Source organism: Cheilinus undulatus, linkage group 11, assembly GCF_018320785.1.
Source record: "Cheilinus undulatus linkage group 11, ASM1832078v1, whole genome shotgun sequence".
Taxonomy (NCBI): Eukaryota; Metazoa; Chordata; class Actinopteri; order Labriformes; family Labridae; genus Cheilinus; species Cheilinus undulatus.
The window spans coordinates 50,303,582-50,447,760 of NC_054875.1; the positions used below are offsets into that span (position 1 = coordinate 50,303,582).

Below are 144,179 nucleotides of genomic sequence, written 5' to 3' on the forward strand. Positions count from 1 at the left end.
TTTTGAAAAACACTTTTACAAAAGCCACAATCTGAGTGGTGAAAGAGGCAAAAATGGGTTAAAGTGGCAATAAAAATAAGTTAAAGGGAGCAAAATGGTCAAAAAGTGGCAAAAAAGGGTGAAAAGGGGCAAAGTAGGCATAAAATGACGAAAACTGGGCGAAAAGTGACAAAAACTGTGGAGAAAAGTGGCAAAAAGGGCAGAAAGTGGCAAAATTGGTCAAAAAGTGGCAAAAATAAGTGTCAAAAGTGGTTAAAGCAGTAAAAATGGGTTAAAAGTGGCAAAAAATGACAAATAAGGGCAATGACAATATACAGACAAAAAATAAAGGTTGATAATTAAAGCCCACTGTATAAGAGTGGGAAAGAAACTGAAAAATATGACTTGCAAAGGATTAGGGGTGTCAACGACTAGGGTTTTTCATAGTCGAATCTGATTCGTCAGATTTTGCCTCTAGTCGACCAATAGTTGAGCAGTGTTTCTGCTAGACTTTTTTGTCCCCAGACCGGCAGTTCTCAAGAATTTCGGCCATTTAGAACAACTACTGGACATTTGCTTTAACAATTTTTTGCTGCATTAACAGCAGCAAAACGCATAAATCTCTCTCTTATTTTCTGTGTAAGTGGTTTAAAGAATCAAAATGAAAGCTGTGCGCTTTTCCTTACACACGCAGTCAGTTACACAATATACGCCCACATTAAACTCATAAACAACAACAGTCAGTATCACATCAGCACCGTTAGCCTGTTAGCATGTTGGCTGCAGCTTACAACAGCCAAATACCATCCTCCACCAACAACAACGAAGCATCCAAACACATAACAAAAGTGCTCTCTTAACTGTAAACTGCGTTAAAACTTTACATTTCAAATGAAAATGAGTCTACTGTCAGCTGCTAATATCAGTCCTCATGATGACATCACTGTAACCTCTGCTAAAGCTGGAAATGCAACCATCCTGGTTTATTTGGACTAGTCCCGAAAAGACAAAAGCTCCACGGTGAGTTCGGTCCAGTCCTCCTGTCATTAATGGCTTATCCAAGACTACTTCTGCTAATTAGCAGGTGTAGGCCTCTCTCTCTGCTGCTGCATCGGTGTTTCAGCAGCTCAGCCATAGTTCCCTTCGTTTCAGCCTCTTCATTACTCGCAACAATGACACAAAATCCCTCCATACCACTGATGATATTAAGCCTTTTGTTAACCAGGAAAACCTCACTTAGATTAAAATTCTGCTTTATGAGAAGGTTCTGGTCAAACTTTCCCACTTTCCCTGCATAGTCCCCAGCGACTATGAGCTTGGGCCGAGAAATAGACTTGCTTTGACATCATCATGCATACATAATTAGCCATGTACTTGCCGTCTGAGTATGGCAAGCTGTTTTAACATTAAAAAGTTGAGTTTGACTATCCGGAAATCAAATTGTAGATATCTGCAATTCAATTTCGCCTAGTCAAAAAGAACATTTCGGATATCCGAAAATACATTCTGCCTATCCAAAATTGTCATTTAAGATATCTACGTCATTTTGACTAGGCGAAATGACGTCACTTTTGCCATTCATGTGAGTGGGGTATGTCATTTCGGATATCCACAATGTCCATCCATCCATCTTTTTCCACTTATCTGAGATCGGGTCGCAGGGGCAGCAGCCTAAGCAGGGAAGCCCAGACTTCCCTCTCTCCGGCCACTTCGTCCAGCTCTTCCTAGGGGATCCCGAGGCGTTCCCAGGCCAGCCGAGTGACATAGTCTCTCCAGCATGTCCTAGGTCTTCCCCGGGGCCTCCTCCCAGTGGGACTTTCACGGAACACCTCACCAGGGAGGCGTCCAGGAGGCATCCGGACCAGATGCCCGAGCCACCTCATCTGGCTCCTCTCAACGCGGAGGAGCAGCGGCTCTACTCCGAGTCTCTCCCGGATGGCCGACCTTCTCACCCTATCTCTAAGGGAGAGCCCAGACACCCTGTGAAGGAAACTCATTTCAGCTGCCTGTATCCGTGATCTCGTTCTTTCGGTCACTACCCACCGCTCATGACCATAGGTGAGGGTGGGAACGTAGATTGACCGGTAAATCGAGAGCTTCGCCTTTCGACTCAGCTCTTTTTTCACCACGACAGACCGATGCAGAGACCGCATCACTGCTGACGCTGCACCGATGTTGATCTCCTGCTCCATTCTTCCCTCACTCGTGAACAAGACCCCAAGATACTTGAACTCCTCCACTTGGGGCAGGATCTCATTCCCAACCTGGAGAGGGCATTCCACCCTTTTCCGACTGAGGACCATGGCCTCAGATTTAGAGGTGCTGATTCTCATCCCAGCCACCTCACACTCGGTCGCAAACCGTTCCAGAGAGAGCTGGAAGCCCTGGTCTGATGAAGCCAACAGGACCACATCATCCACGAAAAAGCAGAGACCTAATCCTGAGGCCACCAAACCGGACGCCCTCAACGCCCTGGCTGCGCCTAGAAATTCTGTCCATAGAAGTTATGAACAGAACCGGTGACAAAGGGCGGCCCTGGAGGAGTCCAACACGCACCGGGAACGAGTCCGACTTACTTCTGGCAATGCGGACCAAGCTCTGGCACCGGTCGCACAGGGATAATGTCATTTCGGATATCCAAAATGTGAATTACAGATATCTGAAAATGAATTGTAGATATCTGTAATTCTAATCTAATCTGTAATTCTATGTTGAATTGTATAGAATTGATGCTAATTAAAGATATCTGTAATTCTAATTCTGCCTAGTCAAAATGTAATTAGAGAAATCTTGAATTAGAATTACAGATATCTACAATTCATTTTCAGATATGCGTAATTCACATTTTGGATATCCGAAATGACATACCCCATTCACATGAGTGGCAAAAGTGATGTCATTTCGCCTAGTCAAAATGACGTAGATATCTTAAATGACAATTTTGGAAAGGCAGAATGTATTTTCGGATATCCAGAATGTTCTTTTTGACTAGGAGAAATTGAATTACAGATATCTACAATTTGATTTCCGGATAGTCAAACTTAACTTTTTAATGTTAAAACGGCTTGCCATAGATAAACAAACCCATCACAGCAGGACAGTGGGTGGAGTCTGAGTCGACTATGAGGTTCATAGTCAAATCAGACTCCTCTGAAGCGAATCGTTGAATCGCCGACTATTCCAGGTCACCCCTACAATGGATGATTTCTGAGGTCAAAGTTTCCCTTTTTTTTTAAGGTTTTCTTGATGAATAATATTTCAGATTAAGACATTAAAGAGCCACATGAGTACCACTGGTCTCAGTTTGTTTTTTCTGCAGAAAAGAAGAAACGGAGCAAAGCTCATCTGTGATCCGTCTGAATCACTAAACCTCGTCCACACGAAGACACAACCATCTATTTCTGCTTTATTCTCAAAAGGTTACCATAAATGCCGCATCGTATCTAGAAATGTCCACAGAAGCATGAATCCATTATAAAAATGCTGTAGTTTATATGCCAGGCATGTAGGTGGCGCTGTAATGCTGCCAGGGAAATGCACCAAAAGCAGGGAAGAAGATTATGGAGCAAGTACATCCAGAACGTTCTCCTGGCTGCTGTCTGATTAAACTCCACATTCAGACTCCACGTCTGAAGCTCACATTGGTACAGAAGACATGAACGCCATCCTGTAATCAGCCGTCAGTAAGGTTGTTGGCTGTGCTCGGGCATGCAGGTGAAGCAGGTGAAGTTGCTACGATGTAGTCGTTTCAGGAAATATGCTCTTGGTTGTAGTCACCGAGACGAACAGTTGGCGTTTACAGATCTGTTCACCCTAGGACCCAGTTTAAAAAAGCGTTGTTTTCAGGCTCCTAAAACTCTGGTTCAGTACGGACATACGGAGACCCAGACATGACATGGTCAAAAAAACGTATTTGTGGCCACTGGCCACTTTTGGTTGATACTCCTACGCTCATCTCCGTGTGGACGGCCTCTAAAGCCAAACAGCTGATCAGATACGCCGAGGTGGAAGAGCACGTAGCCGAAGCTTGCACTGCAGGTGAAAAATTAACACTGAAAAAATAAATATCTGGCCCATTTCTACCTTGAACTCGTTAAACTGTGTAGAGCTGCTGTACCCATCAAAACACGTTATCCTTAAAGAGACCAAGCTCACTGAAACCTCTGCAGGATAACGCCACTAAAACTGACAAACTCCTCATGAAGCTCAACTGAGAAACTGCTGAAATGTCCCTTTAACCTCGAGTCAGCTCTTCAGCATCTGTCCTCCGCGAACAATATCCCCCTCAGATCCTTTCCAAGTTTCGAGATCCTCTTCTGTCTGCTTCTTCCTTTCTTATATCCTGTTAAAGTTGCTAAATTTTGCAGATATTATGAATCAAAACAGTTTCATTAATCTTACACAACAGTCCGGCCTCATTTCCTTGTTGAAAGTCCTGTTTCCTCTTTAGACCACGGCCCAGCTGGACTCTCTCTGTCTGCTCGGTCTATGGAGGAATCCTGGTCTGTGGGTGCTGCCAGCTTGAACAGCGGGAACTGTGGTGTCTACTGCCACCTGCTGGCTGTGAGAATGGCAGAGGTGTTTGGACTAAGAACAGAAGCATGCAGGTATCATAACAGAGGATTCTGGCTGACAGATTAAACGTGGCGTACCCAGGTCTGATTTCTGATTCAGAAAAGTTCAAAAGTCTGTATTTTATCTGTGTGTTTGTTAAAACATAATAGTGTAGTCAGCTGTTCTGTAAATATATACTGTCAGCTGTGCATTAACACATGAACAACACATGGCTCCATGCTAGCCCATTAGCTCACTAGCCACCATAATTCAACAGCTAATAACAGTCAAATCACCAACAAATCTCTGGAACTAACAGCTAACCAGCAGCCTGTTTACATCATGCACCATGCTAACACTCAGAATTTTAAATCAACTTGGAGGCTTACCTTTAAAGACGTTAGTCCTTCTCAGCTGATGAACTCGACTGTAACCAACGTTTACGTAAAACTAGAAAATCCAGCCATCCTGGTTTATTTGGAGAAGTTAAGACAGAAAAGGGCATCCAAGGTGGATAGTTTAGTGCTATCCTCCAGCAGCTGAAGGCACACTATATGGACAAAAGTATTCAGACACCTGACCATTCCACCAAGAGGGCCTGTGACATTGCATCAAAATCTATGTACTTTAACATAGAGTTGGTCTCCTTCTGCTGCTCTAACAGCCTCCACTCCTCTGGAGTGTTCCTGTGTGAATGTTTGACCATTCATCCTGTAGAGCATTTCTGAGGTCAAGCTCTGATGATGGACCAGAAGGCCTGGACCAGAATCTCTGTTCCAGTTCATCCCAAAGGTGCTTGATGGGGTTGAGGTCAGGACTCTGTGTGAACTCCACCAAACTTTACAGTCAGACAGGTCACGTTCTCCCAGCATCAATGTTGTTGTGTTTTACTCCACTCCATCTGAACCTTGGTGTTGGACTCATGAAGCTCCTGCTGCAGTTTTAGTGTTTACATTAATGCCAGAGGAAGTTCAGAACTCTTCATTGATAGAATCAGCAGAGACTTGGAGACTTTTACCCATAATCCTTAGCAGTCCTTGACCCCGCTCTGTGATTCTGCATGGTCTTGTGCTTCATGGCTGAGCTGCTGTTGTTCCTGAACTCCTCCACTCTCTAATAATATCACTGACAGCTGACTGTGGAATATCCAGCAGGGATGATCATCATCACAGAACCACGCTGAAGTCTCTGAGCTCTTCAGAACGACCCAAATGTGTAATTCAGATATATATATTCTAAAGAACTAAATTATATGATTACATAGAGCAGTGATACTCAACACGTGGCTCTTTTATGTCTCAATTTTAAATATTATTCCCCAGAAAACCTTAAAAAGGAAAAAAATACCCTTCATCACCATTTTTTGCCACTTTTCATCCATTTAAGCTACCTTTTGCCATTGAATACCACTTTTTCCTACTTTATTGCACTTTTTAATTTTTTATTACAACTCTTTACCCATTTTTTGCCACTTTTTTTCAATTTTTGCCACTTTTATCCCATTATTTCCCATTTAAAATGCCTTTTGCCATTAAATACATTTTCGTACTTTAATGCCCATTTTTGCCGCTTTTTTTTTTTGCAACTTTTGGCCCATTTTAGCCCCCTTTCACCATTTTTTGCCACTTCTTGCCCATTTAAGCTACCTTCTGCCATTAAATACAAACTTTTCCTTCTTTATTGCCCATTTTTGCCACTTTTTTTGCAACTTTTGGCCCAATTTTTGCCAGTTTTATCCCATTTTTACCCTTTTTTGCCATGTTTTTGCCACTTTTTGCCAATATAAGTGACCTTTTGCCATTAAATATCACTTTTCCATTCTTGATGGCTTTTTGTCCATTTAAGTCACTTTTCGACCATTTTTTGCCACATGTAACTAATTTTTTTGTCACTTCTCACCCATTTTTGCTACTTTTTGACCACTTTTCCTGCCCATTTTTTGGTGCTTTTTGATGATTTTTATTGCTACTTCAAGCTTTTTTTCTCCACTTTTCACCCCTTAGATTGTGGCTCTTGCAAATGTTTTTTTCAACAATTTGGCTCTTTGGTTGAGCAGGGTTGAGTAACACTGACATAGAGCGTGGTTCTAGATCCACACCGAGGAAGAGAGACAGAGAATCAGTGGTTTCATTATTTTATTGAAAATAAAGTTAACATGATTGAACGTTGGCAGTTAAACAGTATATGGTCTATAATCTTTTATAAAATAATTATAAATATTTCTTTCTTCTTGATCAGAACCATGCTGCAGTGAGACAGACGTCACCGTAAACATCAGCCGTGGACGGTGGCGTCTGTAGCAGACACCGCAGCACGGCGATATAAAAATAGATCTTCTGGTCACATGGTGGTTTCTCTAGAATCCACGCCTGGAAACAGCAGGTAAACCTGAAACTACATAAATAAGATTTCATACAGGATGCCTGGACCAACGGCGGCGCCGTCCGTCCATGTTGTCGATACAAAAACAAAAACACAACTCAGACATGGAGCCGTATAAACGTGTTAAATATTCCCTTTAAAGCCTCAGTGCTCAGAGAAAATTAAAACAGCAGGTTTAAATAAAGAAGGGTGAGGAGAGAATAAATGATGTGGCACATCAACACAAAGAGGAAGAGGATGATGAGGATGAAGGTCAGAGGACAGAATAAAGCTGCACAGAGTCAACATGACAGATCTCTAATGTAGAGAAGACATCTTTGGAAGCTCCTGTTTTTGGTCATCATGGAGTCGTAGTGCTTCTTTAAGGTTTATTTACAAAGACAGCTGTTTTTTATTGCTAGAATGTTCTTTGTTCCCTTCACAGAGACGTGAGTAAAGAACGTCTGCTCTGAAACGTCTCAGTGCAAACTTAAGCTCAGACCGTGTTAGAGCAGGAGAGAGGAGGAACTGAAGCTTCATTCATGAGGGAGGACGTGTGGCTCTATGCAGCGCTAGCATTAGCAGCGCTAGCTCGCAGTGTCAGCCATGTTTGCATGATTGTGTCTCATATTACCCAGCCCGTCCTTTTCTAAGACTCACTGTGGATTCTATGGTCCCAGGTCAGAGGAAGCCTGACCTCACAAGCGCGCCAACGAAAAGTCTGCAGGTGCGCTTCATGTCTGACAGACACGCCCACCCGGGTAAAAACACGAACGATGTCAGCGAACAGCTGCTGTGCAGCACGGACGATAACAGGAACAGGATGGATCATCTTTTTCACGTCAAAGACCGGTGTAACGGTTTAACCAGTGACCATGTTATCTGGTGACCACAGGTCAAATGCGTTGCATTTAACAGTGCAAATGAAAACTAAACACCTGTTTGTGTTTTATTTTGAAGGACATTAGAGGAAGCAGCTGCTGTATTTACCAGCCTCTCCTCCAAAATAAAACACACACCAACCAGAAGGAACTTAATGGATCCATATCACAAACTCAGAGAGCCTCTTTGTTCAGTGTTCATTAACGTCATAAAAACTAAAATGTTCAGTGTTTAACAGTGTTTTAATTATGACAACTAACTGACACCAGTTAACACAGTCGCGAGATAAACCATAACACCTAGTCTCCTACAGCACTGTCAACAGTGAGGCTTTAGATGAACGAGGGTTTTTTCCACTGATTTTCTTGCTTCAGTCCACACATATTTATTATTTATATTTTGCAACTGAAGCATGAATCGCTGCATTCTTTATTATTGTAATGAGCTGCTAAAAAGACTACAAATATGTTAAAAGCATCTTGGGCATGTTTTATTTAACTCATATTTGGCATCTTAGTAGTAGTAGCTTTGGTATAAAATACTTCAAATACTATTTTATCCTGTTTTTAGTCCATATGTGCAAATCTAATTTTAGCAGCCTCAGAGCAGACGAAGACTTGCACCCCCTGAGCTCTTTGGCGCCCCCCATAGGGGACTCAGGACCCCACATGTGAACCAATGAAATAGAGGATGTGTTGTGAACTGAGAATTGGTTTGGATTGAAATTTTTTCATCCCAAAGGTGCTGGATGTAAAGTTTACATCTCTAAAACCTCACCGCTAATGCAGGGTGCAGAGAGACAAACATAAATGAGCCTTTAGGACAACAGCTCTCCTGCTCCAACACTGGAGAAAAGATCAATACACAACAAACAGTCCCTTTAACACCTGATAAAAACAAAACCAGAGGAAGAACATCGATGTGGAACCTCAAAATGAAGAATCAACTTTAGAATCCAAACCTTCAAACTTGATCTCTCAGCCTCATCAGACATGCACACAGCTCCTGAAGATCTCAAACAGCTCCTGAAGATCTCAAACAGCTCCTGAAGATCTCAAACAGCTCCTGAAGATCTACAACAGCCCTGAAGATCTACAACAGCCCTGAAGATCTACACCAGCCCTGAAGATCTACACCAGCCGTCTGCTGGAGAAGCTGGGTCAGCTGATGGGTCATGAGAAGAAGACAAACCGTGGATGATGTTTTTATCCTGTGAATCTCTAAAGGCCACATCTGCACAGTGAACTCAGTTAGAAACAGATTATTTCATGTTTGAGCTGTTTGTTCACTGCCTTATGTGCATGTGAATAACAGGAAGTTTATCTTAGTATCACTTCCTGTCTCCTGAGACCCCAGGATGAGTGAAATGTTCTAGAAACTGAGGAGAGCATGTGTGAAAGGACGTTCCAAACCTGATTCTTCATCTGGAGGATTATTTACAATAAATAAATCTCAGTGACCCGGTCAGTTTTTCAACATAGAAGAATTCAACAACATCAACGTTTTCAGGATAGAAAAATAAAACTGGTACGAAACGATTAAATAAAGGTTTGAGGAGTGGAACAAAAAAGGCAAAAAGTGCAAAAACAACAGAGACGTTTGGATGATAGTTTCTCTTCCAACATGGCCGCCTCTGACCGTGAATGAGGAAACAAACGTCCTGACAGAGGCCTCTGATTGGTTAAATATTCCTCCCTTTATGAAACAGTGAACACAGAATAAATAAAAAAAGGAAGTTAATGAACAGGAAGCTCTTTTTGGTTGATGTTCCTTCACAGTGTGGACACAGAGAATCTGGAGCTACGGCGAGTTCCCTCAGAGAAACAGGAAGACAACCACCAGGCCATCTTTGTACCAGCCTGTCCTCCAAAATAAAACACATACAGGCATTTTATTTTGAAAGATATCTAAAGAAGCTGCTGTATTTACCAGCCTGTCCTCCAAAATAAAACATGAACAGGTGTTTTTTTTGGAGGACATCTACATTAGCTTCTGCTCTTTCTACAAGCCTGTCCTCCAAAATAAAACACCTGTATGTGTTTTATTGTGAAGGATATCTAAGCAGCTGCTGTATTAACCAGCCTGTCCTCCAAAATAAAACACAAACAAGTCAGAAGGACATTCATGGATATTTAGAGTTTTAGAGCTGCAGCGATGGAAACCAGCATAGCCATGATCTGCACCTAATTATCTGTTATCCTGGTGATTTATCAGGATGAAAAGCATTTCATTAGGGCTTTTAAATATTTTGGACACAAACGTCTGAATACCTCAGATAAAAAGGAACCTCCAGTTTTGGGAAAAAGGAAAATCTGATCAACAGAGGAGGATTTTTGTGGTGCATCAGATCGTTAAAATGCTGGAGGACATGTTTGAAAAATAGGACAAAACACTAAAATCAAACTACCCAGGTCAGGTCTGGGAGAACATGGCGACCTTGGTCCTGTACTGCTCTGGCATCCTTGCGGCCATCCACAGGCTCTTAGTCCTAAACTCACATTGGACCAGGGAGGAGGAAGATGGCCACAGAGATCAGATAAATGAGAGAGGGACTGCTGGTTTGAATCCCTGGATCCAAGGCAGGGTCAACATAGGAAAACCTAGATGCAGAACGCCATCAGGCAAGGCACTTAAACCCCCAAACCCCTCCTGGATCATCCACAGCAGATTCAGCTGTTTCTGTTAAGACAGCTGAAGCTAAAACACTCACGATCAGAGCGACAAAAGCCAGGGAAGAATCTAGAATTACCACAGCAGACATAGAGAGGAGCATGTCAGACCAGGACTACGCTCAGGAAAGTGCTAGAACTTTGACATCAGTGTGAGTGAGCGTCCTGAAAGAGGACGGGGACAAAGAAGAGTCTTCACAGCCTGAATCATCTCCTTAAACCGGCCGATCATCGCTGAATACGGAGTTATTGGTGCTTTTTCTGCAGCCTCATTAATATTAAAGTGTTAAATTGTGTTATCAGCACCCCACCCATGGAGCATCCATCAGGAACATCAGAACCAAACTCGGCCTGATTCCCTTTAGAGAGGTGATGGATCTCACAGTGTCGTCACTTTGGCGTTATTAGGAGAAGGAGAGGGCGTCATTGCTCTCTGTGCTGTTGAGCCAGGCAGCGCCAGGCCTGTCGTTCTACCGCCGTCACAGTGAGGGAGAGCCTTGGCGTCTCTGAGCCGATCCGTCCGTCACTATGAGGAGGTCAGAGGTGCACCGAGGTCCTAGGAGGAGCCACCGCCGCTCCGCTACGGCTGCTGCTGCTGCACCAGACGTCTGTAATGAGGCATGACCTTACTCTCAGGCAGGTAGAGCGCCATCTCCAGGGCCACCAGGATGGTGAACTCAAACGATATCAACTCCCGCCGGCTGATCCTGAAACGCTCCTCCAGCTTCTACACAGGACCGAGACAGGAAGTACAGCATGGGTCAGAGATCCAAGGTCTTTAGTACATGTTCTCTTAGCTTAGCTTGCATTTAAAAAATCTAATAGAAGAGAGAGAGATGGAAAATTCAACCCCAGTTCCAAAAAAGTTGGGTTGCCATGTCAAATGTAAATAAAAACAGAGGGTTTTTTTTGAATCAGGGTTGTTCATGACATAAAGTATAAATCCCTCAGTCTAAAATCATCGCTGTAATCAACCCCATATCTGCTGTAGGTTTATTAAAGTCACTGAGGTCTGCTGTCCTGTAGGTTTATTACAGTCACTGAGGTCTGCTGTCCTGTAGGTTTATTACAGTCACTGAGGTCTGCTGTCCTGTAGGTTTATTACAGTCACTGAGGTCTGCTGTCCTGTAGGTTTATTACAGTCACTGAGGTCTGCTGTCCTGTAGGTTTATTAGTCACTGAGGTCTGCTGTCCTGTAGGTTTATTACAGTCACTGAGGTCTGCTGTCCTGTAGGTTTATTAAAGTCACTGAGGTCTGCTGTCCTGTAGGTTTATTAAAGTCACTGAGGTCTGCTGTCCTGTAGGTTTATTAGTCACTGAGGTCTGCTGTCCTGTAGGTTTATTACAGTCACTGAGGTCTGCTGTCCTGTAGGTTTATTACAGTCACTGAGGTCTGCTGTCCTGTAGGTTTATTACAGTCACTGAGGTCTGCTGTCCTGTAGGTTTATTACAGTCACTGAGGTCTGCTGTCCTGTAGGTTTATTACAGTCACTGAGGTCTGCTGTCCTGTAGGTTTATTAGTCACTGAGGTCTGCTGTCCTGTAGGTTTATTAGTCACTGAGGTCTGCTGTCCTGTAGGTTTATTACAGTCACTGAGGTCTGCTGTCCTGTAGGTTTATTACAGTCACTGAGGTCTGCTGTCCTGTAGGTTTATTACAGTCACTGAGGTCTGCTGTCCTGTAGGTTTATTACAGTCACTGAGGTCTGCTGTCCTGTAGGTTTATTACAGTCACTGAGGTCTGCTGTCCTGTAGGTTTATTACAGTCACTGAGGTCTGCTGTCCTGTAGGTTTATTACAGTCACTGAGGTCTGCTGTCCTGTAGGTTTATTACAGTCACTGAGGTCTGCTGTCCTGTAGGTTTATTAGTCACTGAGGTCTGCTGTCCTGTAGGTTTATTAGTCACTGAGGTCTGCTGTCCTGTAGGTTTATTACAGTCACTGAGGTCTGCTGTCCTGTAGGTTTATTAGTCACTGAGGTCTGCTGTCCTGTAGGTTTATTACAGTCACTGAGGTCTGCTGTCCTGTAGGTTTATTACAGTCACTGAGGTCTGCTGTCCTGTAGGTTTATTAGTCACTGAGGTCTGCTGTCCTGTAGGTTTATTACAGTCACTGAGGTCTGCTGTCCTGTAGGTTTATTACAGTCACTGAGGTCTGCTGTCCTGTAGGTTTATTACAGTCACTGAGGTCTGCTGTCCTGTAGGTTTATTACAGTCACTGAGGTCTGCTGTCCTGTAGGTTTATTACAGTCACTGAGGTCTGCTGTCCTGTAGGTTTATTACAGTCACTGAGGTCTGCTGTCCTGTAGGTTTATTACAGTCACTGAGGTCTGCTGTCCTGTAGGTTTATTAGTCACTGAGGTCTGCTGTCCTGTAGGTTTATTACAGTCACTGAGGTCTGCTGTCCTGTAGGTTTATTACAGTAACTGAGGTCTGCTGTCCTGTAGGTTTATTAGTCACTGAGGTCTGCTGTCCTGTAGGTTTATTACAGTCACTGAGGTCTGCTGTCCTGTAGGTTTATTACAGTCACTGAGGTCTGCTGTCCTGTAGGTTTATTACAGTCACTGAGGTCTGCTGTCCTGTAGGTTTATTACAGTCACTGAGGTCTGCTGTCCTGTAGGTTTATTACAGTAACTGAGGTCTGCTGTCCTGTAGGTTTATTACAGTCACTGAGGTCTGCTATCCTGTCGTTCCTGTCGGTGGTTTTTCCACCTGCTCAGGTAAATCGGCTCCACAAACACCTGAGTGAGAGCAACATGATCTGAGCGACAGACGGAGGTAAACACCCTCTTCTGCTGTATCTGCATTTTTCTTACATCGATGAGGTGTTTGACCTCCTGCTTCTTCAGGTCACTGCTGATCTTAGCGGCCAGGAGGATGCAGGCAGCTGACACCAACTTCCTGTCAAACAACAACAGAGAGAGAGAGGACGACCTTCAGCAGAGCACATGTGCAGTCAGGCTAGCCAAACCTCACACCAGTGATACTCAACGTTTGGCTCTGGAGCCTCATATGGCTCTTTTATGTCTCAATTTTAAATCTTAGTCCCCCAGAAAACCTTAAAAAAAGGAAAGTTTTTGCCATCATCACCATTTTTGCCACTTTTCATCTATTGAGGCATCCGTTTGCCAAATACACCTTTTTTCCTATTTTTTGGCCACTCTGCAACTTCTTTTCCCCCCATTTTTGCCACTTTATTCCATTTCTGCCCTTTTACACAATTTTTTTGCCACTTTTTGCCCATTTAAGCAACAATTTGCCATTAAATACCACTTGTTTCCTATTTTTTGCCCATTTTTTCAACTTCTTTTTGAAACTTTTATCCCATTTTTGCCCGTTTTTACTATTTTTTTGCCACTTTTTTGTCCAAATAAGCTACCCTTTGCCATTAAATACCACTTGGTTCCTTTATCCCCCAATTTTTGCCTATTCTTTTTCACACTTTTTTCTAATTTTTGCCTTTTTTCACCATTTTTTGCCACTTTTTGCCCATTTAAGCAACGTTTTGCCATTAAATACCACTTGTTTCTTTTTTTTTGCCCATTTTTGCTGCTCTTGTCTGCTCTTTGCCCATTTTAGTCACTTTTCACTCATTTTTTAGCCACTTCTTTTTGCCACTTTTGGACCATTCTTTGCCACCTGTAACTCATTTTAATGTCATTTTTGCCATTTTTGCTACTTTCTGACCATTTTTTCACTTTTTCTTCCAATTTTCTGCCGATTTTTGAAACTTCTTTTTGCAACTTTTCCCATTTTTACCAATTTCACCATTTTTTGCCACTCTTTGCCCATTTAAGCTACCTTTTGCCAGTAAATACCACTTGTTACCTGTTTTTTTTGCCCATTTTTGCCACTCTTGACTGCTTTTTGCCCATTTTAGTCACTCTTCAGTCTTTTGTTGCCTAGTTTTTGCCACTTTTGGGCCATTTCATTTACCTTTTGCCATTAAACACCACCTTTTTCCAACTCTTTTCCCATTTTTGCCCCTTTTCACCATTTTTTCTCCCAGTTTTCACCCATTTAAAGGGATACTTCAACATTTTGGCAAATTCATCCATTGCCATAATCCCTACAGTCTTAGTAATAGGTTCGTTACCTTCAGTTGTCGGTGCAAGCTGTTTTTAGATCACCACTGCCGAGTTCGACCTGCCGTGCCAACTCAATGTAAGCAGACGGTATTCCGGCTTTCCCTCATCAAACTCATCAAACACACAATCCAACAACTCCAAAACACTCTTGTGGACAAGTTGTGACCTGCACATTCACCACGCTATGAAATAATCATGCAACATTACGAGACGGAGATGTTTTAAAGCTAAATGCAAAGCCGGAACTACACTCCAGACACGGCTGCTGCACTGTGTCACTCCGCCCAGTGGTTCACTCAAGAAATAGTTCTGAGTATTTGCTTCATGCGTCGTAATGTTACATAATTATATGTTATTATTTCATAGCGTGGTGAATGTGCAGGTCACAACTTGTCCACAAGAGTGTTTTGGAGTTGTTGGATTGTGTGTTTGATGAGTTTGATGAGGGAAAGCTGGAATACCGTCTGCTTACATTGAGTTGGCACAGCAGGTCCGAACTCGGCAGCGGCGATCTAAAAACAGCTTACACCTACAACTAAAGGTAACGAACCTATTACTAAGACTATAGGGATTATGGCAATGGATGAATTTGCCAAAATGTTGAAGTATCCCTTTAAGCTACATTTGTCATTAAACACCACTTGCTTCTTCTTTTCTTGCCCATTTTAGCCACTTCTTTTTGCCACTATATCCCCCTTTTTTGCCCTTTTTCACCACTTTTCACCCATTTCAGCTAGCTTTTTCTACTAAATTCCACTTGTTTCCTATTTTTTGCCCTTTTTTTGCCACTCTTCACTGCTTTTTGCCCATTTTAGTCACTTTTAACTCTTTTTTTTGCCACTTTAAACCGTTCTTTGCCACCTGTAACTCTTTTTTTTGTAACTTCTCACCCATTTTTGCTACTTTTTGACTCTGTTTCCACTTTTTCTCCCCATTTTCGCCCCTTTTCATCCATTTTGGCTGCTTTTTGACCCTATCTGCTATCTTTAACTTAATTTTATTCTTACTTAAAACTGTTTTTGCCACTTTCACCTCTTAGATTGTGGCTCTTGCAAAGGTATTTTCAACAATTTGGCTCTTCGGTTGAGCAGGGTTGAGTAACACTTCCTTACACTTTTCTGGGTATATGCACAAAATCTGAAGGTAAATTAAGAGTATTTTCGAAACCCTCTTTATTTATTTTAGGAATGGTTGGTGGTTGAGGTTAAGTGTCTCTCTGCATCATCTATTTTATCCGTGATTACAAGCCTGCCTGATTAAAGATTAGAAACTAACAGCTTTTCAGACTCACCATCAGATGGATGCTTCTTTCTGTGGTCCATTAAAGTCTGTGGACTGTTGTCTTTGACTGTTTTACATTCATTCATGAAAACAGACTGACTCATTAATCTGAATTTTTATTAGGTCTGGGCAATTAATTGACAATTAGATTAAACCATAATATGGCCTGCTGCAATTTTCAAATCGCAAAAGGTGCAATATTTCTCCAATGCAACAAGTCATATCCAATTTGCAATACGAGTCAGAATCAACTGAAATAGATACTTTAAAGAACTTCTCAGCCCTGGATATTAGAAAGTTAAGGAATAATTGCATATCAAATCGCAACTGCAATATTGGGGGAAAAATCGCAATTAGATTATTTTCCAAACTCATTCAGCCCTACTTTTTATATCGATAAAAAAGAGGACATTAAATATAAATCTTAGAGACAGGCTGATAATCTATAGCACAATCTATATCCTCGTTAAACCATAAAAATCTGAAAAATAGATTAAAAAAACACGAATGTGTGGGGAAAAAATATTATGTGTTTAATTTCATTTTTCAGTTTTTTAATCTCAAGATTATGACGTAAACTTATGATTTTGACACTTTATTTCATACTTTGACCTTTTCAACTCAGAATTTGGACTTTATGTCACATTTTTATCTTTTAGATTCCCAATTTTAAATTTTAAGTCATATTTTGACAATTTCAACTCCTTACTTTGGCTTTTTAATCTAATATTTTGACATTTTAAATTCATAATTTGTACTTTTTCTATCATATTTTGACCTTGTACACTCCCAATTTAAATCATATTTTTAACTTTTTAAGTCATCATTTTGAATTCTAGCTCATATTTTAACATTTTCTGCTCCTAATTTTGGCTTTTTAATCCCACATTTTGAACTATCAGATTCACAATTTAAAATTTTAAGACATAACTGACTTTAAACTCATGATTTCAACTTTCTCCTCACATATTTGCACTCTAAAAACATTATTTTTCTATTTTTACTGTCGTGTTCTGATCTTTTGAACTAATAAATTTAATTTTTTTTCCTCAGATTTGAGCCTTTAAACTGATCATTTTTAATATCTAAATGATCTATCATCAGTGCTGTTTTTTTCACATTTTATTTCTGGTGAAAATGAGGTTGACAGTTAAGGTTAAATGTTGGCCCTGTTAGGCCCTCAGGTTAGACCTGAATCCAGAATCCGGCCCCTGCTGTGGTTGAGTTTGACACCCCTGATCTACAGAATGTCCAAATAAAAAATAAAACTGAAGGGAGGGAAAGTTTTAACTGACTCAGTGGAACTAAGTATAACTGAACACTAGGGGGAGCTACTCCCTCACAACATTACACTAATTATCAGGAAGTTTTACAGCTTATTTAATGATCAGATCTCTGAGGACTCATTCTGTTCTGGATGATGTGTGATGACTCCTGAGAGATGATAAGGTTAAAGGTTAAAGGTTAAAGGTTTACTTTATCATCGCTGTGAGGAGCAGCTTGTCTTAGCAGCAGTCAAATATGCTTCCAGAACAGTTAAAACAGCTCAATGAGACAGTGTGCAATACACAATAAACATGCATAGTGAGAAATCACACAGGCACAACACTCATCGTTTAAAAGCAGCAGGGACAGACGCCTGCATGCTGGCGGCTGAATCTGCGTTGATGACAGCAGCTGAACTGAGAAGATAAAGGACGGCTCTGTCAGGATGGACTCGGCCTTTCTGAGGATTCTAACTTTGAAATCAGTCAGGGTCAAACCTGAAATGTCCTGCAGTCTGTCATGATTCTGATTCTTCCATGATGGTGATCATGGTGAGGATGAAAATCAACCATCCTGACATCAGCCTGTGCTTCTTTATAAAACTACAACATCAGTGAAGCCTGTGAACCGTCAGATCAACCAGCACCAGCTGGACTGTCACATCATGTCCTTATTCAGTGACGGAGCGTCCAGACGCGTTAGAATAAAACCTTTAAAACCTACAAGCAGGGCTCCTTCCTGCACTCTTAATGATCAAATTCAAGACTATGAGACCTTTAAGACCTGAACTGTGGAAAATCTAAAGGTTTTTTTTTCTGGGGAAAGTAAAAAATGAAAGAAATGTCAGATTTCCTAAGTAGAGGGTCGTGGGATGCTTCCCGCATGAAACCTGGTCAAATGAACTGTTCATGAAGTGTTGAATACTAAAGGTTTAAGACATTTATTGGCTAGAAAGGCCAGAATGTGAGAATTTCTGGCACATCAAATGCCTCTAATCCAGCGATACTCAACCTGTGGCTCTTTTAAAATATTATTCTTTTAAACTTTGACCTCAGAAATTTATCAACTTCTGCTTTAGGCCCATTTTACCACTTCTTTTAGCCACTTTTCAACCATTTTTTGTCACTTTTATCACAATTTTGCCCTTTTTCATCAGTTGTTGCCACTTTTATCCTGCTTCTTTGCAGTTTTTTCACCCATTTCAGCTGCCTTTTGCCATTAAATGCCTCTTTCCCCCATTTTCCCACCTTTTATGCCCATTTTAGTCACTTTTCACTCATTTTTGCTGCTTTTTGACCACCCGTAACTTAACTTTTTGGGACTTTGTGCCCACTTTTGATCCAGTTTTCTCAATCGTATGCCTAATTTGCCCCTTGCCCCCCATTTTTTTGCTACTTTCAATCCATTTCTGCTGCTTTTAGCATATTTTTACCACTTCTTTGACCATTTTTTGTCCTTTTTATCTCATTTTATCAATGTTGCATCAGCTTTAGCCACTTTTATCCTGCTTCTTTGTATTTTTTTCACCTACTTAAACTGCCTTTTGCCATTAAATGCCACTTTTCCCCCATTTTCCCACCTTTTTACAGCTTTTTCGCCCACTTTAGTTACTTTTCACTCATTTACATTGTGGTTCTTCTAATCTATCAGTAAACCATATAGTCATAATTATCAGATCACATTTTTGCAGGCGTGCAGAGCTGTCTCTGAACAGTTTCATTATTAAAAAGCAAAATAATGATTTTAGTCAGTGAAGACCTGTTAAAATAAGAGATGCATGTTATTATTGGCATGATGTGAGTACCAGCAGATTATAAGCTTTAAAAGGCAGTTATTGGTATCAGCAGGTATGAAAATTCAGACAGTGTTGGCTGTTAACTCTGTCTGAGTGTACGGGGATAAACAGATCTATGTAGAACTGAAAAGAGACTATTAAGGACTGAAGTTTCAGGTCTGACCTGCATATAAATATCAGTACTGGATAAATAAATATGAACATATTAGACATCTGTGACAATCTACAATCATGCATCCCCAGTGAGAATAAGGCTGGGCTGCACGAACGTCAAAGTGGAGGACTTACCTGTTCTGTTTATTGAGTCGACCCTGCAGCACCAACTTCTCAAAGTAGACAAACGCCATGGCGATGGTGACGGGCTGCATCCCACAATCCTCCCCGACTATCCTCATCTCTCTCTTCAGACTGTGGGACAGGAAGTGTTAGAAAGACAGAGGGGTTGATTCTTCTCAGCTCGTTGTTTAGCAGACATTAGCAGACACTGAAAGTTCATTATTCAAGCAGCGTCCATGAGAGACGTCGGAGTTAGCAGATTTAAAGACTGTACCTGCGGATTTTACTGAGGGTGAGTTTGATGTGAGGAAACTTCTCCTTAAACGTCTCATTCATGTCTTTCTTCAGATCGGACGGTTTGACATACTCGATCACCGTCGTCTACAAGGAGAGGGATAAGAGAAGAGAGGAGGGGATTTTAGCATGAAATAAAACAGGAATAAGAGAAGAGAGGAGGGGATTTTAGCATGAAATAAAACAGGAATAAGAGAAGAGAGGAGGGGATTTTAGCATGAAATAAAACAGGAATAAGAGAAGAGAGGAGGGGATTTTAGCATGAAATAAAACAGGAATAAGAGAAGAGAGGAGGGGATTTTAACATGAAATAAAACAGGAATAAGAGAAGAGAGGAGGGGATTTTAGCATGAAATAACACAGGAATACGAGAAGAGAGGAGGGGATTTTAGCATGAAATAAAACAGGAATAAGAGAAGAGAGGAGGGGATTTTAGCATGAAATAAAACAGGAATAAGTGAAGAGAGGAGGGGATTTTAGCATGAAATAAAACAGGAATAAGAGAAGAGAGGAGGGGACTCTCCTCAGTGGAAGCCTCTTGGCCTTCCAGAGTTTCACAGAGCTTTTCTCTTGGAGGTTTCCAGATGAATCCTATATTTCCATGGATAAATGCATGGAACTACCTGCATGGATCTACCTGCAGGGTCAGGTCTCAGTGTTTTTTAGCTTTAGGGTTGAACACTGACTCCACAGTAGGAGGTGGATCTCGCTGTGTCATGAAGCACAAACATCATCAGTGCTGTTTAATCCAGAGATTATTCTGGAGGTGGGCTGTGTGTCCCTGATCCCACAGAGGAGGGAGATCAGTCGGCTGCTGCCTATAGATCCATGATGTTGATGTCAGAGAGCGTGGCATCCATGTGTGTGGATGAACATGTGTTCTTTCTCTCAGTAGAGATTATTCCTCTGTAATCCTTCACATCTTTAATTCTGACTTCCTCTCTACCAGCTCAGAGTCTTCACATTAATCCTGCTTTATTTTTCTTAAACTTGGTTTTATTTGTACATAAACTATGTGGACCAAAGTATTTATCTTCAGAGTTGCTGTCAGACTGTATCAGTGCTGAGGTTTCTGTGGACATGATGATGGGATTTTAACGCAGCGCGGCTTCAACATGACAGAATAACGCTGGAAATCTCTGCTGTCATTTTACCATGTAGGAGGCGAAAATCAGCACACGTTTGTGTTTCCCACAAGGCCACTGGGGGTCGCTGAGGAGGTTGGGGTCGTAGTCTGTCACATCCTCCAGACCTTAAAAACACACAGGAACATAAACAGGAAGAATGAGGTCAGCTGGAAAAGATCCTGTTATAAAAGGTTCAAAAGTTCCCCTGCAGTGATTCTGATTATTCTACAGACTCTAGAGTGACCTCTAACCCTGACCCACTTCCTCAAAGACTCAGCATGTCCTCGATGCTGAGATGATGCTGGAGTCACCCCTGCTCCAAGGATGAGCCCAAACCTCTCAGTGATTTCAGACCAACTAGAGACCCCCACCGTACCCGAGGGAGATGCAAACACCCACGTGCAGACTCACATTTTAAGACATTATTTTATTTAAATAAGAACGGGTGAAATATACCATTTGAAATAATTAAAAAATATTGTTTATTTTTTGGAAGGCATCTGGTGACCCTCTCACAGTGTTTCAAGACCTCCAGCGGGACCCCAACCCCCAGGTTGAGAACCACTGCTCCACATGAATATGTGTCACAGCTTTAGTTGGTCCCATAAAAAGAAAGAAACTGGTCTTGGTGTGGCACCAGCTCTTTGTGGACAAAAGTATTCATCCATATCTGAACACAGGTGTCTAAAATCATCACCTGTCCATGCAGTCTCAGACATCTGTGATCCTAAATGGGTCGTTCTGCAGAGCTAAGGGACTTCATTGTGGTTCTGTGATGATGACACCTGTGGTGAATCTTCATCCCTGCTGGATATTCCACAGTCAGCTGTCAGTGATATTACTAGAAAGTGGAAGAGTTTAGGAACAACAGCAGCTCAGCCATGAAGCAGAAGACCACAGAGTTCTGAACTTCCTCTGGCATTAATGTAAATTCTAAAACTGCAGCAGGAGCTTCATGGATGGGTTTCCATGCCAACAGCTGCATACCCGCCAGGGTAAGTCTGGGTGTGGAGGATGCTGGGAGAACGTTACCTGTCTGACTGTGAAGTTTGGTGGAGGAGGGATAATGGTCTGGGGCTGGTTTTCAGGGTCTGGTCTAGACCCCTTATCTCCAGTGAAGGCCGATCTTAATGCTTCAGCAGACCAAGACATTCTGGACAATGCTATGCTTCCAACAGTTTGGGGAAGGCCCTTTTCTATTCCAGCAGGACTGTGGTCCAGAGACCAGAGAAGGACTAGAAAGACTAGAGTCCTGACCTCAACCCCATCCAGCACCTTTGGGATGGATCTGAATGCTTAAACACAGGATACGAAAACTCAGAGCTGGTTTAAACTGTGAATCTCTTCACTGACATCAGCTGGCTGTGCTGATGCTGACTGATCTTCCTGGCCTTGCAGAGCAGAAGTCTGTGACGTAACATTGTGTAATAACCACTCATACAAACCTACTCCCAGGCTGATTATTTCTGTGATTAGTGACGATGACGTCGACATACAGCTGCTCTGAGAGGCCAGCCAGCTGAAGAGTGACGACACAGGAAGACTAAAAATACAAACCTGCTATCAGCCAGCTCTCTGAGGCTCGTGTGCAGTCTTGGATGTTTGGTAACTCTCAGACACAGCTGTGTTGTGTTAATGAAAGGTTGTGGATTAGAAAGAGGGGTTTAGAGGCTAATACACGGCTGTGTCACTGTGGGGGTGTGTTTAGAGATAGCAGGAGATGAAGAGTTTTTGCACATGTGTTTAAGATAAAAAAGAGCAACACCCCAGCTGCAACAACTCTAACCCAGTGCCACTCAACCCTGCTCAACCAAAGTCCAATTTTTGAAAAACACATTTTCAAGGGCCACAATCTAAGTGGTGAAAAGTGGCAATTAATATAAGTTAAAGGTGGCTAAAGTGGTCAAAAAGTTCAAACCCCTTTGAGAAAAGTGGCAAAAAGGGCAGAATGTGGAAAAAGTGTGTGGGAGGTGACCAAAAAATAAGTTAAAGATGGCGAATATCAGCAAAACTATGGGGAAAATGGGTAAAAAGTGGCATTTAATTGCCAAAGGCAGCTTAAATGGGCAAGAAGTGGCAAAAATAGGCAAAAAGGTCCAAACACTGGAGGAAAAGAGGCAAAAAAGGGCAGAAAAGTGGCAAAAATGGGTTAGAGGTAGCAAAAATGGTCCAAAAGTGGCAAAAATGTGGCAAAAGAAAATGAAAGAAAAGTGACTAAACGGGCAAAAATCAGCAAAAAGGTGGAAAAATGGGAATTAAGTGGACATTAACTGCAAAGGGCAGCTTAATGGATGAGAAGTGGCAAAAACAGGCAAAAAGGGGCAAAAAATTGCTAAAAGCAAAATAAAAATGTCAAAAATGGGTGAAAACTACTAAAAGACGTGGAAAAATGGGCCAAAAGCTGCAAACACTTAGAGAAAAGTGGTAAAAGGTGAGAAAAAGTGGCAAAAATGGTCCAAAAGTGGCAAAACCGTGGCAAAAAATGAGTAAAAAGTGACTAAAATGGGCAAAAATCAGAAAAAATCCTGGGAAAAATGGGCACAAAGTGGCATTTAACTGCAAAGGGCAACTTAAATGGGCAACAAGTGGCAACAAGGGGCAAAAAATTGCAAAAAGCAGGATAAAAGTAGCAGAAAAGGGTGAGAAGTACAAAAAAAGTGGCAAAAATGGGGAGTAAAGTGTGGCAAAAATTGTCCAAAGTGGCAAAACATGAGTGAAAAGTGACTAAAATGGGCAAAAATCAACAAAAAGGTGGAAAATGGGCAAAACACATAAATGAGTGGCAAAATGGAAAATAGGTGATATTTAATTGAAAAAGGCAGCTTAAATGGGCAAAAAGGATGAAAAAAGGGGCAAAAAATTGTCAAAAGCAGGATAAAAATGTCAAAAAGAAGTGTCAACAATGGGAATAATATTTCAAATGAAGACATAATAGAGCCAGGCGTTGAGTATCACTGCTCTAACCTCTCTGACTATCCTTCCTCTGTTTTCTCTCTTCCTACATGTTCCCGGCTCTCTAAAGCAGAATCTCCAAAGCTTTGAGACGAGGATGTATTACCGAGGTCGAGCCCCACGGTGCTGTTCAGTCTGCTGGGAGGGAAGCTGCGGCCCGGCATGCTGTGCGTGCTCCTGGACTGAGGGATCTGCAGCGTCAAGTCGCTGGCCGACGCCGGCTTCTGCCTCACCAGGGCGTTGGTGGGGTACAGGAACTGTGCGTACGACACCGACTGAGACAGAGAGACAAAGACAGACGGCACTGAAGCTCTGAACCAAAGCAGAGACAGACGCCATGTTCAATGTGTGGTCTCTTACCCTGCCGTAGGTGTCCAGGTGGAAACCCTCCAGCCCTGGCAGCATCTCCAGCGTGGCGGAGATGTTCCCAGACGAGTGTCTCCTCCTGGGGTGGTTTAACGTGGGGTCACTGTAGAGAGAGTTCAGAGGTTAAAGGTTTATGAGGAGGAATTCAGACAAAAGACGAACAGGTAGAAAATACAGAACACGATGAATCTGAAACCTTGTAGCTGCTTGGTTTGGTCAGAGGAGACCAAGGCCACCCATAAGGGAGGTAAGGGGACAGCTTTCTGGGGCCCAGACAAACCAGAGGGCCATGGGGGGTCAGGAAAGTCTAAGTCCACTGTAGCTGTGATAACCATATATTATTTATTACCTGAATAATAATCAGTGAACATGAATTTCATTTATTTATGCTGTTGTACAGTATATCCTCTCAAAATATAAACCCCTTTAATTCAAACAGAATTAGCATTTTATCAGTGATTCTAACAATGTGGAACTATTAGGAAAGTCATGTCCGACTTTATAGCTAGGCAGGATGTTCACAGATGGTGGGATGCCAGAAAAAAAAACTGAAGAAACTGAAAAATGTTTTTTTTTTTAAATATAGTGTATAACTGAATAATTGCGGGAAGAGAAGAATGGGCGAAAATTGGCAAGAAAAGGACCGAAAATGGGCAAAAGTGGTTAAACTAAGGTGACAGAAATGGACAAGTGGCAATAATGGGCTAAGGCGGCAAAAATACGTGACAGAAATCGACAAAAAGCAGCAAAAAATTGGTTAAATGCACCAAAAATAGCTAAAATGGACAAAAGTGGCAAAAAGCAGCTAAAGAACACAACAAACTGCAAAAAGTTGCTGCAGAAAATGGGCAAAGAGTGCAAAAAGTGGTAAAAAAGTGACTGAAACGGGTGACAAAGGGCATAAATGAGATTAAAGTGGCAAAAAATGGCTAAAATGGGTGAAAAGGAGAAAAAAGTGGCAAAAATTGACAAAAAGTAGCAAAAATGGTGCAGAAAATGGCACAAGGTGGCTAGAGTAGGCAAAAGAAAGCCAAACAGGGCAAAAAAAAGTGGCTAATGAAATGACAGAAATGGTTGTAAAGTGCAAAAACAGGGTAAAAGATTCAAAAATGGGAAAAATGTGACAATAATGGCAAAAAAAAATGACAAAAAAATGTGCAAAGAAAGGGGCAGAAAGTGGTAAAAGTGGAAAAAAGCAGCTAAAGTAGGCAAATGGTTGCAAAAAGATGTTGCAGAAATGGGCAAAAAAGATGCAAACAGTGGACAAAAAAGTGGGACAAGTGAGATAAGAGTTGCAAAAAGTTTTTTAAAAAATGGCAAAAATCTGAAAAAAAAAAGGGCCAAAAAATTTGCAAAATTACAAAAACAGGCAAAAAAGGTGCAAATATGGGCAATAAGTGGCAAAAATGAGAGAAAAAGTGTCAGAAAGTCGTGGCAATAATGGAAGAAGTGGTGAAAAAGTACCACAAATAAACCAACAGTCTGAGGGGACGTGGGTTCGGTCTCTCCTGTCTGCAGTATTTCAGATGACGGCGAGGGACACGCTCACAGACAGTCCTGAGAGTGAAAGGTCAAAATGGCACTTCCCACCACAGTCACATGATCTGCTGAACACACTGAACCGTCACGATTCTAGAACACGACATCAACTGAGCTGAGAGATTGGGCGTGGATCTGATTCCACTTCCTCTGCAGGAAAGCCCGTGTTAGTCACGCCGCTTAGACTGCGTGTCTTCAGACCGTCTGCTGGTTTAGATAGAACAGAAACTGAACACATGCTCGTGTTTATAATGATAGATCATGTTTTCCTGAGGAACAGATACTTCCTACCATGTGTGGTGAGAGAGTGACATAATGCTGAGCGTGCACACAGCCTGTTAAACTCTGAGGGTTTGGGGTTAAAGGTTAAATGTGACCGTGTCACTGTGTGTTTCTGCACGTCTGCACAGAAACAGATCAAACCGCGGGCTCTGAGCTACGTGGGAAAATCACCCCGAGCTCTCTCAGTCAGAGAAAGGCTAAAACATCCTAAAATCTTTGGTGTGCTTCTCAGATGGGCTAATGTTAGGGGCGTGCTGCATTCAGGGCCCATAGAAACTGCAGGCATTCTTATTGTTCTTCAGCCCTTCTTCTCCAGCTTGTTTAGGGGCCTTCACTGCTGAGTGCTAATCTACACATGGACCCATGGGGGATGGGTAAGAGCTGCATGTATGAAAGTTGGCACACATCTGTATCAGGACCAGACGAAGATAGAAGTCTCTGGGTCCATCCTCTAAAACAGTGCTTCTCAGGTCTAAGTGTGCCAAAGAACAACCATACTTCATTACTACAGCTCTACCGGAGTTACTCTAAGGTGTTTTAAAGAGGCTGTTGTTATGGATACGGTGCCCTCTGAGGATTTGACTTAATCTTTGGTGAGCCTTGGGCAAACAAGGGTTAAAAACCGCTGCTTTAAAATGTATAAGAATTACATTACAAACAGGTAAAGGCCAAACTCTGGCCTTTTTCACTGATTCCAGGTTTCACATTTTAACTACCTACTCCTAGGGATTTCATCAGGATGACTCCAGGCTTTTATTCTCTCTCTGGACAAGTGAGCGATCTAAAGTTTGTGACCAGGGGTCAAAGTTTGACTCAATTTTCCTGCCTTCCTAAAAAACAGTATGACTGCTGGATGTTTAAAAGAAGGAACAGGCGGACCGAGCCCTCACACACACAAGCACACCTTTACAGGTGTTTCATTCAATCCTTTAACAAACTGCTTCTAGTCTAAAAACAATGAGGGCGTTTATAACGGGCGCTGGAAGAGATTTATAGTTGCAGGACTGTTTTAACCCTTCACTGCTGGACTGGGTCACACCAGCACAGACGGTCAGATGGTTTTCCTCTTTCTGTTTAAAGCCCAGAACATTCCTGAACATATGTAGATTGTGTCCGATAGTTTTGGATTATTATTTCTCCTATTTCCTCTGAACGAACGGGAACAGAGAACATAAATACGCTGTTAAAAGAGGGGTTCTGCTCTTTAAACCTTCTCCATTCTCCTGAACTCCTCCGTCTCCTCCTTCATCTCCCAGAGAGGAGATCACATCCTCTCCTCCTACTCTGTCCCCCTGCCTGATGTAAGAGGTGTTAGAGGAGCGTTACTCAACCCTGCTCAACCAAACAGCCAAATGGTTGAAAAATACCTTTGTAAGAGCCACAGTCTAAGAGGTGAGAAGTGTTGAAACGACTTGAAGTAGCAATAAAAATAAGTTAAAGGTGGCAAAAATGGTCCAAAAGTGGTAAAAGATGGAAAGAAATATGAAAAAAGTGACTAAAATGGGCGAAAAGAAGCCAAGAGTGGCAAAATAGGGCAGAAAAATGAGACAAGTGGTATTTAATGGCAAAGGTAGCTTAATTGGGTGAAAGGTGGCAAAAATGGTGAAAAAGATCAAAAATGGGATAAAAGTGGATAAAAGAAGTTGCAAAAATGAGCAAAAAAACAAAAGAAGAAGCATTAAATTGCAAGAGGTGGCTTAAATTGGCAAAAAGTGGTGGAAAAATGGTAACAAGTAGCAAAAATGGTCCAAAATGGACAAAAACATGGAACAAAAACGAGAGAAAAGTGACTTAAATGGACAAAAAGCAGTCAAGAGTGGCAAAATAGGGCAAAAAAAATAGGAAACAATGGGTATTAAATAGCAGAATGTAGCTTTAATGGGCAAAAAATGGTGAACAAATGGTGAAAATGGGCCAAAATGGGATAAATGTGGCAAAAATGGGCAAAGAACTAGAAAAAAAGGTGTTATTCAGTGGCAAAGGCAGCTTAATTGGGTGAAAAGTGGCAAAAATGGTGAAAAAAGGAAAAACTGGGATAAATGTGGCAAAAATGGAATAAAGAGGCCAGTTATGTTTGACAATGAAAGCCTTCTGTATCAGTACTGGCAAACAAACTGATTAATGTGATTAACTTCTGAGGTCAAAGTTTCCCTTACTGAGGTTTTTTTGGGGGAATAATATCTCAGATAAAGACATGATCTGTGTTAGACTACAGTATTTTTTCTGAGGTTTTCTGGGGGAATAATATCTCAGATGAAGACATGATCTGTGTTAGACTACAGTATTTTTTCTGAGGTCTTCTGGGGGAATAATATCTCAGATGAAGACATGATCTGTGTTAGACTACAGTATTTATATGTCTTACCTGAGGTAGAAGCTCTCTCCGTAGGGCAGGACAGAGAAGGCAGCACACAGAGACCTCTTAGCACAGATCAACACGATCCTGAAACACAAACAGGTTAACGTTAGAGATGAAGTCTGTCCAAGGATGCACCAAAGAGGAATCCAGCTGTCAGCATCCAGGCTTCAGTGCAGTAAGACCAGGAGGACCAAGGACCCAAAGACTCAGACTCAGAGCCCCCCCCTCATGGACTTTTACAGTCTCTGCAAGAATCCCAGCACCATCACTGATGTTCTTTAATAGTTCAGTTAGCCTTTATGATTAGACTAGTACTCTCTCAGCTACAGATGATGGCTATGGTGATCTGTGTCTGGAAGCATGACTATCATCCATCTACTGACGTATTTTTACTAAAAGTCGACAGGTGAGGATGGAGTCCCAGTCAGCTGGTGCTTCTCTTCAATCAGAGTGTAAATTTGGTGTTTTGGAAACACTCAAACCCACACTGAGTCTGGAGATCCCCCTGATTTACCGGCTGAACCTTCTCACAGGCTTCACTGGGTACAGAGGATCCTCTGGAGAATAACCCCCCGTGGATCAGAGACTCCACGCCGCTCGCCTCCTTTGTGTCTGAGAGGAAAATGTTTACAGTCATTAGGTTTGGCTCAGGGAGCAAAGAGAGATGATTCACAGCGTATGAAAACACAAACACCTCTGAGCTCATCTGTTTGAGATGAGTAATATTTCATCTACATTTACAGCAGGAAGACACGAAGCAGCATAAAGACACGGAGAATCGTCTTTGACATGACCGTCCTCTCTGAGACTGTCTGAGGACCAACAAGCATTTATTCTACATGCAGCCAAATCAAAGAGGCTAACCAGCGCTAACACTGCAGGACAGATCTACCAGGTAGTTACGTAACCTGGACTGGAGAATAAAACAACATGAAGGCTGTTAGAGAGCAGAGCCTGATCCTGAACCTGGAGCTGCTGTGGGCTGAGGTAAAGAGGGGGCGGCTCTGCTGAGTCTCCTCGTGTCGTGGGCTAAACTCAATAAAACCTCAGGTACTGGTAGTGTGCCCACCTGATGACCCGGAGAGTCCCAGCTCTGCTAAACCCACGTGTTTGATACCAGGATCCTGATTCTAAAAGGAGACCACAGCAGACTGGTGTCAGGGAAGTCTCTCAGCAGTCAGAGTGAAACCAGCATGTTTGTTTACAGACAGATTAGCTACAAGTTTATTATCAAGATCATATTTAGAGCAGTGCTAACCAACCAAAGAGCCAAACTGGTGAAAAATACATTAAAGAGCCACAATCTAAGTGGTGAAGAGTGGCAACTAAAATAAGTTAATGGTGACAAAAGTGGTCAAATAGTGGCAAACACTGGGAGAAATGTGGCAAAAATGGGCAGGTAGTGACCAAAAAATAATTAAATGTGGCAAAACAATGTAAAAAAAAAGTCAAAAGTTAGAAAATGGTGGGGAAATGGGCAAGAGTGTGGCATTTGATTGCAAAAGACAACTAAAATGGGGAGAAGTGGGGGAAAAAATGAGTTACAGGTGGCAAAAAATGCTCCAAAAGTGGCAAAACTGTGGCAAAAATATGTGAAAAGTGAAAAAAATGGGCAAAAATCAGCAAAATGTATGAAAATGGGAAATAGGTGGCATTTAATTGCAAAATGCAGTTTAAATGGGCGAAAAGTGGCACAAAAAAGGGGCAAAAATGGGCTTAATTCAGTAAAAATTAGAAAAAAGTAGCAAAAAAATGCAAATAAGGGCAATAGAAATATACAGAGAAGACTAGAGGTTGACAATATAAAGGAGGAGGCTGGGGTGGAGGAGGTGAAGCTTTAGTCTATAAAGGAGGAGGCTGGGGTGGAGGAGGTGAAGCTTTAGTCTATAAAGGAGGAGGCTGGGGTGGAGGAGGTGAAGCTTTAGTCTATAAAGGAGGAGGCTGGGGTGGAGGAGGTGAAGCTTTAGTCTATAAAGGAGGAGGCTGGGGTGGAGGAGGTGAAGCTTTAGTCTATAAAGGAGGAGGCTGGGGTGGAGGAGGTGAAGCTTTAGCCTATAAAGGAGGAGGCTGGGGTGGAGGAGGTGAAGCTTTAGTCTATAAAGGAGGAGGCTGGGGTGGAGGAGGTGAAGCTTTAGTCTATAAAGGAGGAGGCTGGGGTTGAGGAGGTGAAGCTTTAGTCTATAGAGGAGGAGGCTGGGGTGGAGGAGTTGAACAGTGAAAATAAAGTGGGAACTAATTAAAGTGTTTTGGCCGTTTGTTTCTGACAGGAGCCTTAATGAAGCCGTCTCCTGTGGAAACATCATCTCTGCTCTGATTCTGGACTGAAACGGTCCCTGCTGCTCTGCCTTGTCCCTTCGTCCCATGAGAGGGGTGACGAGTTTAGACTTAATGCTGTTGTTGGCTGCGTGCACCGCTGAGACCCACAGCTTGTGTTTTTATGTTGCATGGGAAAGTGGAGAGCAGGAAGTCAGCGGGGAGTTGAGTGGAAACAGCAGAAGCATCACAACAGGCCGGCTGAAACGTGACTGAGCGGGGGACTCTGTCTCTCTGCATTACCACTCTCTACATTACACCGGGGACACAGAATTCCACGGTCACCTTAAAAAGAAAACAGCAGACTAATCCTGGGGGGATCTACACCCCTGACCCTGCCATGTAATGAGTGAGCTAAAAAAAATCACAGAGGACAAACAAACTTAAATAAACTCGCTATCTACCAGGAAAAGAGAGGTTCAGTAGAGGAACGGTTCATCTGGAGGAGTTCACTGTGACAGGATATGAGCTAGAGAGCTGTTGGTTTAACCCTGGGCTGTTTGGCTTTCAGATCCCTCAACTTGTAGACTTCTGGGACAGTCACAACTTTAATCACAAAGGTTTACAGGAAGAGCTAGTCTGCAGAAGCACCAGAACCTGGAACTTACTGCATGGACTAGTATTTTTGTTTTTAACTATGTTTGATTGAACTCTTTGGATGTTCTCCCTGCATATTTAGACTATAATTAACACTGAAAATTCCTTTAATTGGCTGGAAAGAGGGGGAGGACCAATGTTTACTCTAAGTAGAAGACAAATTAGAGGATGAAGAATGGAGGGGGGGAGTAGAGAGGCTTTCTGTCCTGATCCCCTCACGGACGAGGCTTATTAAAGAGTGGAAACGATCTTAAATAGCCCAGGATGCAGAACTTTGAGTCAGCAACATGTGCACCAGGAGGACAGAGACAAAAGGAGATGGTCCACTAGTTTATTGATCACAGATAAATCACTAGAATGCTAAATTGGTTGGCAGACTCTGATATCAGACTCATTCACAGCACGTCTGTGAGGATGCAGGCTTGTTTCTCCTCTGCTGTGCTGAGAGGATCACGAGGGAGCTGGTGCACTCCACTGTGCAATGTCTACTGGAGGGCACTGGAAATCCATGTGGCATTTTCCTGCATTATCAGTGTCAGATTAGTAACAATCTAATATTGTAGTTCATGGTGTCTGCAATTTTGAACTGAAAGTCAGGCCTTATTTGAGTGCTTTAGACTTAAGACAAGCACACATCAGTGCAAAAAGTCAGCAGGAACAAGAAGAAAAACAGGATTCAATCATGTGATCTCCGACATCTGTGATCCTAAACGGGTCGTCCTGAAGAGCTCAGAGACTTCAGCATGGTTCTGTGAAGATGTCACCTTAGGTAAAAGTTCATCCCTGCTGGATATTCCACAGTCACCTGTCAGTGATATTATTAGAAAGTGGAAGAATTTAGGAACAACAGCAGCTCAGCCATGAAGCAGAAGACCACATCACAGACTGCTAAGGATCATGGGTAAAAGTCTCCGAGTGTCTGCTGAAGAGTTCTGAACTTCCTCTGGCATTAATGTAAACACTAAAACTGCAGCAGGAGCTTCATGAATGGGTTTCCATGCCAACAGCTGCATGCACACCAAGGTGAGACTGGGTGTGGAGGATGCTGGGAGAACGTTACCTGTCTGACTGTGAAGTTTGGTGGAGGAGGGATAATGGTCTGGGGCTGGTGTTCAGGGTCTGGTCTAGACCCCTTATCTCCAGTGAAGGCCGATCTTAATGCTTCAGCAGACCAAGACATTCTGGACAATGCTATGCTTCCAACAGTTTGGGGAAGGCCCTTTTCTATTCCAGCAGGACTGTGGACCAGAGACCAGAGAAGGACTAGAAAGACTAGAGTCCTGACCTCAACCCCATCCAGCACCTTTGGGATGAACTGGAACAGAGATTGTGGTCCAGGTCTTCTGATCTTGTGGAAGCCTTCCAGGAAGAGTGGAGGCTGTTAGAGCTGCAGGAGGACAACTTTACATTAAAGTACATGGATGTGAATGTCATCACAGTCCCTGTTGCTGGAACGGTCCTCTTTGGTGACTGACTGATGAACTTTGTGTTGAATGATCTTGATTCATTAAGATGTATGCAGCCAAAACAACGCTGCTTTGTGAAATCAGTCATTTAAACAGTCCCTAGTGTCACATTACAGAATGTTGCTTCATTTAATTAGCTGACTACCATTTATCCTGCCTGTTTTTACTCAGATTTGAACTCTGGATTACTATTTATAACCTCTGAGTCTCAACGTTTGGGGGGTTTACCTTGGCTGTTTTAAGTGGATTAGGATTACTGACCTGCAGCAGCAGCAGAGGAGGTGTGAGAGCTGAAGCTTCAGTTTGACCTGACTCAGAGCTGGACTACTTTATACCGGCTGATGGGTCAGTTATAGAATCACACATCACTTCACAGACGGCGCTCCTCTCAGCTGCAGACTCCAGAGCAGTGTTACTCAACCAAAGAGCCAAACTGTTGAAAAATACCTGCAAGAGCCACAATCTAAGCAGCGAAAAGTGCCAAAAATGGCTTGAAGTAGCAATAAAAATACGTTAAAGATGGCAAAAATGGTCAAAAAGCAGCCAAAATGGATGAAATGGGGGTGAAAATTGGGAGAAAAAGTGGAAAAAGAGTCAGAAAGTAGCAGAAATGGGTGAGAAGTTACAAAAAAATGAGTTACAGGTGGCAAAAAAAGGTTCAAAAGTGGCAGAAACAAGGCAAAGAAAAAGAGTTAAAAGTGACTAAACTGGGCAAAAAATAGGAAACAAGTGGTATTTAGTAGAGAAAGGTAGTGGAAATGGGTGAAAAGTGGTGAAAATGGCACAAATGGGATATAGTGGCAAAAAGAAGTGGCAAAAACAGGCAAGAAAAGAAGAAGCAAGTGGTATTTAATGGTAACAGGTAGCTAAAATGGGTGAAAAATGGCAACAAATATGGTGAAATATGGCAAAAATGGGATAAAAGTGGTAAAAAGGAGTGGCTAAAATGGGCAAAAACTAAGAAAAAAGTGTTTTTTAATGACAAAATGTAGCTTAAACAGGTGAAAAATAGGAGAAAAAATGGTGAAAAGGGGCAAAATTGAGAAAAAAGTGGCAAAAATTGGGTCAAAAAAGTTGGAAAAAGGTGGTGTTTAATGACAAAACGTTGCTTAAATGGGTGAAAAGTGGTAAGAAATGGTAAAAAGGGGTAAATATGGGAAAAAAGTGGCAAAAAGAAGTTTCAAAAATGGGCAGAAAATGGGAAGAAAAAGTGAATAAATGTCAGAAAGTAGCAAAAAATAGGTGAGAAGTGATATACAAATGAGTTACAGGTGCAAAGAATGGTCCAAAAGTGGCAAAAACAGGCAAAAAAGACTGAAAAGTGACTAAAATGGGCAAAAAGCAGTCAAGAGTGGCAAAAATGGGCAAAAACTAGGTAACAAGTGGTATTTACTGGCAAAAGGTAGCTTAAATGGGCAAAAAGTGGCAAAAAATTGTAAAAAGGGGCAAAAATGGGATAAAAGTTTCATAAAGAGGAGGCAAAAATGGGGAGAAAAGGAAACAAGTGCTTCTTAATGGCAAAAGGTTGATTAAATGGGCGAGAAGTGGCAAAAAATGGTGAAAAGTGGTAAAAATGGTATAAAGGGGCAAAAAAGTTTCCTTTTTTAAGGATTTCTGGGGGAATAAAATTTAAAATTAAGACATAAAAGAGCCACAGGTTTAGTAGCACTGCTCCAGAGTATTAACTACAGCTGATCAGATCAGTGAATATTAGCATTAATCCTGGTCTATTATCACTGAGACAGAGTCATGACACTGTGATGTGAGCTGAATAACATCCATAATAAAAGGTGAAAAGAGGACAGAGGAAGAGGATGAAGAAGGGGGACTTGTCCATGACTCAGATTAGTGAATGAGGCTGGATTTCTTCTGAACTCTCTCATTTCCGTTGACTTTTCCATCTAATGCCGTTCATATTAAGCAGAATCTGCTCTATTTTTATGGATGTAGACGACAATTATGAATTTAAATCTTCCTGAGAAACGGCTTCACTCTGAAAATGACTGTGGAGTCTCCCTGAGGGCACGTTTACTCCGTCTGTAATCCATGCCTGTTAAATTCTCCCATCAGCCCCAGCAGACTCACTCTTAGCTGCCGTCTCCTCTCTGTGATGACTCTGAGGCTGGGCTCAAACACTAACAGGCTCTTAGCTGGTCTATTCTAAAACAATCAGGCTGAGTCTATAATTATCTGAGGAGATGCTTCATGTTTCTGTGACCCAGAGCTCTGATTTATTCACCCCACACGGAAGGACCAGAATAGAAAACAATAGAGGAAGAGGTGAACGGCGTGACAATGTCCAGGCGCTGAGACATGAGCCAGCAGCTCCGTCCTGCTCCTGATAGAGTAAAGGCTGCACACGTCTGCATGCCAGCAGAGTCTGGATGGACGGAGCCTCAGACTATAACAAAGATTTCACAGCTATGAGCACAGGGGCCCTGGGGGAAATCAGAAATAAGAGTTTACTCACACTAAATGGATTAAACACATTCTCATCATGCACTATGATTAAAAAATTCAGTATTAGGCGTACCTTTTTTTATCCTAAAACCTGATTTATTCAACACCAGCCAGAGTTTCCAGAAATAAAACAAGATGCCGACGCAAAAGTGTAAAAAAGCAAAACAAAAAACCTGTCAAAATGAGGCTGGCTGAAAAATCCAAGAAATCACTGTAGCTCCCACCAAAAAGTCAGTTATTACAGCTGAGAAAACTCGTGTTCATGGCCTGGTTTGGTAAAGTTTCTGCTCTTTAGGGACACAGGTGGCCGAGAGCGTTGGTTCCCAACCTGGGGTCTGGGGCCCCCCTGGGATGGGTGCCAAAGATCTTTGGGGGGCACAAGGCTTTGTCTGCTCTGAAGCTGCCAAAAATAGATTTGCAAATACTGACTAAAACCGAGATAAAGCTGTCATTAAGTAGTTTATACACTTTAGGTAAGAAAAGCATGCAAGGGCCTTTCTAGGGTTTTAGCAGTGAATCTAAATTAAGATCTATGCTGATTTTCTGGCACTTTTCCTTCTCTGGGGGGGCTCCACTTTTCTTAGGTACATGTAGGGGGGGCTCCACTTTTCTTAGGTACATGTAGGGGCTCCACTTTTCTTAGGTACATGTAGGGGGCTCCACTTTTCTTAGGTACTTGTTGGGGGCTCCACTTTTCTTAGGTACTTGTTGGGGGCTCCACTTTTCTTAGGTACATGTGGGGCTCCACTTTCTTAGGTACTTGTTGGGGGCTCCACTTTTCTTAGGTACATGTGGGGGCTCCACTTTTCTTAGGTACTTGTTGGGGGCTCCACTTTTCTTAGGTACATGTAGGGGGCTCCACTTTTCTTAGGTACTTGTGGGGGCTCCACTTTTCTTAGGTACTTGTTGGGGGCTCCACTTTTCTTAGGTACATGTGGGGCTCCACTTTTCTTAGGTACATGTGGGGGCTCCACTTTTCTTAGGTACATGTGGGGGGGGGGCTCCACTTTTCTTAGGTACATGTGGGGGGGGGGCTCCACTTTTCTTAGGTACATGTAGGGGGGGGCTCCACTTTTCTTAGGTACATGTAGGGGGGGCTCCACTTTTCTTAGGTACATGTGGGGGGGGGGCTCCACTTTTCTTAGGTACATGTGGGGGGGGGGGCTCCACTTTTCTTAGGTACATGTAGGGGGGGCTCCACTTTTTTTTAGGTACATGTAGGGGGGGCTCCACTTTTCTTAGGTACATGTAGGGGGGGCTCCACTTTTCTTAGGTACATGTAGGGGGGGGCTCCACTTTTCTTAGGTACATGTAGGGGGGGCTCCAAGTAAAATGGTTGGGAAACACTGGCCTAGAGGTTGGGTTGTGCCCCAGGTCCACAGGTGACCCTGCTTCAAGTTTCAAGACAATCTTCTTCTAATAAGGAGGACAGACACAAGATCTCTCCTTTCTGCTTTTTAAAACTAAAAAGGTGAAAATCAGACTGAAGCAGCCACACAGAGGAATCTGTCCAGAACAAGACCACAGTAGGGAACATCTCCTCCATATCTGCTACAAGCCTGTTTGTCCCAGGTTTTCTGGTTCCCTGTTGTTGAAAATCAAGCTCTGGCTGCTCGGTACATGAGTGAGCCTCCCTCAGGCTCTGGGCGTCTCTAGCTTCTAGCTTTGTGTTGCTGCTTTTGCAGATCTTTGGATGGTGAGTCGATTCAGTTTAGACTCCACCGTCAGACCACCAACAGATCCAAACTAGAGTTGCACTCGTCTGAAGACGTCCTTATCTGAACCTCTTCACCGTTGTCCTCTCCCTCCTCCACGGACTCGAGCTAACGCGTCTAAATATCAGCATCCATGTTTGAGTTTTACTGTTCTGACTTTTGTCAACAGGAAGGTAAAACTATGCTGCAAAGCTGGCGTCATCATTTCCACTAGGTCAGCTGTTGTAGCTTCAAAACGCCACTCCAGACCCCTGTCTGTGACATCACTGAAGCATACGTCCATGTTTGTCTCTGACTAGGCTCTGGTTAGAAGAACCTGGTGTGATTTAGATCAGTGTTACTCAACCCTGCTCAACCAAAGAGCCAAACTGTTGAAAAATACATTTGCAAGAGCCACAACCTAAGGGGTTAAAAGTGGCAATTAAAATACGTTAAAGGTGGAAAAAGTGGTCAAAAAGCGGCAAGCACTGGGAGAAAAGTGGCAAAAAAGGGCAGAATGTGGCAAAAATAGGTGGGAAGTGACCAAAAATTAAGTTAAAGGTGGCAAAAATTGTCAAAAAGTGGCAAAAATCTGAGAAAAAGGTGGGAAAAATGGGCAAAAATCAGAAAAAGAGGTGGGAAAATGGGCAAAAAGTGGCAAACACTGGGGGAAAATTGGCAAAAAATGGGCGAGATGTAGCAAAATAAAATACAAGTGTTAGAGGTGCCAAAAATGGTCCAAAAGTGGCAAAACTGTGGCAAAAACTTAGTGAAAAGTGACTAAAATGGGCAAAAATCAGCAAAAAGGTGGGAAAATGGGAAATAGGTGGCACTTAATTGCAAAAGGTAGCTTAAATGTGTGAAGAGTGATAATTAAAGGGAAAAAAGGGGCAAAAATTTGCAAAAGCTGGATAAAAGTGGCAAAAAGAAGTGGCAAAAATGGGAATAATGTTTCAAATACAGACAAAAATAGCCACAGGTGGCTGTAGAGCCACCATGAGTATCACTGATTTAGAGTCGATCCATGAATAGACTGATTTATTACAGTGAATAGAGACTGCATGGCCACTAACACTTCAAGCATACTCTATTCTTGTCCTCAACACATTTCTTCTTCACAGACCCTCACTGGTGGGACACAGCCTGACGTTACCTCATCAACGGTCTACAAAAAGCCCCCGGCACCGACCTTGCTGAGCTTAGGTGTTGTTCTGTAACTGAGCACGGAGAAGGCAGAGGGATAAACATGCAGCTCAACACCAGCCAACCATACCTGTATGAAGACTGGCTGGACTAGAGCCGCCAGAGTCCAGGATGTGTACGGTTTATCCTGTGAAGATAGCAAAAACTCAGAGCAACTGTTTTTGTCTGAATATTTTTTTTTTAAGATTTATTTTTGGGCCTTTTTCATGCCTTTATTTGATAGAGCAAGGACCGTGGATAGACTCAGACACAGGGAAGAGAGTGGGGAGAGACATGCGGTGGAGGGCCACAGGCCGGATTCGAACCCTGGCCGCCCACGTACATGGGTAGTCCTTTAAACCACTCGACCATCTGTGCTCCCTGTTTTTGTCTGAATTTTAGTCAGAAATGTCCCATTACACTGAACAAGCAACACTCAGCAGACAGGCCCAGATTAACATCGGATTTTAAAAGCAAACATCAGGACTGGATTTCTTTGAAAAAGTAAAAACGATCCATCAATGCTGCAGGCAGACCTTAGATGAGCGTCTTAAAATGAGGCATACTAACTGAGCTTCTCCCAAACTTGGGCATGCTGCAGCCAAATCTAAAACCTGAAAATCTTCTGAGGTCCAAAAATCCTCCAACAACCACAGCATGAGAGTCTGATAAACAGAGAACGTCGCTGTGAAAGATGAGTGTTCTCAGACATTCATATTTCTGGGAGTGTTTGAGGGTCACTGAGTAGAAGCAATGAGCCACCATTAGATATTTTATTAAGATGGAGAGCAAACATCTATAAACACGAGGAGATGACTTCTGTTGGTGCATGGATCTGTTTACCGCTATCTGCTGCTTTCAGCTTTAATGTTTAGAAGAGGAACGACAGCAAGAGACAGAAGTTTATAGAAGAAACTGATGTAGGAAGGAAACAAGGACACTTGCTCGCAGTCAGTTTTAAAATATAGTGTATATTAGTTATTGTGCTGTGATCCCAGGAGTTATATATATTCAGGCAGGTGAGGGTGCTCTTCCCTGAGTCAGCTGTTAATAAGTTCAAAAATAACAAATGATGCTGCAGAAAGCTTAAACTGATTATTGTTAACCTGTCATTGCTAAGAATCACCTCTGGTTTACATACATGTTTTAAACACCCTAACAACCATGGACTGGTTGGTGTAATCTCAGTCAGAGTTTTCCTTTGGTAAAATCTAATAAAATGAAATGATGATTATCAGGGTAAATATCCAGATTTACTTTCTGATCCACCCACCTGCTTCCTCTCATGTCGCACTGCTTCATGTTTTTGAAGCTGATCTTCTTGGTGTGTCGAGGTCTGGGAGAGCCACCGGAGAGGTTACGGGTCCTGCAAAGATACGGACAGAGAGAGAGACCGTTCAGAGGGTCTTTATTTCAGGAAATCCTGAATAAATGCACACACTCGTCTGCACCTGCAATAATGCATGCAGACATTTAAGACCAGGGTAAAAATATTCACTGCATTATTTTCCTATCTAACCAACAGAGCAGCTGATTAGTGACCCCTGTGTGTGTGTGTGTGAGTGTGTGTACTTGTGTGTCTGTGTGTTGAAGGTCATGTGATGAGCCTGGCTCGCCGACCTTGTGGGATTAAAACAACAGACGTGGGCCATGAACACAGGCCAAGGAGCTGAGCTCTGTGACATCACAGCAGTTATATAACAGGACTGACATCAGCATAAAGTCTCTCACACCCTCACCAAATAACACGGCATGTTTTCCTAAGTGAGCATTTACAGTAGAAATCCAGCTGTATGTAGGGCACATGAATAATCCCACGGCTCACAGAGCACATTCTCCACAGATATGCAGAAATACTCTACTCCACCAGATGATGTTTTCATATTAACACAAACATTTATCTGACCCACAAAGGCAGAAACAGGCTTCATTTTTAAAATTTAACTCAGAGCATCTCTCCATCACCTCCAGCTTCAGCCAGAAATAATGAACACCAGTACAGATCTGACCATCATCTCCAGCTTCAGCCAGAAATAATGAACACCAATACAGATCTGACCAGTACCGATCTAATTTACTGCTATGGCAATGTGAATATTCGCAATAAACACGACAACAGTGGGAACTTAACTAGAAACAAGAGCTTTAGAGACACTGATACAGAAGACAGACCCAGAGGGGCCAGAACCAGAGGGACTAAAACCAGAGGCGATCCATTTCTAACAGCTAACATCTGTGAGCTCTGTATTAAAACAGGCTGTGGAAAACGAGCAGAGATGTTTCTCGTTGTATTTGACAGTAATTTTAGATTTGACAAACAGATTGACAGCGTGGTCAGAGCTAGTTTTTATCAGTTACGTCTTTTAGCCAAAGTAAAGCCCTTTTTAAATCACACTGACTTGGAAAAAACAATTCACGCTTTTATCAGCTCTAGAATTGATTTCTGCAATGCTCTTTATGTTGGTGTCTCCCAGTCCTCTCTCAGTCGCCTCCAGCTGGTGCAGAACGCTGCAGCACGTTTTTTAACAAACACCTCCAGACGTCAGCACATCACCCCTGTCCTTTACTCTCTCCACTGGCTTCCAGTTTCTTTTAGGATTGATTTTAAAAGTTTACTTTTCATTTTTAAAGCTCTTAATGGCCTTGCTCCTTCATATCTGTGTGAACTTTTGTCTGTCTGCAACCCAAACAGGGCCTTAAGGTCAGCCAACCAGCTCTTGCTGGAAGTGCCCAGAGCCAGATAGAAACACTGGGGAGACCGGGCCTTCTCTGTGGCGGGTCCCAGACTTTGGAATAAGCTACCCCCGGACATGAGAACCATAACCGCCTTTGGCCTTTTTAAATCCAGACTTAAAACCTATTTTTTCAAACTGGCTTTTAACATTCAGGCGTGACACATTACTTGTATTTGTTTTAATGTAGTTTTTATTGGTTTTATATTGTTTTAGTATTCCTACTGTTTTGATTTTATTGGAAAGCACTTTGGTCACTTTATGTGTTGTAAAGGGCTACAAATAAAAGTTGATTGATTGATTGATGTTTCTGCACCTCCTGAACTCAAACTGGTTTTATCCACCAACATGCTCCACTGTTAAACTACAGCAGCGCCTGTCCATGAGCTCAGGTACATATTGGAGCTGTGCGTGCCTCCTACCTCATTCTGTCTCGTCTCTGATTGGTCCATTATGAATATGACAGAACAGTCGTCCAATCAGCCCCAGAGAAATTTCACAGAAGCTTCACAGATGAATGTGAACTGTATCCATGGATCTAATGAACAGTCTATCATTATTGAATCAGAGCGTCTCTACAAATACGACCAGTGACTCACATAAACACACAGATAAAGCAGACTGGAGCCCAAACCCCAGAGAACCGAACACTGAGACCTCCTGCTGACAAACATGAGTGAAAACAGAAGCACACTCACTCAGAGCATCTGCCGCTGTTTTCATGGCTGACCTGCTGGAGATTAAATCACTGCTGCTCACTACCAGATTCACACTCACTAACTTCACTGGCACATCTCTGGACTCTAACAAGATCTCAGAGCAGATGCTGGAGGGAGAGAGCGTGTGTGATGCTGCAGGAACACCTGGGCAGTGACAACCATCTCCTCCTTCAGTCTTAAACTCTGAGTGAACCGTTCCAGCAGCGCCGATCAGTCAGAGCGTCTGGATAAAAATAAAGATTCACAGAGAACAAACGCCTCATATCTGCAGGATTATTAAAGCTAAGAGTCTATTTCCACTCTTTCTATATTTGCTGTGACCACGGTCACGTGATGGAATCTTCTCAGCGATCCATTTCCACGGGAACTGACATTCCACAGCATTCCAGAGAGTTGTGGAATGTCAGCATGATAGTGTGGGAATGGAAAGAGCTGATTGGCTGACATCCCTGATGAATGATGGAGATGGTTGTGATGATAGGCCTGGAGTTTAAAGAAGAGACGAATAAGGCTGCGGTTACTGACACAGTGACACAGCTTCAGTGTCTCTGAGCCACACAGACCTGCACCATAAACCTCAAAAACTCTCAAAACCACTCAAAATCCTGCAGCTTCAGTCATGAAATATGATGTCTGTTTAGAATCAGTTATTTCTGTTCTCACTACTATTTCAATGAACTGCTCTGTGCTGCAATGAAGATTGTCCACACCCCGTTTATACCCTGCACTAACAAGATTTATATCCATTTAAGCATGAGGACACCAGGTGGCAATCACTAACACCTTACAGCAGTGATACTTGATGAGTGGCTCTGGAGCCACATGTGGCTCTTTTGTGATGATTTGAGGCTCTTTTGTGTCTTAATTTTAAGTATTATTACCCAGAAAACCTTCAAAAGGGACAGTGGACCAGCTCTACACTCTCGGCAGGGTCCTGGAGGGTGCATGGGAGTTTGCCCAACCAGTCTACATGTGTTCTGTAGACCTGGAGAAGGCATTCGACCGTGTCCCGCGGGGAATCCTGTGGAGGGTGCTCCGGGATATGGAGTACCGGACCCCCTGATAAGGGCGGTTCGGTCCATGTACGACCGCTGTCAGAGCTTGGTCCACATTGCCAGAAAGTCGTACTCATTTCCGGTGCGGGTTGGACTGCGCCAGGGCTGCCCTTTATCACCGGTTCTGTTCTTAACTTTCATGGACAGAATTTCTAGGCACAGCCAGGGCGCTTCTTTTTGCAACTTTTTTGTTCATTTTTGCCCTTTTTCACCATTTTTGACACATTTTGCCCATTTAAGCTTTTTTGCCATTACATACCACTTGTTTCCATTTTTCTCTGAAATGGCGTTAAAGTGGCAAAAACAGTAATTTGGTGAAATGGGATGAAAATTGATATAAACTGGCAAAAAAGGGTTAGCAGAGGTAGAAATAAGTCAGAAACTGGCAAAAATGGGCATATCAAATTGTGAAATGCAGCTTAAAAAGTGCTAAAAAGAGTTAATAGTGGCAATAATGGGTCAACAGAGCCAACAATAGGCAGAGAGTGGCAAGATTTGGTTTAGAAGTGGCAAAAACAGGCAGAAAAAATGGTGGAAAGGGATTGAAATGGACAAAAAAATGGGTTTTAAGTTGCAAAAAATGTGTTAAAATTGTCAAAATTGGTGGGACAAAGTGATGAAAATGGGTTAAAATTAGACAAAATTGGTATAAAGTGGCAACAGTGTAGTTAAAAAATGTTCTTAGTTTTTTAAGGCATCTGGAGACCCCTTCTCAGTGTCTCATGACCCCCAATGGGGTCCGGACCCCAAGGTTGAAAACCACTGGTCTGAAGCATCAGATCCCAACCTGGGGTCTGGGACCCCCCCAGGGGCGGTGTGAGGCTTTGTCTGCTCTGAGGCTACAAAATTAGATTAGCAAATATTGGCTAAAACCCTGATGAAGCAGCTATGAAGTAGTTCAGAGGTCTTTAGATGAGAAAAGCATGCATAGGCCTATTTTTAGGGTTTTATCGGTAATACAGTTAAAATCTAGGTTGATTTTTGGCAGCAGTGGGTCGCTTTTTCATCTCTCTTGGGTCCTGGGGGGTTCTGCTTTCTTAGGTACATTTAGGGGGGAAAGGAAAAACAGTTGGGAAACACTGGTCTGAAGGGACAGGGACTTCTAGTTAGGATAAAAATACTCTTAGATTTTGAAAGAGAAATGCCCTTCTGATGGATGGACTGTTAGACGAGTTTAACCACAGACTTAAATGTACAGATGAGATAAAAACTGATAATATCCAAAGGGAAAAGTGTGATATTTCAATATGGAGACTTCTGACTGGTCCACTGAGCTGTCTGGGCTTCTTTTTTGACTGAGAAGAGCCATTCAGAGGAGCAGAGGTGATTTTATTTAACACCACTGTGAAAGCAGGAAGATGCTCTGGTGAGTAGCTTCCAGCTGCTGCTTGGTGTGGATGCTGGAACCCTAAAACAGCGATGAAGAACCATTGAAGAGTTAATATCTGGCTTTAGTCTGATCACAGCTGAAACACTGACAGCTCTATGAATGCTACAGTCTGAGTAAAGACAAACCCCATAACTCTGCAATTCAGTTTTCTCTTTGACAAAAGTCTAACATTTAATACCCAGAATGCTTAGTCAGGACATAATGTGCTGTGCCAGGCCCTGTAGTTACACAGCAGCCTCATCTCCTGCAGTAAATGGTAGTTAGAGCTTTAAATCACAGATTCACAGTTTGCCAGCATGGCAGACCTTCTAAAACCAGTATGACGGTCCTGGTCTTCAACAGGACTGTGACAGAATCCAACAGGAAGGCTTTAATTATAGAAAAGTGCTGAACTGTGGGAGTAAACATCATCTTTGTTATCTTCTCTCGCTCTAAAGCGCTCATAAACATCAGCGGTATCTGGGTAAGAATGCGATTAGCTGACGCCAGCGCTTTCCCAGTAAGGCTAAATCTGTCCCAGTATCTGAGCAGTGGATCTGCACACCCATTATCACAGCAGTCTGACCAGTGGCCCATTTCCATGAGAACCAGCCCTAGTCTGTCTGGGATGTTGTGGAAAGTTCTCCGTCTGTGGGAACGGAAAAATCCAGCGTGCCGCTCCCTCTGCTGCTGAGGATGAAGATGATGATGATGAACGTTGTTGATGTTCGCTCATGTCCTGAGGGTTTGGGTGATCAGACAAAACAGAGGCTGACCCAGTAACGTCCATCACTGGAACACAGACGGGTTTCTGGATGCACCATCACAGAGAAGCACGCCAAACATGAATTCAGCTGCAAACAGCTCTGACGGACCCTCGCACCTTTGTGCACGTCAGGATTTGGAGCGTGCACGGCTGATGTCTCACGTCTGTTCTACTCTACATGAATGAAAGAAGCAGCTGAAGCATCTAAAGCAGACATTACCAGGCCTTAGAAACAGGTGGGCTCCTGAAATAAAGAAAAATGTTGGCAGTGAAGAGGTCCTGGGTCTTGGGTTCACCCTGCAGAGACTTCATCCTCTGAACAAAGGTCACAGATGTTTCCACAGACTTGAATCCACTTCTTCAGGTCTTCCTGACAGAAACCTTGACATTTCCAGTCACCACTAGGAGGCGCTATGATCTACTAAAAAAATAACCAGATTAATGTGTGCAGGCATGGACCTTTCATAACCACAGGAAGTTTGAGTTTGACTAGACGATGCACAGCTGAGTTACAAACAACTTCCTGTTTTTGAAAAAATATGCAAATTGGATGACTCAACACGGCCATGCCTTCTGACGAATTCTTCATTAAGGTCCCATCTAGCTCTGTGCCAAAGTACAAGAAGATTGGATGAATGCCCTTGGAAAGATGAGACCGCTGGAACAGGGCTAAAATGACCAAATTTTGGTACATTTACTCAGAATGATGGATTTCCTGTTGGAGTCAGAGACACAGTCCCTGGATTTTATTGAGATCTCCTCTAGACCAGAGGTTCTCAACCTTTTCAGCCCACGACCCACAAAACAAAGGTGCCAGGGACCGGGGACCCCCACTGGACCTGAAGGTGGTTGAACAAAGCCATGCACAATTAGGAATATAATAAGTGGGGGTGGGGGTGTCTTAAAAATGTAAATCCCTTTTTAGGTTAAAACGGCTTGAATGGGGTAATAATGGCAAAAAAGGTGGTGAAATAGATTTTTGAAGTAGCAGAAATGGGTTAGAAGTGGCAAAAATGAGTTAAAGAGGGGCTGAAATGGCTTTAATGGGCAAAAATAGGTGGAAATCTGGTGAAATTGGATGGGAAATTGATACAAAATGGAAAAAAAGGGTTAACTGAGAAGGAAAAAATAGGCAGATATTGACAACATTAAGGTTAGGTGGCAAGAATTGGTTTAGAAGTGTCAAAAACAGGCAGAAGAAAAGTGGTGGAAAGGTTAAATCCGACAAAAATAGGTTTTAAATGACAGAAATTTGTTAAAATTGCTGTAAAGTGGCTACAGTGTAATTTTAATAATATTGTTAGTTTTTTAAGGCATCTGGAGACCCCCTCTCAGTGTCTCGGGACCCCTACGAGGGTTCTGACCCTATGTTGAGAACCACTGCTCTAGATGCATCTGCTCACATAGCTTCAGAAATCTAGGACAAAGTTAAAGGTAGATGGTTGACTGTTAAAAACAAGATTTTCACAAATTCGACCTGCAAAATGAACATAATAATGCCCTCAAAGAGCCATCCAGAAAATCTGAAAATAAACAAGCTGAGCCCAGTAAATGTTAACAAGTACAGACCCCAGCCTCAGCTCTGATTCCGTCTGAAAACGTGCATCTGCCCATCCCTCACATCACTCCATCACAGTTAACCTGCTGAGTAGAGACACACCAGAGCTGCAAGCATGCTCTCATAGCTAAGCAGGCTGAAACATTAACAAGTCTGCAGATTGATGTCTGATCTGGAGGAGTCCATCAGAATCTCTGAAGCAGGAAAACAAATATTAACACTGTAGCTACAAAACTGGAGATCTTATGGACTCAAAGGAAATTTAAAAAGCCTTCATTTTTGTTAAATAAATTTATTAACTTTAAAGGGGACATATTCTACTCCTTAAAGACAAGTTTATATCAAACTCAGAGGTCCCAAAAACACTCCAGTATTGATCTCTGCATGTCTAAAAACATGCAGCCCTGTTTCAGCCCTGCTCAGAACCAGCTGTTTTTGTGTCTGTGGCTTTAAATGGTACTGAGCTGTCTGACTCCGCCCCTGACTCCACCCTAACCCCGCCCCTCTCAGGAAATGGATGTGGCTTAATGCAGGAGTTCTCAACCTTTTCAGCCCGCAACCCCCAAAATAAAGGTGCCAGAGACCGGGTGCCCCCCTGGACCTGAAGCCATGCACGCTCTAGAACAGTCATGTGGAGACACGGCCGCTCACTGGGGGAAATGGGAGAGCCCAGCCAAACTGGGGCCAGCAAAATCATGTTCCATTGTAAAGTTAAGCTGTGGTATTTCATATTTAACCTGAATAACTAACACTCTTATCAAAGAAACACATTTTACTTCATCTGTGTAGTAAGTAGCCCACTTAAAAATGTAGATCCTTTTGTTAAAAACAGAATTAAAGGACATTTAAGACTAACTAAAATGGGTTAATGGTGGCAAAAAATGGTGGGAAAATGGTGAAATTAGAGTTTGAAAGTAGCAGAAATGGGTTAGAAATGCCAAAAATGGGATTTTCTGGTACTTAGAGGGATCGTGGACAGGCCAGGGGCACTGAAAAAGTTATTTTTGCATAAAATGTCTCCTTTAAATACTAACCTGTAGAAACCCTGAGGTAGTCTGACTTTATTTACAGCTCTGCCTCACTCATGATGACTAGACTAAAGAACGCCCGCTGCTCCATAGTTCAAGCGTACTGTGCCTTTTAACCTCAGCAACAACACTGGAATAATCTACAGATCTGCCATTCTGCAGGGAAGTCTTCTGACCTAAATCAGCTGATTTAAAGGCTTTTTCCCTCCCAGCCAAACCTCTCTACCACCATGACCTCTACAGGACGACGGCCGTCTCCCCCTGGGCTCAGGCTTTGTTTGTCTGTATGATTCAGATGTTTCAGAGCTGAAGAGTGACCAGAATCTCAGAGTTAAATGACCTTCAAACAGCACGGCGCTGATAAAAAACACTAACCAGCTTCTGGAGAGGCTGCTGTTTATGGGAAAAGAGCCAACTAAGACTTTCTGGTAAATATTTGTGTGGAATATTTCTAGAGGACGACGCCGTCATCCCCGTCCACGGCTCGGCTCTTACGTATTTATCCTGAATGATGCAGACAGCGGGGTGTAAACTCTGCAGGAAGAATATGAGTGAAATCCAGCACAAGCCAAAACAAACCTGGTTTGAACAGTAGCGTGCACCGTGGTCTAAAATCAATCAGCTTCATCATCATAGAGCCAGAAGAGAGCGTCAGTCTGGATGAACAGCTCGGCTTGATCCCTGCAGGCCTGCCTTTGGGGCTGCAGTGATGGATTTTTCTGGGACGCAGAGTCATTTCATCCAGTTTGAGTCACGGTGAACAAACCAGAGTCGCTCTAAAAATAGATTTCTTTTTCCTTTTTATTTGGCTGAAAATAAACGGGCGCTGGCGCTCTGTCAGAACACTGTACGCCCAAAATAGAGTCAAAACAAATTTAAACGGCGAGCTTTTATTCTTTACTTTCAGACTCTGCTTCATCTGTCAGACTCTCTGACAGTTCTACACGGCCTTTCTTCACCTCTCTCTCTCTCATTGGTCCGACTGTCTTCATTAGAATTCTGTCTCTCTATTAAAATAGTGAGGTCAAAGTTCACTGATGCAGATGGCGATCAATAAATAAAGCAATCTCGTAGAGCAGGGGTGTCAAACTCAAGGCCTGGGGGCCAAATCTGGCCCACAAGGTCAAATCCTATTCTTATTATAACTGGCCCTAAAATATGAGGTCTGCAGATTTCCTGCAGTATAAAAATGTAAACTAGAACTATCCTTGAGTCATAAAAATGTGAAAAAATAAAAATAATTAGAATAAAAGAAACATGGGAAAAAATATTTTTGTTTTCATTTCATATTTTCAATTTTGCATTTTTGCACAATTATGACTTCAGTCAATTATTTAGATTTTTATTTCATTTTTTACCTTTTACATTTAGTTTCAACTTTTTGTGTCTATTTTGACCATTTTTAATTTTGATTTTTGTGTCATATTTTGACTTTGTCAATTTATTATTTTCACATTTTATCTCATATTTTGAGCTTTCAAACTATAATTTTCATTCGTCTAATAATTTTGGCTTTTTCAATTTAATTTTTCACTTACAACTCATATTTGAATTTGTCAATTTATTATATGCACTTTTATTTCATATTTTAACCTTTTACATTTCTTGTGTTGACTTTTTGTCTCATATTTTGACCATTTTTAATTATTATTTTCACTTTTTATCTTATATTTTAAGCTTTTTAGCTATAATATTTATTCATCTATTAATTTTGACTTTTCCAGTTTAAAATTTCGACTTTACAACTCACATTTGAATTTGTTTTTATTATTATTATTTATTTTATTATTATTTATTTACTTTTATTTCATATTTTAACCTTTTACATCTATTATTTTGAATTCTTATCTCATATTTTGACATTTTTGATTTTTTATTTTGACTTTTTGTTTCATATTTTGACCTTTTCAACTTATTATTTTGACTTTTATCTCACATTTTGACATTTTAGGTGCACCATTTTAAATTTGAAGTCATATTTTTGACTTAAAAACCTGATTGTGACTTTCTTTTTATGTATTTACCTTTTATAAGCACATTTTTAACATCTAATTTTTTTGTTTTGACTTTTTGAAGAAAAAAGTTTGACTTTTTAAATCTCAGAATCATGTATCATCAGTGCTGGTTTCTTCTCAACGGTTCTCCATCCAGTGCTGCAGAGATTTGTACGATAACGTTTTAAACAGCTGTTTAAAGGAGAGTAAACTCCTTCTGTCCTACCTCAGAGTAAAACCGCCACCATAAAGGACAAAAATATACATCTCACTGTATTGGCCTTAAAGGAAACACGGAGGTTAAATCCTCTGAATCAGAATAAAGCAGTGAGCTCCAGCTGTGAAAACTCTGCAGAATAAACGGTTTACTCTTCCTCTAACAGACGTGAGCTGTGTTCATCCTCCTCTGTCCTCCTGTAGATAATATCAGTTTAATTTCCTCCAGAGCACCTCTCATTCACTCTGTAACCTTGTATTCAGTCTGTTTCAATGAAATGACATTTCTACTGCCTCCTAACTCTCCATCATCTCCGTCATGTCATCACCCCCCCCCCCCCCCCCCGACCGGACTGACCCTCTGAACAGGCCGTCACAGAAATACAAAGAAAATGTCAGATAATCCAGGAAGTCTGAGCACAGCTCTAATCTTATCGTCTATTCCAGCTCCACCATCATCGCTGCAGAAATATCTCCTCTCATTCCTCCATGCTGAGGCGTTTCTGACATCCACAGATGCTGAATGCTTTTATGCAGCCTGTTTTAGAAGGACGACATGAAACTCTGTCATTTTCAGATAAAATCAGCCTGTTCCTCTGAACTTTGAGAGGGCAGTAACTGAGCAAACACACAGAAATGAGGAATGAGGAGTGATAAGATTCATATAAACCCAGACAGCTGATGCTGCTGCTCCTCCTGTATCCTGATTGGCTGAAGGCTCTGTGATGGACGAGCTGACGGCTGTCTCTCAGCTTCATCTGATGGAGCAGAGCAGCCTCACATAGCCACCATCTCTGAGGATTCATCTCTGCACATCTCGCTCTGGGACACACATCAGTTCTGCTCCTTAAGGTCGGCGGCCATGTTTGTTTCAGGATAAGTCTCTGTGCTCTCTCACCACTAAAGGTTTTAGTTTGTGTTTTCTTCCACCTCTGACAGAGCCAACAGCAGACTTTTTATAAATGTGAGCCTCTAAAGGAGCTCTGTTCAACTTTTACTGTTATCAACATCCCGACAGTCCGACCATCGCCATTCTGCCTCGTCAGAAATCTAGAGACATCCATCCTGCAGCTTCAGCACTTCTACCATCCAGTTTTCCACACGGCTGCTGTCAAACATCTGTTATAAACCCGGCCTGTTCTGTTCTGGTACGCCTGCTGCAGTCCTGATCCTGATGCTGCAGTCCTGATCCTGATGCTGCAGTCCTGATCCTTATGCTGCAGTCCTGATCCTGCAGGATTCAGACTAACTTGACCCTAAATCTGAGATAAAAAGTCAACTTTATAAGTCCTAAAGAACAAAACACAAAACTAAAAGTCAAAATAAGGTTTTTTAAAAGGCAAAAATATGAGATAGAGTTAAAATCATGAGTTTAAAGGTCAAGATATGAGATAAAATACAAAATCAAGAGTTTAAAAAGTCAAAATAGAAGATAAAATTCAAAATTGTCACTCTGAAACAGGGGGTGTCAAACTTAAGGCCTGGGGGCCAAATGCGGCCTGCAATGCAGTTTAACCTGGCCGGCAAGATCGTTTCATATCTTAATAAGAACTGGCTCACCGGTATGAGGTCTGCAGATTTCCTCCAGAGTAAAAATGTAAGTTTAACCTTGAAGATATAAAAAAAAAATCCTTGTTAAGTCATAAAAAATCTGAAAAAGTAGAGAGTAGAAATAGTCAGGAATGAGGGAAAGATAATAATTTGTGTTTTCATATCATATTTTCATTCTGCATCCCAAGATGATGACTGAAACTTAGGATTTTGACCGGTCAAAATATGAAATAAAAAGTCAAAATCAGGAGTTTAAAAAGTGAAAATATGGGTTTAAAAGTCAAAGTAAGGAGTTTAAAAGGTCAAGATTTGATTTAAAATGAAAAACTGTGAACCTAAGAGGTCACAATATGAGAGAAAAGGTCAAAATTATGAATTTAAAAGGTCAAAATATGAAATATTTGAGATTGACAACCTCGATGTCATCTTTTGTTACTGATTTAACTTTTTGCCTCCTAAAATCTGAATCCAGGGAATCTTATCTCTTAAAAAGGAGCTGTTAGCTCTTAAATGTTTGAGTATTATCCTACAGATAGTTAAAGTATTTTCCTGGCTCTTTATATCACCCTACAGTCCCTGTCCTCTTCCTCTCACTACTATCACACCCTCAGCTTCACTTAAATACCTCCCTCTGTAAATCCTCTCCTCACACACACACACAGTCAGGAACTGACCAACAAGCGTCAGCCTCAGATTAGATGTTCTGCTGTCTAAATCCTCCCCACACACACACAGAGGCACCCAGCAGGCTCCAGTGAGGAGGAACAGTCTGTCCACACCTCTGACTCGGACTGACTGATGGTGGACGGTCCACAGATTACACTCCAAGGCCCTCTGACTGAAACACACTCACTCACACACACACACACACACTGACGCTGGCACCGCTGCAGGCCTGCTGCGTGTCTTACATCACCAGATTAGCACACTCCTCCAGCAGTGAATACAAATTCAGCCTTCACTCCTAATCCCTGCTCCTCTCCCTCCATCCTCTTCCTGGAACACAAACGGCACAGTCAGCAGACGGTGGAGCCGTTAGCATCGCTAACCTGTGAGGTTCATAGACAGCTATAGATTCAGCTTCTCTCCGTCAGTCTAACACTGATATAGTGGAGGAGTCTGGGATGCACCAATCAGACGCTGGCACAGGACATCAGTCCATCATAGCTCCAGTCATAACGAGGCGGGTCTGAGCCTGTGCCTGAGCATCTTTAGTCTGGAATATTTTATGTGTTAATCCAGATCTTTATAGTTTATTAACCCTCAGGCATCACTGTAATCCACCACCTTTAAAGTCATTAAGGACAAAAGTGTCCACTTCCAAAACACTGCTATAAACAACTTCAGCTGTGCTCAAATCTACCAAACAGTCAATCATTTTGAGGATTTTAACCCTTTAAATGCCAGTTTGATTTAAGACCAAAAAATGTGGTTTGAATGGGAGTCAATGGGACGTTTTTGTCCTCAATGGCTCTAAAGGGTAGTACATTTTAAATCAGATGATGCAAAAAAAACTAAAAATGCATCAGAGTCAGTATTTTGGCTGATGTTTGACATACCCAGGACTGATTTAAAGAAACACTCCCCATCCCCCCAACATTAGTTATCTGGAAAATAATGACTGTTTTGTGTGTTTTTTTTAGAAAAAATATGACCATCCTGTAATCAAACTGGCATTTAAAGGGTTAAAATCCTCAAAATTATTCAATAATCAATTGTTTTGATTAGAACTGAAGTTGATTAAAAGATTTGACCAAAAAAAGCAGAAAAAAATATAAATGTGTAATATTTTATTGCTGTTTTTAGAAACGGACATTTTTGTCCTTAATGGCTCTAAAGGGTAGTAAATTTTAAATCAGATGCTACACAAAAACTAAAAATGCATCAGAGTCAATATTTTAGCTAATCATGGACATGTCCAAGCTGGATTTAGAAATAACGCCCCAGCCATCCAACATTTGGTTAAAGGAAGATTCCACATTTGAGGGTGAATCTATTTGATGATTTGAGCCCTGCTGTCCTTCCCTTCTGCTGCAGACTAGCTCAAACAAAGCTGTTCACCTGACCCCAGTATCTCTGCTAGATTAAAGTGCATAATCCAGCTCTCATAATCTTGTTTAGGCTCAGATTATAATCCTAATACACCTGATTAAAGGTGTTTCTGTGACCACCTGAGCCATTCAATCTTCTTATAATGAAAACATCAGAGTGGAGACTCACTGGCCTGACTGGAACAACGAATAACTGAAACACCAGCTGACGACTGGACAGATGTGTTAAAGTCCATGCTCACATGTTAATCAGACAGGATTGTGGCGTGGTTTTTGGGGTGGGAACGATTACTGGAGGACTGAATGTTGTTGATTTATTATCTGAGGAAAGTTCCCCTCACCTGCAGCAGCTCTGACAACAATAGGCTGTTAGCTGACGGGACGTCACCCACTGAGGTCCAGATGGAGAGCAGGGAGTGATTTCTCAGTAGAGACTGTGCTGATTACAACTGTGCCAAAACAACAAGAGCTGCTTTAAGTCCCACAGTAGTGGCACAGGAAGGTTCCAGAAGCTCCAGAGAAGACAGTGGCATAGATTCAATCCTCTGTCTACAGCAGGGGTGTCAAACTCAAGGCCCGGGGACCAAATCTGGCCTGTGGAACGACTATATCCGGCCCACAAAATCATGTCATATTTGTATTCTAACTGGCTCACCAGTATGAGGTCTGCAGATTTCCTCCAGTATGATAAAAATCTGAAAAAGTAAAGAGATTTCATAAAGACTCAAAATGTGTGGAAAGAAATTAAACTGTGTATAATTTCATATTTTCAATTTTGCATCTCAAGATTACGACTCAAAATTATGATTTTGACTTTTCATTTCATAATTTGAACTTTTCAACTCATAATTTGGACTTTATATGTCGCATTTTAGCTTCTAGATTCCAATTTTAAATTTTAAGTCATATTTTGACCTTTTCAACTCCTTACTTTGTCTTTTTAATCCAATATTTTGACTTTTAAAAACATGATTTCAATTTTTTCCTCATATTTTGACAATCTGAAAGTATATTTTGACCTTTTTATATCGTATTTTGACCTTTTACACTCCCAATTTTGAATTAAAGTCATATTTTTACTTTTAAACTCATGATTCAAATTTGATCTCATATTTTGACCTTTCAAACTTATGATTTCATCTTTCTCCTCATATATTTGCTCTTTAAAACATTATTTTTCTATTTTTAATATCATGTTCTGATCTTTTGAACTATTACGTTGGAATTTTTTATCTCAGATTTGAGCCTTTAAACCAATCATTTTGACTTTTTGAATTTCTAAATGATTTACCAACAGTGCTGTTTTTAATATTTTATTACTGGTGAAAATGAGGTTGAGAGTCATGGTTAAACTCTTACCCCGGATGTGCATTAACATGTTTTCAAAATCAACCATTTACAAACATAACTGCGAATCTTACTGGAGACTGAAATGATCTGTACTGGTTTTAGAAAAACTTCTCATGCATCAGCGGTAAAAACATGCCAGGCAACAAAGACTGAGGCTGTTTCTGCTTATTAGTGAGGAACTGGAGGGAGGTGCTGAGGGTGTGGAGGAGCCAGCCTCAGCTCAGAGCCATGCATGTTTAGACACACACAACACACAGACACACAACACACAGACACACACAACTCACAGACACACAACTCACAGACACACACAACTCACAGACACACAACTCACAGACACACAACTCACAGACACACACAACACACAGACACACAACACACAGACACACACAACTCACAGACACACACAACTCACAGACACACACAACACACAGACACACAACACACAGACACACAACTCACAGACACACAACTCACAGACACACAACTCACAGACACACACAACTCACAGACACACAACTCACAGACACACACAACTCACAGACACACACAACTCACAGACACACAACTCACAGACACACACAACTCACAGACACACAACTCACAGACACACACAACTCACAGACACACAACTCACAGACACACAACACACAGACACACAACTCACAGACACACAACTCACAGACACACAACACACAGACACACACAACTCACAGACACACAACTCACAGACACACACAACACACAGACACACAACACACAGACACACACAACTCACAGACACACAACTCACAGACACACACAACACACAGACACACAACACACAGACACACACAACTCACAGACACACAACTCACAGACACACACAACTCACAGACACACAACTCACAGACACACACAACACACAGACACACAACACACAGACACACACAACTCACAGACACACAACTCACAGACACACACAACTCACAGACACACAACTCACAGACACACAACTCACAGACACACACAACTCACAGACACACAACTCACAGACACACAACTCACAGACACACACAACTCACACACACACAACTCACAGACACACAACTCACAGACACACACAACTCACAGACACACAACTCACAGACACACACAACTCACAGACACACAACTCACAGACACACAACTCACAGACACACACAACTCACAGACACACAACTCACAGACACACACAACTCACAGACACACAACTCACAGACACACAACACACAGACACACAACTCACAGACACACAACTCACAGACACACAACACACAGACACACAACTCACAGACACACAACTCACAGACACACACAACTCACACACACACAACTCACAGACACACAACACACAGACACACAACTCACAGACACACAACTCACAGACACACACAACTCACAGACACACAACTCACAGACACACACAACTCACAGACACACACAACTCACAGACACACACAACTCACAGACACACAACTCACAGACACACACAACACACAGACACACACAACTCACAGACACACACAACACACAGACACACACAACTCACAGACACACACAACTCACAGACACACACAACACACAGACACACAACTCACAGACACACACAACTCACAGACACACAACTCACAGACACACACAACTCACAGACACACAACTCACAGACACACAACTCACAGACACACAACTCACAGACACACAACTCACAGACACACACAACTCACAGACACACACAACTCACAGACACACAACTCACAGACACACAACTCACAGACACACAACTCACAGACACACAACACACAGACACACAACTCACAGACACACAACACACAGACACACAACTCACAGACACACAACACACAGACACACAACTCACAGACACACAACTCACAGACACACACAACTCACAGACACACAACTCACAGACACACAACTCACAGACACACAACACACAGACACACAACTCACAGACACACACAACTCACAGACACACACAACTCACAGACACACAACTCACAGACACACAACTCACAGACACACAACACACAGACACACAACTCACAGACACACAACTCACAGACACACAACACACAGACACACACAACTCACAGACACACAACTCACAGACACACAACTCATAGACACACAACTCACAGACACACAACTCACAGACACACAACTCACAGACACACACAACACACAGACACACACAACTCACAGACACACACAACTCACAGACACACAACTCACAGACACACAACTCACAGACACACACAACACACAGACACACACAACTCACAGACACACACAACTCACAGACACACACAACTCACAGACACACACAACTCACAGACACACAACTCACAGACACACAACACACAGACACACAACTCACAGACACACAACTCACAGACACACAACTCATAGACACACAACTCACAGACACACAACTCACAGACACACAACTCACAGACACACAACTCATAGACACACAACTCACAGACACACACAACACACAGACACACACAACTCACAGACACACACAACTCACAGACACACAACTCACAGACACACAACTCACAGACACACACAACACACAGACACACACAACTCACAGACACACACAACTCACAGACACACACAACTCACAGACACACACAACTCACAGACACACAACTCACAGACACACAACACACAGACACACAACTCACAGACACACACAACTCACAGACACACAACTCACAGACACACACAACTCACAGACACACAACTCACAGACACACAACTCACAGACACACAACTCACAGACACACAACTCACAGACACACAACACACAGACATACAACTCACAGACACACACAACTCACAGACACACAACTCACAGACACACAACTCACAGACACACACACAACTCACAGACACACAACTCACAGACACACACAACTCACAGACACACAACTCACAGACACACACAACACACAGACACACACAACACACAGACACACAACTCACAGACACACAACTCACAGACACACAACTCACAGACACACACAACTCACAGACACACAACTCACAGACACACACAACTCACAGACACACACAACTCACAGACACACAACTCACAGACACACACAACTCACAGACACACAACTCACAGACACACACAACTCACAGACACACAACTCACAGACACACAACTCACAGACACACACAACTCACAGACACACAACTCACAGACACACACAACTCACAGACACACAACTCACAGACACACAACTCACAGACACACACAACACACAGACACACAACTCACAGACACACAACTCACAGACACACACAACTCACAGACACACAACTCACAGACACACACAACTCACAGACACACACAACTCACAGACACACAACTCACAGACACACACAACTCACAGACACACAACTCACAGACACACAACTCACAGACACACAACTCACAGACACACACAACTCACAGACACACAACTCACAGACACACACAACTCACAGACACACAACTCACAGACACACACAACTCACAGACACACACAACTCACAGACACACACAACTCACAGACACACAACTCACAGACACACAACTCACAGACACACACAACTCAGACACACAACTCACAGACACACAACTCACAGACACACAACTCACAGACACACAACTCACAGACACACAACACACAGACACACAACTCACAGACACACACAACACACAGACACACAACTCACAGACACACACAACTCACAGACACACACAACTCACAGACACACACAACTCACAGACACACAACTCACAGACACACACAACTCACAGACACACAACTCACAGACACACACAACACACAGACACACAACACACAGACACACACAACTCACAGACACACAACTCACAGACACACACAACACACAGACACACAACACACAGACACACACAACTCACAGACACACAACTCACAGACACACAACTCATAGACACACACAACTCACAGACACACACAACTCACAGACACACAACTCACAGACACACAACTCACAGACACACACAACTCACAGACACACAACTCACAGACACACAACTCACAGACACACAACTCATAGACACACACAACTCACAGACACACACAACTCACAGACACACAACTCACTGACACACAACTCACAGACACACACAACTCACACACACACAACGCACAGACACACAACTCACAGACACACACAACACACAGACACACACAACTCACAGACACACAACTCACACACACACAACTCACAGACACACAACTCACAGACACACACAACACACAGACACACAACACACAGACACACACAACTCACAGACAAACACAACTCACACACACACAACTCACAGACACACAACTAACAGACACACAACTCACAGACACACAACTCACAGACATACACAACTCAGACAAACACAACTCACACACACACAACTCACAGACACACAACTAACAGACACACAACTCACAGACACACAACTCACAGACACACAACTCACAGACACACAACTCACAGACACACAACTCACAGACATACACAACACACAGACACACAACTCACAGACACACACAACTCACAGACAAACACAACTCACACACACACAACTCACAGACACACAACTAACAGACACACAACACACAGACACACAACTCACAGACACACAACTAACAGACACACAACTCACAGACACACAACTCACAGACATACACAACACACAGACACACAACTCACAGACACACAACACACAGACACACAACTCACAGACACACAACTAACAGACACACAACACACAGACACACAACTCACAGACACACAACTAACAGACACACAACTAACAGACACACACAGGTATCCAGATGAAGTCAGTCGTTGTGCAGCTCCTCTCTAACTGGTTTCTAACTGGTTTCTTACTGTTTTTCTAACTGGTTTCTAACTGGTTTCTTACTGAGTTTCTAACTGGTTTCTAACTGGATTCTTACTGTGTTTCTAACTGGTTTCTTACTGTGTTTCTAACTGGTTTCTTACTGAGTTTCTAACTGGTTTCTAACTGGTTTCTAACTGTGTTTCTAACTGGTTTCTTACTGAGTTTCTAACTGGTTTCTTACTGGATTCTTACTGTGTTTCTAACTGGTTTCTTACTGTGTTTCTAACTGGTTTCTTACTGTGTTTCTAACTGGTTTCTAACTGGATTCTTACTGTGTTTCTAACTGGTTTCTTACTGAGTTTCTAACTGGTTTCTAACTGGATTCTTACTGTGTTTCTAACTGGTTTCTTACTGTGTTTCTAACTGGTTTCTTACTGAGTTTCTAACTGGTTTCTAACTGGTTTCTAACTGTGTTTCTAACTGGTTTCTTACTGAGTTTCTAACTGGTTTCTTACTGGATTCTTACTGTGTTTCTAACTGGTTTCTTACTGTGTTTCTAACTGGTTTCTTACTGTGTTTCTAACTGGTTTCTAACTGGATTCTTACTGTGTTTCTAACTGGTTTCTTACTGTGTTTCTAACTGGTTTCTTACTGGATTCTTACTGTGTTTCTAACTGGTTTCTTACTGAGTTTCTAACTGGTTTCTAACTGGATTCTTACTGTGTTTCTAACTGGTTTCTTACTGAGTTTCTAACTGGTTTCTTACTGGATTCTTACTGTGTTTCTAACTGGTTTCTTACTGTGTTTCTAACTGGTTTCTTACTGAGTTTCTAACTGGTTTCTAACTGGTTTCTAACTGTGTTTCTAACTGGTTTCTTACTGAGTTTCTAACTGGTTTCTTACTGGATTCTTACTGTGTTTCTAACTGGTTTCTTACTGTGTTTCTAACTGGTTTCTTACTGTGTTTCTAACTGGTTTCTAACTGGATTCTTACTGTGTTTCTAACTGGTTTCTTACTGAGTTTCTAACTGGTTTCTAACTGGATTCTTACTGTGTTTCTAACTGGTTTCTTACTGAGTTTCTAACTGGTTTCTTACTGGATTCTTACTGTGTTTCTAACTGGTTTCTTACTGTGTTTCTAACTGGTTTCTTACTGAGTTTCTAACTGGTTTCTAACTGGTTTCTAACTGTGTTTCTAACTGGTTTCTTACTGAGTTTCTAACTGGTTTCTAACTGGATTCTTACTGTGTTTCTAACTGGTTTCTTACTGAGTTTCTAACTGGTTTCTTACTGGATTCTTACTGTGTTTCTAACTGGTTTCTTACTGTGTTTCTAACTGGTTTCTTACTGTGTTTCTAACTGGTTTCTTACTGGATTCTTACTGTGTTTCTAACTGGTTTCTTACTGAGTTTCTAACTGGTTTCTAACTGTGTTTCTAACTGTGTTTCTAACTGGTTTCTTACTGTGTTTCTAACTGGTTTCTTACTGTGTTTCTAACTGGTTTCTAACTGTGTTTCTAACTGGTTTCTTACTGTGTTTCTAACTGGTTTCTTACTGGATTCTTACTGTGTTTCTAACTGGTTTCTTACTGAGTTTCTAACTGGTTTCTAACTGTGTTTCTAACTGGTTTCTAACTGTGTTTCTAACTGGTTTCTTACTGTGTTTCTAACTGGTTTCTTACTGGATTCTTACTGTGTTTCTAACTGGTTTCTTACTGTGTTTCTAACTGGTTTCTAACTGGATTCTTACTGAGTTTCTAACTGGTTTCTAACTGGATTCTTACTGTGTTTCTAACTGGTTTCTTACTGAGTTTCTAACTGGTTTCTAACTGGTTTCTTACTGAGTTTCTAACTGGTTTCTAACTGGATTCTTACTGTGTTTCTAACTGGTTTCTTACTGAGTTTCTAACTGGTTTCTAACTGGTTTCTAACTGTGTTTCTAACTGGTTTCTTACTGAGTTTCTAACTGGTTTCTTACTGGATTCTTACTGTGTTTCTAACTGGTTTCTTACTGTGTTTCTAACTGGTTTCTTACTGTGTTTCTAACTGGTTTCTAACTGGATTCTTACTGTGTTTCTAACTGGTTTCTTACTGAGTTTCTAACTGGTTTCTAACTGGATTCTTACTGTGTTTCTAACTGGTTTCTTACTGTGTTTCTAACTGGTTTCTTACTGAGTTTCTAACTGGTTTCTAACTGGTTTCTAACTGTGTTTCTAACTGGTTTCTTACTGAGTTTCTAACTGGTTTCTTACTGGATTCTTACTGTGTTTCTAACTGGTTTCTTACTGTGTTTCTAACTGGTTTCTTACTGTGTTTCTAACTGGTTTCTAACTGGATTCTTACTGTGTTTCTAACTGGTTTCTTACTGTGTTTCTAACTGGTTTCTTACTGGATTCTTACTGTGTTTCTAACTGGTTTCTTACTGAGTTTCTAACTGGTTTCTAACTGGATTCTTACTGTGTTTCTAACTGGTTTCTTACTGAGTTTCTAACTGGTTTCTTACTGGATTCTTACTGTGTTTCTAACTGGTTTCTTACTGTGTTTCTAACTGGTTTCTTACTGAGTTTCTAACTGGTTTCTAACTGGTTTCTAACTGTGTTTCTAACTGGTTTCTTACTGAGTTTCTAACTGGTTTCTTACTGGATTCTTACTGTGTTTCTAACTGGTTTCTTACTGTGTTTCTAACTGGTTTCTTACTGTGTTTCTAACTGGTTTCTAACTGGATTCTTACTGTGTTTCTAACTGGTTTCTTACTGAGTTTCTAACTGGTTTCTAACTGGATTCTTACTGTGTTTCTAACTGGTTTCTTACTGAGTTTCTAACTGGTTTCTTACTGGATTCTTACTGTGTTTCTAACTGGTTTCTTACTGTGTTTCTAACTGGTTTCTTACTGAGTTTCTAACTGGTTTCTAACTGGTTTCTAACTGTGTTTCTAACTGGTTTCTTACTGAGTTTCTAACTGGTTTCTAACTGGATTCTTACTGTGTTTCTAACTGGTTTCTTACTGAGTTTCTAACTGGTTTCTTACTGGATTCTTACTGTGTTTCTAACTGGTTTCTTACTGTGTTTCTAACTGGTTTCTTACTGTGTTTCTAACTGGTTTCTTACTGGATTCTTACTGTGTTTCTAACTGGTTTCTTACTGAGTTTCTAACTGGTTTCTAACTGTGTTTCTTACTGTGTTTCTAACTGGTTTCTAACTGTGTTTCTAACTGGTTTCTTACTGTGTTTCTAACTGGTTTCTTACTGGATTCTTACTGTGTTTCTAACTGGTTTCTTACTGTGTTTCTAACTGGTTTCTAACTGTGTTTCTAACTGGTTTCTAACTGTGTTTCTAACTGGTTTCTTACTGTGTTTCTAACTGGTTTCTTACTGGATTCTTACTGTGTTTCTAACTGGTTTCTTACTGTGTTTCTAACTGGTTTCTAACTGGTTTCTTACTGTGTTTCTAACTGGTTTCTAACTGGTTTCTTACTGTGTTTCTAACTGGTTTCTAACTGTGTTTCTCCACTGGGTGTGTCTGATCAGTAGTTGTGGAGCTGATAAGGTTTAGCTCGGTCTGAGGAACAGAGCAGCTCGCTGCTCCTCTAACTGATGTGTGTGTGCTCCGTCCTGTTGGGTGTGTTTCTGGGTCATGTGTGTGACTGTGGGGAAGGTGCTGAACAAAAACAGAAAAGTCAACATGTATCTACACGTACAGCAGCCTCTGAGCCCTGATATGATGACGATGAAGACTCTCCCCACTGTTAGCAGAGAGGGAGGAACGGAGCTATCATGACTGTCAACAACGCTCTAGATGTCAGGAGTTTTACACTGTTCTGCTGCAGAACAGCAGCGTTTTACCAACATTATTCAACACCATTCTAACTGCCACAGACCAGGGTGAGGGATAAATCAACAATGTCTGATGGATTGTGGGTAAATCCAGGGGAGATGTGTGAAATGACTGTCAGGACCTTAAAAATGGACTACATGGAAGTTTGAAGGCGTCACCATGACATTCTCTCTGGAGTTTCTCTGCTCCCACCGTCTCCTAACTCCTCTCTCACAGCAGACGGCCCACTCCAGCCCCCTTCAGAAAACCCTCCTCCATCCATGCATGAACTTTACTGACAGAGGAAGAGACAGCCGAGGAGAGTTAGTGAGAGGAGAAGATGAGAGCCAAACTAGCTTTTACCCCAAAGATCACACAGGAGAGCTCCAGGATCAAGGTCTAAAGATGCTCTCATGTCAGGAACTGGTCTAAAACTGGTCCAGTCATCATGAACTGGTCTGAAACTGGTCCTGTCATCATGAAGTGGTCTTAAACTGGTCCAGTGGACATGAAGTGGTCTTTAACTGGTCCAGTGGACATGAAGTGGTCTTTAACTGGTCCAGTGGTCATGGTACAGATAACGTACTGGTGTAATCAAAGCTGAGAGTCTGAATGGTGGACTGGACTGTGGTGATTTTGTCATTTGCTGCAGTGATTGGTGAGTTTTTTGTAGGTTTGTGTCACTTTTAATGAGGAAAACAATCATCATTCTATAACAAACAATAATAACTAAAATATTTATATCCTCAATAAATAGTCCATGGGCCAGACCCCAAAATTCAGATATCAGTACCACTCAAGGTGACAAAGGTTTGTAGTAGTTTTTGAAAAGGTCCATGTCTCTAGTTTATATTTTGGTGTGATAACCTTTCCTGAGGGCCAGCTGAGTCATAGTTATCAGCTGATGAAGTCATCCTCCCCCTACTGAAAATTGCCATTTTAACGCTGGTGCATATTCTGCTGTAGGCTCATGTTAAGGACATTTGTCAGTGTTTTGTGATATTGTGTTTGGTATCATTTTAAAGGGGACACGCTAAGCTTTCATTTAAGCCCAATTCTAATTCTTTCTGACAAATAATGAGGTAACAGCAGCTTTTCAAACAGTCATTGATGCACATTTTTCATAATTTTCGCCTAAATTGTTTTCTATCTTTTAGGTCTGTGACAACTAGGAACATCATGGACACAAAACTCAGGCACTGGAATATTCACATGGATGGAAATGCATCATACACCCATATTATTCCATTGTGAGCTGTTATTGTGAGCCATAAATTAGACCAATACCAGGCAGAGTTCTCTCAAATATATGCTCTGAGTCCAGGTAGATGGTGATTGGTATGTGAGACAGCTGAGAGAAATCAGTGTCATTTGTACCAGTATACTTTGGTTTGGGTAATTTTGTATTTTAAGAACAAAATTTATTTTCCTTATGTCATAAAAAAAACTGAAAATAACAAAAACTATATTAATAAACAGAGTGTTATTGTAATTAAACATAAAGAATAATTCACTAAGTCCCACAGTGACACATTACTCTCAGTTTTTCTGTTAGAACGTTTATTTTCTGATTGTTTCTTGTTAGAGAAGTGTGTCTGACTGCTAGCAGTAGCAGCTGAGGGAATCAGAATCAGTTTAAATGATCAGGTGTGTGAACACAAACAAGGAATGTGACTCTGGTTTACACTGTTCTCAGTGTTCAACATCCAAATAGACAAACAGGAGGACAATATGGAATAATTTCTGACTATTTAAGTTGTCATTTTACCATCAGTATATATTTTTATTATAAGAGTTAAGATAATTACTCTAATTAATTGTCCAAGACAGTTTTTTAATTGTTCATGTTGCTGGAAAACGATGCTCTGTCTGAGAGAGTGGAGGAGTCAAAGTTAGCTCCACCAACATGTCCACATCAGTACAGTATGAATAACTTTATTTTTCTTAATTTCAAACATACTAGTTTGCTTTTTTTTAACAATCTGCAGAGCATTTAACATGAACACTCCCAGCATAATCCAGGGGCCTTATTACTAAGATCCCACATAAAGAATACTAAATTGGGTGTGCATACCTATGTTACCAGTGTACACTGTTTTCAGTGGTCAGCATCTGAATTTAAGTCGCCATTTTACCATCAGTATTTTGTTGTTGTTCTTGACCGATGAGGAGTGGAGTGCAGAGGTACACTAACTAATTCCAGCTTATGACCAAAATGTCTGAAATCTGACAACGTCCCTAAAATCCCATCCATCAATGAAAAGCAATTCAACAGTTTAGTTCAACTTTTTGGCCACAGCCTCAGAGATGCAGCCACCATTCAGACATCCAACAGGGATCTGGAGACTTGGCTCAGCAGCGGCTACAGGTCAGGACTGAGCAGCAAACTGAAGTCATGGATATACTAATATGGCATCCTTCCCCAGATCCTTTGGCTGATAGTTGATGATGTACCTATCAATAAGTAGATATGATGGAGGGAAAGATCAGAATATATCTCCACAGGTGGCTAGCTTTCCCATGAAGCACGAGCAGTGTGTCTCTGTACGGGAACACTAACATCCTGGTAGTTTCCTGTTAACAGCCTCATGGGAGAGTCCGAGGTCATCCCACACCACAGAGGCAATACAGAGACTCCAAAAACCCCAAAGTCTAATTTCCTGGTACTGGAATTCACACAAGCATGAAATGGAGTGGTGTCTGGAGACTGGAAAGGCAAGGATGAGGCACAAGGCTATGGTTGGGTTAGTGGCAGTGGTCAATGATCAGGTGTGAGTACCTTTCTGATACCCCAGTAAGATAATGTGAGGGAAATGGGAGAAAATTGTTTGTCCAGGAAGAGGTCACAGCAGCAGGACAGCAGAACAAGAACATCAGGATGGAAACACGAAGCTTCATGTGGCTTGGATGAGATGGGAGAGAACAATGCAGTGCAGGCTCACATGGAATGGCATCTGCCCATAGTGCATAACACTCCAATAATCCAAGCAGGTCAGTAGTACATGATGTCCTGCCTGTTAGCCAGTGCTTCAGAAGACACAGCTAGCATGTTTGTGTCCTGATTGCACTGATGCACCTCACTGCTGCTGGTAGAGCTTAACCTCCTCCACCCCAGCCTCCTCCTTTGTAGCATAAAGCTTATTGCACCCTCAAATTCAGATTCATGCTACTATGGATTCATTGCACCTTAAATAATTTTAATGCATTTAATACGCATTAACATAAATGTATCTATCCATATGGAGGTTTCTTGCCATGTACCCTGCAAAGTTAAAGCATGCTGCTTGGTGAACATATGGAGCATCTTTTGAGCAGAGCCTTCTCTGCTGATGGAACTTTATATCCATTCTGCAATAAAATGGAAAAATTTATGACAAGAGGGTTTCTGACTGAATTGTAGTTCAATAGATTTATTTCCCTCTCCCATTAATTTCTCTAACTCCATGGTACTGGAGTCCATTCTTTTCTTGAAGTCACTCTGCTTTATGTCCAAACTTTCCAGTAATTATCAGTAAAACATGCAAACCTTGATATGAATACTACTGCCTCCACAGCCTTTGGGCCTGCTGTCATAAACACAATATTCTGAGCTGATCACCTAAAAAAGGAAGCCAACTATAGTATACGTATGTAAACACACATTAATATTCTTTATGTGGGATCTTAGTAATCAGGCCCCTGGATTGTGCTGGGAGTGTTCATGTTAAATACTCTGCAGATTGTTAAAAAAAAGCAAACTAGTATGTCTGAAATTGAGAAAAATAAAGTTATTCATACTGTACTGATGTGGACATGTTGGTGGAGCTAACTTTGTGAAAAAATGTGCATCAATGACTGTTTGAAAAGCTGCTGTTACCTCATTATTTGTCAGAAAGAATTAGAATTGGGCTTAAATGAAAGCTTAGCGTGTCCCCTTTAAAATGATACCAAACACAATATCACAAAACACTGACAAATGTCCTTTACATGAGCCTACAGCAGAATATGCACCAGCGTTAAAATGGCAATTTTCAGTAGGGGGAGGATGACTTCATCAGCTGATAACTATGACTCAGCTGCCCCTCAGGAAAGGTTATCACACCAAAATATAAACTAGAGACATGGACCTTTTCAAAAACTACTACAAACCTTTGTCACCTTGAGTGGTACTGATATCTTGTCTGGCCCATAGACTAAAAAGACTAGAGAAGATGAAGAAGGGTCTACTAAAACATCATACTAGAGTCTTCTTAAAGGCTGAGTTTTTGTCATTTAGAGAAGATTTCAAATATCCCAGTATCAGTTTTAGGCCGTATCATCTGGCCCTACTCCAGGCAGTCATGACTCTGAGCGTCAGCCTCATCCTATCAGTTCATCAGAGGGTTTAGAGATGAAGGAGACTGAGGGAGAAGAAGACAGAAACAGTAAAGGCCGTATGTGAGTAAGGAGTCAGCTGAAGAGAAATCCAGGTCAAGTCTGAACAGCCACACCCTAAAACTGTTTACTCTGCAGGGAGTAAAAGAGGGAGGGACACCGTGGGAACAAAAACAGTCAGAGGGAAAAACTTCATAAACAAACCAGCTATGTACAAAACATCATCATCATCATCATCATCATCATCATCATTAGTGAGGTTTAACTACAGATGTTTGGGCCAGCACCTCTGTCATTCACATACAGAATCAGGCTTTAAACAGACTTTATACTCCACAGTCAGTTGTCAGAGATATTATTAGAAAGTAGAAGAGTTTAGGAACAACAGCAACTCAGCCATGAAGCAGAAGACCAGGTCAAAGTCTCCACGACTTCCACTGTCATTAAAACTGCAGCAGGAGCTTTATGAATGGTTTCCATGGTTCTGACGCCATCAGGGGGAACTCCTAATCCCAATTCAAGCGGGAACAACCCTCTATTACTCAGCGTGGACATGCCACTGACTCCGTGAGCTCATTCTGAGAACTCCTGACCCTCCAGAGGGAAGTTCAGCCAAGCGGAGCTGGCACGGTCTCCTCACCTGGTGACAGGTAGGTCGAAGGGTTTTAGTGTTTCCCTCGACAGAGCAGCTGATCCTCACAGATCACCTCATTAAGAGTTCAGAAGCAGAGCAATATTTCCACGGAAAAACTGAAATATGCATCAGTTCAGACGCTTTAGAAAGTCTATTAACACAAAGATATATCTCTGAGAATCACAGAGAGAACCGTCATGATTGATCCAGGTCATCATCTCACAGTTTAAGGCCGGCTCAGCTCTGCAGAAGTGACTGACTTCTTAGAAACGGTGCTTCATTAAAGAGTTTGTGGTTGTGTGAGAGGACAGTTAGATCTTGTTAACTAATCTCCGCAAAGTTGAAACAAACTGAGCCAAGTGCATCATGGGAGATCCTAGGTGTCATGCTCAGTTTGGTCACAGTGCAGCTAAATGAAGCTAAAAACAGCAGACACCGCTGAGAGGAGCCATTAATCCTGCTAAATTCAACCCCAGGCTGAGGAAGACTCCACCTGGAAAGAGGGTGTAGTCAGGAGGGGTAAACCTCCATCAGCAGGTAGAAGATAAAGGTGGACAGGAAGAGACGGCTCCCTCTACCTGCTGAAGCTAACTCTGACTGGTTCTGCTGAAACAGAGACAATTATCAGAACTGTGCTGAGATCAGATCATTCATCTGTGGAGGACAGCAAGGGTGTAAATGATCATCTTTGTTACTGCAACAGGTCAAAAAGGCCTCCAGTTACATGTAGGGATGGTACGATTACTCATTTTCTACATCATTGTTTCAGCGAGTTCCACTTCCCACTAGAGCAGGACAGTGAACTGTTTCAATCAGGATTTAGCTCCCACCACTAAAAAACAAAGATAATCCAAACTGCATCGAAACCCCTGATAACAAGGAACCAAGAGCTGACGACAGCTCTGTCCCAACATCCCCAGCACTCTGGGCTGATGTTAATCTGTCACTAGTAAGACTGTCAGATACGGTTACACCTCTGGCCTGTATTTCAAAGTAAAAGCCCAACCCGGATAAACACTTTCAATCTGAAGTTGTTTCTAGAGCAGTTATTCAGTCGTTAAAGTCACTTTCCATGGTTGTACTGAATCCTGTTTGGGTCCCTGCTAGGGCTGGGCAATTAATCAGTCATTAAATAGTGGCAATAACGGGTTAAAGGGCAAAAAATGGGCATAAATAGCAGCAAAAAATGGGCATAAACAGTGGCAAAAAATGGGTTAATGTGGCATAAATGGGCATAAATAGTGGCAGAAATGGGCATAAACATTGCAAAAATGGGTTAAAGTGGCAAAAAAATGAGCATAAATAGTGGCAAAAAATGGGTAAATGTGGCTGAAATGAGCATAAACAGTGATAAAAATGAGTAAAAACAGTGGCTGGAATGGCTTAAAATGTGCAAAAAAGGGTGGAAATTTGTTAAAATGGATAAAAAATTGATTTAAACTGGCAAAAAAAGGGTTAACTGAGACAGAAAAAAAAGGCAGGTATGGGCAGAAATTGGTTAAACTAGAAAAAAAATCGTCATATCAGACAGTGAAATGTGGTTAAAATGGGGGAAAACGGGCGTTAATGGGGGAAAACTGGGATAATAGTTGCAATAATGGGTAAACAGAGGCAACACGAAGCTTAAGTGGCAAGAATTGATTTAGAAGTGTCAACAACAGGCAGAAAAAAAGTGGTGGAAAGAGTTTAAAACTGACAAAAATAGGTGTTAAATGGCAAAAATGTGTTAAAATTGATGAGAAAAAATGATGAAAGTGTTAAAAAATTGGCAAAATTGGTGTAAAGTGGCAACAGTGTAATTTAAAAAATATTTTAAGGGGATCCCGACCCCAAGGTTGAGAACCACTGTCCTGGATTGGCTGGGCCCCAGAAAGCTGTCCTCTTTATCCCCCTTGGATGACTTTTTTTTGCACACGACTATTCTAGAATGTTCATGGCTATGTTAGACCACCTTCAGGTCCAGTGGGGGTCCCTGGTCTCTAGCACCTTTATTCTGGGGGTCCCCAGTCTCTGGCACCTTTATTTTGGGGTCCTCGGTCTCTGGCACCTTTGTTTTGGGGGTCCCCGGTCTCTGGCACCCTTGTTTTTGGGGTCCCCGGTCTCTGGCACCTTTGTTTTGGGGGTCCCCAGTCTCTGGCACCTTTGTTTTGTGGGTCCTCGGTCTCTGGCACCTTTATTTTGGGGGTCCCCGGTCTCTGGCACCTTTGTTTTGGGGGTCCCCAGTCTCTGGCACCTTTATTTTGTGGGTCCTTGGTCTCTGGCACCTTTTTTCTGGGGGTCCTTGGTCTCTGGCACCTTTGTTTTGTGGGTCCTCGGTCTCTGGCACCTTTATTTTGGGGTCCCCGGTCTCTGGCACCTTTATTTTGGGGGTCCCCGGTCTCTGGCACCTTTATTTTGGGGGTCCCCAGTCTCTGGCACCTTTGTTTTGTGGGTCCTCGGTCTCTGGCAGCTTCGTTCCGGGGGTCCCCGGTGTGGGGCTCCTTTGTTTGGGGGTCCCCGGTCTCTGGCACCTTTATTTTGGGGGTCCCCGGTCTCTGGCACCTTTGTTTTGGGGTCCCCGGTCTCTGGCACCTTTGTTTTGGGGTCCCCGGTCTCTGGCACCTTTATTTTGTGGGTCCTCGGTCTCTGGCACCTTCGTTCTGGTGGTCCCCGGTCTCTGGCACCTTTGTTTTGGGGTCCCCGGTCTCTGGCACCTTTGTTTTGGGGTCCCCGGTCTCTGGCACCTTTATTTTGTGGGTCCCCGGTCTCTGGCACCTTTATTTTGGGGGTCCTTGGTCTCTGGCACCTTTGTTTTGTGGGTCCTTGGTCTCTGGCACCTTTTTTCTGGGGGTCCCCGGTCTCTGGCACCTTTATTTTGGGGGTCCCCGGTCTCTGGCACCTTTTTTCTGGGGGTCCCCGGTCTCTGGCACCTTTATTTTGTGGGTCCCCGGTCTCTGGCACCCTTGTTTTTGGGGTCCCCGGTCTCTGGCACCTTTGTTTTGGGGGTCCCCAGTCTCTGGCACCTTTGTTTTGTGGGTCCTCGGTCTCTGGCACCTTTATTTTGGGGGTCCCCGGTCTCTGGCACCTTTGTTTTGGGGGTCCCCAGTCTCTGGCACCTTTATTTTGTGGGTCCTCGGTCTCTGGCACCTTTTTTCTGGGGGTCCTTGGTCTCTGGCACCTTTGTTTTGTGGGTCCTCGGTCTCTGGCACCTTTATTTTGGGGTCCCCGGTCTCCGGCACCTTTATTTTGGGGGTCCCCGGTCTCTGGCACCTTTATTTTGGGGGTCCCCAGTCTCTGGCACCTTTGTTTTGTGGGTCCTCGGTCTCTGGCACCTTCGTTCTGGGGGTCCCCGGTCTCTGGCACCTTTGTTTTGGGGTCCCCGGTCTCTGGCACCTTTATTTTGGGGGTCCCCGGTCTCTGGCACCTTTGTTTTGGGGTCCCCGGTCTCTGGCACCTTTATTTTGTGGGTCCTCGGTCTCTGGCACCTTCGTTCTGGTGGTCCCCGGTCTCTGGCACCTTTGTTTTGGGGTCCCCGGTCTCTGGCACCTTTGTTTTGGGGTCCCCGGTCTCTGGCAACTTTATTTTGTGGGTCCCCGGTCTCTGGCACCTTTATTTTGGGGGTCCTTGGTCTCTGGCACCTTTGTTTTGTGGGTCCTTGGTCTCTGGCACCTTTTTTCTGGGGGTCCCCGGTCTCTGGCACCTTTATTTTGGGGGTACCCGTTCTCTGGCACCTTTTTTCTGGGGGTCCCCGGTCTCTGGCACCTTTATTTTGTGGGTCCTCGGTCTCTGGCACCTTCGTTTTGTGGGTCCTCGGTCTCTGGCACCTTTTTTCTGGGGGTCCCCGGTCTCTGGCACCTTTATTTTGGGGGTCCCCGGTCTCTGGCACCTTTTTTCTGGGGGTCCCCGGTCTCTGGCACCTTTATTTTGTGGGTCCTCGGTCTCTGGCACCTTCGGTTTGGGGGTCCCCGGTCTCTGGCACCTGTATTATTTCTGGGTGGCGAGCTGAAAAGGAGGAATCCCCTGCTGTAGCAGACAGAATCCTAGCTATGTTAGAAACACTTCAGCAGTGACTCAGGAACAACCTCGCCATCTACCGTAGCCGTTATGACGCTCCGTCACCTCTGCTCTAGTCCCAACATTCATCTCTGCGTGCACACACAGCATAACTGACAGCGGGCCGGACTCACAGGGACAGGTCGCTGCAGACACCCTCAGTAAAAAGGACAATCAGCGTGTCTTTACAACGCTCCGCTAGCATGACAGAGCTGAGAGCAGGAGAGAAACCTGTCATAATACTGTCACAACCTTCAGCTCAGACTCTGGGCTTCCTGCTGGTCTGTCTTCAGATAAAGGATCAGGGTAAGTCTTCCTAAACTCAGCTGACCCAGCATATTTATAATGGACCTGACTACGTTCCTGGACTGGTGTCTGGTTTGGTATTTGGCTGACAGAAAGGTGAAGGAATATCTTAGTGGTCAGTCTCTCAGCAGTGACGGTGCGTTCATGAACACTGGGGTGAACTCTGTGAACAGCAGCATCAGTCCCATCTGAACAGTAGATGTCTGATAGTTGGTGAGAGTGAATAATAGAGCAGCTGGCCGTCTGGCAGGACTTCACACGCTGAGCTGTGTCACAGATGGAGAGTACAAACAGAGCGTGAGCGCTGATTGAATCAGACGACGGCCAACCTCGTTACAACAGGAAGTGTGGAGGTGAGGAGGAAGCTGGTTTTAGATCATCTCCTGTAGTCTACGCTAAAGATAGTCCACATACATTAGTACACCATTTTCAGGAGCGACTTCAGCGTCCCTCTAACCAGCAGTCAGAATCAGAGAAACTCAGTGACTCCATGAAGATCCGTGTTACGTCTGCACCAAATCAGCTGATGTAAGTAAGTGTGCAATGGTTATTATTCACTATAGAACATAAACATGTCAGATGTTGAGATATTTTAACATTCAGTGAAAAATATTAACTCATCTGAAATTTGGTGGCACCAACACACACCAAAAAAGTTGGGACGAGTCTAAAAAAAATAAGTGGTACTAATGATAAACAGCTGGCAGAGGTTCACCAAACAACCAAATTAGTCTAAAAATTGTGGAACAATTTCAGAAAAATGTTCTTCAATGTGAAATAGTGAAGACTTTGAATATGGAACAAGGCTGAAGGGGCCCTCAGGGGCCATCAGGGGCCACTGCATTAAAAACAGGCCTGATTCTGTAGTGAAATCACTGCATGGGCTCAGGAACATTCCAGAAATCATCGTCTGTCAACACAGTTGGCCGTGCCATCCACCAATGACAGTCAAAGCTGGATCATGGAGAGAAGAAGCCATATGTGAACAGGATCCAGAAACACCGTGGTCCGTCTTCTCCGGACCAAAGCTCATTTAACATGGACTGAGGAAACATGTAAAACTGTTCTGTGGTCAGAGGAAACCACAGGCGCCGTGTCCTGATGACTAAAGAGGATCTGGAGCATCCAGCTTGTTCTCCTGGCTCAGGTCTAAAGCCTGCATCTCTGATGGTATGGGGTTGCATTAGTGCCTATGGCGTGGGCAGCTCTAACATCTGGAGAGGAACTACCAATGCTGGACAGTAGAGAGAGCTTTTAGAGCAGCATATGCTCCCATCCAGACAACGAAAGCTCAAATGAAGTGAAAAAACTCGGCAGAAAGACTCAAGTTCCTTAAAACTGAGTCAAGCAGGTAAAAAGAAGTCGAATTGCTAGGATATAACAGTTGTATAGAGAGTTCTAGAACAAAAGTGCAGCTCTTTGCTCATATTTCATTTTGTTGATTCAAAACAAGAAAATGATCCAAAATGGCAGGGGTTGTCAACCTTTTCAGCCTGTGACCCCCAAAATAAAGGTGCCAGAGACCAGGGACCCCAGAAATAAAGGTGCCAGAGACCAGGGACCCCCAAAATAAAGGTGCCAGAGACCGGGGACCCCCAAAATAAAGGTGCCAGAGACCAGGGACCCCAAAAATAAAGGTGCCAGAGACCAGGGACCCCCAAAACAAAGGTGCCAGAGACCAGGGACCCCCAAAATAAAGGAGCCAGAGACTGGGGACCCCCAAAATAAAGCAGCCAGAGACAGGGGACCTCCAAAATAAAGGTGCCAGAGACCGGGGACCCCCAAAATAAAGGTGCCAGAGACCGGGGACCCCCAAAATGAATGAGCCAGAGACCGGGGACCCCCAAAATAAAGGAGCCAGAGACCGGGGACCCCCAAAATAAAGGTGCCAGAGACCGGGGACCCCCAAAATAAAGGTGCCAGAGACCGGGGACCCCCAAAACAAAGGTGCCAGAGACCGGGGAACCCCAAAATAAAGGTGCCAGAGACCGGGGACCCCCAAAATAAAGGTGCCAGAGACCGGGGACCCCCAAAATAAAGGAGCCAGAAACCGGGGACCCCCGAAATAAAGGTGCCAGAGACCGGGGACCCCCAAAATAAAGGAGCCAGAGACCAGGGACCCCCAAAATAAAGGAGCCAGAGACCGGGGACCCCCAAAATAAAGGTGCCAGAGACCAGGGACCCCCAAAATGAAGGAGCCAGAGACAGGGGACCCCAAAACAAAGGTGCCAGAGACCAGGGACCCCCAAAATAAAGGTGCCAGAGACCGGGGACCCCCAAAATAAAGGTGCCAGAGACCGGGGACCCCTCTGTACCTGAAGGTGGATGAACAGCCATGAACATTGTAGAATAGTACATTCTGTACATAAGGGGGGAAAATGGGAGAGTTTTCTGGGGCCCAGCAAAATCATGGTCCACTGTAAAGTTAAGCTGTGGTATTTTATATGTAACCTGAATAATAACCAGTCTTATCAAAGAAACACGTATCTTTTTTATTCATTTGTGTAGTAAGTAGCCCTCTTAAAAATGTAAATCCTTTCGTTAAAACAGAATTAAAATATGTTAAAAATAGCTAAAATGGGTTAATAATGGCAAACAATGCTGGGAAAGGTGGTGACATTAGAGTTTAAAAGGAGCAGAAATGGGTTGGAAGTGCCAAAAATTGGATAAAATTGGCAAAAAATAACCCAAAATGGCAAAAATTGGTTAAAGTGGCAAAAATTGGGATAATAAGTGGTAAAAGGGGATTAAAAAGTGGCTGAAATAGTGTTTAATAGGGGTGCACCGATCGATTGGCCAAAATCAGTATTGGCGCTGATTTCCTTAATTTTTGGAGATCAGCGATCGGCCGATCCTTGTAAATAAGATCGGAGGATAAGATCGGTTTCATATGCCTCTACCTACTAAAATGTGAAAAATGAATGACTAAAGGAACTGATATAATTTAGTAATTTGGACAGCAATGCTTTAAACTTTTCATTTATATTTGAGAGAACTACCTCATGTACAGTTAAAACAACAAGTTTGTATTGTTTCACAGGTATCATTCAATGTTATTCAGTAAAATAAGATTGGAACATTGAAGGTGTATGCTGTCAGTTATTAAAAAAATTGGTATCGGCCAAAATCGGAATTGGCAGGTCAGGCTTTTTAAAGATCGGTGATCGGCCAGAAAATTGCAATCGGTGCACCCCTAGTGTTTAATTAGCCTATTAAACAATAGGCGGAGAGTGGCAAAAACAGGCAGAAAAAAAGTGGTGGAAAGGGTTAAAACTGAGAAAAAAGGGTTTGAAGTGGTAAAAATGTGTTAACAAAGTGATGACAACGGGTTGAAATCTGGCAAAACTGGTATAAATTTAAAAATATTCCTAGTTTTTTTAAGGCATCTGGAGACCCCCTCTCAGTGTCTTGCGACCCCCAATGGGGTCCCAACCCCAAGGTTGAGAACCACTGCAATATTGGGCACCAAGGTCATTGCAAAGTTTGATCCAAAAGGAGCAGCTAGACCTGGTCAACGTTCCTGAAGAAGCGTTCCCTCTTCTCCAAAAAGCAGGAAGAATCTGACTGGAAAAGAGTCAACACATCTTCAGGAGCCTGAACCAAGTCCAGGAGCTCCCTTTGGATCCAGCTAGGATAACCATGACCTGGAGAAGCTCAGATATCAGAGTAGGCACTGATGCTTGATTAATACTTCTATCGTAACTACGTTTTAAATTCTGCCACTGTAAAAACCTGGCAAATGCACAGACCCACAGCTAGAAAACATCCCGCCTCCAGCGCCAGCTGTCTCCAGCTCAGAGAAACTACCGGACAATTAAAACAATTAACAAACCAAGAGTGTAAAATTCACACTTAAGAAGAAAAACACCCAGCAGGAGCGGTGGAGGACGGCGGCTGTCTGCTGTCCCGCTGATGAGCTGCTATCTGCTGCTCATTTCTTGCCTGTTGTTAGGTGTAAATGGGTTAAGCAGTGTTTATCGCTGCAGGGCTGACATTCTCTGGATTTGATTCGCTGCCAACACGGTGACGAAGCCGAGCCATCCATCAGCACGTCTCAACCACGGCCAGATGAGCAGGCTTCACACAAACACTCGTATAAAGCGCCACTCACTTCCTGAGCAGAGCCACAGACAGACAGAGAAGAAACTCAGGTTGACTTCAGTCCATTTCTCTGTCAGCGTGGCTCCACCAGGTCTGAACTAATCCACGGTCTTAGTAAAACCCACTCCAGGTTACTGTGCCATGGTAAACAGCTAAACTCGATGTTGTCTGTTTGTGGTTTTAACCCGCCCACAGGTTCTACTTCCCCTTTAGAAAACCACCAGCTGCTACCTCTACAGCTGCTCTGACTACAGAAGAAGAAGCTAGACAGCATGAACACGCATGATTTCATTTTACACGTGCAATGTTATTTTCTAAGACATGCAGAGGAAGATCTATAAAAATGGGAAGTTCAGAGGGTTGTAATCTAACTCTGTGGCTTCAGAAGTGACAACAGGGACGCACAGATGGATGGTTTAGCATCAGTATCACTGATAACAGCTTTGTTGACATCAGCCACAGGAAAATAATGCAGCATGATCAGAAATCAGCGGCCGGTGTTAATCTGCTCTACAGGGATGGAGGTGTGCAGTTAGGCCTGTGAACCTAAGCTCAGGGTTCAGATCTGATGGAGTCTTTTCTAAGGTGTTCAGGTAGGGATGCACAGGAGACTCTGTTTGATATCAGGGCTGCAGATGTGAAAATATCTGCTGATATGAACAATTTAGGACCATACACTCAGAACCCCGTCATGACAAAATGAAAACAGAATCGTAGAAATGTTTGCAAATGTATTAAAATAAAAACCTGAAATACCAGACTGACATCAGTGTTCAGACTCTTCCTCTGTTCTCAGCTGAAGCTAAGGCGGTATTTACAGCAGAGTTACTCAGACCTCAACCAAAGAGACAAGCTGTTGAAAAACAGTTCTGCATGAGCCACAGTCTAAGACAGGGGTGTCAAACTCAAGGCCCAGGGTCCCAGAGATGGGCACTCGAGTCTGTGACTTGGACTCAAGTCACACCTAAGTCGCACACATCAGCGACTGGAGACTTGACTTGGACTTGTGATTTGGGACTCGTGCACAGTCTTCGGTTTTTAAGTTTTCCATCATGATCTCTCGTCTCTCTGTTATTTCTTGTCTTTTTCCTCCCCTTACATTTGACGGTTCGTGCGTGTTTTACGCAGCACCATCAGCCACTCTCCTCTCTTCCTCAACCTCGTTTGTGCTGCATATGACACACAACCGCGACGCTCACACACACACCTACTCTGAAACGCACACTAGCATGTTGGTAGACTGCAGACTTCAGACTGTTGAGGGCAAAAGTTTCAGAAAACCTAAACTCTTTTCTCCTGCATTAAAGCTCCTCTGACCACGGAGGATCAGCGTCAGCGCTGTGTGTGTGTGTGTGTGTGTGTGTGAGTGCCAGTTGTGTGTCTCTGTGTCACCCGTTTGAGCCATGAATGTGCCCAATGTTAAAATATGATATAATGTTAGAATCTCTGCATTGCTGCTCATTTATAATGAACAGACAGAAAAGACGATGTTTGCCCTGTTCATGTGTAATGTACACAAGTGCACACCACACACCATACCCCACCCTACTGATGGTGATAACACGGTCCAGGATTTAGATAGAACCATGCAGGGGTCTACGACCGGACTTCAGAGGCAGATCATAGAACGCTCATTACAACCATCAGAGTCTTGAGACTTGGCGTGGACCCGTGACTAAAGACTTGAGACTTGAGACTTGACTTGGACTCATGGCCAAAACCTTGAGACTTGGCGTGGACCTGTGACCAAAGACTTGAGACTTAACTTGGACCCGTGACCAAAGACTTGAGACTTGGTGTAGACCCGTGAATAAAGACTTGAGACTTGACTTGGACCCGTGACCAAAGACTTGAGACTTGACTTGGACTCGTGACCAAAGACTTGAGACTTGATTTGGACTCGTGAATAAAGACTTGAGACTTGACTTGGACCTGTGACCAAAGACTTGAGACTTGACTTGGACTCGTGACCAAAGACTTGAGACTTGACTTGGACCTGTGACCAAAGACTTGAGACTTAACTTGGACTCGTGACCAAAGACTTGAGACTTGACTTTGACTTGTGAATAAAGACTTGAGACTTGACTTGGACCCGTGACCAAAGACTTGAGACTTGACTTGGACTCGTGACCAAAGACTTGAGACTTGACTTGGACTCGTGAATAAAGACTTGAGACTTGACTTGGACTGGACTCGTGACCAGAGACTTGAGACTTGACTTGAACTCGTGACCAAAGACTTGAGACTTGACTTGGACTTATTACCAAAGACTTGAGACTTAACTTGGTCCCATGACCAAAGACTCTAGACTTGACTTGGACTTGTGACTAAAGAATTGAGACTTGACTTGGGCTCGTGACCAAACACTTGAGACCTGACTTGGACTCGTGACCAAAGACTTGAGTCTTGGCGTGGACCCGTGACTAAAGACTTGAGACTTGACTTGGACTCGTGACCAAAGACTTGGGACTTGGTGTGGACCCGTGACTAAAGACTTGACTTGGACTCGTGGCCAAAGGCTTGAGACTTGACTTGGACTCATGACCAAAGACTTGAGACTTGACTTGGACTTGTGACTAAAGAATTGAGACTTGACTTGGACTCGTGACCAAAGACTTGAGACTTGATTTGGACTCGTGACCAAAGACGTGAGACTTGGCGTGAACCCGTGACTAAAGACTTGAGACTTGACTTGGACTCATGACCAAAGACTTGAGACTTGACTTGGACTTGTGACTAAAGAATTGAGACTTGACTTGGACTCGTGACCAAAGACTTGAGACTTGATTTGGACTCGTGACCAAAGACGTGAGACTTGGCGTGAACCCGTGACTAAAGACTTGAGACTTGACTTGGACTCATGACCAAAGACGTGAGACTTGACTTGGACTTGTGACTAAAGAATTGAGACTTGACTTGGACTCGTGACCAAAGACTTGAGACTTGATTTGGACTCGTGACCAAAGACGTGAGACTTGGCGTGAACCCGTGACTAAAGACTTGAGACTTGACTTGGACTCATGACCAAAGACTTGAGACTTGACTTGGACTTGAAAAAATGACTTGTGTGCATCTCTGTGGGGGCCAAATCTGGCCCGTTGCACAGTTCTACCCGGTTCAGCAGATCAGATGATATTTTTATTCTGACTGGCCCACCAGTCTGAGGTCTGCAGATTTCCTCCAGTATAAAAATGTAAACTTAACCTTGATGGTTTATAATATCCTTGTTAAGTCATAAAAATTAGAAAGAGTAAAGAGTGAAAGTCATTTGATATAAAGTCAGGAACCTGGGGAAAAAAATTCAGTTTTTATTTAGTATTTTCTAATGTGCATCTCACAACTATGAGCTAAAGTTACCGTTTTTACTTTTTACATCATATTGACCTTTTAAATCAAAATGTTGATCTCATATTTCGACCATTAAATTCACGCTTTTAATTTTCTAGAAACACCCCCACAGCATGATGCTGCCACTATGCTTCACTGTAGGGATGGTACTGGGCAGGTGATGAAGGAGCTGGGTTTCCTCCAGGTTTAAAACTGAGGCCAAACAGTTCAGTCTTGGTTTCATCAGACCAGAGTCTGGTTTCTGTCAGTCTCAGAGTCCTTCAGGAGCAGCTGTCATGAGTTTTACACTGAGGAGAGTCTTCTGTCAGACCAGTCGGCTTTCTGGCAGTCAGTCTACATCCATAAACATCTCAGCGACGATGAGAGAAACGAAGGAACCTGGACAACATTCACAGAGTTGTAGCAAAGGCTCTAAATATTTCAGTTCTTTTTTATTTTTAATACATTTACAAAGATTTCTAAAATTCTGTTTTCCCTCTTTCATGGCAGGGTCCTGAGTGAAGATTAAGGAGAATAAAAATGTTTTTGATGGCTGCAGCATCAGGATGAAACATAAAAACTAAAAGGAGGTGTGACTATTTCCTGACTGACCTTGTAGTGTTAATGGTATCAGCTATAATAGTTTGGAAATATCAGCACACGGGGTAACTTACTCCTGAAGAACATGCTGAGGTCAGAACATGCATGAAGTCTTAAAGACATAAAGGGCAGGAGATGTGATCCAAAGCTGAGGACATGAATCTAAAGTGTGCTCCATCTCTGATAATAATAATCCACAGCATCTCCTCCCATCATCAGCCCAGTCCTGAGATCTTCTCCCCACCTCCAGTGTGCAGGTGTGGGCAGTAAGACGTGACTCAGCTCCACGCCCACAGAGAAGGCGGCCTCACCTCCAGGCAGGGAGGGAGCAAAAACACCAGAGCCTCTCTTTAAACTTCCTCAGAGACGATGACTGGAACACGATCATCCTCTGCTTCACTGGAAGCACAGACACTGATGTGTGCAGAGGAATTACAGCACCATGACCTCTGTCAGTCCCGCTAACGACCATCATTTCATTCAGCTTAGGAGCATTTATGTTATGGTTAAATACCTGTTTGATGCTACGGCAACAAACACAGAAGTCCTGGGAAAGTGTTGGGAAAGTTATTGTTCAGAATTAGCAAAAATTGCACACAAACTCCTTCACATGGTCCAAGTTGCATAAATATGTTGGCAACAGTTGCACAAGTGGTTTAAGACACAATAGAAACCCTGAAGAAACGCCACCTTTCCAAATATAGCCAGATTCATATGATCATTACTAACCCTTAGAGCAGGGGCGTCAAATACAGGTCTACCCGGTCCACCAGACCATATTTCTATTCCAACTGGCCCACCAGTATGAGGTCTGCACATCTCCTCCAGTATAAAAATGTAATCTTGATTGAAAATATCATTTTTAAGTCATAAGAATTAGAAAGAGTTGAAATAATCTGATAAAAAGTCAGGAATGTGGGAAAAGAAATTTGTATTTTCATTTCATTTTTTCAATTTTGCATCTCACAATTATGACTTAAAGTTATGGCTTTGACATTTCCAAATCATAAATTTGACTTTTAATCTCATATTTTGATCATTTAGATTCACGATTTTCATTTTTGAGACATATTTTAACATTTTCAACTTCTAACTCTGACTTTATATCCTAAATATTTACATTTTTTATCTAAAATTGAAAAATTTCTTCTCATCTTGAATTTTATAACCCATAATTTACTTTTTTCTCATAGCGGCATTTAAAATGAATTATTTAAAGTTTTATCTTATATTTTGACCTTTTCAACTCCTAACTTTGACTTTGAATCACAAAAATGGATCTTTTAGATTCAAAATCCTACATTTTTATCTTATTGTTTGACCTTTTAAACTCATGATTTTGAATATTATCTTATATTTTGACATTTCACAATTCTGAATTGTGAATCTCACAATTTTGAATTTTATCCAGCATTTTAAGTGTTAAAAGCCACATATTTTTATGGACTCTTTTCTTAGTCTCAAAATCATTTATCATCAATCCATCCATCCATTTTCTATACCCCTTATTCCGTTCCGGGTCGGGGTTGGGGCTGGAGCCTATCCCAGCTGTCACTGGGTGAGAGGCGGGGTACACCCTGGACTGGTCACCAGTCAATCGCAGGGCTGACATATAAAGACAGACAACACATAGAGACGGACAACCAGGCACGCTCACATTCACACCTACGGCCAATTTAGAGTGATCAGTTAACCTAATGAGCATGTTTTTGGTGGTGGGAGGAAGCCGGAGTACCTGGAGAGAACCCACGCGTGCACGGGAAGAACATGCAAACTCCACATTTATCACATTTATCATCAATGTTAAGGTTTTTCCCTAAAAGAGGGTGACAATTTATGGGACATTTTGACCCTGTTAGGCCCTCAGGTTAGACCCAATTCACAATTCTGCCCCTGCTGTGATCGAGTCTGACATCTTAGAGTGTTCAGGTCATTTTGGGGCTTCTCTGGTCATTTTCTATTATTTTAACTGTGTTAATGCTAACAACATAAACTTTAAAGGAGGAGATTTTTTCAGTAGAATTATAAATTTTACCACCAGAACCTGTGACAGGTCAGTAATAATCTCTGTAGACTTTTCTACCCACTCAGGCTGTTGGGGACCAAAAACATCCCATCAAACCCATTAAAACCACAACCATTGACCCTCCAGCCATCACAGTAAAAGCATGCATTTATAAAATAAGAGTTTAATCCTCAAGTCAAATTTGCAGTTTTCCTGTTCATCACCAAACATCATAATGTCTTTTATCATAGTTGGCATGAGAGGAAATGACATGATCTTTTCCTGGTTTTCTGCAGAAGCGCTATAGCAACCATTTCTTAAAATAAGAAAAATAATAATGCATTAAATCAAATGCAAAATTGTTGATAATTATTAACATATTCAAGGCTGTGAATATGACTGAAAGATTTAAATTCCCCCCAAAATAATAAATATTTGATATTTATGATCAGGTCTGATCTTCATCTAAAAATTAATGCAAAAGTAATTGAAAAAAAAAAAAAAAAAAATTTGAGAATATTTATGTGTGCCGTTCATTTCTGATCAAGAAAACTCTGAGTGAAAGAATTTCATAAAATCTTAAAATGAAACAAACAAACATAAAAATCAAAGTTGTGGCTTATTATCAACATAAGGCTGTGAAAATCCCTTCAAGGAGATATAATTTAAATGAAGTGCATGAAAATATTTCATTTTTAGTTTTTTTAAATTTAAACTGGCATTTAAGGGTTAAATTCATAGCAATCGGTGTTTTAAATTTATGATCAGGTTTGATCTTGGTTTTAAAAATTATGTCCAAAAAATATTTTTAAGTTTCCTATTTATATTCGTCTGGTGTCCATTTATCGCTATGAGAACCTGAGTCTATGAAAAACTTAAAATTTAGAAACTAATTATGCATAAAGTCAGAGTTGTGGTTCATTATTGACATAATGTTTGTGATAACCCCTTCAAATGTGCATTTACTGTTATTTTCAAACACCAGGGAGTGTTTCATTGAAACTGGCACTTAGATTGTTAAATTCCCAAAAATAATAATCAATATTTGATGTTTATGATCAGTTCTGGTCATAAATTAATTCATGCGTGTTAATTTTATTGTTATTTATTTCTGCTGCTATTTTTGTTCACCTTCAGTTCAATAGTTTGTTTTACACCATTTGAGGGTGAAATTATGTTGATTTTAATATTTTAAAACACATGAGAGGAAATGTTTACTCCTTTAAGAAATGTCACCAGTGTTTCTGTATGATTTAGCCAGAGTTCTGGACTTTCTGTCCATTTCTGGTCATCAAAAATGAAAAATGATCCCATACTAGGTCTTTATAACCTTTATTTACTCTGTGGTGTCACACAGGTTTAATTAGTATTATTTTTAGTGGTGATTTCAGAGATTATCATTCTGGTACTTTCTTTTTAAAGAAGAAAAATATCTAAAAATGTGTGTTGTGTTGTCTCTTTGACGTGTCAGTGGTAGTTGATTTTGATCCACATAACTCAGTCCAACTTCAGGATTATTATTATTTTTATTATCATGATTATTTCTATTATAATAATAGTTATTATCATATCTTTATTGTTATCATTATTATTATTTTCATTATCATGATTTTTTATTTATATTATTATTAGCATTATTTTATTTTTATTATTATTCTTATTTCATTATTTCAATTTTATTATCTTTTTAAATTAAAATAACTATTATTCTTTTTGTTATTATTACCATTATTACTGTTTATTATCATTATCATTATAACTATTATTATCATTTTCATTTTAAAAAAATATATTGATATTCTTATTTCTAGAGGAGAAAAGTCTGAAAACAGGCAGATCCAGCCTTAAAAAGCTGTAATGCACACAGAGGACAGACCCATAATAACAGCCTCACTAGACTAGATCAGTAATAACAGACCCATGACACCAGGCACACAGACTCTCTACAGGACTATCATAGATCATAGACCCGTGAGTCTGAACCACATCCATGAGTCTGAACCACATCCATGAGTCTCACCTCTGTCTCGGCTCTGAGGACACCGAGTTGCAGCTCTGGACCGACAGCAGAGTCGAGGACTTCCGCGGTCCCAGAGGGGACGGTAGCAGGCTGGTGTTGGAGGGGGACGGCGTGAGTAAGTTACTGTTCCCCGGTGAGGGAGTCGAGCCTCTGCGGCAATCCAGCAGCACCTCTGCGCTCCCCACATCGTTGTACCCCGTATCCGACGGCAGGACGAGGATAGGCGGGATGTTGAGGAGTCCTGTCCTCGGTGTGGCGGAGCTCGTGGCCCCGGGCAGACTGGAGAACGTCCCATAGCTGTTACTACTCCCCAGCTCCAGAGACAGTCCGGGGGCTGTTCCCGCCGCACTGCCGGGTTCGGCTCCATCCAAGTCCGAGTCTTTATGGTGGCGGCTCCCGACACTGTCAGCGGGGTTACTGTGGACCGGCCGTCCGTCTAAAGAGATGTTACTGAGGAACAAAAGAGCGGCTTGTCTCCGCCGAGAGTTCTCCCTGCTCCTCCGGCTGTGCTCCCGGCCTGTGTGCGCCTTTTTCCCGCTAACGGCGGCGGATATCGCCGCGCCGTGCTGGCCGCAGGTAGCAGCCGCCGCCATGGTCTCCGTCCCTCTGAGGAAGTCCACTCCGGATCAGCGACAGCCCCGCAACTGTCAAATCTCTTTTACCCGGCGCTAGAGCCCTTTACGCCCTCCTCGACTCTCATTGGCCCAAATAAGAGAACGTGATGACGTGTAGCGCCAGATCCTTGGGGGACGTGTTTAGCTCCGCAGCACTCACCATGCTGCTAGAAAAATGTAAATAGTGACCATAAAAGGAGGCACGAGCTGTAAAAGACGATAGTTTATCTCTAAATGACACGTGAGCAGGATTATAGGAGGAACAACGAGCAGCCATTTTAGTTTTATTCTCTGTTTTAATCAATATTTATGCTGCTGTTCATTATTTTCTCAGAGTAATATTCTTCATTAATGTGGACAGAAGACGACTGGGAATAATCTAAGACCCTTCATGCCCATATAAGGACATTACATCCTGGCTTTCTGACAAAATATAAATCATTTCTATTAGAAATACTGAAAGAATTTACTATCAAATTATCAGGAATTTTCATAGAAAATTTGGGAGATTTTTGCAGATATTTGGAGCTTCATCAGAAGTGTTTTTGGGTATTTGCATGAACATCGTTGATTATTTTGGGATGTTTGAGGATTGTTTTTCATTTTCAGTGATTTTGTATTGATTTCGCTTTGAAATTTTATTTTTCTTATTTGGTTAAATTTTTCTTTGAAATTTTATTTTTTCTTTTTTGGTGAAATTTTTCTTTGAAATTTTATTTTTTCTTTTTTGGTGAAATTTTTCTTTGAATTTTTTTTTTTCTTTTTTGGTGAAATTTTTCTTTGAAATTTTATTTTTTCTTATTTGGTGAAATTTTGCTTTGAAATTTTATTTTTTCTTTTTTGGTGAAATTTTGCTTTGAAATTTTATTTTTTCTTTTTTGGTGAAATTTTTCTTTGAAATTTTATTTTTTCTTTTTTGGTGAAATTTTTTTATTTTTATTTTATTTTTTTCTTTTTTGGTGAAATTTTGCTTTTAAATTTTATTTTTTCTTTTTTGGTGAAATTTTTCTTTGATATTTTTTTTTCTTATTTAGTGATTTCTTTTTGAAATTTTATTTTTTCTTATTTGGTGAATTTTTTTTGAAATTTTATCTTTCTTATTTGGTGAAATTTGTTTTTTAATTTTATTTTTTCTTTTTTGGTGAAATTTTGCTTTGAAATTTTATTTTTTCTTATTTGGTGATTTTTTTTTTAAATTTTATTTTTTCTTATTTGGTGATTTTTTTTTGAAATTTTATCTTTCTTATTTGATGAAATTTGTTTTTTAATTTTATTTTTTCTTTTTTGGTGAAATTTTGCTTTGAAATTTTATTTTTCTTTTTTGGTGAAATTTTGCTTTGAAATTTTATTTTTCTTGTTTGGTGAAATTTTACTGTCCATGTAACTCCTCTGCTGGTTTCAGGATAAACTGGTGCTTACAGAGCAGGCTCAGGTCTGGTTTTTAGCCACTACTGTCCATGTAACTCCTCTGCTCAGATCCTTAAAGCATTAACCGACTTGTCTCCTCTGCTCCATCTAACAGTGGCTTTGATTGGCTGCCGGCTCTTAGTTATGAAACCCTGGAGGATTTAGTCTGCAGTGATCCCTGTAGTGACACCAACACTAGGCCCAGTGACACCTGGCCGGCTCAGCGGGGCGGCCACGATCACTGTTAGCCTGCTAAATATAACCTACAGGGCAAACGGCACGCTAATCCCTGCAGGCTGGGAATTTGTTATTGAACCCCCCCCCACCCCATTCCCTAATGCAGTGGTTCTCAGCCTTGGGGTCAGGACCTCCTTGGGGGTCATGAGGCACTGAGAGGGGGTCTCAAGATGCCCTAAAAAAATTAGAATATACCACTTAACACAAATTCTGACAAATTCTTAAACCCCTTTTATCATTTCTTCACACATTTATGCCATTTGACATCTATTTTTGTCAGTTTTAAACTTTTCAACCACTTTTTTTCTGCCTGTTTTTGCCACTTCTAAACCAATTCTTACCACTAAAGCTTAATGTTGCCTCTGTTGACCCATTATTGCCACTATCAACCCATTTTTACCACTTTTTACACCCATTTCCCCCCAATTTAACCACATTTCACTATCTGATATGCCGATTTTTGCTAGTTTAACCAATTTCTGCCCATATCTGCCTATTTTTCTCAGTTAACCTTTTTTGCCAGTTTAAGTAAGTTTTTCATCCATTTCAATAAATTTCCACCCATTTGTGCAAATTTAAGCCATTTCAGCCACGTTTTTTTTTCCTACTAATTTTTACCACTGTTTATGCCCATTTCAAGGATCAAGGATATCTTTATTATCCCCGAGGATATTATCATATATTATTTGCTTCACAGACAGCAGTACCATACAAGCAATTTCACTCACAATAGGAATAAAAGTTCATACCCATAGGAAACATTCAAAGACACAGAAAACAATGGCAATGGCATCAAAATAAATAAGTCATGGGCAAATTTCACTTTGAACTATTTAAAAGGCTAATGGCAGTCGGGATGAAAGGATTCTTCAGTCTGTTTGTCTTGGATGATGGAAGGACATATCTGCGTCCAGAACGGAGCAGTGTGAACTTCTTAAAGAGTGGATGGTCTGGTTCACCAAGATTGGACTGGGCTTTTTTAAGAGATCTGAGTTTGAATATGTCAGTCAGATCACTATTGCCACTATTTATGCCCATTTTTGCCACTTTGACCCATTAAGCCAATGTTTATGCCCATTTTTGCCATTTTTTTCCTAATTTTTAACCCACTGTAATAATGTTTAAACCATTTAAATTCTTTTTTTAACAAAGGGATTTACATTTTTAAGAAGGCTATTTTTTTTCTTTGATAAGAGTGGTTATTTTTTCAGGTTAAATATGAAATATGGTTTTCACAGCTTAACTTCACAGTGGACCACGGTTTTGCTGACCTCCGTGGGCCCCCAGTTTGGCTGGGTGTCAGAAAGCTCTCCCATTTACCCCCCTTTATGGACAGCCTTGTCTCCACATGACTATTCTTAATTGTGCATGGCTGTGTCCATCCACCTTCAGGTCCAGTGGGGGTCCCTGGTCTCTGGCATCTTTATTTTGGGGTCACGGGCTGAAAAGGTTGAGGACCCCTGCTCTAATGAAGCACAGCTGAGCTCCAGCTGGAGCATCTACAACTGAAATCCATGTCATTATATGATGTAATAATTATAAGGATTAATATTTTTTTTTGACATAAAACTCCAATTCAAAATAATTTTATGCAGCTTTTTTTTATGCATTATCCTGTGATAACAGCAGGATAAATTGTGGTTATTTCCAATGAAATCTGAACCTCTGAATCTCCTTTTCTCAGCAGAGGTAAGCTGGTTTTCTCCTGATGAGTTAATTTTTTTTGGATCAGCTTAAACGTCCAGGTTATCAGGGTGAAAATAAAGCATGCATGTGCATGTAAACACCTGTTTCCTCCTCTCTCTTTGCTCAGTCATTGTTGTATTCCAGCTAAGGTTGAAGCTGCACATTTTCTCTTAACTGAATTTCAAAGGTTTGACAAATATGGCTCCTTATTCCTCATTTAGGAGGAGGCGGGCTCTGGGGCCAGACCCCTGACGAACCAGGTTATAAAGTCTCTAGCAGGTATATGTATGATGATGCAGACCTGCAGAGGATAATCTGGGGGGTGGGGTGGGGGAGGTATGCATCAGTAGAGGGATGATGATATGGTAGTGAAAGCTGCTGCATGGATGATTGCAGAGCTGTAATCCAATGATGAGTTTATACTGCTGCCTCTGACACCCGCTCACCTAAAACAGCTCAGAGTCGATCCTCAGCTCTGATAACAGGGCGGATATTATCTCACAGCTTTGCCTGCTGTCTCTGATAAAAACTCTTCATGAAGTATGACCTTTAGGAGCTTATCACAGATATTACATGATGCAGAAACCACAAACTCACTGCAAGAAAAAACAGTCTCACAATCTCATGAGGCCTGAAATAGACGATCTAGAGCTCCCTGCATGAGCCTCGTTCATGTCTTATCTTCTGTGTAAAGTGTGCTGAAAGTGTCTGCATGTAAACTATAACAGGAAAAAGTTCTGCACACAACAGCAGCTCTGCAGTTACATAATGAGGCAGAGGAGGCCGGCGTGGCGCGGCTGAGGCCCATGGCTGCCCTGACTCCATCTCTGATGCTCAGTGAGGCTGGCAGAGGAGACCACCGGAGGGCAGAGAAGCAGTGCATCATGGGAAGGTCATGATGCTGCTGCCAGGATAACGGGTCAATGCAGCATTAGGGCAGAGAGGGACTCAGACGGTGAGGGGAATATTCTAGAACTATCTATATACATGAATGCATCCTCGTTTCTGCAGCTTATTTATATTAAATCTCTCTCTCTGATGCTGTAAAGGTTTTTCCTGCAGATGAATGGAGGCTTTAGTTCAGCAGCAGGGGTGTCACATCAGCTCTTCTGTCCTCAGCTGCCCCCCTGTGGTGACTTTTAGGTATTGCAATCTCTACAAGTTATATCATCATTGTATAAAGCAGGGGTTCTCTCAGCCCATGACCCCCAAAATAAAAATGCCAGAGACCAGGGACCCCAAAAATAAAGGTGCCAGAGACCGGGGACCCCCACTGGACCTGAAGGTGGTTGAACACAGCCATGCACAATTAAGAATAGTCATGTGGAGACAAGGACGACCATAAAGAGGGATAAAGGGGAGAGCTTTCTGGGGCCCAGCCAAACTGGGGGACCATGGAGGTCAGCAAAATCATTGTCTATTGTCTAAGGCAAGTTGTGATATCCTTATTTTATATTTAACCTGAAAAAATAACCACTCCTATAATGAAACAAAACTCTTTAAATCATTTGTGTAGTAAAAAGCCTTCTTAAAAATATTAAAATCTATTTTGTAAAAAAAAAATAAAAAAAATAAAAATAGTTTAAAAATTGAATAAAATGGTTAATAATGGCAAAAAAATGGTGGAAAAGGTGGTGAAGTTGGATCTTAAAAGTAGCAGAAATAGGTGAGAAGTGGAAAATAAATAACTAGAAGGAGGCTAAAATGGGCATAAATAGTGGTAAGAGGGAATTAAAAAAGTGGCTGAAAAGGCTTTAAATTGGCAAAATGGGTGGAAATCAGGTGAAATAGGAAGAAAAAGCCATATAAACTGGCAAAATAGTGCTAAATGAGAAAGAAAGATAGGCAGATATGGGCAGAAATTGGTCAAACTGGCAAAAATGGGCATATCAGATAGTAAAATGTGCTTAAAATGGGAAAAATTGGGCATAAATAGTGGTAAAACGGTGGTAATAGAGGCAATAATAGGTCAACGGAAGCAACATTTAGCTTAAGTAGCAAGATTTAGTTTAGAAGTAGCAAAAACAGGCAGAAAGAGTTTAAAATGGCAAAAACGTGTTAAAATTTGTGGGAAAAAATGATGAAAACCTGTTAAAATTTGGCAAAATAAGTGTAAAGTGGCAACAGTGGAATTCTAAAAATATTCTTAGTTTTTTTTTTTAAGGGACTCTGGAGATCCCCTCTTAGTGTTTCGCGACCCCAAAGGGGGTCCTGACCCCAAGGTTGAGAACCACTGGTGTAAAGCAGCTTCATAGATCAGAAGGAGGCCTCCCTGGAGTGACAGGGTCACACAGGCAAAAGTACGGAACCGAAGAGGAGACTCCAAATGCAGAACTAAACTCAAGGATTTATTCCAACAAAATAAAAACCTACAAGACAATCAGACCACAGGAAGTCCAAAAGCAAAATACAGAAAAACACGAGGAGAAACCACAGGAGAGTCACGGGCAGGGACGAGCTGACCCAGAAAGACAGGAGCAGACTAAGTACACAGGGATAGTCAGACACAGGTGAGACTGGGACAGTCAAGCACAGGTGAGACTGGGACAGTCAAGCACAGGTGAGACTGGGACAGTCAAGCACAGGTGAGACTGGGACAGTCAAGCACAGGTGAGACTGGGACAGTCAAGCACAGGTGAGACTGGGACAGTCAAGCACAGGTGAGACTGGGACAGTCAAGCACAGATGAGACTGGGACAGTCAAGCACAGGTGAGACTGGGACAGTCAAGCACTGGTGAGACTGGGACAGTCAAGCACAGGTGAGACTGGGACAGTCAAGCACAGGTGAGACTGGGACAGTCAAGCACAGGTGAGACTGGGACAGTCAAGCACAGGTGAGACTGGGACAGTCAAGCACAGGTGAGACTGGGACAGTCAAGCACAGGTGAGACTACTGACACACTCACAGTGAAGGGAAAACACCAGGAAGATGTGAGACACAAGACAAAACACAGGTCTGTTTGAAAAGTCTAAAAAAGTCAGCTTTTCCTTAACCCTGATAAAAACGTCCCAGGCTCAGTGAAAGGTGGGAGTAAAAGGGTAGGAAAGGAGAACTAAAGGAACCAGACCACTCTACACTCAGCAGATGTGACAGGAGTCTACTGTAGAGAAACTACAATTTAACGTTGATGGACTACAAAATGCACAGCGTTCACTCAGCACATTCTCTGTGTTGTTTAGAGCAGTGAATAAGCGCAAAAACCTCAGTGATAAAAATGAGCTCTTGAAATGTTTTATTGCTGAATATTTCTACAGGATGCGGCATGGTGAGAGTGAGCATCTAGAACAGCTGGAAGGTTTAACATCTCCAAATCTGAAATCCCTGCATGGGCTCAGGAACATTCCAGAAATCATCGTCTGTCAACACAGTTGGCCGTGCCATCCACCAATGACAGTCAAAGCTGGATCATGGAGAGAAGAAGCCATATGTGAACAGGATCCAGAAACACCGTGGTCCGTCTTCTCTGGACCAAAGCTCATTTAACATGGACTGAGGAAAGATGGAAAACTGTTCTGTGGTCAGAGGAAAGATGGAAAACTGTTCTGTGGTCAGAGGAAACATGGAAAACTGTTCTGTGGTCAGAGGAAACTAACATTTCTGCCACTCCTAATCAATAAATGTATTTATTTTACTCTGGTTTGCCACTTTTAACCATTTTTGCTGCATATTTTTGACACATTTTGTTACATTTGACTGATTTCCAGCACTTTTTAAAAACTTTTTTGGCCCAGTACACTCACTTTTGCCCCCTTTTTATTTATTGTGGCCCATTTTTACCACTTCTTTTTGGAACTTTAACCCTTTTTGCTACCTTTTGCTCATTTTTGCCAATTTTTACTTACATTTACTTCATTCAACCAAGTCTGCCCCTTTCACCCATTTGTGCCATTTTTTATTTCTATTTGATACTTTTGACTAAATTTCTTACTCCCCCTTTATTGTTTTCCTATTTATCCACCTTTTTGCCTTATTTTGCCCCCTTTAACCCAATCCTACCACTTTTTTTTCTCATTTTTACATTTGCATTGCACCTTTTAACTCATTTTTGCTGCTTTATACACATTTGTTGCCACTTTAAACCTATCCCTGCAGATTTTTACTTTTCTATGGCCTGTTTGAACCAATTTTCACCAATTTTTGCCATTAGTAACCATTTTTGTTGCTTTTTGCCCTTTTTTTAGTCACTTTTATCCTGTTACTGCAGCTTTTTGCGTTTCTTTGGCATTTTTTGACCAAAAACTGCCACATTTTAAGCCATTTTCTCTGCCATTTTTGCCACTTTTCTTGAACTTTTTTTTTTGCCACAGTTAACCTATTTTTGCTGGTTGTCCTTGTCCCAGCTTTTTGGAACAGGGCTGAAGGTCAGTTTTGGATGCAGGGAATCTTGGGACCCTCAGGGGCCACTGCATAAAAACATGTATGATTCTGTACTTGATCATGAAAAAAAGAAGCCATATGTGAACAGGATCCAGAAACACCGTGGTCCGTCTTCTCTGGACCAAAGCTCATTTAACATGGACTGAGGAAAGATGGAAAACTGTTCTGTGGTCAGAGGAAACATGGAAAACTGTTCTGTGGTCAGAGGAAAGATGGAAAACTGTTCTGTGGTCAGAGGAAACCACAGTCCTGTGGACTAAAGAGGAGAGGGAGCATCCAGCTTGTTCGCCTGCATCTCTGATATAATATCTCTGTCATAACTAAAACTACGTTCATTTTCATGGAACAAAAAAAAACACGTCATGTTTATAAAATGTTTGAAGCTCTAAAGCTGGTGTTGTGTCTTTTAGAAGTGAAATGTTTTTGCAGTTGACCTTTAGTGTCATTAAAACGCCCCGCTCAGATGATTCATATTTACAGCTTCTATAGATAAAACCTGTCCAGGTCACGTTAGAACTTCACAGTCTGAATTAAACAGGTATACGGCCCCCTCTGTCCCTCTCTCTGTCGCTGTCTCTCAGAGGTAGTAGTCCTCCTCCTCGATGTCTCCGTGTGTGTCCTGGAAGCCGAGCGCCTGGATGTCATGAGTGATGTCAGTGATGCGTCGGTTGAATTCCTGAGATCCTGACGCCATGGAGCAGTGATCATACCTGCTGGGAAAAATGAGGAGCACATGTTCTTCATGACACTTCATTTTTAATGTCAAATACACACGCTGGATGAGTTTGGCTTAACGGTTGTGCAGAGAATGCTCCATGCATGCAGGGAGGGAAATCCTGGAGCAGTTCCAGAAGACAGCAGAAGTTATCAGAACAGAGGGCACAAAGACATCAATAATGCTCATAAAATTATTCCAACTCATTATTTGGACTTTTTATATCAACTTTTTATCTTTTAGATTCACAATTTTAAATTTTCAGTCATATTTTGACCTTTTCAACTCCTTACTTTGGCTTTTTAATCCCATATTTTGACTTTTAAACTAATTATTTCAATTTTATATCATATTTTGACATTTTTGACTCCCAAATTTTAAGTTTAAGTCATAATTTAAACTTTTTAAGTCATCATTTTGAATTCTAGCTCATGTGTTGACATTTTCAACTCCTAATTTTGGCTTTTAATCCCATATTTTGACTTTTAAACTCATAATTTCAATTTTTTTCTCATAATTTGACATTTTGAATAAATAATTTGTACTGTTTATATTATATTTGACCTTTTAGACTCCCAATTTTAAATTTAAGTCATATTTTTAACTTTTATATCATCATTTTGAATTCTAGCTCATATTTGACATTTTAATCTCCTAATTTTTGGCTTTTTAATCCCATATTTTGCCTTTTCAGACTCACAATTTATTTTTTTTTACTTTTAAACTCATGATTTCAAATTTGATCTCATATTTTGACCTTTCAAACGTATGCTTTTTACTTTCTCCTCATATTTTCTCTTTAAAAACATTATTTTTCTATTTCTAATATCGTTTTAACATCTTTTGAACTAATAAGTTGGAATCTTTATCTCAGATTTGAGCCTTTAAACTTATCATTTTTACTTTTTTGAATTTCCAAATGATTTATCATCAGTATTGTTTTTAATATATTATTACTGGTGAAAGTGAGGTTGACAGTTTATGGTTAAATGTTGACCCTGTTTGGCCCTCAGGTTAGACCTGAACCCAGAATCAGGCCCCTGCTGTGACTGAGTTTGACACCCCTGCCATCGCTGAAGAGCTCTGAACTTCCACTGGCATTAATGTAAACAACTTTTGCCACACTCAGGACCCTCTGAACAGCTCAGTGACCCACCTTTGGGTCCTGACCCAGCGGTGAAGATGAAACATGAAGCTGGAAAAATGAAGCAGCTCTTGCATGCATGTTACCAACACTGAGTGCAAACATGGTTAGCGGGAGCGTTAGAGGGACAAAGACCCCAGCATGAACTCCGAGACTCTCATACCCTCTCATGGCTGTAGCTGAAGTGTTGCTCATGCTGCGTTTGATGCGCCCAAAGCTGTCCGTTAAAATTCCGCCCTCCCGGATTCCAATGCTCTCCAAGAAACTCTCAAACACTCCGACGTCTTTATCTGGGATAAATGGGCGCATGCCTGCAATTCAAAGACACTGGGTATCATGAAAATCCCGCCAGGACCAGTAATCATGGATCTCTATACCATCTATCCCTCCATTATCTACACCACTTATCCTGACTGAGGAGCCAATCCCAGCTGTGGCTGGGCCACACTCCGGACTGGTTGGATCAATCACACTCAGACCTACGGGAAATTTCTGCATCGTAGATCAGCCTGATGAGCGTGTCTTTGCACTGTGGGAATGCAAACCCTGTACAGCCCTACCTAATGTGATTTAAATCAGTACAGATATTTAGGGTCTAAGGCAGGGGTCACACTCAGACTGGGTCAGCAGCAGATTCACTCCAACAACGTTCTGAAACTATCATTAACAACAGACAAAATGAACTGCAATGGATTGTGGGATACTTAGTTTCCCCATAGAGAAATACGTCCACAGCCACAACCAGAGCTGCTGAAAACGTAGTCTGGTTCTGAGGAGCTCTGCTGCATCATCTCATGTCTTTGTATTTAGAGGTGATCGACTAAAACTCTGACATTAACAGCAGACATAAAGGCATTAAAGGTGACATTTAAAACCCTGCACAGTCTTAGCTTCAGTGTTTGCCAGTGATCTGGTTTCTGCAGCCTTGAACTGTAATGATTAAAGACAGACAGCATTTACATTTACAGGGAGTGTGAGGGAAAACATCTCTCTCTCTCTCTCTTAACAGGAAGTCGAGGTTTCCTCATTGGAAGTGGGTCATGGTTTGTGGTAAACACAGATACTCTCACATACAGCTACGTCCTTCACACTCTGATAAAAACACAAAATAAAACATCAGCAGTAAAGTTCTCAAACACCCAGCTTCTTCCTTCTTCTACTACAATAACAGTAGACGTATGATAGTCGTGGTTTGCTGCAGTCCTTAATCAACACCCCCCCTCCCCCTGTATTGGCGTTGTGTCTCACCCAGCAGCAGAAACTTGCGGTTGTCTCCGTACAGTTGCAGCAGTTCAGAGCAGAAGTGGTCGATGTTTGAGCCCAGTCTGTATTCTCTCAGTAAGACGGCAAACTGCTGCAGCTCCACCGGGTTCAGCTTGTTACGCAGCTGCAGTCACAAACACAGGGAGACAAAGAGGAGCGTGCTATAAAACCTACAGTAAAATGTTTTTATCTTAGTTCAGAATCAGGCAGTAACAGCTTTAGACTACAGCTACCACTACTGCTGCAGTGTTTTACCTCGTTTACTGCACAGCTTAAACAACTCATGTTCAACTCCTGACTTTGTGTCATTAAAGAAACCTGAAATAATCCAGGGTCTTTGCTTTCAGCAGTAGATAGAGACTAGAGACTTTTCAGAAATGCAATATTTCACATCCTGCTGAGTCTTCATATGACGTAGTCCTGTTTCAGTCTTAGTGGTGATCTGTGAATTTTAAATAGCGTTGCATGGCTATACTGCTATCACTTTAGCATTGCAGTTTAAACCACCAGCGTAGCATGCTTACAGTGATCATGTACTCCTGCATGAGCAGCAGGGCGGGGTTGCTGTCTCCGGGGTCGCTGACTGAAGCCAGACTGCGATGGGAGTCCTGGAGAGAGAGAGAGGAGCTCTCACTGTATGTCTCGCTGTAGTAGAGCTCAAAGGCGTCCTGGGAGCCATCACTGAGGAGGACAGGGAGACTTTAGTACAGGTTTTATTATCACATCCTGAACTAAACATCCCTGTTACCTAGGAGACTGCTATGAATACAGGGCTATGGACAGTTTTCCTCCGCTTCCTGGTGTCTTATTTTTTACATATTTGTCACACTTAAATGTTCCAGAACATCAAACTTACCAACAAACTGTGGGATTTACCACATTTCTGTACCGCCTGACTACTGCCAGACCTTTTAAATAAATAAATAAATACCTTAACTAGAACCTGTCTGACAGTGAAGTAGGCTAAAGATCTCCAACACATCATGGAACCATCTAAGGAAACTAAAGAACAGCTGAGAAACAAAGTCACTGACATCCATCAGTCTGATAGAGTTACAGAGACATTTCTGAGGCTTTGAGACTCCAGACAACCACGCTGAGAGCCATTACCCACAACAGGGAAAACTGTGAACAGTGGTAAACCTTCCCAGGAGTGGTCTAGTCAAATCTGGACTTAAGTCTGCCTGAGATGCTGTGGTGCAGTGATACTCAACGTGTGGCTCTGGAGCCTCATGAGGATCTTTTAACTCTTGAATTGAAATATTATTCCCCCAGAAAAACTTAAAAAAGGGGAACTTTGACCTCAGAATTATCCACTGCAATTTTTCCCACAATTATACAGTAGGCTTCGATTGTCAACCTTTATTTTTTGTCTGTATATTTTCATTCTAATTTGCAGTTTTTGCACTTTTTTTTACCCTTTTTGCTCCTTTATCCTGCTTTATGCAAAATACATTTTTTACTCATTTTCCCCCACCTTTTTGCCAATTTTAGTCACTTTTCACTCATTTCCCCAATCTTTCAGATCCTTTTTTCCTATTTCAGTCATTTTTACTAATTTTCCCCACCTTTTTTTCTGCTTTATTGCAAATTTACTTATTTTTCACTAATTTTCTCTAACCTTTTTGCTGCTTTTTGCCAATTTTAGTAACTTCTCACTCATTTTTCCCACCTTTTTTGCCAATTTTAGTCACTTTTCACTCATTTTTCCACCTTTTTGCTGCTTTCTGCCAATTTTAGTCACTTTTCACTCCTTTTTGCCAATTTAAGTCACTTTTCACTCATTTTTCCACCTTTTTGCTGCTTTCTGCAAATTTTAGTCACTTTTCACTCCTTTTTGCCAATTTTAGTCACTTTTTACTCATTTTTCCACCTTTTTGCTGCTTTCTGCCAATTTGAGTCACTTTAAGTTATTTCTCATTCATTTTTTTGCTGCTTTTTTTTAGCATTTTTGCCCCTTGTAAGTCATTTTTTTATGTCTCACTTAATCCTGCCACTTTTTCTCCACATTTTTTGTCACTCATCACCAAGTTTTCGCCATTTCTGCCTATCTCACCCCTGTTTACCCATTTTTGGTCACTTTTTTAGCAGCTTTTTCACCTAATTTTTGCCACCTTTAACTTATTTTTGTTGCTACTTTTCACCACTTAGATTGTGGCTCTTGCAAAGGTATTTTTCAACTGTTCAGCTCTTTGGTTGAGCAGTGTTGAGTAACACTGCTGTGGTGTGACCTTAAACAGGCCGTTCATGCTGGAAAACCCTCCAATGTGGATCGATAAAACAAGACGAGTGGGACAACATTCCTCCACTGATGTGAAAGACTCATTGACAGTTATCACAAACACAAAGGCTGGAACAATCAGTACTTAGATTTAGGGGGCAGTGACTTTATCATATAGGGCCAGAAGGTTTGGATGGATTTACCCCTTAATAAATGAAATCTTTATTTAAATACTGATTTTTGTATTTACTCAGGTTATCTTTGTGCTTCTAAGAATTAAATTATCAGAATGTTTTCTAAATGTTTAATGCTTCTTGCCTCTTTTATTTATCTATTTTGGCTGACATCCTCTGCTTTGAATCTGAGGAAACATGCAAACCATGTTATTGCTCAGAAAGATGAATAATGCTGCAAAGGAAGGAAAAACATGTTTAAGAAAAGCATTATTTCCTGCAGTGCAGACATGCTCTGTGTAGCTGCTGTATGTCTGCAACCACTCTCCTAAATAAATAACTTAAACACATTGGCAATGAGAAGGTTTGATAATGTACGTGTTCTGAAGTGGATCCACATGCTGAGTGTTACTCACTATGAGCTGCAGCAGCTAAACTCTGGATCATAACTGTAGGACATGTCAGTCAGGCAGCTGTCACCTGCACAGAGACAGACAGATACAGACGGGTTAGTCACAGTCCAACAGCTCCTGATCGTCCCCACAGAGGCTGCAGCGCTCATTAAAACTTCATGCAAACTGTTGGGAAGAACAAACAGTGAACAGATGATTTGTTTGGAGGCTATTCTTGGAGTGTGGACTTTCTGTGGGGGTTATTGAGCTAAATATGAAGAGGAACAGGAGCTGGAAAAATGCTTGTTTTAAATAAAATAGCTGCCAGTTTAGCAGGAATAAAGCACCTGTTCTGATCTGAAGTAGTATGGGGAAACATTTCCTGTTGCTGTTTGTACATGTTTGCATGGTCGGGCAGACTAAATAAACCAAACTGCCCTTTGGGATAAATAAAGTTGCCTTAATTTGAACTGTATATCCAGACACTTTTTTGCTTCATAAAGCTTGTAACAAGATGTTTATCTGGACTTATTGGATAAATGTGGCTCATATCTAAAATATCTGAGACAAGAAATTAGACAGATATACTCTGCAGAATAAAACAGATCTCTATTAAGTCATGTTGATCTAATAAAAATCTGTACTGTAAAATAAGTGAGTGCATAAATATTCCTCCTTCTAGTCAGTCTTTAGTAGAGTCTCCTCTGTCTGCAGTCTCAGCTCTGAGTCCGTATGGATAGGTTTCAGTCATGATCAAACATCTGGACTCTGATAATTTACTTCATTTTTCTTTGATAAGCTGCTCAAGCTCTGCTGAGGTCTGGGCTTCGACTCGGCCACTCCAGAACGTTCCCTTTGTCGTCTTTAAACCATTTCTGTGTAGCTTTCTTTGAATGCTTCGGCTCACTGTCTGACTGTAAAATAAACCTTCTCCCAAGCTGGACTTCTCTGTCAGACTGAATAAGATTGTCCTCCAGGATCTTCCTACATTTGCTGCTGAGAAGAATCCCCACAGCATGATGCTGCTAAAAAGCATCCTCGCAGCACAATGCTGCTGAGAAGCATCCCCACAGCATGATGCTGCTGAGAAACATCCCCACAGCATGATGCTGCTGAGAAACATCCCCACAGCATGATGCTGCTGAGAAGCATCCCCACAGCATGATGCTGCTGAGAAGCATCCCCACAGCATGATGCTGCTGAGAAACATCCCCACAGCATGATGCTGCTGAGAAACATCCCCACAGCATGATGCTGCTGAGAAGCATCCCCACAGCATGATGCTGCTGAGAAACATCCCCACAGCATGATGCTGCTGAGAAACATCCCCACAGCATGATGCTGCCACCAGCGTGCTCCACAGTGGGGATGGTGTGTTTGTGGTGATGTCAGTGTTTGGCGTCTTGTCTGATGGTCTCAAAGCTCCATTCTGGTCTCATCAGACCAAAGACCTTTCTTCCTCTTGACCATGGAGTCTCCCACAGTCCTTCTGGTGAACTCTAGTCCAGATTGAATCTGAGTTTTCTTCAACAGTGTCTTTCTCTTTGCCACTCTCCCATAAAGCTCTGACTGGTGAAGAACCCGGCCAACAGTTGTTGTCTGTAGAGTCTCTCCATCTCAGCTGCTGAAGCTTGGAGCTCCTTCAGAGTAGTCATAGGTGTCTTGGTGTCCTCTCTCACTAGTCTCCTTCTTGCACGCCCACTCAGTTTGTGAGGACGGTCTGATCTAGGCAGATTTACATGTGACATATTCCTTCATTTCTTCATGATGGATTTAACTGAACTCTGGGGGATGTTCAGAGACTTGGAGATGTTTCTGTCTTAGACTTTTCTACAACCTTTTCTCTCAGTGTTCTTATGTCTACATGGTGTAATGGTAGCCAGGAATACTATTCAACCCAAGGCTGGACCTTCCAGACAAGGAAGTCAATAGTTTTTATAGACACTGAATATATTTCATCAATATTAATGCAATAAAATGAAGTTGTGCTTCATGTATTAATCTGACGTCCCTCTCTGCCTTACATGAAAATTGTATTCTGGTTTTATATTCTTGTTAGCTGCAGGATCCCTGAAAAGACAGGAAACTGATTACATCTGCCTAACTCACGGGTGTCAAACTCAAGGCCCGGGGTCCAAATCCGGCCCTTGGAACGATAATATCCGGCCTGCAAGACCATATCATATTTGTATTCTGACTGTCCCACCAGTATGAGGTCTGCAGATTTGATGATTTTGACTTTACATTTCATACTTTGACTCATAAAATTATTCCAACTCATAATTTGGACTTTATATGTCACATTTTTATCTTTTAGATTCCCAATTTTAAATTTTAAATCATGTTTTGACCTTTTCAACTCCACATTTTGACTTTTTACACTCCCAATTTTGAATTTAAGTCATAAGTTTGACTCTTTAAGTCATCATTTTGAATTCTAGCTCATATTTTGACATTTTCTACTCCTAATTTTTGGCTTTTGAATCCAATATTCTGACCTATCAGACTCACAATTTAAAATTTTAAGTAATGTTTTGACTTTTAAAGTCATGATTTCAAATTTGATCTCATATTTTCACCTTTCAAACTTATGATTTCAACTCTCTCCTTATATATTTTCTCTTAAAAAAGATTATTTTCTATTTTTAATATCATGTAGTGACCGTTTAAAAATAAATTGCAATTTTTATCTCAGATTTTCGCCTTTAAACCTATCATTTTATTAAAATATTTTATTACTGGTGAAGATGAGGTTGACAGTTATGGTTAAATCTTGACCCTGTTAGGCCCTCAGGTTAGACCTGAATCCAGAATCCGGCCCCTGCTGTGACTGAGTTGTTTTCTCTTGTGAACTGATGCTAAAAGCCTCTATAGTGTCTAAATATGACAGGTAGCCTTTGTGTCACTCACTCCTTTGCAGCCAATAGCGGTCAGGCATGGTGTGATGAAACCCGGCTCTGTCCACACACTCGATGGTTTGATGGCCGTAAATGATCTGGAACATCTGACAGATCAGAGAGCAGTACTCCTCAGCGGCGTCCTAGATGCAATCACACAGAGGCTGTCAGCGTTAGTGAGCACATCAGTGATAAATGAGACATGGCGATTTCTGCACAGAGAGAAGATATCTTTAAATGCTCTGTCTCTTCTCAACCCAGGAGTCCTCCTTCACACATTCCTGTTGAGTGATTCTCTCTGAGCGGCGTCTGTGCCTTGCTCAGCAACAAACAGGCAGAAACAAGTATTGTGATTTGAACCAACAACCTCTGAAAGCCGGGCCAGCATCCGTGTGGGCTAAATCTGAACAGTGACGGACTGATGCTGCCAATCCAAACAGACTCCTGCTCCAAAGACCAGGATAACAATAGAGAGGATCAGCACTCACACAGTGACAGAGCTACTCTACTGTGACTGTGATGCAATACTCCAGCTTATGTAACAGTGCAGTCTGTGCGTGTGGATAAATGCTGGCCTACTTTCTCCAACATGGGAGCCAAATGATGAGTGAACCCTAATTAGAGAGCTGCTGCACTGATATGGTTCCTGACACTGTTGGTTTTCATTTTGAGCTCTGAATATTTAAGATTCATCAGCTCTGAGTCAACAGTCAGCTCCATGTGGTGGCACGTTTTAAAAACACCATTGTAAAAATGCCTCACTGTCTCAGGTTGATCTGGTGTGCTGAGCCTGGGCAACCATGATTGGATAGAATAGGATACTATATAATGATATGATAGGATGCTACCATACAAAACAATACAACACGATACGATGCAAAACAAAACCATACAATGTGCTCTGATGCGTTTCAACACAATACGAACCATATTATACAAACAACATGATACCTTTTTATATTTTACTATATGATGCAATTAAATATGTTACAATACAGGATGATAAAATAGGATACGATACAACATGATACAATGCTGTGTGATATAATACAACACAATACTACTGAATAAGCTACAATGTGATGTGATGTGACAGGATCAAGCAGCAACCTCCGGTCCTCAATAATGAAGCCAATGTGGAAGTGCAAAAAATTGCAATTCCACAAGCGTCCACTAGAGGCTGGCTGCAGGAAGTTCCTTCTGAACACCTGTTGAACAGCCAGTTTTACTCTAGAAATAAACTGGTTTACAGCCTGGTTCAAAAAACCAAACAATAAGATATTAAACAGTACTGCATTATGTGATGGGATAGGATATGATGTGATAAACTGTGATACCATGTGACTGGAAGCTAAATGATACAACACAATAGGATATGATAGTAGCATAGCTCCATGTGGAACCTGGTTCTGATAACTGTCAGAGTAAAAAGAATTTATATAAAAAAACAGATTACGGTTGCTCAGGTTGGTGTGCTGCACCTCGTTGACTATGACAGGATATAATAGGATATGTGTGGCTTTGACAGAATTGGATATGATATCATGCAATATCATGCAATAAGATACAAAACTATAGGCTGCTATCCAGTACTGCAAGGTGTGAGACAATGTAATACATGTTACAATCAGAGAGGAAAGGACACAATATGTTCTGACACAACATGAAACTATGTAAACTATTTAAATCAACCACAGACTGAGTCTAAACACCTGAGAGATGGGGTCATGAAACATAAAAACATTAACTATTACATCCAATCAGAGTCAAAGATGAAGATCATGTGACCCACCCTGTTCTCCACCGCCAGGATGACCAGGTTACAGTAGGCGTCTGGGCAGGGCGTGGGCTCCAGTGGGTTATGGTTCCTCCTCTCCCAGCTGCCGTAGCTCTTCCCCCTTTCCCAACTTCCTGTGCAGGCTTGGCGCCGCTCCCAGCTCCCCCCACCACCTCCTCCTCCTCCACCACCTCCTCTCCTCTCCCAGCTCCCTCCTCCTCCCCCTGCACCGTGCCTCCTCTCCCAGCTCCCTCCCGCTCCTCCTCCCACTCCCACACCCCAGCTCCCACTCATGGGTCTGGCTCGGCGGTTCTCCCAGCTCCCGCCTCCCGTCTTGCGTGTTTGCTGCCTCCTCTCCCAGCTCCCCCCTACTCTCTTCCTCTCCAGGCTCCCTCCTCCTCCCCTCTCTCCCCCTCCTCCTCCCCCTCTATCTACATTCTGGTTCTTGTCGTGGTCTCTCCTGGACAGCGACGGCCTCCAGTCCACTCCACAGATGGTGTGGCGTCGCTCCATTGTGCCCCCTGCAGGCCGAGGGTCAGCATTGCTCATGGTTTGACGCCGACCGTCTACACCTGTTGTTTTTTTCCGGTCCAGGCTGTCGTCTCCAGCGACCACCGTGTCCACGTTTAGACCTGGAGGAGCATGAGGCATCAGTCGTTACCTGTGGACAGCAGGTGTGCTGTCTCCCTCCTCTCTCTCTCTCTCTGTTACTCTGCTCTTTAATCTTCACTCTCTCTGCATCTTTCATGCCCAGTTTTTTAGTGACGACCAGCCTCTTTCATGGCGTGGTAAAGTGTGACCAAATGAATATTACTCACCTGTCTTGAGGACCAGCAGGTGCAGCGCGTCGTCTCTCAGGTAGGAGGCAGCAGCGATCTCATGTGTGGGTATTCTCATTAGCAGCTTCTCGTTGTCTCTCCAGGTCAGCAGCAGACAGCGAGCAGAGAGACTCAGGATGCAGTCCTGATCCACGCTGGTCTTTAACGGCAGCACCTTCAGCTGCTGCTGACACAGAGAACATGTGAGACTGGAACCACGGTTCCTCACTAGAGGGGTGTTTAAGGTCGGCTACTGAAGACTCACCCTGGCTGTGTCCAGGAGCTGCAGCAGCTCATCTCTGCTGGAGGGGTTTAATGACACTGACACCCAGGTCAGGTGACCAAGGAACTACCAGAGGAGGTCAAAGGTGAAGAAACTGTTCAGACATCATTAAACCAAGAGGACTATGTTCTGATCGTCTCATCAGATCCTACCTTGACCTCCTTCTCTACGTAGTCAAAGATGAGTCTCTCAGGGTGGATCAGGTAGTCCGGGGCGTACAGAGGGACCGTGTGCAGCGGGCGGCGGTAAACACTGCCTCGATCCACGGGCCTGCGACCAGATTTGGACCAGACCAGACGCTTAATGGGAGAGACAAAACCCTGGAGAGAGAGTGACAGAGACATATTTAGGAGGACAAAATGGTATGGTACATGGAAGAAGATTAAAACCTTTCACTCTTCATTCACACACTGGTGGACGGTAGACTGGTCATCAGTTTAAACCCAAAAGATGAATCTCTGAGATAATCCTGAATAAAACCGTGCTGGTTTTTAATCATAGCTGTCCAACACTTCAGTGCTTTTTCTTGTTTTGAAGGCAGAGGAGAGCTAAATCAGTGAATCTGAGCTGATGACGGGTAATTTAGCTGCTCCACCATGATCCAGCCTGAACACGCCCCCTCAGGATGAAGGGGTTGGATCAGGCTGGATTACTGGACTACTGTGTGACTCTGACCATGTGGAGTCCCCCAGGGCTCCATCCTCTATCCCAGGGGTTCTCAACATTGGGGTCAGGACCCCATTGGGGGTCGTGAGACACTGAGAGGGGGTCTCTAGATGCCTTAAAAAAACTAAGAACAATTTTGGATTACACGGTTGCCACTTTAAACCAATTAAGCCTAACTTTTACCAATTTTTATCAGTTCTTCCCACCAAATTTTAACACATTTTTGCAACTCAAAACCCATTGTTGTTCATTTTAAACCCTTTTCACCACTTTTTTCTGCCTTTTGTTGCCACTTCTAAACCAAATCTTGCCGCTCTCTGCCTATTGTCGGCTCTTTTAAAACACTATTGCCACTATTAACTCATCTTTACCACTTTTTACACCACACCACATTTCAATTGGATATGCCCATTTTTAGCCAGATATATCAATTTTCATCTCATTGCACCAAATTTCCACCTATTTTTGTAACTTTTAATGCCATTTTAGACACTTTTTAATCCCCTTTACTAGTTAAAATGGCCATTTGTCACTTTAACCAATTTTTTCCTTTTATGGGGGGTTATTTTTGCCACTTTCATTTCATTTTTGGCATTTCTAACCCATTTCTGCTACTTTTAAAATCCAATTTCACCACCTTTCCCGCCATTTTTGCCATTATTCACCCATTTTAGCTATTTTTAACATATTTTAATTCTGTTTTAACAAAAGGATTTACATTTTTAAGAGGGCAACACAAATGAATTAAAAAGATATGTGTTTCTTTGATAAGAGTGGTTATTATTCAGGTTAAATATAAAACACCACAGCTTAACTTCATAATAGAACATGATTTTGCTGGCCCTCAGAAAGCTCTCCCATTTATCCCCCCTTATGTACGTCCTTGTCTCCACATGACTATTCTACAATGGTCATGGCTGTGTTCAACCACCGTCAGGTACAGTGGGGGTCCTCGGTCACTGGTGCCTTTATTTTGGGAGTTGCGGGCTGAAAAGGTTGAGAACTTCTGCTCGATCCACTGTCATTCATCCTGAAGGACAATATCCCATCATTCATGATTAATCCTTTTATGCAGATGATACCCAGATTTATGTTGTTTTTCACCAAAAAGCATTAGATCAACTCATACCCAGTGTAACGCATCAGTTGAGTGCTTTCTACTTAAACCTCCAAAAATGCCTTCTGATTGAACTGAATTGGTAAATTTCCTCTAATTTCCAGTTAGAAACTAAAGACGAGCCCAGAGGAAAGACATACAGAGGAAGGCTAAAAAGTTGTAACTAGCTGAACCACCTCAGTCTGACCAGAGTTAAATTAAACACATTCATCACAAAAATCCAAACATTCCCTGTTTCTGCTCACTGAAAAACCCTCAAGAAGAAGAGGAGGAAGAACCAAACTCATGACAGCATCACCTGCTTTTGCTGAGATTCACTGACTACACAGATGCTTATCACTGATCCGTCCTTGTTTTAAGTCCGAGTCTTTAAACCAGGCTCCTCCAGTCTCTGCATGTGTGGCAGCGTTAGTCCTCCTCATGCCTCCAGCCTCTGCTCTCTAATGTGTCTGGGTGTCTCAGTGTGAGTCTGTTATGGGTGAGGCTCAGCGGGACGCTGTCAGAGATCACCGCTCACCTATCAGTCTCTGCTGGAGCCGCCAAAGGAGGAGGGACACAAATAACCATCTGATATGAAATCCTAGTTAGGATTCAGAGCCCAGAACCCCTGAGGATGACTGGAGACCGCTGTGTTAACTACAATCACAACACCAGAAAAAACAGCGTACAAATGAGAGCAAGGCAGCGTGCTTTTATTCTGGAGGCACGTTCAAAGACCTGGACTCCTGCTGAGCTGTTACTTTCATTTGTTCCTCCTCACTGCCAGATACAGAGGTTTCTGTCTTTGTTGGACTGAAGGAGATTTAATTGCCTCCAGCCGTGTCCATGCTCTCAGCGTTGATAGAGAATCTCTAAAGGAGCAGAGTAGATCTGGATCTCCGTGTTCACATTAGGGACCCAGGCCTGGTACCCTGACCCTCCAGGACCGGGGTCATCAACTACATTTAAACAAGGGCCAGATTCTGTCTGGACTAACATGTTATGGGGCCTGACTTCCTGTTTAACCAACATAAAACAAATATTTTCTTCTAATTGACATATTATCGCATTTTCCTTCAAAATGTCAGTAATTTTTGGTATGAAATGTGAGATCTGTCTCTATCACCTGTACTGCAGCCAACCACTAGGGGTCGGTTGAAACATTTGCTACATATTTTTCGGGCTGCCATGTTCTCCATCACTAGGTCTGAGGCTATAATGCTGATAGGCGAAAAAACACATGCAGGAAACAGGACCTGGTTCAAACGTCTGGCAGGAAAACTGCACTCCTCAAGAGCTTGAAGGGGAAAGCTGACACAGAAAAATGCAGATTTAATCATGGACTGATCAGTGCGTGTTTATCATGCATCATATTAACCCTTTTAAACGTACCATTGTGCAAGTCTGTCAGGACATATTCATGCATTTTTACAGACTGTATGGGACTTTATGGGACTATTTTTATTTTCTTTACAACAACATAACCCTTATATCCCAAGTTTTATTGATCTGCTTTGCAAGGTTAGCTCTTCAGATGATGACGTTTAGTCTTCCTGACAATCGTGTAGTCCTTGTTAGTTGGCTTTTAGCAACCACCTTTATTAAGACTTGAAAAGATACACAATTCAAAGGTGAGGCATGTTTCAGATGTGTTTTACGTTATAGGATAAAACTATAAAGACCACTTAGGTCCATACAGAGCCTAGGGTCACTCAGCGGGGGGTGAAACTTATCTGTTGCCATTTTTTGTGTGTAAACATGGTCCATGTTGTTCTGATATATTGTTGTTTATTGACTTATAAACTATTTTGCGCCATCTCCATTGGCACGGGTATTTAATGGGGATAGGACAAGCGCGCGCAACGTGGAGCAGTAGTGACATCACACGCTGACTTGGACCCATACCAGTGCTGTCGAGGCTGCGGAGAAAACTTTTGCGGATTACTGTCTTTTGGATTATAATGCGATTTCCATGCGTTTATGGATTTATACCCTCTGTGGAAGCTGCTGGGTACGGGGATCATCTCCAGGTGGACTGAGGTGGTGAATGCGTGGTGTCGTGAGTACAAGCTGCAGCGCACTACAAACTGTCAGCTCTCTGCTTGCCATGCTGTGCGTGTAAACTTTGGGAACTCTTGGGAAGGTGTATGGAGAATTGTTTGTTTTGTGAGTGACACTTGAGCTGGTTATACTGTGGTTGTTGTGTAAAATGGGGCTGCGCTCGAGCGTGGGGTGGGGATTATTATTGGCTTTCATTGTTACCCCGCGTTGTGAATAAAAAGACATTTTTTTGAGGCCAAAAGCAACTTTACTGTACTTCATTATTTCACCCTGCTGATGTGAAAGGATCCTCCCATGACCTGATATTGCGTTGTAGCGTTATCTCCTTGGAAAGAACAAGTGAATTGTTACAAAATGTTAAACTCTCTTGAGCTTGTGTTCATCACAGACCTTATTTCAGGTGTTTAACCCTCTACCTACTGAGTCCAAAAATGTCAATTTGGACATATTTTGTTGATATGGCTATAAAATAGTCAGAAAATGCCCAAGTCTGAGAGCTTTGGTCCCTTTTCCCAGGAGTACTTGAACTTGACTTTTCAAAATCAGGTTAATGATTATTCCACGTTATATGGAATTGTCAGCAGTTTAAAAGAAGAAAAACACAAAAACAGATTTGTTTTTCATGGCTTTCATGAGAAGAAATGTTGTTATTGCTCATGAAGTTTTGATTTGACATTTGAAATGTGAACCTATACATGTTTAGAACAATCAGCAGTCATTTTATGAGTCTAGGACTCTGGGTGTGCAAAACACAGTGCAAAAGATAACTGTATACACAGGCCACAATTAGTGCAAATAAAGGTGGAAAAATGCATTCTTAACATTCTCAGTAACATGTTGTTATTGCACATGACAGACACGCACAAATGCCACTATCTAACGCTATTTTTTGAAAACAAAACACCACTCTGGCTCGCTCTCCTTTTACTCTCTTCCTTCACTCTCCTTTCTCACTCGTCTTCTGCCAAAGCTGCCGTTTTCACGGTGCTGTTTGACATTACCGTAATATATATATACCACACATCATCTATTGCTGGAAAGCACAGATTCTCGGCTCTCTGTCAGCGTTGGAATTTTTTAGATTGAGCAAACTTTCCAGGAGTTACAGTGTTGAGAATCCGTATAGCGGTCTTGTGATACTTCTGGTGGTTTGCTATGAATGCCCACATAACATGGTTGTGAGTACCGTAATGAACCATATACGTGCGCATGCCCACAATTCTCAGCTTTCCAACAATGTTGGAATTTTTCTGATCGGACAAACTTTGACAGAGTTACGGGAATAATACTCTGGACATATAAAACACAGCACCAGCTCAGTAGGTAAAGGGTTAACTGAAAACTCATTCAAAAATCCCAGAGACTTTCAGAAGATGGAACCAGAAGTGCTGAAATGCTAACTCACTTCTGCATTTTAGAACTCATTCCTGCACCACTATAGATGCATCCGTAGAAACACTGGAAGTTGAGTAGCCGCTATCACTGCGGTGGACTCTTGCCAGTTAAGCCCTGTATTCTAATGAAAGTTTACTTGTATAGTGACATTTCTTCTTATGCCATGACTTTAAATTCAACTTTATTTTACTCAAGAAGTTAGAGGACGTGGTACACAACATACAGATTTCACAGCTGGTTTATAAATTGTCACAAACTTAAAATATGTACGTAATGAGAAGCTATTAAAAAAACTGTTTTTGCTAGTGCATACATACAGTTTTCTTTTATTAAGCAAACTAATTTAAATAGATTAATAGATTAGATTAATTAATCTTTGTTTTTATGCATGCTGGGTTTATGTTAGACAACATTGTTTTATCGGACATTTTGATACATAACTGCCAAGCAGATAAAGATATGATCGTCCAATACCTCCAGCTGGAAAATATGCCAATTGCTAAATAAATGGCAAATAATTATTAATTTCATATTTTATTTCCTCAATAAGCATTAGTCAAGGGTTTAATAATTATAATATAAACTAGAAGTCATTTTTCTATGACCTACATTTTTTGTGAGAGCATACTCCTTCCTATGGAGCCCCAGACATTACATGGTGAAAATGGATGTAAACTGTGGCCACAATATAGCTATAACATGGGCATGAAATACTAATTCATGGCCTAATTCGTGCACTCGTGCTTACCCAGCTGTCCAGGAATGATAAAAATATTATTGAGTATTTTGTGGTCTCAATTTGTGACCACGAATTAGTATTTTGTGGCCATGAATTAGTATGTCGTGGCCCAAATTTGTGGCCACGAATTAGTATTTTGTGGCCATGAGTTAATTTGTCTTGGCCCAAATTTAGTATTTTGTGGCCATGAACTAGTATGTCGTGGCCCCAATTTTGTGGGCCAATTTTGGCCACAATATACTAAAATACTAATTTGTTGCCACAAAATACTAATTCGTGGCCACAAAATACTAAATTGTGGCCACTAAATAGTAAAATACTACCTCGTTGCCACAAATTAGTATTTCGTGCACACGTTATAGCTATATTCTTTGCCACAATTTAAATTTTTTTTGGACCATGTCTGGGGCTCCGTAATTTTCAGAGGCTGGCCTGCTTAGAGACGGAGAGGCAGCACTGGAACAAACATGACTTCTAAAGCGATGGTAACCAATCAGTGACATAGTTTCTATCTAAACCAGTTTAATCCTGGACTTTATGCCATAATCAGGACCTTACACAGGTGGAGCAGCAGACCTGAGTAGAAGGTGGTCGTGTTTTTGTAGATGTGTTCAACATCCGGCTGGTGACGCCACCTGGTCTGCCTCCTCTCATTGGCTATCATAGATATTCTTTTACAGACAGACCTTGAATCAGGACCATAGGGAGCTTTAAAGACCCATCCAGGACCGGGAACATCAGCCGACTGTCTGGAAAATAACAAGGAGATCATTTACCTTCTTGGATTTCTTGGGTTCATAGTCCATGGTCCCTCAGCCCTCCTCTGGACCGGTCCTCGTCCTGGTCCAGATCTTCCTGAGCTGTTGGTGTCAGTTTTGTTGTCTCTCCGTTGATCTTTCCATCATTCCGCCACAGTCTCCGTCTCTCTCCGTCCAGGTTATTTTAGATTCTGTGTTGGCTGCTTCTTTCTACATGGATTGTTCTTTGCAGACCTCTCCTGGGGCCACACGCAGCCGAGAACAGGAAGCAGAGGAAGCCCCCTTCCTGTCCGAGAGGAAACTCCACCACAGTCTGATAAGGCCCATTCTCTCTGTGCTGATTACACACACGCACACACCCACACACACACACACCTACACACACACTGGATGGTTTGTGAGGCCTGCACGTCTTTTGGGACCTCCTGGATGAGTAGTCCATGCTTTTGGGGACATTTTGGTTGGCCGGCCTCTTCTGGTAAGGTTCAGCACAATTACAACAATCTTCTTCTTATATTGAATGCACTTTATTGACAACTTTTCAAAAGTTGTCAACTATGGCCTACTTCTTGGTTAAAATCTAAAACAAAAATCCAACGTCATCTTTGAAAGATCTGTAGATGTTATGGGTTTTTCTGGAAAAACTTTGAGAGTTACGGTAATAATACTCCGGACATATAAAACACAGCGCAGGTGCCAGCTCAGTACACAGCAAATTTTGCAGTTTTAAATCAACACTTAAAGAGTTAAATTTAACACTGTGTATGAGTGTATTTGGTCCTAACTAGAATTGGTGTTGAATTAACTCTTTCCACAGTGTTAAAATTTCAGAGTAAAATTAACTCAAAATTGAGTAAAAAATGAACACTGGCTAACACTGTACAGTGTTAATAGAACTTAACACTACATGCTAATCAACTCTGAAGAGTGTAAAAATGACTCCCAGTTGTGTTGGTTATCTATTCTTCTGTAATAACAAATCAACTCTATGTCAGTGTTAATTCAACTCCCATGGTGTTAAATTTAACACCTATGCTGAGTTTATATAGTTCTCCTATAGTGAAACATCATAGCATTTAAGTATTACCTTTCAAGGCATGAAGGTGTTCTTTATCACCTTAGTAGGATCATTCTTTTCTGATGAGTTTCAGCAGATTGATTAATAACATGATCAATAATTGCTTAAGTGTATCACTCAGGTAATTTAAGGTTGTTACATAACTGTGACCAATGGTAAGCGATGAACACTTACACTTTGCTCACTAATGCAATCCCTGTTGCTTTTCACATACACTTCACTTTGTGGCCACAGGCAGGAAGTGACTTACTCAGTAAACAATTTCACTTATGGTGGAAAATTTAAAAACTTGAAAATCTTCAACAATCCACCAGAAACATGAACAAAGGACTTCAAGCAATGATTACTGTACAATAGGCATCATCTAAACATAACCAAACACAGTTTAAAACATCTGAAACACATATAAACATTCTGCATGAGGGCATCATGGGAAAATTATTCAAATTTTGAGATGAAAGTAGGTGGAGCTTATATCAATTGACTCTCTGCAGCGATGATGGGATCAACACTGTCAAACAACTCCAACACTGAAGACCACTTAACTCAGGGTGGAGTTAAAATTACACTTAGGGAGTTAAATCAACCTAACTCTGAGAAATTAACACTCCAGTTTTTACTGTGTAGGTAAAGGGTTAAACTCGCTAAATGGCGTGCAGAAACTTTAACCATCTGAGATGCTGTATAGCTTTTATTAGTGTGTCCTGTTTGTTTGGAGCAACTCTCACTGGAGGATCAATGTCCTCAAGTGGATTGTCAGTTACCAAAAACACCTAATGAATCAAATGAGATACAAACATTTTTAATGTTAAATTTAATGGAAATTTTGATTTTTTTGGATTTCAGTAGAAAGTGAAATAAACATTTCAGTTCCAAAAATGTAGAATTTTCTGGCTCTAATTGGTGTTTTCAGGCTTTAAACACTGTGAGCACAGAAATGTGTTCTTTGTTCTGTCTTTAATGCTGTCACGGCTGAGCACAGACAGGGGCGACAAACATCAGACATCAGACATTTTCATTCTGATTCTCTCTTATTTGCTTTTAAATCCATAACAAGTTCATTTTTCTGTGCTTAGCTTTCATTCATGATCTCATAAAAGTAGTTCTGCATCCAAAGACAGTAGCAATATCCAACAGAACACAAACACAGTTTCAGATGCAGAACAGTGACATTTAAAATGCAACAACGGGACTGAATAAAACCAGAATAATTCTACAGCTCTGACAGAGATCATTCAGTGCAAAGATTATACATACTGTAGCTTTAAAGTCTAAATCTATCACCCAGGCTGGGACACTCCTAAGTTTAGCTAACTAGCCTTTTTGATTTGATGGGATTATGCAAATAATCAAAGTCCTTTTCCTTCTATACAGCAGTGGTTCTCAACGTTGGGGTTGGGACCCCATATGGGGTCATGAGACACTAAGAGGGGTCCTTGCCTTAAAGCCCATGCCGTAAAAAAACTAACAACATTTATGAATTACACTGTTGCCACTTTACATTAATTCTGCCTATTTTTAACCAGTTTTATCACTTTTCCCACTAATTTTAACAAATTCTGCAACTATAAACACATTTTTTATCAATTTTAAACCCTTTCCACCACTTTTTTTCTGCCTGTTTTAATACCATTTTAACACCACTTCAGCCACTTTTGAATCCCCTTATACCACTCAATATGCACATTCTTGCCACTTTAACCCAATTTTGGTGATTTGTTGCCACTTTTCTGTAATTTTTTTGGGCATTTGTAACCCATTTCTGCTACTTTTACAATCTAATTTCACCACCTTTACCACAATTTCTTAATAATAATAATACATTTTATTTATAAGCGCCTTTCTCAACTCTCAGGGTCACTTTACAGAGAAAAACAAGTACAATAAAAACAACAGATAAAAGCAAACACAGTATAAATATAGTATTCTTGCCATTATTAACCCATTTTAGCTATTTTAATAACATATTTTAATTCTGTTTTCAACAAAAGGATCACTTTTAAGAGGACTACTGACTAAACAAATAAATTTTGATTTTTTTCCTGTAATTTCCTGACATTTGAAGCTCTGAATTGTTGTAAATATAAGACTTTATAATCTCAAAGATTTTGATTTTTTTTCCAAACAAATTTTTGACCTTTTTGATTAGAAATCTACAGATCCTCCTCATATTTTAATCTTTTAGGTTGGCCCCTATACTCTATTCTACATCAGGATTGTAATCATGTTTTTTTTATTTTTTTTTTCAACATCTAATTTTGACATTGTCAGAGCAGACAGGGTCCTGCGTCCCCCCTAAGGGTCCCCAGACTACAGGTTGGGAACCACTGCTATGCAGCACTCTGCACTGAAGCACAGCTCCACCCAAAACTGATGCTGATCATCCACCAATCAGAAAAGAGTCAAAAAGAGAGGACAAGTGGAAGCAAAGCATTGTTATGGAAATTAAAGGGAAAATAAAATATGCAACCCCTGTTTCAAACCATCATTCTGCCTATCGTTGCTCTTTGATTTTCTACTTGAGTTTACACAACTCAGCTTTGTCTCGAAGATACTTAAACCAAAGTCCAGCATGTAGAGGCTGAGTGAATGTGGTCTGGACTCTGTGGAGGAGAGTCATAGTCTCAGAGATGCTGTAGAAGGACAGAATACCTGCTCTGTGATCCACGTACACACCCAGTCTGTTAGACCGAGGACCTGAGACTGGAGTCTGGACTTCATTGTGCATAAATATATAACTGTTGTAGTACTCTAACATCCAGGATTTGTCATTTCCTCCAAATACAGACTCATCAGAGCTCCCTGATCTGCTGATATTCTTGTTTGAAACTGCCACACCAACCCCAGAACCAGCCCACTCCACCTCCCAGTAACAGCGCTGAGGTAGACTCTCTCTGCTCAGAACCTGACAACAATCAGTGAATCTGTCTGGGTGTTTGGAATAACCCTGGTTATATCCTGTACATGTTGCTTTTCTGTTCCCATCAGACATTGACACCAGATTGGCTGCTGTGTTTGGATCCAGAGTGATGTCACATGAGAATCTTAAGAACTGAGCTCTGGTCTTGGGCTCAGATAGTAAAACCTGCACATGAGTCCCCGTCTGTGTGATGTTGATCCACTTCTCTCTCAGAACTTCTTGTAGTTGATCTCTGACTTGTATTACAGCCGCTGTCACGTCCTCAAAGTATCAGAGGATGAAGGTCAGAGCTGAATGAGTCTGCAGATTGACTGATTTGTGACAGTGAGGGGTAGCTGTGTAGAAAGTGGTTGTTGTCCTCCGTGTGTGACAGCGTCTCCAGCTCAGCGTCTTTCCTCTCCAGCTCAGCGATCTCCTTCTCCAGCTTCTCCTGAAGCTCTTTGACTCGACTTACCTCAGCGTCCTGGCGGGATCGGACCTGCTGCTTCAGATCAGATCATCTTTGCTCCATGAGACGGATCAGCTGGGTGAAGATCTTCTCAGCATCCTCCACTGCTCTATCAGCGGAGCCATTGATAGCCTCTGCTTCCTGTTGGAGCAGCCTCACATCTTTCTGTCTGTCCTGGATTCTCTGCTGGATGTTGAGTCGACTCCCCTGGAGCTCTCTCCGCCTCTCGGCCCTCTCTGCCGCCACTGTGACGGTGTCGTGGCCTTTATGTTGGTCCACAGAGCAGACATAACAGATGGAGCGCTGATCAGTGCAACAGAACATCTTCATCACCTCATCATGATGAGAGCAGACGTTCTCCTGGAGCTTTCTGGTCGGCTCCACCAGCTTGTGCTTTTCAAAGGCTGAAGATTTATGAGGCTGAAGGTGTTTCTCACAAAATGAGACCAAACACAGCAGACAGGACTTTTGGGCTTTCAGTTTCCTCCCAGTGCAGACGTCACAGGCCAAATCTTCAGCTCCAGCGTAGCAGTGATCATCAGGAGCAGCCAGGAGTCCGCTCTTCTTCATCTCCTCCATTATGACTGCCATCATGGTGTTTTTCAGCAACACAGGCATGGGTGTGAAGGTCTGCCTACACTGAGGACAGCTGTAGCTCTTCTTCTCCCCCTCTGTATCCCAGTGGCTTTGAATACAGCTCATGCAGTAGCTGTGTCCACAGGGAATAGTCACCGGCTCCTTCAGTAGATCCAAACAGATGGATCAAGAGAAAGAGTCCCGGTCCAGCTCAGCTCCTTTCTGTGCCATTTCAGTCCTTGATGACTTCTAATAATAATAATAATATTTTGAATTTATATAGCGCCTTTCAAGAAACCCAAGGATGCTTTACAGGAACACATAGACATGGACAAACTATGTGAGGGGTAGGATGAGTGTAAGGGGTGGTTTAGTGAAGACTGTAGGCTGTGGTGAACAGGTGGTGCTTGAGACGTTTTTTGAAAATGTCCAGAGATGGAGGGCTACGAATGTCTGCAGGAAGAGTGTTCCAGAGGGTGGGGGCTGCAGCACTGAAGGCTCTGTCTCCATAGGTTCGGAGTTTGGTTTTGGGCATGGAAAGTAGGCCAGTGTCTGAAGATCGAAGGTTGCGGGATGGTGTGTATGGATGGAGGAGATCAGAAAGGTACTGGGGAGCCAGAGCATGGAGAGATTTGTATGTGAGGAGGAGGACTTTGTAGTTGATACGGGACTTGATAGGGAGCCAGTGGAGGTGGATGAGGGTCGGAGTGATGTGTTGCCAGGGTCTAGTGCGGGTGAGAACTCTAGCTGCAGAGTTTGGACGTACTGAAGCCTGTCCAGGGTTTTGCTGGGAACTCCAGACAGGACTCCATTACAGTAGTCCAGGTGGGAGGTTATGAAAGCATGAATGAGTGTTTCAGCCACAGAATCAGGGAGTGATGGTCGGAGTCTGGAGATGTTCTTGAGATGATAGAAGGCAGATTTGGTGACAGACTTTATGTGGGACTGGAAGGAGAGGGTGGAGTCCAGGATGACGCCCAGGTTTCGGACCTCGGAGGACGGACAGATGGAGGTCCCGTCCACATCGAGCATGAGATCTCCAACCTTCTGCAGCAGCGCTTTGGGGGCCACCACCATGAGCTCTGTTTTATTGCTGTTGAGTTTGAGTTGGTTAGAGGTCATCCAGGCTTTGATGTCGTGGAGGCAGTTTACCAGGGAGTGGGGAGGGAGCTGGGTGGATGGTTTGGTGCTGAGATAGAGTTGGGTGTCATCTGCATAAGAGTGAAAGCTGAGACCGTGTTTGTGAATAATCTGTCCAAGGGGAAGCATGTAGATGGTGAAAAGGAGAGGTCCAAGAACAGAGCCTTGAGGCACGCCCTGGTTAACTGGGGCGGGGGATGAGTGAGAGGTGCCGATGGTAACAAACTGTTTTCTTTGTGAGAGATATGAGTGAAACCAGGAGAGAGCTGTATCAGTGATGCCAAGATGGTGAGACAGGCGGTCAAGGAGGACGGTGTGGGATATTGTGTCGAAGGCAGCGGTTAGGTCAAGGAGAATGAGGAGGCTGATGTGTCCAGAATCTGCAGCTGTGAGGAGGTCATTGGTTATTTTGATAAGGGCGGTCTCAGTGCTGTGGTAAGTGCGAAATCCTGATTGAAGAGGTTCATGGAGCTCATGGTTGGACATGTGTTGCTGGAGTTGGGCAGCGACTGCTTTTTCGAGAATTTTGCTGATGAAGGGAAGGTTGGAGATCGGTCGATAGTTGGAGAGGTCCTCCGGGTCTGACCCGGGCTTCTTGATGATGGGGGTTACTGAGGCAGTTTTGAAGGATGAGGGGACAATTCCAGATGATAATGAGGTATTGATGATGTCTACCATGATGGGGCACAGAACAGACAGAGATGCTTTCACTAGTGGTGTGGGCATGGGGTCGAGGGAGCAGGTGGATGCCTTGGCCTCCTTGACCCATTCAGCCACTTGGAGAGTGTCCACGGGTGTGAAGCAGGAAAGACGGCAGTGAGGCGGAGGAGCGGTGTCCTGATGTGAAGTGAAATCCTGAGGTGGAGGTCCAGATGAAAGTTGCTGCTGGATGGAGGCAACTTTATCCTGGAAAAACTGCAGGTGCCTAGTGCAGCGGTCGAAGTTGGCTGGGGAATGAAGGTTGTCAATGGGGCGGAGAAGGCGATTTATTGTGGAGAAGAGCATCCGGGGATGGTTTTGCTGGTCACTGATGAGGGATGAGTAGTAGCTGGACTTTGCTCTGGAGAGAGCTTCTTTGTAGGAGCACACATGCTCTTTATAAGCCTCCAGATGGACGGTGAGGCCAGATTTTTTAGAAAGTCTCTCCAGCTGTCGGCCAGAAGCCTTCATGAAGCTTTCTTCTGCTTTCTCTAAAGTCAAACTACTCAGAGCTCTGATCTCAACAATATTACAGTCCTTCTGACTGTTTGTTTCTAACTTGTTAAAGACCACTCAGAGAAATCTGAGGAAGACTCACAGAGAAGAGTCCGGAGCTGCAGATTATTATTTACAAGTAAGAGCACAAAGTTCAGACGTACAGCGCTGCTCCTCTTCCTGGAGTGTGGATCAGCTTGATACCCCTCCCCCCTAGCTCACAGAGCGCCCTACTCTCTGCTTCCTGGTTCCCTCCCCTTTAGAGGATGAGCGTACCCAACATGTGGTTTACTTGACAGCCCCATCTCAGTGAAGGGAGTTTCAGCTCTGCTGATCTGGATCATGTGGACTGACTCAGCTTTAGAACGGCTCTTCAAACTATTTCAGCTTTATTTAACCAACCAGTGAAGCCGTTTTTGACCAATCACATCTACTTATTTTATACCCAGAAGGCCTCTGTGTTTTAGTCAGTTTTATGCAGTACAAGAGGACGTAGACCAGGGGTCATCAACCACATCTGCACAAGGGCCAGATTTAGTCTCCAGACTATTTTTCGGGCCCCTGAAAATCCCAAATAATTGGTCCTCCCCAACTGTGATTAAGCACTGATATTAATTCATTTTTGACACTTTTAACCCCTTTCATTACTTCATGTGGACATTTCTGCAACATTTTCTGCCTCTCAACCTTTTTTTGATAATTTTTGCCACTTTTAAAACTATTTTTTGCCACTTTTGTCCATTTTGACACTCCTTAACTAATTTTTGCAACTTTCCTGCCAATTACTGCTCCTGTGTCCCACTCTTTAACCAGTTTTCCCTACTTTGCCAGGCTGTTTTTGCAACATTTTTGCCACATTTAACCCTCAGGCATCACTTTAATTTACAACCCTTTAAAGCCATTACAGACAAAAATGTCCACTTCCAAAAAACTGCTATAAAAACTTCACAGATTAATATTTTTTTCTACGGTTTTTGCATGAATCTCTTAAACAACCTAAGCTGTGCTCCAAACTGCCAAACATTCAATTATTTTGAGGATTTTAACCCTTTAAATGCCAGTTTGATTACTTATAGTCAATGTTTTTTGTGAAGAAAAGTGAAAAAAATGTGAAATCTTCCTCAAACCAAATGTTGGATGGCTGGGATGTCATTTCTAAATCCAGCCTGGTATGCCAAACATCAGCCAAAATATTGACTTTGATGCATTTTTAGTTTTTGTGTAGAATCTGATTTAAAATTTACTACCCTTTAGAGTCATTCAGGACAAAAATGTCCCATTGACTCCAATTCAAACCACATTTTTTTGATCTCATAGCCATTGCATGATATAAACATGCATTCTGTAATATTATGGTTTCATTTTTGAGAAAAATAGTAGAATATGTCATTTTTAATGTTCATCACTAAAATCAGCCATTTCTCCATTATAGGCCTATGAATGAAAATCCAGTCATGTCATTAGTTTCTGTGCTTGTGTTATTGAGCTTATTAGGCTGATTTAAGATAGTATTTGTATGTGTGCACGTGTCTGCGTGAGTACATGTGTGTGCTCGTGTGACTGCGTGAGTATGTGTGTGTGTGCATGTGTCTGCGTGAGTACATGTGTGCGCTCGTGTGTCTGCGTGTGTACGTGTGTCCTCGTGTGTCTGTGTGAGTACATGTGTGTGCACGTGTGACTGTGTTGACGGCTGCGGCCGTATTGTGTTCGATTATTCTATTACTGTGTTTTGTATTTTGGTATTGTTCTTTTGTGTGTGAGTGAGTGCTCTGTTGTCGTGTGGATCTTTGTCTTGTTTCGCGTGAAGGTGAGTCCTCTGTTCGTCCCGTGTGTTTGTAAGTGAGTGTGTGGTCTGTCGTTAACTTCTTTTGCCCATAGCGCTGGTGCTACAGAGGTCGACAATCTTGTAGCACCAAAAACAAAACCTGTAGCACAATATATACAATGTTTGTTACATCTCTAAAACCAACAGGTAACCAAAATATATCCTTAGTAAGTGAATGTACTTGAAAAACAAAACCAAAACGGCCTAAATTACAGCTCTCATTAAAGTCTACCAAAGCAAACAGCCAATCACAGAGAAGAGAGATGCTGATGGTTCATCTCCACATTCAGACACAGAACAAGAGCAACCTGCTGGAAGATGACTAACTACAGAAGTGTTGGTGCTTGAAGGTGATTAGAGCAGTAGGATTTAGAAATCAGACATTGAGATCAGACAGAGGAGCAAATTAACTCAGTTTGTGCTGCTATTTGCTGCAGGAATCCTTTGGTTTGTATTCATCTTTTTTTTCTACTTTTGGCAGGACCAACAGACAGCTGAAGTCTTCTTCTGTGTTCATCCTTATAACTTAAACTTTAGTGTGTTCTAGAGACTTAAGTATGTTTCTTTGTTCATCCTTAAACTGTGTTTCAAGGACTGAAGTGTTAGGTTTAAACTACATGTATATTAATATATATAAATTTTATATATTGGTATTGATATCAGCTGAATTTAATTTGTAAATATCCCCATGTTGAATAAACCCCATTATTGTGCATTCCTAGTCAAACTAAGAAACATAGTAAAGTTTTAGGTTCTTATGCGGGCCTTTTTAATAGACTTCTTGCAGGCCAATTCAAAAGGACCAAGGGCCACAGTTGGCCCACAGGCCATAGTTTGGACACCCCTTATATATTTACTGATACTCAGAGTAATAGGAGAATATTCCAATTTATTATTAGACATTCATTAAACACTGTTAGAGTTTGGTCCTTACTGTACTATCACACTGGGGTCTGATGTTTTTAGAGCTGATGTAAATGAACAGACGCTCTTTTCTCTCTAACAGTGTCATCATAACATCAGTACTGATGGAGTTCAACGGTAATTAAAAAAAAACTATCTCTAAATCATGTCTTTACCCTAACAATAAACACAAAGTTTATGCAGAGTTGGATGTATTATCTTCTCCTCCGTGGTCCTCTCTCTCTCTCTCTCTGTCTCTCTCTCTCTCTGTCTCTCTCTGTCTCTCTCTCTCTCTCTCTGTCTCTCTCTTTCTCTCTCTCTCTTTCTCTCTCTCTCTTTCTCTCTCTCTCTCTCTCTCTCTCTCTCTCTCTCTCTCTCTCTCTCTCTCTCTCTCTCTCTCTCTCTCTCTCTCTCTCTCTCTCTCTCTCTCTCTCTCTCTCTCTCTCTCTCTCTTTCTCTCTCTCTCTCTCTCTTTCTCTCTCTCTCTTTCTCTCTCTCTCTTTCTCTCTCTCTCTCTCTCTTTCTCTCTCTCTCTCTCTCTTTCTCTCTCTCTCTCTCTCTGTCTCTGTCTCCCTCATACACTCCTGTCTCTCCGTCTCATATCAGACCTGTATGCTACAATCAGACGTGTATTGTCTTGTTAACCAAACAGCAGCTGCTACGATATCAGTGGAGAAAAATGCATCGTTTTATACATTAATCTTCAATCAGAAGTTAGTGCAGACTGAGGGCTCTGTCCTCTCACTGACAGCCAATTCACTGCGACCGTCAGTGCGTAATTGGAGAGGATGAGGCTAACGGAGAAGTAAGCTAGTAGATACACGTTTTTAACGTTGTCTAGCTTATGTGCTTTAAAATAAAAACTGGGATTATAGCAGCGCTCCTCTTCAACATAATGACACCTTTACTGTGTCTGCCCTGAGCCTGCTCCGTCTGTAAGAGCTGCAGCTGGTCAGTCTCTCACCATTGCAGAGCGTAGCCACTCGCTCCAGACGCACAGAGTGGCGCATTACGAGAAGAAAAAACATTCCACTTCAGTCTAAAATGTACTAGAAATAAGAAACAAATGGACTGGGCATGAATTTCAAATCTCAAATCAAAGTAGAGTTAAGTTTTTGGGGCAACAAGTCAAACCTAAAGTCCTATCTGCGAGTCTGGCAGTCACACGCCTCTCTCACTTTGTCACAGCACCTGTGCGATGAGGAGTGAAAACCTCTTAGCACAGACCAATGTTCTCGTAGCGTTTGCGACATGTATGTCGCACTGTACAGCCCTGTCTTAGCTTTGATTTTGTTTTGTAGTCTTAAGCTGTTTTTACACAGAGATTCTGCAATAACAGGAATGCCCGTCTCTATTCCACGAGAAATTCAATGAGTAACAGAGCTGTGCATGCATGAGATTACACACACACACCCTGGCGTCCCGTAATCAGATGACAGCCGCTGCCCGAGCTGCTGCTTTTAATGAAACTCGAAACTCTGGATTTCTCGGTTCAAAACTTCGTATTTTCTAAATAAAATACGGGTAAAATAACATGAATATTCATTTTGATCGATTATATCCAATAGACTTTTTTTCCTCCATGTTTCTGAGTTGGAGGTCCGACTTTAAGCAGTGTTAAAGCGCACTATTTACGTTGGAGGTAGGAAACTTCAGATTACCGAGCTCACTTGAACACATCATGCAACTTTTCAGAGGCTGCTACGCGCAGAGATGTGTCTGCTCTCTCCTCAGAGTGTGATCAGCTCTCTAACCTCTCAGTCTCTCCAGTTAATCCACATTATTCTTTGTTTTATCCCGCTGTTGTTTTCTCTGATGAAATGCTGCTCGATTAAACCGCGCTGGTTTTTAAAATTCCCATTTATGGAGACAGCAGCGCACCCTTGCTGTTGCGGAATGCGGTGACGTCCTTTCAGACTCGTGGAAAAGTCTGTTGTGGCTCTGATACTACTTCTCGATCCGGATCAGAGGTGGGGCAAGATCAACCCCTATAGTGATTCCTGAGGGTTAACTCAGTTTTTTATACCTTTTTGCCTCTCTGAAACAGTTTTTCTTTTCTCTAACCCCTTTTAAACCAATCTTCCTGCACATTTTGCCTCTTTGTGCCACTCTTATATCCATTTTTGCCACTAATAACTTTTTTTTTTACCTTTTTTCCTCTTTTACCAATTTTTTTGCCACATTTTAACTTCTTTTCTGCACACTTTTGCCCCTTTGTGTCTCTCTACAGCCCATTTTTCCACTCTCTAACCCCATTTTATCACTTACTCAGGCCATTTTTGCAACATTTCTGCCAGTCTGAACCCATTTTTAAAAATATATTTACTAATTATGAATGCCGAGAGAATTTCTGTAAAAACAGGTCAAAAACAGATCATTCTAAAACTATTTCAAAAGTCATTTTTTTTCGATTGATTTAGCAGCTGCAGACATTTGAAGCCAAAAGACACTCCTAAAACCAGAACATCTTCTTTTCCTCCTTTTCTGAATTTAATGATCTTTTGGGGGCCGGACAGAAAGCTTTGGGGGGCCTGATTTGGCAGAATGTGGGTGAGAATTGACAAAAAAAAAAAAGGAGTTACAGAAAGGGAGTTACAGATGGCAAAAATGGGTTAAAGTGGCAACAAAAATAAGCTAACGGGGGTAAAATGGTCTAAAAGTGGTAAAAACATGAGAAAAATGGGTGAAAAGTGACAAATATGAGGAGAAAATTTGGCAAAAAAAGGACAGAAAGTGGCAAATTTTGGTGAGAATTGACAAAAAAAATTACAGGTGGCAAAAATGGGTTAAAGTGGCAACATAAAAAAGTTTAAGGGGGTAAAATGGTCTAACAGTGGTAAAAACATGAGAAAAAATGGTTGAAAAGTGACAAAAAAAGAGTTACAGGTGGCAAAAATTGTCAAAAAGTGGCATAAATTGCCAAACACTGGGTGAAAAGTGACAAAAAACAGGAGAAAATGTGGCAAAATAGGCAGAAAGTGGCAGAATGTGGGTGAGAATTGACAAAAAAAAGAGTTACAGGTGGAAAAAATGGGTTAAAGTGGCAACAAAAATAAGCTAAAGGGGGTAAAATGGTCAAAAAGTGGTAAAAACCTGAGGAAAAAATGGGTGAAAAGTGACAAATATGAGGAGAAAATTTGGCAAAAAAAGGACAGAAAGTGGCAATTTGGGTGAGAATTGACAAAGAAAAGACTTAAAGGTGGCAAAAATGATTAAGAAAAAGTGGCAAAAAAATGACAAAAATAGTGAAAAGTGACTAAAGAGGGGAAAAAGGCAGCAAATGATTGCAGAATGGGCAAAAAGCAGCAAAAAAGTGGAAAAAAGGGTTAAAGTGGCAATAGAAATGTTATTCATTGAGCTAAACTGTGCAATATTTTTGTTAAACTGCAAAACTCTGTGCAGTATCCAACACTACAACCTGTTATTTTATACACTGATGCTTGTACATAGATTATTTCCTGAACACGCTGCGCTTTGTAAATAGCTTTATTTCTTATTTCTAATATTCGGCACTTTACTGACCATTGCAATTTATTCTTATTAATTCCTATTTCTATTCTATTCTCCTTCCAGTAACATTTCTATTGTTTTTGTATTTTTAAGAGTAAGTGTAATGCTGTAACGACCGAATTCATAAATAAAATCCACAAAAAGGGAACAAAAATATCTCTTACTAAATAAAATACTTTGCAGATTCTGAAAGAGTGGTATACAATCAAAAATAAATACAGAATTGTTAAAGTAACAATATTTTCACAGTATCTTGTATCACATTAGCAGGTTTCAGACCTAAAAGCATGATGTTCACAGGCCAGAGCTCCTTTTAGCGTTGTAGAACCAAAGGTAAACCAACAGCACCATCTAGTGGTGAAAACATGCCACAGCAAACATGTTCTAGAAACACATTAAACTCTCATTTTAGACTGCAAATACAGTAAAATATGATATAGACAGCTTAAACTAAACATACCTGTAAACATGGGACAGCACACACGACCACAGCTGGGAAGAATTGACAGGAAGTCGCTCAGACGTCTGTTCCCGCTCAGACTACAAAGGAAAGTTCCGGTAAAGACGTGGTCACCTTCACTCTGGAGAGCCAGCGGCGGCTAGCTAACGTTACTAGCTCCTACAAACTGAATCAAAAGTCTCTAACAAAGCAACAAAGCTGCTGTTTCTTACATCATTCTGTTAGATATTTATGTAAACAAGAATACTGATGAGTTTTATGCTTTATATCCTCAGAATTTACATGTAAAGCAGAATTTACCTCCGAGCGAACAGAGAAGTAGCTCACTCACAGCAGAAGATCGTCTGTTACTGACAGTTTGCTAAAGTGCACCGCATTTAGCGCGAGGCCAACTTCCGCTGTGGATTTTCAAAATAAAACACAAAACGGTAAAACTATGGTTGCAATCCCAGTTTAACAGGAATCTAACAATAATTACACGTTAACTTATTTGGAATCTGTTGCAGTTTTTAATTTCAGTGTGTGTTGTGTCCAACAGAGTGTATTACTCTGAACATTAAACATCTTTGTGTTGTTTTCAGTTGAATATAAGCTGAAAAGATTTGAAGATCATTTTATTTACATTCCACACAACGTTCCAACTTTTTTGGAGGGATTTTTGTCTTTGTCTGCAATGCAAGCCTAAGCTACTGACTCATCTTTGAAACTGCTAGATAATAAAGAAACACATCCTATTTCTGATATTTCTACAGGCGTTAAATCTGAAACAGAGAGACGAGTGGGAGCAGGCCGACGCTCCAAGAGGGATTCAGAGAAAGGACTAAAATAAGGATAGATATGTGTGAAATTTAGAGGATAGTCAGATCTCAGGACAGCACTGATCTCAGACAGTCTGGTCAGTTTTTAGGGCAAACTGAATGGATGAATGAAAGTCAAAGAGAAAAACTAAAATCAGAAATCAGTAGAGTTGTACAGCATCATTTCTACATCTCTGTCATTAATGATGAGGACAGGACAGCAGTGGATTCAGACCAAAGGTTTCTGTTCAACAATAACAGAAAGGAAAATTAGAGTCTGAGGTGTTTTTCTGCTGCAGAAATATGGTGGAGTGAGCAGGGTTGGCCACAGGGAGGCAGCACCGAGACAGAGACTTCATAGAGGAGGAGGAGAGACGTTTCTTCTACAAAGGAAGAGGAACTTTAACCTCTGAGATCTCCAGATCTCCATGATGTGGTCAGATTTACCAGAGTCAGAATGGAGCGACAAAGAAGAGGAGAATCATCTGGTACCAAACTTCCCCTGGGCGGGAGCGTACGTGAAGATATATTATTATTTTATTTTATTTTATTTTTTTTATTTATTTATTTATATTATTATCATCAATATTATTATCATTATTATTATTATTATTATTATTTTTATTATTAATATTAATATTTTATTATCATCATTATTACTATCATTATTATCATTATTAATATCATAATTACCTCCGGCAAGGAGGTCATGTGATCTGCATGGATTGTTAGTTTGTTTGTTACCAACATAACTCAAAAAGTCATGGACAGATTTTCAGGAAATTTTTAGGAAATGTCAGAAATGGCAAAAGGAAGAACTGATTAGATTTTAGGAGTGATCCAGATCACCGTCTGGATACAGGAATTTTTTTTGAGGATTCTTCACTATTAGGAGATAGGGCTAATGGCGGAGGTCTGCACTCTCTGAGTGCTTTTATAGTTATTATTATTATTATTATTATTGTTATTGATATTATCATTATTTTTATTATTAATATTATAATTTTACTGGTGTCTTTTTGTTGTTGTCAGAAAATAAAGGTGACCAGTAAAAGAATCCCAGAGTCAGAGACGCTTTCAGCGTCATTATAACGTAGAAATGCACAGGTATTAATGCATTTCTACAGAGAGTCTGAACCTGTGTGGATTACATGTGGAGTACAAAGTAAAGAGTAGGACCTTCAGCATTAATGCATTAATTGCAACCAACTAAGGCACATAAAAATGAATGCCTCACTTTGATAAAACTGTGATTAATCTCATGCTTTATTGTCTCACATCTTCCTGCAGCCACAGGGATTTAAAAAAAGGGTCACCGCTGCTCCTGAAAGTCTCATCAGGGCCCTAGCACCGACCTGGGAGCGAGGACCCTCCTGAAAATGTAGGAGCTCTCATTGTCATTCTGGTGAATAAATGTGGGAGCCTTAACGCGCTCAAAATCTCACCAAACTCTCTCACAAACCCAACAGGAAATGTACTTATTTTGGTGGTTTCATGCAAGTCCATCTCACAAGGGCCCCATAGGGGTCCCAGAAATCAGTAGGGGGGACTGGATAAGACTTACATGCATGAATTAAAAAAAAAAATGTAAACACCTTCCCATTTTGGTGGTGGACAGGTTGCACATTTAAATGAACTGGTCGGAGGAATTTTATCTGATTGACTAAAGACCTGTGTGGAGTGTTCTAGAAAACCTGGAGATCTAATGTTGTGAAAACTGTACGTTTGACCGTAGGGCGAGGCTGTGATAGGGGCCCAAACTTGGACCACGTTTTAGTACTCTTTTTTGCAGTGTAACTCCCCAACAATACCATGCAGCTTTATAGCGGTCTTCACATGTTCTGCACTGAGAAAATTCTTCATCTCTCCTCCATAAAGCCCAGATCAGTGGAGCTCTGCAGTCATGCTGTCCTTCTGGAACTCTGTCCCATCTCCTCCAGGATCTCTGGAGCTCAGTCAGAAAAAACAGAACTCTTAGAATATAGAATTGTGTTTTTGTTTTCTTGTAAAGCTATGTATGAAAAATGTGACACTTATTTCTGCTAAACCAAACCCAGAACTAAACCTCAGACCCTGATGGCACATCTGTGCTCATATAGATTAGTATTCCTGTCACACACCTGGCTGGCACTCACCTGCAGCCTCTCTTTGACACACATCAGCCTGGCTCGTGTGAAGTTCAAAGTCCGTCGAACCGCTGTATGTTTCTGTGCTGCATCGACTCTGAATCTCTGAGAATGTGCGCCTGTGGAAGTGTGGGTCTGCTGAATTCTGTGTAAATTTATTCATCTGTGAGAGTGAGAGCGCCGTATCAAAGCAGCAGCATCCTTAAAAGACCCCACGCTTCAAAAAAATCACACAGGAGGTCTGACGCAAGAGGAGAGGAAAAAAGCGTGAAGGAGAAGAAAGGTGGCAGAGGAAGGAGAGGAGGAGGGGGGAGTACGGGAAGAGGGATGGACAAGAAGGAGGCAGAGGAAGAGGAGGGTGACGTCGCTTACAGTGAAGGAGGAGAGCCTGCAGACGGATGGAGAGGAGGAGGAAGGAGGCAGGTAGAAGAGGAGCAAAGATATGAGATTCAGGATGGTGATGGAAAGATGTGTGAAAAAAATAGAACAATGTACAGAGAGTGTGAGGAAATTCTGTTTCTTTATTTGTTCAGGAAGAGTCCAGGTCCTGAACTGGTCTACCTGCAGTCCAGCCCTTTCACCAATAGAGAACATTTGGAGCATCAGAAAAGGAAGAAGACCCAGGACTGTTGAGCAGCTAGAATCCTACATCAGACAAGAATGGGACAGCATTCCTCTCCCATCAGCTGGTCTCTTCGCTCCCAGACGTTTACAGACAGTTGTTAAAGAAGAGAGGATGCTACACAGTGGTAAACACAGCCCCATCCCTACTTTTTTGAGATTCGTTGCTGTCATCAAATTTAAAATGAGTTAATATTTTTAACAAAATGTTAAAATGTCTCAGTCTAACCTCTGATCTGTTGTTTCTGTTCTATTGTGAATCAAATATGGGTTTATGTAATTAGAACCTCATTGACTTCTGTTTTATTTACATTTTACACAGCGTCCCAACTTTTTTGGAATTAGAGTTGTATTGTTTTTATGTTGATTTTATTTAAAATCTGTAAATGAATGCTCCTTTGATATCTCAGTGTGGTCTGCATCAATGACTTCAGGTAGGAGACTACGGTGGCTGAGAGGTCTCACAAGAATGCAAATTCAAAATGCTTTGCAAAAAGAAAAAACACAACGACATTTGAGAAAAACACAGTAATTATTTTGAGTAGCGGTGTTGTACGTAACTTTATTGCTAACGGAGCCGTTAGCATGTTAGCAGGTCCATCCCTAATAACGGCCCCACTTCCGTTGTGACCTGACTTTTTATTTGCATCTGCTGCGCCAAGTTGTTGTGTTTTTGTGTTGTTGTGGAATCTGTTTGCCTCCGCGCTGTGCCGTGTTTATGTATCCATGCGTGGCGCTGAGTGTTTGTATTCATGCAGCAAGTTTTTGTATTTGTGTTGTGAACTTTTGTTTTTGTGTTTTTCTCAAATGTTGTTGTGTTTTTCTTTTTGCAAAGCATTTTGAATTTGCATTCGTGTGAGACCTTTTGGCCACCGTAGGAGACAGAAGAAAATGCTTTTTCTGTCTAATGTAAAACTTAACACCGTTATAGTTAGACATGTGCAGGAGGGCATGTACACAATGACTCACTGATATCCAGGTTAAATAACAGCATTAGACTTTCCAGCAGGTAACCTAGTTAGCTGTTACCTGGCTAAGTTAACTCTTACTAGTTAGGTTAACGTAAGCTGATTCAAGTATAAGTATGACGAAGGTGGCCAAGTTAACCAATAGTAGTTAACTAAACCTAGTTAAGTTAAACTACAACCTGGTTAAGCCAACTATAAACTTGTTAACTAAAACCTACTAAAAACCTGGTTAAGTTTAACTATAAAGCAATTTAGGTTAACTGTTACCTGGTTGAGTTTAAATTTAAACAACTTGAGTTAACTAAAACCTAGTTCAGATGTTTAAGGTTAGCTAAAAGTAGTTACTATTACGTTTCCAAAATAACTAAAACCTTGTTAAGCTAACTTATCCTTGTTAACCAAAACTTGATTACAACCTGGTTAAGGTAGCTTGTAAACCTAGGTAAGTTAAACTACATCCTAGTTAGATTTAACAACCACCCTAATTAAGTTAACTATGAACTTGTTAAGTTAACTAAAACCTAAGTCAGTATAAATGTAAGTAAATGTAAATGTAAATGTAAGCATGTAAGTTGATCTATAACCTTGTAAAGTTTAGCTATAACCTAGTAAGTTTGAATTATAACCTGGTAAAGTTGAACTATAACCTGGTAAAGTTGAGCTATAACCAGGTAAAGTTGAACTATAACCTGGTAAAGTTGAACTATAACCTGGTAAAGTTGATCTATAACCTGGTAAAGTTGAACTATAACCTGGTAAAGTTGATCTATAACCTGGTAAAGTTGATCTATAACCTGGTAAAGTTGATCTATAACCTGGTAAAGTTGAACTATAACCTGGTAAAGTTGATCTATAACCTGGTAAAGTTGAACTATAACCTGGTAAAGTTGAACTATAACCTGGTAAAGTTGATCTATAACCTGGTAAAGTTGATCTATAACCTGGTAAAGTTGAACTATAACCTGGTAAAGTTGATCTATAACCTGGTAAAGTTGAACTATAACCTGGTAAAGTTGATCTATAACCTGGTAAAGTTGAGCTATAACCTGGTAAAGTTTAGCTATAACCTGGTAAAGTTGAGCTATAACCTGGTAAAGTTTAGCTATAACCTGGTAAAGTTGAGCTATAACCTGGTAAAGTTGAACTATAACCTGGTAAAGTTGAGCTATAATCTGGTAAAGTTGAAGCACAACCTGGTAAAGTTTAGCTATAACCAGGTAAAGTTGATCTATAACCTGGTAAAGTTGAACTATAACCTGGTAAAGTTGAACTATAACCTGGTAAAGTTGATCTATAACCTGGTAAAGTTGAACTATAACCTGGTAAAGTTGATCTATAACCTGGTAAAGTTGAACTATAACCTGGTAAAGTTGAACTATAACCTGGTAAAGTTGATCTATAACCTGGTAAAGTTGAACTATAACCTGGTAAAGTTGAACTATAACCTGGTAAAGTTGATCTATAACCTGGTAGAGTTGATCTATAACCTGGTAAAGTTGAACTATAACCTGGTAGAGTTGAACTATAACCTGGTGAAGTTGAACTATAACCTGGTAAAGTTGAACTATAACCTGGTAGAGTTGAACTATAACCTGGTAAAGTTGAACTATAACCTGGTAAAGTTGAACTATAACCTGGTAAAGTTGATCTATAACCTGGTAAAGTTGAACTATAACCTGGTAAAGTTGAAGTATAACCTGGTAAAGTTGAACTATAACCTGGTAAAGTTGATCTATAACCTGGTAGAGTTGAACTATAACCTGGTAAAGTTGAACTATAACCTGGTAGAGTTGAACTATAACCTGGTGAAGTTGAACTATAACCTGGTAAAGTTGAACTATAACCTGGTAGAGTTGAACTATAACCTGGTAAAGTTGATCTATAACCTGGTAAAGTTGAACTATAACCTGGTAAAGTTGATCTATAACCTGGTAAAGTTGAACTATAACCTGGTAAAGTTGATCTATAACCTGGTAAAGTTGAAGTATAACCTGGTAAAGTTGAACTATAACCTGGTAAAGTTGAAGTATAACCTGGTAAAGTTGAACTATAACCTGGTAAAGTTGAACTATAACCTGGTAAAGTTGAACTATAACCTGGTAAAGTTGATCTATAACCTGGTAAAGTTGAACTATAACCTGGTAAAGTTGAAGTATAACCTGGTAAAGTTGAACTATAACCTGGTAAAGTTGAAGTATAACCTGGTAAAGTTGAACTATAACCTGGTAAAGTTGAACTATAACCTGGTAAAGTTGATCTATAACCTGGTAAAGTTGAACTATAACCTGGTAAAGTTGAAGTATAACCTGGTAAAGTTGAAGTATAACCTGGTAAAGTTGAAGTATAACCTGGTAAAGTTGATCTATAACCTGGTAAAGTTGAACTATAACCTGGTAAAGTTGATCTATAACCTGGTAAAGTTGATCTATAACCTGGTAAAGTTGAACTATAACCTGGTAAAGTTGAACTATAACCTGGTAAAGATGAACTATAACCTGGTAAAGTTGAACTATAACCTGGTAAAGTTGATCTATAACCTGGTAAAGTTGAAGTATAACCTGGTAAAGTTGATCTATAACCTGGCAAAGTTGAACTATAACCTGGTAGAGTTGAAGTATAACCTGGTAAAGTTGAAGTATAACCTGGTGAAGTTGAACTATAACCTGGTAAAGTTGAACTATAACCTGGTAAAGTTGAAGTATAACCTGGTAAAGTTGAAGTATAACCTGGTAAAGTTGAACTATAACCTGGTAAAGTTGAACTATAACCTGGTAAAGTTGAACTATAACCTGGTAAAGTTGAACTATAACCTGGTAAAGTTGAACTATAACCTGGTAAAGTTGAACTATAACCTGGTAAAGTTGAACTATAACCTGGTAAAGTTGAAGTATAACCTGGTAAAGTTGAACTATAACCTGGTAAAGTTGAACTATAACCTGGTAAAGTTGAACTATAACCTGGTGAAGTTGATCTATATCCTGGTAAAGTTGATCTATAACCTGGTAAAGTTGAACTATAACCTGGTAAAGTTGAACTATAACCTGGTAAAGTTGATCTATAACCTGGTAAAGTGGAACTATAACCTGGTAAAGTTGAAGTATAACCTGGTAATTTTTGGCTACAGCCCAGTTAGCTGAAACTTTTCTTACCTGGTTAAGCTCAACTCTTAGAGGAGTAGCTGAGTCAGGTTTTAGTGGGCAGTGAGAGTCCAGAGGGGGTCAGGAAGGATGGAGCTCCAGGATTTAATGAAACCTTACATCAGTGTGGACGGTTGAGAAAACATTGACGAAAACCCCTCAAAGAGGGGAGGTATGACATTTAGCTTTGACCTCCGACCTCCGTAACTATGACCTTTTCCCTAGGGTAAGAGGGACATTTGTACTGTTCATAAGAGGACAGGAGAGGACAAAGTCCAGCTCCTCTGTCTTCTCTGAACAAATAGAGAGCTGAGGACTGAAGACAGCCAAGTGTAAAGACGGGCGATTGAACGAATGAAAATCTGAGAGAAAGGAAAGACTGAAAGAACAAACCCAGAGCAGGTGGGACGTGTAGAGAAACAGAGGAGCAGCATGAATTGTTGTTTGGTCGTTGGATCTCCGGAGACGCCGTCCAAATAAACAACTCCTGAGGATGGAGGGATGCTGATGAGAGAGAGAGATGGAGAGGATCAAAGGATGCTGTTGAGAGGGAGAGAGTTTGTTGTCGCCTCCAGAGGGAACATAGAGAGGAAACCAGAGAAACGGGGCGGGGAGATCTGGAATGTGGGGGAGAGAGTTTGGTAAAGATCCAGCGTTGGTTTCTGTTCCTCCTCACTCCTAGATTCACACCTGGAAAATCAGTCAAACGTAGGATGAGTCGTAACAGCCAATCAGAGGGCTGGTAATCCTGTTCCCATGAAGCCTGAGGTAGGGTTAGAAAGAAAACAAATGTAGAATCTGTAAACAGAGATAACGCAGACACACAGGTGGAAGGCAAACAGGTGTGGCTGCAGCCTGGAGACCTTTCCTCAAGTCATGCTCCCTACCAGACCACAGGGTAATCGAGGAGAGGTCTGGGAGGAGAGGTCTCCAGGCTGCAGGTGAGAGGGGGCAGGAGGAGAGGTCCACAGAGAGATTGATTTTAGTCTGATAATCTGCCCTGAAGGCTGCAGAGAAGGCCTTTAACCAAGGGGCAGTCTTCAGATAAAACCAAGGAGGTCGAGGTCCTAAACCTCTCCTGACTAGATCTTCCTTTGTGAGTGAATGTGGAGAATAAAGAGACAGGCGCAGCGGTTTATTGGCTGGCTGGTCAGCCATGTTTACTACAGTATTGTTCCCATCTACAGTTATCAGCACAGCTTGTTGAGTTCGTTTTTTTAACAGCGTCATAGATATTTTCACCACTGGTTTATTTTTCTGCTCGTTCACTCCGAGGATGTTTAAGCAGCATTATCAAAAAAACTTAGAGCACATCCTTACACACATACTGTACATACAATACACACACACACACACACACACCCCCCCCCCCCACACACACACACACACACCAAAGCACTCACACATGTCCTAATATAGCATCACGTTGGTATATACACAGATATAGAATGAGTAAAAAAAAAATCTATTTTCACTTTTTACATCTTAATATAAGAGTCATACCAAAGACATGGCCACCGAGTGAGTAAACAATAGATAAATAGATATAAAACAAATACAAAAATAAATCAACATAAATACTTGCATCAATAATCAAAGATGATATGAGTTCTTTAACTCACTGGTCACTTTTTAACATCTTTTTCTTCAAGTTGATAAATATTCAGCGCACCACTTTACCTCAACAACAAAGGACTGGTTCATCACCCAATCAAAGAGCACGCAGCCACAGCCTCAGCTCCTGATTGGGTGGTTTTTGAATCGTTTTCTGTACATTAGCCTATCATGTTTGACATGATGTTGACATAGAGTCGTTTTCAGCACCATTAACATCGCAGCCACTGTCACCACTGGACCAACATCCATGAGTTCAGGTAGGACACGACACCGCCAGGATCCACAGAGTCACCATTGCAATATTCACCCTCAGAATCACCATCTCATCACCAATATTCACCCTCAGAATCACCATCTCATCACCCATAATCACCCTCAGAATCACCATCTCATCACCCATAATCACCCTCAGAATCACCATCTAATCACCAATATTCACCCTCAGAATCACCATCTTATCACCAATATTCACCCTCAGAATCACCTTCTAATCACCAATAATCACCCTCAGAATCACCATCTTATCACCAATAATCACCCTCAGAATCACCATCTAATCACCAATATTCACCCTCAGAATCACCATCTAATCACCAATATTCACCCTCAGAATCACCATCTAATCACCAATATTCACCCTCAGAATCACCATCTAATCACCAATAATCACCCTCAGAATCACCATCTAATCACCAATAATCACCCTCAGAATCACCATCTTATCACCAATATTCACCCTCAGAATCACCTTCTAATCACCAATAATCACCCTCAGAATCACCATCTTATCACCAATAATCACCCTCAGAATCACCATCTAATCACCAATATTCACCCTCAGAATCACCATCTTATCACCAATATTCACCCTCAGAATCACCATCTTATCACCAATATTCACCCTCAGAATCACCATCTTATCACCAATAATCACCCTCAGAATCACCATCTAATCACCAATATTCACCCTCAGAATCACCATCTTATCACCAATAATCACCCTCAGAATCACCATCTAATCACCAATATTCACCCTCAGAATCACCATCTTATCACCAATAATCACCCTCAGAATCACCATCTAATCACCAATATTCACCCTCAGAATCACCATCTAATCACCAATATTCACCCTCAGAATCACCATCTTATCACCAATATTCACCCTCAGAATCACCATCTTATCACCAATATTCACCCTCAGAATCACCTTCTAATCACCAATAATCACCCTCAGAATCACCATCTAATCACCAATATCACCCTCAGAATCACCATCTAATCACCAATATTCACCCTCAGAATCACCATCTAATCACCAATATTCACCCTCAGAATCACCATCTAATCACCAATATTCACCCTCAGAATCACCATCTAATCACCAATATTCACCCTCAGAATCACCATCTAATCACCAATATTCACCCTCAGAATCACCATCTAATCACCAATATTCACCCTCAGAATCACCTTCTAATCACCAATATTCACCCTAAGAATCACCATCTAATCACCAATAATCACCCTCAGAATAACTATCTTATCACCAATATTCAGAAATCAACATGCAGAAATCACTTCTTGCCCCCCATCTGGAGTTTCTGCTGTATGATGTGATCTGCAGAAATCCTATGTCCTTCCTTTTCATGATGCATGTGCACGCTGACCACCCTAGGTATCTGGTGAAACTTTGGAGCATGAACATTTCATGCTGACTTATAAATGTTGATGGAGCAATGTTGAAACAGACGAAGAACTGCCTTAAAATCATAATTCTGATCGTTTTTTGTAGAACATGCAAACTTCATATCAAAGACATGGTTCTGCAGCCCTAGGCTGTCCCTTATGTTCTTCCATTACAGAAGGCTAACACTGGCTTGTGCCTCATTTGGAAATACTTTGCAAAATCTGAAAGTTGCTCACTGACTTGGGGAATCTTAGGTACATTATTAATGATGATAAATGAAGTGATCAAACGCTCTGTCCTACTTTCATCCTAACTGTCCTGTCACTGGTTGAATGTTTCTGGGATCACCTTGAAAAACCCTGGATTCATAATAAATGTGGTCCTCTTAAATGCTCACTCTTACCCGACTTTAACCCTCTGACCCCCCTAGAGCTTTTTAGGCCTCTTTGATTGTATTTTTTTGCTCTTACTTTGGCAGTTATCATGCCATCATAATGATATTTGACAAAGATGTTCATTTTTTAATGAATGTTTGAAATGTCATTATCCACATTGTGTTGACAGAATTTTCCACTGTGTAAAAAAAACTCCCACTCTCCCTCCTAAAGCCCTTTTAGGCCTCATTGACTACCATTAATTCAGTCATTCAGATGTAAAAATGTTTGCACACCAAAAAAAATGCCACCAAATTTCACCATTTTTCAATGTTTGCAGAGAGGCATTGTGGGAGATAATGAGCTTGTTTGAACTGATAGGATATATCGGTGACTGTAGGCCAGTGGAGTTCATTATTTCAACTAAAACTACTTTGGCTGTTTTCTATGAATGTCAGCATCTGGTGGAAAATTAAAATTATGAAAATGAATTCATATTTGCTATACATGATGAGGACTGAAGTTAGGACCAAAAATTAAAAAAGAGTTTTTTCTTTAATGTTTAATATTTGTAAATATAACCAACTGTCCTAAAAGGGCTTTAAGAGGAAGACTGTGATTTAATTTTTTTTAATTATTATACAAAACTTAATAGTACGTCAAAATCAGTGTTGCTGCTAATCATTGACATATCCCAGACTGATAGTACCTGCACAAAAAATCTGCTTTGCATTTTTCAAACAGAAAATAATTAATTTTTGTGTCAGAAAATGTGGCATTATGTAAATAAACTGGCATTTATAGGGCTAAAATCATGAAAAATAATTCACATCTGCTATACGTGATGATGACTGGAGTTGAGGACAAAAAAAAAAAATCATTCATTTTTAATTCTCTTAAATATATCCAATGTCCTCAAAGGGCTTTAAGAGGGCGAGTGTGATTTCTTAAAGGAGGGCCTGAGGGTTAAAGGAGGAATAACGGGGTTTAAGTGGACGTGCACAGAGAGCTGGTGGCTGCTCTGGTGAATTTGTTTGAGGTGAAGCTTGCAGCTCGCTGAATCCACAGAAATAGATAAAGAAGTCTACGGATGGTGCCACCTAGCAGTCCAAACCTGAACCCATCTATTTCTGTTGAAAGTCAAAGGCCTGCACATGGTTTCATTTGTAAACAACACGACCAAGTCCACATCCTTGTCAACATCTGGTACAAGAAACTGCATGCTAATTAGCTAGCCTGCAAACATCTCTATAATCCCGATCAGCGTTTGCATTTAATGCCACTTGTATTTACTGCATACTGAGTGTTGAAGTGCTTTCACATTCCCTCTCTAACTCCTCTCTAAATCTGTGATAAAAAGACATTTCTGTCAGCTGCCGTTCTCCCAAAAACAAACGCTGGAGAATGCTTCCAGAATGAGGTTGTTCATGATTCCCCTGGTACTCCTACATGGTATGTATTCCAAGAAAAGTTGACAACATTTAGACTCTCACGAGTAAACGAAGCGTCTTCACCCAAAAGTCATTCACCACCTAACTACAGCTTATTATAGTAGCTTATATCTGACATCTGAATTGGTTCAACTGTACATCACAGGCCTGTTTGTGGTGATTACAACATGCCCTATGGTGGGAGTCGTCGCAGAAGTGGTCCACCTTACATCCAGTCCTGGCTCGTCTCTCCAGGCATCTCTGTTTGGGTCGGGGTGAAGGTGCAGCTGGGATGTAAACAGTAGAACTTTGCTATGGCTGCTGATATATCACATATGGATGGGGGACTGGGTTCACTCAGATCTCAGGCCTTCTCTCTACATTTCCCTGGACCTGCTCTCATGGGAGTGGACCCAGATTTCTTTTTTGGATGCTGAAAAATGGTGCTAGAGTTTGTGAGGGACGTGCAACTTTTGGAGGCAAAGAAAAAACATCCAATTTCTAACAAACTCAAAAAGCCTTAAACTGGTGGTAAAAACTAAAGAAGACGTGGCTGAGCGTAGCTGAAGAGTAACACCTCTATGGCCAGTATTTCATTCATGGTTTTAGGTTTTTCACCTTGAAATTGTGAACGTCTTTTGGCTGACTACACACTAGAGCTGAGCCCTGGTTTTGGACCTGATTGGGACTGGTCACAGACAAAAATTTGTCAAAATAAACCATAAGAAAGAAGTATCAAAATGATGATTTCACTGCTCCTGAGCCAGTCACAGCTGAGGCACAACTTCTAATATCAAACCTTCAGTATTAGTGACTCTAGACCAGGATACCTCCCACTGTGCTGATGAGAACAGTCTATGGAGAGACCACGCCACCATTGGGTGAAAACACGCCCTGAAAATGAACGGAGGTAGTTTAAGGATCAGCAGTAGCCTCAAAAAGCATAATTAATGATGTGTTTTTAACCCTCAAAGAGCTCTGAGGTGTTGGGAGTAAACTATCGTGCAATAACGTGGTCAAATGTGGGATGGTTGTGTTTAAGCCAGCAGGATATGACGTATTAACGACTACAGATGCACATAATTAGCTAAAAGGTTAAAGTCAGACCTCTTGGTGGTCAGCACCACAAATACAGTTTGATTAAACTGATTATTTATATTTTTTTTATCAGTTAGGGTCCTCGTCAAACACTCCGTCTAAACTGTAGCACAGCAGTCTACTAGTAGCTACTGTAGCTGTTCTTAATAACCACTGCCATGCTGCTACAGTCTTCTCTAGTCTGATGGAAACAACACTGAACTGATAGCACAAAAAGCATCTCATTGGAACAGCAGGGGTTAGCGCTGCTGCCTCACAGCAACAAGGACCCTGGTTTGTGGAGTTTGCATGTGCATGAGGGGGTTCTCTCCGGGTACTCTGGCTTCCTCCAACCACATGCCTGTTAGGTTAATTGGTGACTCTAAATTGCCCATAGGTGTGAGTGTGACTGTGCCTGGTTGTCTGTCTTCATATGTCAGCCCTGTGATTGACTGGCGACCAGTCCAGGGTGTACCCCGCCTCTCGCCCAATGACAGCTGAGAAAGGCTCCAGCCCCCCGTGACCTTTAAAGGGATGCTTCAACATTTTGGCAAATTTGCCCGTTGCCATAATCCCTATAGTCTTACTAATAGGTTTGTTACCTTTAGTTGTCGGTGTGAGCTATTTTTAGATTGGTGCTGCTGAGTTAGGAGCTGCTCTGCCAATGCAACGGATTCTTATGGTATCCCGGCTTTTCCTCATCAAACTCATCAAATCCACAATCCAACAACTCCAAAATGCTCTGACCTGCACATTCACCACGCTATGAAATAATCATAGAACATAGACGGAGACGTTTTAAAGCTAAATGCAAAGCTGGAACAACACTCCAGACATGGCTGCTGCACTGTGTCACTGCGCCCAGCGGTTTACTCAAGAAATAGTTCAGAGTATTTGCTTCATGCGTCGTAAATATTCATTTTTAATCTATATTAAATGCATTTCATTTTGCACAAGCAAACAGACACAATCTCCGATGAATGCATGCCTCCTGTTAATGTGGTATTGTAAGCTGGAAGTGCGTCGGTGAAAAGAAAACTCCTTCCTGCAGAATGTGCATAATACTTTATGTCGGTCGACTGTTCCGCCTTGTCTTTTTTTGTGCTCAAATTTCACATCGAGAATGCCAACGTACTGTTTAGCATCTTCCATATCGAGTTGGTTGGTCACTACCGGATCAATGGCCCATTTATGCATACGCAGTGGCGTGCTCGATGGTAACCCTACTTGGACAAACTGCCCGAATTGCGTTGCCAGAGATGTTTCAGGGATTTTGAGTCATTCTGTGCTGTAGATGGGTTAATTGCATTAAAATTTTTAATCGGATTAATCATGATGTGTCAGTTTTGACAGCCCTAATGATTAAACGTTATTATTTCTCAGCGTGGTGAATGTGCAGGTCACAACTGTTCCACAAGAGCGTTTTGGAGTTGTTGGATTGTGTGTTTGATGAGTTTGATGAGGGAAAGCTGGAATACCATAAGACACCATGGTGTTAGCTGAGCAGCTCCTAACTCAGCAGCGCCGATCTAAAAATAGCTTGCACCGGCAACTAAAGGTAACGAACCTATTAGTAAGACTATAGGGATTATGGCAAATGCTCTTTTAAAACTGTAATGACACTTCTCGCCACTAGTAGCTGCTGTAGCTTCAGTTAAAGGTCTTCCTGCCTGAGCTTTCCCCAGAACTTCTCTGGATGTAAACATGGGAAGCTAGCATTTAGCGTGTCATAGAAACAGCACCGTAAGGCAGTGTTTAGAACTAGATAATGTGAATAAAGTTGTATGTAGACTGTTGAGGGTTAAACTCAATATAAATACTAAATGGAAGAGATGAGGAATCACAGTAAGAATGATATTATTCGCAAAGAGGAATGAAGCCTGGTGGAGCTAGCTGCTAACTTTAGCCACACTCTACTCAGCATACCAGCCTTAGTATGCCAGGTCAGTTAATGACATGTGTGGTGAAAACATGGGGCTGTTTGTCCAGTTTGATGAGGAGTCACTCACCTTTCACTGTTTGTTTTATGATGTTTGACAGTCCTGATTTGGAGAAGTGAGCGTTTTTATGTTGCACTCACTGCTTCCTGGATTCAGGCTCTTTATAACTTTAAACTCTAGTTTTGTATTCTAAGCTTTTAAATGATGAAAGACCGAGTCTTTTCCATTTACCCCCATTCATTTTGATGGACTGTTTTCACCCAGAAAAGGGGGGTAAGGCCATCATTGTTGGGTCCTGGATCGCTCCTATCACCCATGATGAGAGCCAGCAGGCTGGGTAGCATCACCAACAGGATGCTGGGTAATTTTATGGCTCACTAACATAAAAACGATATTCCAGTACTTTCCTCTTAGCTGCTGTATTTTCCCTGTTTTTGTTTGTTTGCTTCTTTCTTCTGGAGTCTCGTTTAATCCCATGAGTTTCTGTGAGATCTCATGTCTGTGAAACCATCACTACAGACAGCAGGTGTCAGGTCTAGGGTTCTGTTGATGGTTGGTGTAGTGTGTAGCCAGCCTGACTGAAATAACCCCCTGTACTGCAGACACAACATATAAGAGGTACTAAAGTCATATCTAGACATCCTTTTGAACCAAATTTAAACATTTAGAGCATCTTTTGGACTTCAGAACTCACTCAGACTGGTTTTTCTATGTGATTGCACATCCCTGCAAACTCTGGCAACCTAGTGTTTCCCTGGTCAGTCTCTGCTGAGCCTCCCGGGTCCATGGCTCAAGTTCATGCAGCCGACCTGAACGCCACCGCTTCACTGCTCCTAAATCCTTGAACTCTTCCTCCCGACTGCCCGGTGTGAAACTAAACCTAGAACTCCTTGGTCCCATGATGACAGAGTAAATGTCTCACCCTCAAACCTCTGTAAAGATGAAGATGATCCCGGTTAGTGGTACTCCGTTTACTCCCCATGGCTCATTCATGCTACGTACTCCTGGACGGCACCCTAAGGGGGGAGCCTTGGTCCTGGATTGCGCTTTACATTTTACAATCAAGTTTTGTCAACTTCCTTTCAGATGAAGTCGACCAACACTCGGTCTCCTCTCCATGCTTCTCCTGGAATAGGGAGTCCTGGGAAAGACTCTGAGGCTGAGCCTTGGTCTCAGACCGTAGTCAGTGTCAGAGCGTCTGTTAGCTTAGACCGTGGTCTCGTACTCTAACACCTCTTTGCTGCCCATCATGCTACTCCGGTACTGTATCCTGGGGCTGACGGTTGATGTGGTCTCGAGCAGCAGAATGGTTTTGCGGAGGCGTCGGTCGATAAAGTGCGCATCCCAGGCAGGGTATCGCTTTCTAGGGAGGTCTATCCGGATCACCGGCCCCTCCTGCGAGCGGGACGACGAGGAGGTCCTGTGGAGGAGCGCAGGAGAGGAGGAAGGGGAGGGACGTACCTGGAAGACAGGTAGGCAACTGTCCCTGTCCCTGTCTTTGTCTCGCTCCCCTGGAACAGGCTCCCCCGTGTCTTTAGTCCTGGGGAGAGTCCTTGGAGGGCTGGTAATGACCATGTCTGTTTGGGATCCTTGAGAAGGGGTGAGGCAAGCATCAATCACTCCCACTACCCCCCCTGCACCCACCATGCCCTCATCCACACACCCTCCCCACTGCGAGCCCAGAACGGGCCCGTCCGGGTGCAGCCAGCAGTAGTAGACCAACATGAAGAAGGTCCCCAGGGCAAAGCTGCAGGCCACCAGGCACACCACCACCAGGGCGTAGGAGTCGGAGGTGTGCGGTCCACGGTACGTGTACCAGGCGGCGGTCAGAGCCACGTTTTCAGCCAGGGTCACGGAGTAGTAGACGGTCATACGAAAGCGGCTGGGGCCCTCTTTGACGTTGAACCAGCAGAAGATGTAGATGATACCGACCACCATGTTGTAGATGATCTCCTCCCACTTGGACATGCAGAAGTCGGTCTCACCTTGGATGATCCAGAAGGTCATGACGCACCTGAAAGACAACCCCATACTTTTAAAAATACCGGTACGTAACAGAGGACTTAAAAATTATCATAATAATCAAAAGAAATAAATCGTTCAGAATCCCTCATTTCTACCTATGGATGCCAGTGAGGGTCAGGTTAAGTCAAAAACCTGGAGTCAGATATGTTTCTATCTACCACATCTCTAGCTCAGTGTTTGATTCCATCAAATAAAAAATCTCAGTTTAACCTCTGGTATGTTTTTTCTGTTTCACTGAGAATCAGATATGAGTTTATGAGACCTGACAATCACTGACTTCCGTTCTTATTTATATTTTACACAGCGACCCAACTTTTTTGGACCTGGGGTGTTTTTTATATTTCTGTATAATGCCGTTATGAACCCAGGCTCTCTGAATCAGGCGCACCAGTGGCTGACGATGAAAATCCCAAAGTAGAGCTGGAAGACGGAGGCGAAGAGGGCGAAGGCCACCGTCCTCGCCCCGATGGTGAAGAAGTGCCACAGCATCTGGGTGATCACGGCCTTGTAGGACATGGGCAGCTTGTCGTCACGGGAGTCCCGCAGAACCTTCTGGTACGAGGCGATCATCCAGGCCAGGGACACGAGGGAGGCCGAGGCCGAGAGGCCTGGAGGGAGAGACGGGAGAACGACAGTGAGAGAGAAATACGAGGAGAAGACTCGAAGAAGGCTGTGGAGATTACAGAGGAAATGTACACAGACAGAACCACTGTAGGACAGCTCTGTGTTTGGACTGGACTGATGTCAACAACAGAAACACTGAAGCAACTTTAGGGACAACGTTGATTCTTGGCAGTGTCAGCTAAGTTAGTAAAACTCTGACTAAAATGTTCATGGACTACCTTTAATCCATGAAACAAGCTAAACATAGATCTGTGAGACCACAGGAAGTAAACACTGACTGAATTTACAAATTAAAATCTAAGGGATTTTTACTGACAAAAACCTAAACAAGAGCTTCAGCGACTAAAACTAGATTGAAATAAATCTATAGTAAAATGACCAAAATTAGACTCAAACTAAAGGCATTTCAATCCAAGACTAAGAATAAGATTTAATATAAAATAGCTGCCAAAACCAACATTTACCCTTGGCTTCAAGGAAACGGTCAAACAATTTTACTTTCAAATGTTAATTTTATTAATTTAACCCAGTGGTTCCCAAACTTTTCACAGCCCGTACCCCTTCAGACATTTGACCTCCAGCCATGTACCCCCTGCTCACAGACACTTATAGCAGCTAGAAACCCCCACCTCCCACATTTAGCATGCATAACATACAAATAAAATCTCTTAAAGTGAAGTATTTCTCACAG

At 41.8% G+C, this 144,179-nt stretch overlaps 3 protein-coding genes and 1 pseudogene across 4 annotated transcripts in view; all 4 read right to left on the reverse strand.

Annotated features, from left to right (window-relative positions):
• Nucleotides 1–6,660: 6,660 nt before the first annotated feature.
• cables2b (Cdk5 and Abl enzyme substrate 2b) lies at nt 6,661–85,594 on the reverse strand. Of its 2 annotated transcripts, XR_005992565.1 has the most exons (11): nt 84,288–85,594; nt 39,052–39,144; nt 28,073–28,150; nt 23,881–23,989; nt 23,627–23,795; nt 20,596–20,693; nt 19,422–19,528; nt 19,160–19,279; nt 13,258–13,342; nt 8,738–11,172; nt 6,661–6,927 (listed from the first exon to the last, which is right to left on the reverse strand). XR_005992565.1 is itself a non-coding variant. In XM_041799492.1 (10 exons), the coding sequence occupies exons 1-10, from the start codon at nt 84,878–84,880 to the stop codon at nt 11,026–11,028; spliced, it is 1,599 nt and encodes a 532-aa protein (XP_041655426.1). In that variant the 5' UTR covers nt 84,881–85,594; the 3' UTR covers nt 6,661–11,025. The 2 variants fall into 2 exon arrangements, 1 of the variants encoding a protein (XP_041655426.1); XM_041799492.1 differs by having other exon boundaries at nt 6,661–11,172.
• A 6,825-nt stretch (nt 85,595–92,419) lies between these two features.
• On the reverse strand, nt 92,420–111,585 carry ccm2l (CCM2 like scaffold protein). The gene is made up of 12 exons (XM_041799076.1): nt 111,027–111,585; nt 104,446–104,613; nt 104,276–104,359; nt 104,011–104,194; nt 103,423–103,824; nt 103,208–103,371; nt 101,429–101,558; nt 98,543–98,606; nt 96,257–96,413; nt 95,718–95,856; nt 94,633–94,780; nt 92,420–93,320 (listed from the first exon to the last, which is right to left on the reverse strand). The coding sequence occupies exons 1-12, from the start codon at nt 111,054–111,056 to the stop codon at nt 93,188–93,190; spliced, it is 1,803 nt and encodes a 600-aa protein (XP_041655010.1). The 5' UTR covers nt 111,057–111,585; the 3' UTR covers nt 92,420–93,187.
• A 3,016-nt stretch (nt 111,586–114,601) lies between these two features.
• Nucleotides 114,602–116,261, reverse strand: LOC121517373 (annotated as a pseudogene).
• Nucleotides 116,262–140,542: 24,281 nt separating this feature from the next.
• Nucleotides 140,543–144,179, reverse strand: part of xkr7 (XK, Kell blood group complex subunit-related family, member 7) — a 123,921-nt gene continuing 120,284 nt past the window's right edge. The window contains exons 3-4 of the mRNA XM_041799941.1: nt 143,253–143,472; nt 140,543–142,853 (exon numbers count right to left, since the gene is read on the reverse strand). Of these exons, the coding sequence (XP_041655875.1) occupies nt 142,046–142,853; nt 143,253–143,472 (1,028 nt within the window). The 3' untranslated portion in view covers nt 140,543–142,045. The remainder of the gene's footprint in view (nt 142,854–143,252; nt 143,473–144,179) is intronic.

Excerpts from the sequence above, each read along its gene's own strand:
- cables2b (XM_041799492.1), bottom strand. The coding sequence starts at position 84,880 with ATGGCGGCGGCTGCTACCTGCGGCCAGCACGGCGCGGCGATATCCGCC. Across the intron at positions 23,990-28,072 it reads GGAGAGAGCTTCTACCTCAG|TGACCCCACGTTAAACCACC; the intron begins GTAAGACATATA and ends CTCTCTCTACAG. Across the intron at positions 13,343-19,159 it reads CGACTCAATAAACAGAACAG|GAAGTTGGTGTCAGCTGCCT; the intron begins GTAAGTCCTCCA and ends GTTGTTTGACAG.
- ccm2l (XM_041799076.1), bottom strand. The coding sequence starts at position 111,056 with ATGGACTATGAACCCAAGAAATCCAAGAAG. Across the intron at positions 103,825-104,010 it reads CCTGCTGGTCCTCAAGACAG|GTCTAAACGTGGACACGGTG; the intron begins GTGAGTAATATT and ends ATGCTCCTCCAG. Across the intron at positions 96,414-98,542 it reads TTTAGCTGCTGCAGCTCATA|TGATGGCTCCCAGGACGCCT; the intron begins GTGAGTAACACT and ends TGTCCTCCTCAG.